The sequence below is a fragment of the Gymnodraco acuticeps genome, unplaced genomic scaffold, assembly GCF_902827175.1.
Source record: "Gymnodraco acuticeps unplaced genomic scaffold, fGymAcu1.1, whole genome shotgun sequence".
In the NCBI taxonomy this organism is placed as follows: domain Eukaryota; kingdom Metazoa; phylum Chordata; class Actinopteri; order Perciformes; family Bathydraconidae; genus Gymnodraco; species Gymnodraco acuticeps.
Window position 1 is genome coordinate 393,109 of NW_022992150.1, and position 144,179 is coordinate 537,287.

The following is a 144,179-nucleotide window of genomic DNA, read 5'->3' on the forward strand; positions in this document are numbered from 1 at the left end:
TCCTTTTCTAATTAAGATAAAAAGAACTCTGAGAACTTTTTTTAGCCTCCGTATTGTTTATGGTTGAATGTGGGCCGTGACCATTTTTTAGATTCTTAAGTGGCCCCTGAGTTGAAAAAGGTTGGGAACCGCTGATCTAAAGGGTTGTATTAAGGTACCTATCCGTGGTCATTGTATACCTGAAGTGAATAGCAGTCACAGAGCCCCCAGTTTTGAGAAACAGACAGGAGAATTAAGCAAAGCTATGAACTGCTGTGAATGGGGGCAGCAGCTAAACATGTTTTAGCCAGCTAAAACATTCAAAATCAGTACATGTATAATATTTACCATATTTTCACCTCTTATCTAACAGGGAACTAAAGCTGTAATATATATTGTTGATTTTTTTTGGGGGGGGATTTCTTAATCTTTGAGTCCTTCTTTTTTGGTTTTCCATTAGGAAAAGTTCTGTAGTACCTGGTACCTAGCACAATTCAGCACTTTTGTTGGCATCCCGAGGTTCCAAGTCAGCTGAAACGATACAAAAAATGTACATAAATACACTGAGGACCACACACTGGTCAGAGAGAATAGTCACTAGCGCGTCACCAGACATCCTGTTCAAATCCAGCTTTAAAAAAAGCAATTTAACAGTCAATAGCAATCCTATTTATTCAAGAAGGATGTGGTCCCAATCAAATAATCCAGTCATGTTATATGGTATACAATTCTAGCACTAACAGGAGGCATTTTGCTGCGTAATAAATACTTTTCAGCACAACATTTGTTTATATTATTACTACTTAACTAAATCATCTGAATACTCAAGTTCCTCTTACGTGTTAGCGTACATTGTGCACGAAAGGTCACTCGGTGTGCGATGTTGACGAAATGGACTGAGCAGCAGAATTTCAAAAAGGCTTAACAAACACGTCCTGCTCTCCGTGTGTTAACAGTGCTGAAAGACAAAGGTCACGATGAGGATGTGAACACTTCATACAGCTGGACTGCAGTGCAGACGAGCTAGCTTCCACAGAATAAGGCTGCAAACTACTAAACAAACAGCTACAGCTTTCTGATGAAAACAATATCCTGCTTATACATCCTGTTCGTGTTAAAATGACAAGTAAAGTGAGCAGAGACAACTTCATCATTTAGTGGATGAATGTGAAAACAACCTTTTAGTATCAAACTCTGCACATACATCATTCAAGCTTTAAGTAGGACACACACACACACACACACACACACACACACAAATGCAGGCACTCACACACACAGACAAAAAGGTCCCATGTGAGCACAAAGTGATCTCTACTAGATCAATCTTAAAAAAGACAGAATAAGGGAACTTTTTTTAATAAGGTGCTTTCTCACCCAGTAGTTTAGTGTGTGTTTTTGTATTAATGTAGTTTATGCTGCAGTGTTCTGTAGGGGGGGGATGTGAAAAACACAGGAACCAAAGGGAGGGTTAAGTTAACCTAATGAGAAAAGAAATGGCACCTAAGACGTCATGGAAAGAAGAAAAAGCATGAATTTAATAGGTGTGCTAATTCTTTTCTTAGAACTGCCCTGTAGCACAAACATTCAAATGAGAGGCTACATGTTCTTCTTCTTGTTTGTGGTGATAGATGCACTAACAGCCTACTGAGCTCAAGCCTTGTTATCATTAGAAGATTCCATGTACAGAAGAGGATGAATATCACAAATAAAAGTTCTATAATTATTGTAAAGGTATGATTATTATATTCATCATCATCAAGGTGCAAATAGACATCTCTTTTTCAGGCAATACAAAACATGTATTTTACTTGGTGGTGCTTAACAGCAGTGTTGGATGAAGAACATATTACTTAAAAGTACAAAAGTATCAAAATACACTTAATGTACTAAAAGTAAAATTACTAAACTAATATATATTATATTATAGGATGATTACTTTATATACTGCTCTACAGTTAAATCTATTATAATACATTTCTGTGTGAGATTTAGAGAAGTCGAGGTATAGTAGTTTAAAATGGAAATACCGAAGTGAAAGTGAATTTGAGTACTAGCAAAGGTTTCTTCCCACTTCTGGTCACAAAGATACAACTTGATAAAAAATGTCTATATTTTAATGCTCTTGTTAAGCGCTTTTAATTGCCTTATGTCGAAGTTCTGAAACACCAACTCCTGAGGTCAAAGTACGTGTGTTGTTAGATTGAAATTAAACCAGATATTACACACATCAAAAGAGAATGTTGTAATTGTTAAAACCCTGTTTCCTTTTTTTATTCTCAAGTACACCTATCCATATTGTATTATGTAGTCAAGGACAACATAACTGCAGTCAGTCTTTGTAGAGAAATGTTTTGTTGTCATATTTTCCATTCTTGTCTCTGAGTCCATTGACTTTGGGATTTATTTTAGCGCTTTTCCAAGTGCTCAAAGAGCTTTACGTTACATAATACACATATCAGACATGTAATACATCGAATACTGTGGACAATACCCACAGGAGCAATTTAGGGTATAGTGTTTTGCACTAGGACACAACGGCATCGTGACTGCAGGGAGTGGTGGTGGTCAGGGTAAAAAAAGGTGCTTTTCTCCAATTTACAGTCAGCTTTTTTCAGTATGGGTCAAAAGTATGCGTAGTATTTGTCTTTCCCATTTACATTTTGGGGTGAGCTTCAAAGAGAAAAAAAACATCATCCAGTGGCATGGCATATTTATTTTTCTCCCCTCATGTATATCTTGCCAAATCCCTGCAGTACTGTACAGTTTCAGAAGATATGTGATTGATCTCCAAATGTTGTCCTACAAAAGCTGCTGCTGAACCTTTAACACTGCAACGATCAATGGAGTAAATCATCTCAGTTTCTTTCCATGGGTTAAAAAAAAACATTTTCGAATAACCCTGAAGAGAGTTGGTTGGACAGCTAGCTGCTCAAATCAGCTCTATAAAATGGGAGCAGATGTAGTGTGTGCAGAGCGTCCTGGCAGCGAGCGAGGCCAGCAGGCCGATGATGACAGCCTCAACAAGCACACCAGCATCTTTATTCCTCCAGATGGGAAGTAGATCAGGAAGCAGTGGTGTGGCTCATTAGCGAGATAAATTACTCGTCAGCCGACCGGACAGTCTTCTGCTCTCTAGAACAGGTTCACCTGTCACTTTCTCTCAAATAATTCACTAGATCAGTGATTCTCAAATGGGGGTACGCGGACCCCTAGGGGTACGTTGGGGTACTGCAGGGGGTACGTGAAATGTAAAAAGTAAATAAAAAAAGTAAATAAAAAAAATACCATGCATGATTACAAAAATAATCTTAGTACAATAAGTTAAATAGAAAACACAATTGTATATAAAATATTCCTAGAACCACCAAGGGGGTCCTCATATAAACATGTCAAATGTGTGTATTGTATTTTATAGTTTTGCATAATATATAATTTTGTTCATTGGTTTGTTAAACAGATATTACTTCAGTTGAAAAACTCCTTGGAAAAATCAGTTTACATTTTTTTTCATTATGTTGTTTTTTTTCATGCATAAAATGAAAATATCCTTAGTTTGTTGTAATGCATGCATGAAGGAGTTAATACATCACACACTGAGGGAACACCACTATATTGGAATTATTTGTATCGGCTTTTTCGATCAAAAATGTTCGGGGTAGGTCAGGGGGTACTCGGCTAAGAAAATGTTTCAAAGGGGGTACATTACTGAAAAAAGTTTGAGAAGCACTGCACTAGATCAACCTTACATTTTCAGTTTTTCAAGTTTATAGTTCTACTTGTATGGTTTACAGTGCCATTATTTGTTAACAATGGTGTTGTCAACCAGGCGTACAGTGTAGGCAGTAGTTGACAATTTATGTAACACATAACAAAAGGACATTCTATATTATTAGTCAATTGTTGTGTATCTATGGGAGCCTTGAGCAGCAAATAAGAAAAAAAACATAAACACAGGAAAGGCAAAATAAAAGTTTAAGTTGTTGCTTTTTTTAAATGTTTGAAATGGAAATTGCCAGATAAATCTATGAAAACAAGTTTAAACAAACGTTTAGGATGGGGTTAGGATACGTGTTGTTGTAATACTTATTGTGGCAACAGGAGACTGAAATGTAAGTATTTTCCCACTTATTTCCCAGGTGATAAAATGCAGGTACTGGCTAAACCTTCTTTTTCTTTCCTGTTCTTAAGTCATAAACAAATAAGACAAAACAATTAAGATCAGACTTAGAAAAATCCCCATGGCCATTCTTCTGTCTTGCATCTCAGGGCTTCCATACTTATCGGATTAATTTCAAAGGTAACCTTTCAAGATCAATTAGCTTCTGTAGCTTTCCCTCTCACATATTTTAAACCTCTCACTTTACTCTCTGTCTGTTTTATACCTGTGGGGTAAAGAGCTCCATGGATGTGAGATCCCGCAAACTAGAGTCTCCACAAATTCCAACACCTTTTATGAATCTGGCACTCAGGCAAGGGAGCTATTTCTGCAACATGAACACTTTAAAAGCCTGGAATCCCCATTTCTCAATCCCCTTCTAACTCTCAGTGATATATCTGCCATAAAAGGTTGCATTATTTCACATGCAGAATCCTCTCTCTGTTCTTCCTATTCACTGGTTTGAAGTGGGTGGTGCTCCTTAAAATAACAACGTCGTGCTTTTCTGTACCTCAAAGAATACATTTGAGCAATATTTAAAAACAGAATGAGCTGTGGGGTTTCTCTATGTTGTCAGTCATATCTGATGAAAGCTCTCCCACACAGTCTTGATGAGCTGCACTTTTTTAGTGTTAAACTTATTTCTAAACTAGGATTATAATTGTTGCTTATTTTTATTTAGAAAGATACTTAATGTTTAAATGTTTCCCTTTCCTGTAGTGTGTGATATAGGTTTTTGTGCATGTGAATGGTCTGTAAAGGCAAAAATCCCCCGCTACCGAAAACATCTTAATCGGACTCCTTTGTTTTTATTCGTAACATAATGACACGACTATGTAACACTTCTGCTTCTATTGGCTAGATCGTAGAAGATGTATACATTATACATGATTGGCGAAGGGGTGGTATGAGAACAATAAAGACCTTTTTGGACATTAAAGCATGTAAACATGTCACAGCAGAGACACACAATTCAAATATGAACCTGAAAATGAGCATAATCCCTTTAAAAGGAAGTTTTCAGGGGCTCTAAAACTGTTTATTTCCAGGTCCATTTGCAGTGGTGTAAACATTCTGAGCTAAATGTTATGTCTGCATCTTAACCCTTACTGGCAAAAGTCCTTATTATAGATCTTGTGAAAGCAGCACCAGGAAAGAAATGTACTTCCTTTGCATTGCACACAATTTCTAAACTCTCTCCATTACATAACTATCTTCCTTGGTGAGCTTCCATGGCTGTTTGTCTTCCATGCTGGGCCTCAGTACTAAAACACACACAAAAGTGACTGTCAAAGCTCCTTACTCCATATGACTCTGTCTCAGTAAAACAATATTCATGCATTATGATTAATGAACCTCCCCGTCATGTATTTACATCATCAAACACACGGCCTCAGTGCAAATGACAAACACTTGTCCCCTTGCATAACAATACTAATGAAACATAAGTCCTTGAAACTGCACGTGCAAACACATATGACAGATGGACTTGTCTATGCAAAACAAGTGTCCACCCTGTCTCTCTCTTTTGCTTGAAAAGGGTCCCATCACTGATAGTGCCTCTGCAGAAACCAGCTGTCCAGCTCCAGATTGCACCAGATTTGAAGTTAACGGAGAAAAAGTGCTGAGGTGTTAAAAGTTAGTAGGAGGTCTGATCACCTCTATGAGAGCTGCGCTGTGAAGCATCCGAGCTCCTGAGAATTACTGCTGCCCACGTTACAGTCTTTAAATAAAACACTGCCCTGATTATACTGCGCTCTTCCAGGCACGGAGCTCAGTTTCAGACATATGCGGCACAAGGCAGCGTGTCTGCATGGCCTAGATGCAAAGCCCAGCTCTGTACAGTACGGGATGTCGAGGACACCAACACCCAAGTAAGAGAAAGATCTGATTTGAGCAGAGTGAGCCTGTGCAGGGAGATTGTGTTCCTAGGTGAATCAAATGGCAGGTTAAATTAACTGTTTAATCTGTGTAATCCACTTTATTTGTTTTATATAGAACAGGCAACGCTTCATTAAGATTAGCCAAAGCCATCAAAATCACTTCGCCCTCCTGATGTCCTTTTACACTTGATGTTTAGTTTACTGCATGGTGTGACTATGCAATGATGTGTGAGAGAAAATACCCCCCTACGATGTCATCAGGGCAGGGAGATCTCCGTTTGGGGCTCCACAAGTACAACAACAATTCAGAGTTACAAACCAGAAGTGATGAGTTGGAATGACGTGATGACTTGCCTTCTTCTATGTGTTTGTGAATGCCAACAGAAGCGGTGGAAGCTAATTTCATATACTTTGTGTATTATTGATTTAATTAGTAGTTTATATATCATACTAACACACCATGTTATTTATGAAAACATTTAAATATACTAGGAACTCCAAAAATATAGTATGTAGTGCCGTAAAAGTACAATATTTGGCTCTGACATGTATGAGTAAAAAGTATTAAATGGCAGAAAATGTAAGTACTCAAAAATTATACTTAAGTACAGTATTTGAGTAAATGATCCTACTTACACCAGTCATCAGTTAGAGCTCAAGTACTGCTCCTATTCAAAATATGCATTTGGTCTATAGACATATAGAAAAATTGGAAATAGTCACTATGACATCACCCATTGGTTTGAAGACTACCGTTTCTTGTCTGAAAAAGCCTTGAGATTCTCTGTGACAATTATACAGTTGTGTTGCAGATGAGCTGTTATATGGCTCCTGCAATACCCCAAGTGCAGTATTACATCGCTAAGGTAAACAATCCCTTTAAGACATTTTAACACTGAGACAAAACATGCCCTTTTTCATTAAAGTAATGGGAAGAACGAAGAGATGATACACATGTACTGCTGCCACCACACTAGGACATTAGGTGAAGGTTGGTCAAGCTGAAGCCTGTACAGAATTTGCCTAACAAATTATGGCAACCAGAAATGGAGACTGCATGCAAACTAGGCTGACATAATGGAGACCTGGGATGACTTTCTGTGTGTCACACGGTGTGCTCACGCAATATGGCTAGTGTCCATGTGGGTAAGATAAAAGGAAAGGCATTGTATTTTATAATAATACAAATATCTGGTAAGGAGAATCCAAGCAGTATTTTAGATATTAAACAAATCCTTATTTTTTGTATTAATGATACTTGTGACTGACTGATTTTTAGATTTGACCTTCAAGCAAAATTCTGACACTACCAGAAATATGCGTTTAAGCTCAATGTTCCTATTATGTAAACTCGAAAGAATCCCCCTGTGTAGATCTGTCCTGCCTCTGCTTATCTTCAACCAGCACTGGAATATGAGATATGAAGAGTTATGTTTCATGATTATTCCTCAGACAAGATACAGCTACTGATGTGAAGTTTTCTAATTCTTGCCACGAGGCCACCAATGCAATCAGGCATACATTATCAACGCTCGCCGACAACAGACTGGAGCCCATTTGATGTGATAATGATAAAGTATGTCTCATGGGAATAGATCACTTGAAAGATGTGTTAAAAGGAAGTTCACTTTAAAGACACGATGAGAGGAAGTTCCCCCATCTGCACTACTTATTCCTGGACTCTATTACAGCATGTGTAATGGAAAAATGTTGGGTTTATGTGCAGTCTCTCACGCAGGTGGCTGAGACACCCGACCCTTAAATACAGTGACAAACCAGCTGCCTCTGACAGATAGCAAGAAAACTGCCTTCTACAGCGTAAGTACATTTACTCTATAACTCCCTCTCTGAGTACCATGCTCTAGTAACAGCAACATGTGACAATTTGGAAAAGGGAAATCCCAAAGAAATCCTTGCACCCTTGAGGGCACTTCAACATGTTGTTTCTACTTTAAGGGATCCCTAAATGGCATTTCATCCAATCTACTCCTACAAGAATTGCACTTCATAGGCACTTTTCCATGTTTTCTCCACTGGAATAGCATCCAATTGGACATTTTATCAGGTTTTCTCCGTCTAAGGGTTTCCTAAAGGGTATCATTTTCTGTCTGCTATAGGGGCATCCAAAAAGGGTGCTTTGTTTCAAACCTGGGTCAATAAGGCTGCCCCTCTTCTACCTCCCTAGTCAACCAGCGATACAGACCTTTAGCCTAACACAACAAAAGCAAAGCATACAGGCTCTGCTGCTCCGAGGTGAAGCTATAATTGAGATGGCCATTAACAATTAACCAGCTCCTATTCATTCATGCTGAAGGTTCTTTGTTTGTCAAGGTCATTATGTGAGAAAGGATACAAAGCCAGGAGGGCTCAATAAAAACAAGGGCATTAAAATATCATCTTACAGGAGCATGCCTCCACTGGGCCGTCCACATTCAGCCTGAATGACTTAGAGTACATAAGACATTATGCAGCAGGGCTACAAGTTAATGATAGAGTTACAAACAGACCACTGCAGCACATTGCTGTGCATCAAAGTGTGACCTGGATCCGGAGCAAGATTTGGAACAAGTGAGTTACAGCATGCTGCAGAATTCCGTCACGTTTCAGGGGTTTAAAATGTCATCTATCCTGGTCAGGTGTTGTTTGTGTAATAATAAGACTTAGGAGACCAAGGAGAGGTCACTGATAATACTCGCTATTAAAATAATCAGATCCTTGCTTTACACAATCACTACTGTTTTTTATGTGAATGGGTTTAAAACTCCAATAGTGTAACAGCTAGGACCTTCAGTGCACAGGCTGGGATTCTCTGCTGCACGATGTCCTCCCTGTTTTATTATTACCCAGCAACACTCCCTCTGCCGGTCCCTCTGTCTTATCTATCATCCTAATAAGCCACAGTGTGCGGATTTGTGGGGTAAGGACTCTTCTGCCAAACTCCTGGGCTTTATCCCTGCAGGAAGCAAATCTCTAACAGAACACTCCTGTGACACGCGTCTGTGTTCATACACCGTGAAAGTTGCTTTATACGCAGTGGAAGTATTCATTATAAGTAGTATTACTTGAGTATGTGTCAAAATACTTATACTATTACAATGAAAACCCTCTTTTAATAATATAATAGTAAATGTACCGTAGTAGGGTATTAAACATTCATAATGTCATATGTAAAAGCATTATTATTTATAGTTAATGTAATAATGTGTGGCTTACTTAAAGGGATAGAAGTGACACATTGGGGTCAAGCAAGGTACCACTAGACGCGTAACTAAACATGTGTAGTGGATTAAAATGTTGCAATAACTTTCATTAACTACAAACAATGTGAAAGGGTTGATGTTATGAAACAAAAATGCTATCCCCCTTATTTTACATATTCTATTTGTAGTTAAGTACCTAATGAGATCATTTAGTCTGTGAATAACTGGAGAGACATGTGGAAGCTTAGTTGAGCAATGGGACCCCAGCAGAGAAGGATCAATTAGTTGTTTCCCATTGTTTGTGTTTTGCACAAGATTTGGTAAGAACAGATAACAGTCAGAGAGGAGAGGAAGACAGAGAGAAGGCAGCATGATGAAGAAGAGTGAGAGATGAGGAAGAGGCACTGCTGTCCTCCAGGCGTGCAGGTTGCAGGTTCACCTGGCGTGGGCATGCACTGCGGAGGAGACACAAAGGGACTAATGGAGGGTTTATGATTCTCTATCTCAGCACCTGACAGCCTCCTACAAGCAGTGGTATCACAACAAGCAGGCTCCTGTGTCACAGAGCAGTGAACAGACAGCTGATGGCACTGCACCCCCAGGGTACTTGATCTTTGCTACGCTTGTTACAAGCCTTGAGATGTTTTCCACAAGAGCGGAGGAAGCAAAATACACAAATTCGATACTGACTGACATTTGTTTGGAAAACAAAAGGCGAAGCCAGCGACGGCCCACTTGAGGTTTAAGAGTAACCGACTTCTTCTAGAGTCTTGTTTATGCTGTAGCCAGAGAAAGAATTAACACACTGTATGAGTCTAAATAACATTTGGTTTGGCTGTTCAAATTTGAATAATAAAAAGAAACACACATCCCTCACTTGATTAAAGTAAGAGTTCAACCATTTGGGGAAATAGGACAATTTTTACTGTCTGGGCGGAGAGTTCCACCAGCAGATGGTAAGCTTTCCCCCCAAATCTAATCTTTATATTTGCCAAAAATGGTAAATTCCATCATGCAAGGGTTTCTGAATGCACTGTGGGGCCTGCCAGCTAGCCTACAAGGATCACTGGGTACAAATCAAGTGGCAACCTCAAGCTGGGCTGATTTCATGGGGACAAAGCATAATTCTGTTTGTATAGAAGTCTATGAGAAAATGACCTTTAGTTTTCCCTTGGCTTTTTAGATTAGTAAATATTTGAATGAGTTTGTGGTCTAAATAGCTAGTTTCAAGTATTTTCAAAACAGCCTGATGATCATTTGGTCATTTGAATCAAAATACAAGTTGCAGCCACGGTGATTTTAGCTGGTATTTTTCTTCTTAGAAACCACTTCAGAATGGGTTTTCAGTTAATGAAATGTTATTGTAACATTTGTGCTTGAAGACATTCCAAAGAGTCATTGTTATTGTTCATGCTTGCACCTTGCTAACAAGCTAGCTCCAACTGATGACTTAACTCCAGATAGTCCAAACACAACGGACAAAATCCCGAACTTGAGGCTTCAAAACGTTTGGAAGTAACTATGACAACTTCTTTTATGCAGCTTATGAAAAAAAGATGAAGCAACTAAAGCCAAAGTGGAAGTTGTGTGATGTAGGCACACACAATCTCAACTGTTCTGTCTCTGGCCCTGGCCCAGGCCCAGAGTCTGTCAGTCTGTCATCAAGCTAATTTGCCTGTTAGTGACCAGTTTTCCGCCCGGGTCAGCTTCCATTTGATGCTGGCTCGGGGCACGTCAGTGAAGTCCATCTCCTGTCATCTCTGCACATTACATCTCCTTTTAGTCATACAGCCCCGGTTCTAATGATCCGGATTAGTTAACAGGTTTAGCACCGCAGCTGTCATGTTGGAACCCTTGCTATCCATTATAGTCCACCTTCTCCCGGTGCCACAGGTGGCCGTTCCAATAACAGCCCGCCTCTAACCCAGATAGGTGACAGGCGAGAAATGAAATCAAAAACTTGCAAGCTTCTCTCTCCCAGTGCAATCACACAACAGCATGTGTGGAGCTGCTATATATGGGTGTAGGCCTTCTGTGTCTTATTCTCACTGGATTATTTAAACTACCCAATTATCCCCAGGCCCCACGAGAGCTGACCCACACTGGGCCCCTTGTCCCAGGAGGGTGAGAGGAAGTAGGTCTCATTATGACAAGGTGGAGGTGGAGTTTCCTCCAGCAGTTTCATGAGCAGGGTTACGGCTTCAGATGGGGCAAAGGTGCACAACAAGAAAAGGGACAAAAAAATGACCAGAGGAGACGCGTGACACAAAACTAGAAAACGAGAAAGTGAAAATCCCAATAATACGCTGAAATGACAAAGCAAGAGAGAGTTGGATTCTGTTCCTATCTCTTATCGATGATTTACCAAAAGCAGTTTTCGTTTCGATGTTCTTGAAAAAGAGAGAAAAATAAGGCATGAATAATCTACATGTGGAAGCTATTCAGTATTTTTCACATATATTTAATGTATTTATTTGTTATTTTTTGTTTTGTAGAATTAATTAATTTATAGCCATATTATTTAAGTTAAGTTGTGTTCCAGCTAAAATGCTTTTATTTTGAAAGTGATGGGTCAATTTGGGCACACAGCTGGGTTTATTTAAGTCAATCAGGGCACAGCAGCAGTCAGTGGGCACCGGGAAGGTCTATGGTTTTTTACCAGTATCAGGATTGAGTTCAGCAAACATTTCAACACCTTTTGCTGTATTGTTCTTGCCAAGGTGAAGCTAATAAATACCACAAAAACGTTGATGCCTTGTCTGGACAATGGACTCATTATCAACTCATGATCTGCGTAAGATCCACTATACCTGGTGCCTCAGTGGCCTTTTGAAGTTTTATTGTTGTTGACAAATAGCCACTACACTACATTTGGATCAATTTAAGACTCCAAGAGTGGAATGAATACTTTTTAAAGTCACTGTTTACTATACTACGTGCCTAAACTGTTTAAATTGTTGCATTTAAACACAAATGTTGATTCTCACACAAAAGTATCTTAAAAGTACCCCAAGAGAACCGAGCATTGTGAAAGAGGTTTTGCACAGGCAGCAGCATCGGGAAGGGAAGGACACAATTTGCAAGCCAAACAAGTAACCACACATGATGAGGCATTCGATTGTTTGCCCCAACAGTGATGCAGAGGACAGTGAATGGTGATAGGAGAGATACCTTGATATGGGGAATAGAGGAAAGATCCACAACAGGAGAAAGAAGAGGAGGCAGATTTGGAGAACTGGAACTTGTCCTTCAGTCAAATTAGCAAAAACTAGCATAGCTTTTGGAAGACCAGCAACACATGGCACTTCCTGCTCATATGTTCCGAGGTTATAAAACAGTGACATTAACAGTACAGTGAACAAACAATGCTATTTCATACAGGTGTTTGAGTGTTGCCCTGGGTTTACTTACTGTTTAGTTGCCTCTCATCATTGTTTGCCCTCTTGGTCACACAAAGCATATTCCAGCAGTCAATGGTGTGAGTTTGGTGGGGTCAAGGTAATGTGGGATCATGGGAAATGTTGTCTTTACCACTGTTGCTGAGCCGTCTTCTCCACAGAAGTCTCCTCCTCTTCAAACAAACGGACAAAGGATTAAACCAGGTGACAACACTGAATAAAGACGGGCTGGAATTACGAGTATTTATATAATCTTATTACATAGTTTTGTTTAATAAGAATCGATTGTCAATACTCACTGTAAAACACATCCGGCCTTTTTGGTTTAAACCAAATTTGGATCAGGTAACCTCAGTGAAGTTCAGTAGACTTTTGAAAAGGTGTATTTTTTTTATTAAAATGTGAAACACAAAACATCGGTTATTATGAAAATTAGAACAAATAAATAGCAATTTATTATGACGTGCTAAGATGTTATACCGATGGACTGTCCACTCCAAGTAGGGAATGAGTCCTTACCCCAAGTGAAGGAGTTCAAGTATCTCGGGGTCTTGTTCTCGAGTGAGGGAACAATGGAGCGTGAGATGGGCCGGAGAATCGGAGCAGCGGGAGCGGTACTGCAGTCGCTTTACCGCACCGTTGTGACGAAAAGAAAGCTGAACCAGAAGGCAAAGCTCTCTGTCTACCGGGCCATTTTCGTTCCTACCCTCACCTATGGTCATGAAGGATGGGTCATGACAGAAAGATACAAGCGGCCGAGATGGGTTTTCTCCGCAGGGTGGCTGGTGTCTCCCATAGGGATAAGGTGAGAAGTTCGGTCATCCGGGAGGGACTCGGAGTTGAACCGCTCCTCCTTCGCGTCGAAAGGAGCCAGTTGAGGTGGTTTGGGCACCTAGTTAGGATGCCACCTGGGCGCCTCCCTAGGGAGGTGTTCCAGGCACGTCCAGCTGGGAAGAGACCAAGGGGTAGACCTAGGACCAGGTGGAGGGATTATATCGCTGGCCTGGGAGCGCCTTGGGATCCCCCAGTCAGAGCTGGTTGATGTGGCCAGGGAAAGGAAAGTTTGGGGCTCTCTGCTGCAGGGGCGGATCTAGACAAATATTCATGGGGTGGCAAGAGGGTGGCAGGAGATTTTGAGGGGTGGCATCCCCTGACAGAAGTATATGCTGATTGAAATCGCAATCATATCAATCAATTAGGGGTGTAACGGTACACGTACCCGTACTAAAATTATTCGGTACGGGCCCTTCGGTTCGGTACACGTGTGTACCGAACGAATATAGCGTTAAACGTAAAAAATTGAGAACAACTTTCTGGAAGTAATCTCAGGTATATATCATAGAGCGACCAAGTCATTTCATTGGACGAGAGGCATACTATGAGAGCTGGTCACAGAGATGCGTTCAAATGTAGTCAGTAATTTGAGGAACTGTCGAAATGGCGAACGCAGATAAAGTTGAGCTGAAAATCCTCCAGCATCATTGAAGTCTACGGTTTGGGAACATTTTGGTTTCAGTTACGTACAAGGATGACGGACAAAGACAGGTGGACCGAACCAAAGCTGTTTGTCGACATTGTTCAACTAACATTGGTTACGCGGCTGGCAATACATCACACTCATTTGAAAAGGCATCACCGAACATGAATATCACCGGTACCAAAAGAAAAAAGACTGAAGTGCAAACCCAACTCCCACTAACATGTAAGCCTCCACCACTCGCAGAAAGTTCAGACCGAGCCAAAGCTATTACAAACGCCAAGTATCCTTATGTTGCCATGTTAGCAAAGCGCTACCTGGCTGTGTCTGCTACCTCTGTCCCTAGAGAGGGTGTTCTCCACAGCAGGAGACATTGTTAGTGCCAGCAGATCTGCCATTTCAGCAAGCAATGTGGACAAGTTCATCTTTCTTTAAACAACATGAAAATACAATGAAAAGCAAGTCCTAATGTCAAGCCGGCTGCTTAGGTACAGTACAGTTCAAATACAGATTATTTCAGTTCATCGAAATGCTGCACCTTAATGTTTATTTTACTATATTTTGTATTTATTTGAATACATTAGTCAGTTTAATAATAATTAAAAAAAAATATTTAATGTTTTGTGATAATTTTTTCTGCTTTACCGAAAACGTACCGAACCGAACCGTGACCTAAAAACGAGGTACGTACCGAACCGAAATGTTTGTGAACCGTTACACCCCTACAATCAATGTTAACTTGGAAAGCCACAATATTAATATTTTAACTCAATCACATAGGTGATATTATTGTGGCACATCAGTAAAGCCTTACATATAAGGTGGCAGACGTAATTTAATGAATTTTAACTGAACAATAACTGAATGAGTTTGTCTCACTCTTAGACCAGCAGGGGTACCAAATATATACAGACTGCTGCAATAAGTACATTAATTAACTGTCTCATCGATGTTTGTCTGAATGAATATGATACTATTAACAATCATATTATTCTTATCAGCTGTCAATCACTGTTAATAAATAATAATAATAATAATAATAATATATTTAATTTGTTACCGTTTTTACAGGTGCTCAAAGACGCTTTACAGATATAGTGAAGAACTGTTATGATTCACATATTCATTTATTATTGAATAAACTATATTTTTTGGAGGAGTTAATGATGAATGTTCATCAAGATGCTTGCTCACCCTCCTTCAATTTTGAAAAACAAGTAATTATATCATTATTGATATACAGTTACAACCTTGACTTTACATCAGAAAGAACAAACATTAAAGAAGTGACTAACTGCATCAGTTAGGGTTAAACAACGTGTATTCAGCTAAAACATCGCTGCAGTTATTATCCAGTGGAAGGTCCTTACCTACTGGCCTAGTTAAATCAAAGTGGTTACTTTCTGTTGGCTGGGCAGTGTAGTTTTACACACGTCTTATTTTACTTTCTCAGGACTTAAAACTGTTTTTTGGGGGCAGACCCCTTCAAAGAAAAAAATATATACACGCATACAAGGTCATCATCTTAACAGTTTGTTATTCTCATCGACTCATCCGTGAGCAGAGCATCAAGTTGGCATGTCTATTACAGCTGAATGCGGCGATTACTATTTTGTTCAGCAAAACGCCTCACAAATGTATTAAGATCAACAGCTGTAGTGCGTTTTGATTCAATGCTGAGAGTACAGCCAAACTGACATTCTCTTCTCTGTCATTGTAGACCGCAAATACCTCATTCCTTCAGTACTTGGGTCCGAAACGCTTCTCGTTTTGCGCCGTCCCGTTCAAATGAATTCGCCACCAATCATATTTCCACTCTCGCGCCAGGACCGGGGGAGGGGTTACATGACGTGCATCTTGTGCTGCATTCACTTGCACTCGGACATTAGAGATTTTCTCTCATAAATGTCTGATGAGCCACAACTTTTCTTTCAAAACAAAGATGCCAACTGGGGTGGCAAGGCTATTGTTTAGGGTGGCAGCTGCCACCCCGGTAGATCCGCCCCTGCTCTGCTGGAACTGCTACCCCCGCGACCCGACCACGGATAAGCGGGAGAAGATGGATGGATGGATGGATGGATGGATGGATGGATGGAAGATGTTATACTCTCCTTAATTTTCTTTAAAATGAGTTCATAGTATATTATGCATTTTTGGGTGAGTCAATGCAATGGTGTGAGTTTGGGAGCGTCATGAAGAACTGTGGGATCATGGGAGATGTTGTCTTTACTGCCTCTGCTGAGCTCTCCAAATGTCCAATATCACCCACCCTTACATCTCATATTTGACATTACAGGTACTGCTAGCATTTTCTTATTTGCTCTCCACCTTCACGGCAGCATTTTTCACCTTGGCTAAATGAGAGCAGAGGATCCTGGGAGAGGGGGGGGCAGCAGCAGGAGGAGTAGGCCAGGCAGGAGAGCTGACTCACTCTGATGGCGCACTGAATCATCAGGAGTGTTATTGAGTATTTCCTCCATTTGATGTCATTATCGCCCCAGTGATCATCGGCACTGTGTGTGTGTGTGGGGGGGGGGACTTTTAGATAAAAGTGGAAAAGATTTACTTCTGAGAGGTGGAAAGGCTGGAAGCAGCGTGAACAAGAACTATTGACGTTGGATCTTGGAGAACAGGATCTGCTGGGAGTGTGTGGGCTCTGATCAATGATCAACGCCTGAGGGATCAATACATTTGTTGTCAGTGCACAGAAATTCTCTATTGAGCCTACACACAGAAAAAATGACATCACAAGTTGTATTCAAGTCATTTCTATTTTTATTAGAAACGGAACACATTTTCAACCCAAGCAGTACGTGGTGTTGTTTTTACCTTCAATGTGCCATGCATACAAAATCAGAATCAAAGTGTCCGTCTGTTAGTGCCCGATAAAGTTTATATTTGTAAGGGGTTGATATCAAAGTCTTTATATACTGTGCAATTAATATTCACAGATATGTACATTCAAATTAGTCAGCCTCGAACATCAAAACAATCTCACGAAAAAAAAGAAACATTAAAAGTAAAAAGTTACACAAATTTTCAAATCAAACAATATATCTCTCTTTTAAAATAGAATTAATAACTATTCGGCTAACATGAGTTAAATTATGATTGCTTCATTTTTAACCGTAGGCACGTAGTAGATAGGTGAGGCGTCGTAAAAGCCCAACAGAGTATCTCCTCCTCCCTCCTCACTGCAGCTGATGTTTGTGTAAACAAAACCACCTAGCTATTCTACGGTCCTCCAAGGGACCATTTCAAAAATAAAAGTATAAAATAAAAAAACTAACTTTAAAGGTTTCCTCTGATATGTGACAAAAGGAAGGAACTCTACATGGAGCTCTTTCCGGGATGTTTCACGGCTCACAATGATTGGTTTCTTTGGTATAAACCACCATGGCTTCCCTACAACTAAAATGATTTCTTCATTTGAAATGAGTACAGTAATGATTGGAAATCCACCCCCATCAACTCTCTTTAAAACTTAAATTCAGATTAGTCAACATACAAAACGTGATGCCTTGTTTAACATGAAAGTACATGACTTATTTTGGTGGAAGTGGCTTCAGGTGGATCTTAATAAAAGGTGGTGTTAGTGTAATGTGATTGAAAGCCACATTAAACATTTAGGAGTCACAACACTGTAATTACAAAAGATGAGGTAATTCAGTATTAATCAATTCTCAGCTTACAAAATACGAGATGAATAAGTGGGATAATGTGTATATTTTACAGTTTTGTCAATTCATAACAAGAGTTTTTGAAGTGATGTGAGGGGTCAACCCTGTGGGAATCAGCTATACATGTTTCTGAACGACACCAGTGTTCACAAGGTATGGGGGCAAGATGGTGTGACACTACAGTATGATATTATTCCTATAACTGGTGTGAAAACCCTTTTTTATGTTAGATAAAATAATGACAGTGAATAAATAAATCAGGGGTTAAACTAAAGGCCTTAAAGAGTTGCCGGTTTCTAAATTACATTATTTTTGCTGCTGTTCATTTTTGTGAACATCATTTGACATCATAATGGTATTTCATTCACTCACTAGTGAAAATACAGCAACCTTTTGATTCAATTACATGAAGGAATGCATTGCAATATTATTTTATCACAGTTTTCCCTCAGCTTTAATGTCAATTCTCATCCTATGCAAACATTATGGCTATTTGAATCTCATCCTAATCCTGGTCGGCCGATCTTAATGCATATTACACTGGCTATCATGACAGAGAGTTGCATATCAGACCTATTTTTCCAATATCTGTGAAACATTTCTGATTATTCCCTTAAAAAAACAAACTAATTTACTTCCGTTTTTAAAAAAGGAAAAAAGGGACGTTGAAGGAGAGAAGGTGGGTAGAGAGGAAGGATAGATAAAAGGAAAGAAAAAAGGATAGAGAGGAAGGAGCTAGTAGGTTAGCACTTTCTCCCCATGGTGACTAATGACACTCCACTGGCCTGGACAGTATTTTTAGGATGCTCTTCATGTCCACTGAGACATGAGAGTCGCCATGGTGACCTGTTTTCACCATGATCAACTATGAAACCCAGGAGGAACCAAGGCAGGAGAAAAACTAATAAACCTCCCCTTGAAGGTCTCAAATTTGGCACACTTAATGTCCTTTAGCACGGCTTCTTCAAGTATAACTACAAAAAAATAAGACCCCGCAATTGTTCATGTTTCAGTGAATGCACATGCTGATACTGGATTCACCTAAGGCAAAAAGGATTGTGAGTAAATGTGGAAAGCGCTCTTTGAGAACCCCTCCACAGCTCCTGTCCAGAGTGCTGCAGAGAGTTACCGGAGTGGAGGGTCGTCCTTTACAAGGAAAGCACTGGATGGTCGGGGAGGGTCTCCTCCCTCACCCCTCCGCCAATGTTCAAAGTGGACCTGCTGTGTCAGGATGTGTCCCCTTCAGGTCGTTCTCCTCCATCCTCTCGGTGGAGCTCTCAGGGGGACACGTTGAGCAGCTTGGTAGATTTGTTGGGGTAACTGATAGCCAGGCTGATGGCAGCGATGTTCTTCAGAGCCTACATGATGAAAAAAAAGGGGTCTGAATGATAACAGAAAAACCAAGCAGTGGGAACTAGAGGGCACCGATCTGCTACCGATAGACTGGAATAGCTAGATTGGTTTTGTGACAATTCATGTTTTTGTCTAACAACACGAATGCAAACAGCATTTTGTTTCAGCCGCACGGTGGTGGTAGGCAGGTGGGTTAAAGCAGTTTTATTAGAGTATGTTGCTGCCTGCTGTGGCAGGAAAAGAGGTTGAACCAAAAAGTAGAGTTGTGGGATTAAAAAAATAAATACAAATAAACAAGGGAACTGTAGTCAGGTGACGATTCTCTTTTTTAACTTCACAATACACAGTCATTTGATCCAGAGTTGAGTTTTTCACCTTATATCACCTTCATCATAAGGCTTACATGACATACCTGCTAACTTTAAGTACTAGGTTACAGCCGCTGTTTCCCAGTCTCACTTAAAGAGGACATATTCTGCTCATATTCAGGTACATTTGTTATACTATGTTCCTCTACTGCGACATGTTTCCATACTTTAATGTTCAAAAAGCACCTCTTTTCACCCTCTGTCTGAAACCAGAGCCCAGTCTGCTCTGATTGGTTAGCTGGCCGGCTGTGTTGTGATTGATCAACCGCTTAGACTAAGGGGTGGGACATCTCTATCACTTACAATAAGTCGGAGCACTAGCCAACAGAAGCACAGGTGTTACATTGTGATGTCATCATGTTACAGAAGTAAACAAAGGAGTCCAATGGAGAAGTTTCAGGCAGGGGGGGCAGTGTGAGGGACAGACACTTTGGGATTTAAATCTTTACAGATAATTTGCATGAACAAAAACGTATAAAAAAGACTACAGGAAAGGCAAAACCCCAAAAAGCACAACAGGGCCCCGTTAATATAATTTGTTTTTCACTCAGTTTCTTGCAGAAGATACCAAATGTGTGTTGTGTGCAGAGTTCCCGTTAGCCGGTAATTACCGGACTATGACCGGTAAAATATGCTGAAGACCGGCAAATCTAAATCTCTCCGGTCAAAGTGTCCGGTCAAAAATAATTTCCCCTTACCGCATCAGTTGCGCAACTTGCGCCACTTATGTGACAGACAAAAGAGTGTGTGACAGACAAGAATAGTCAATTATAATCTTACACTTACGGCCCCTACACACGGCGGCGTGCGTTGCCGCTTCAAACGCTTCTGCCCATTCACTTTGAATGGGGTGACGTCACGATACGCCATACTGCATTGTGGGAGCAAAGCGTAGCTTCTCTCGCGGTGCTCGCTGCAAAAGTAGAGCAATGTTCTACTTTTGCCGCCTCGACGGAGGCGTCAGCCAATCAAATCCCGCGTATGCAAATCTGACATTACAAGCGCTAGCCAATCAAACCGCGTGTATGTTGGGAGAGCCAGACCGCAGTTATTTCCCATATGTCAAAAAATAGAGGAGAAAATTATCGTGGCGGTACTATATGACCAGTCCCTCTTTACATACAGGGATACAAACCGGAGGAGCCAGGCATGGGGGGAGGTGGCAGAGACAGTGGGTGAAACTGGTAGGTGTTCGCCTGTTTTGGGGAGTTTATATCCAGTGTACTTCGTTTGAATGGACAGCTAGCAAGCATAGACAGTATATTTAGCCAGCATGGATGTAGCATTCATGTGATTGGTTGTTGGTCGCGTTGTTTGTAAAAAATCCCCAAGCTTCAGACACGCCCACCGCCAAGCGGTAACGCACGCCGCCGTGTGTAGGGGCCAATGTGGAGAAAGAGATGTCCTGTATGGGTTGATTGTGCGTTGATCTGTTAGTAATGCCTCAGGGTTCCGGTGGGCATGTAAACAAATGCATAATGCTGCGCTATACTTTGCGGCCTCACCCAGTTGAGCGACGCTTAATGTTTAGGTGTCTTATAATAAGCAGGTAGTCCTATCATTAGCTAGAACTAGCTGGATCTGATTGATATGGACATAAACGCGAGTAAAGTCTAATCTGACGGGAGAGAGAGATCAGCTGCTGCCAACGAGTCGACACGCAGCTCTGCATGATCACATGCAGCGGTGAGCGGAACAAAACACACACTTCAGGTTAGAATATCACACGTAGCTATTTTAATGACCTCTCAAACTACCTAAACTAGTTATAGATATGTTTAGTTTTACTGTCGGGTCACTCATCACTGATCCGCGAGCTGCATGATACTGACGGGCTGTCAGGAGAGGGAGAGAGCGCTCCGTTTATTATTCCCGTGTTATTATATAAATTACTGTACACTTTTGAATAATGTAGTTAATCTACTATAATTATGTTTAATATTGAATCATATCAATTTGTTTTAAAGCTCAATAAATAACAAAGAAGACCTTTGACCGGCACTTTTCAAATTTTGTCCGGAAGATTTAAACTTTAACGGACATGTTGACCGGCGAAAAAACATATTCTAACGGGAACTCTGGTTGTGTGTATGTTCTGAGAGAAAATGATAGTGCTCCCATCTGCATTTTCACTTTTTACACTTTTGAAGGTCTTTTCTCGAAAAATACCATTCCCTAGGTGATGCCCCGACACACAGGAGCCTACAGTTTTTGAGTGAAAAGTAAATAGAAGCCATGTCACGAGTAGTGAAATGAACATGATCCAGGATCCTCTATTCATCCTTTGTTGTGGTAAAACAACTTGAAGAGAAAGTGAGTGAGCTTGTTATGATGTGGATGGCATTTTTCCAACCTTTCGAAATCGAACTTCAGCCAATTTACTTTAGGACTTGTGATCATAATAGTTATGCCTACTGCCAAGGCATGTACTGTGGTTTTTTGTTTTCAACCTGAAAGGTATTAGGTAACTGCTCAACAGAACCACCCACAGTGTTTTTTCACCACCCCGCATCCTCCTCTCCTCTTAACTGCCTCCAGTCTCCTCTGCTGTTTCGCAGGGTGCCCAGCACAGAGAGCGCTGTGCCACACATTCTAATGCACTGTCATTACAAAACACATTAGTGCCGAGTGCCCACACATATTTAAAACGAGGGGGGGGGGGGGGGGGGAGGTGCGGAGGGATCTGCCGGGTGTCAACAGCCTGGTGATTCCCTAGAAAAAGAGACTCCAGCCACGAGCTGACTCACAGCCACGGAAGACTGTTCGACCAACGGGACTGTGTGTTTTGGACTGACATTTGCATATTATTACAACACTTCATGGAGAGTGGGCAACTTCTTTGAGGTACCATCATCCAAGTCAGGCAGCAATTTGAAATTGAAATCATCAAAGACGACCCAAGAGAGCCTGGCTGAAGGCATGGCTTTGAATTAAAAAAGGCAGAGGTATAAAAATGGCATCAGTGGTTATGATGCAAACCCTGCACCGTATGTACCTACTACTAATATCTACCTAAAACTATTAACTTCTATGTTAACTTCTAACTGTAAGTTAGCTGTACTTTGGACTCACATTTTTATTTAAACTGTTACATATATTATATTTCCTATTGTTATTATCCCTATTATGTTTAATTTGACATGCCAAAGCCTGTGTTGCCTTGGTCTCTTATTGCTGCTATGACACATGATTCTCGCTATGGGGATTCATAAAGGTTATTGGAAACATATATATATTTGAAGACTTACCATTGCAGTGTGATTGAGGAGCTGCTCGTCAGTGGTCATGGCCAACAAATACTCCTGGAGGACCCCCTGCGCCTGAAAAACAAACAGCACGTTTTTTTAAATGTAGCTCACAGAAGAAGAAACACACAGGCCGGATAATGTCATGAATTAAAAGCGACTTCCTGAGACAGACTGCTTGAAGAGGTTACATAAGGGATGAATTAGGATATAAATGAGGCCTGGTTCCCTGACCACTCTTCATCTCTATCTCAGCATCAAATTGAACTGTGGTATGTTGAAACAGTAAATCAAAATGATAAACAAACTGAAGAGCGCTTCCACTAAAGCCCTACGGGGAGAGACATACCTCTGGTTACATAAGCATGAGGAGTTGATAAGACTACATGGCGGCTAAATGGGCTGAGACTGGCCAAATGGAGCTTTACAGAGCTGGAGACAAAGTCCAGAGCCCTGGTCACACCATCCATCTCACAGCACCCCGACTGTTTATGCCGAGGGGAACATCCTAGGACCATTTGTACAGTCAGGAGTGCGTGACATAAAGTTTTGATTCCTAAATATAACTTTCACTTCCTGGGGTAGAGAGGGTTCAATGAATCTCAGCGGACCTGGCTGTGAACTTTGTGTGCGTATAAAGAATGAGAAGCCGGAATGTGGACAGCGCCGGCCACTACAACTTTAAAAATAATCCAGTTCCAGGCTCAGACCTAATATGGACATAGAGGATCCAGTGCACTCATTAGCTTCCCATGATTCTACAGTACACTCATACTTGCCAACCTTGAGACCTCAGAAATCGGGAGCATTTCAAAACCACCGCGGGGGGGGGGAATAGTGGATCGCCGGAGCTGTTAGATTAACATTAACATGCTTATTGTAGTTCTAAGTGCAATGCCTTGCGGCCTGTAGCACCATCCTCTTGATGGAGCATATGTGTGGGCTGGAGGAAAGGAGTGAGTAGAGAGTCGATTTGTCGATTCTTGTTCTGTTTGCTGTGACTATCTTCCTCACCCTCTGACTTTCAGTTGCGCGCTACTAAAGAGACGCGCTACCATGGAAACCAGACAATGGTGTAGCTGTATTAAAGTCCGAGTGGAAACAGTCGTGAGTAAATCTGATTTTGTCAGAAATCGGGAGAAATATAACCCCGGGAGGAAACCGGGAGAGGGCTATGAAATCGGGAGTCTCCCGCGAAAATCGGGAGTGTTGGCAAGTATGAGTACACTCAGTCATTGCAGAGCCTTTGAACTCGGCTACATGTCATCACCGCAGTTAAGTTCATAGAGGGCCACCATTTGCAGTGAACACTGATCCTCGGATGGTGACAGATGGAGCGCTGTGTCGTAGGTAGGGTTGGGAACCGAAACTCGGTTCCAGATGAGAACCGATAAGAAAATGCCGGGTACCGGGTACCCATACAAAATACACAATTTCGGTTCTGCTTAACGGTTCCTAAACGCGGTAGACCCTGTATTCCAGCGGGTCCGTCTGCACCGCGGTGCTGCGGTGACCCGGTGGAATACAGGGCGGACCTGGAGAATCACAGAACGGCCGGTCGTCAGCGGGCCGTTGACGGCCGGCTCGGTACGCTGACGGCCGGCACCGCCCTTCATTTTTTTAAACGGCATCATATAAATTGCGCTGACAGGCGACAGAGGTCCACAGTTGCTCCGCAGCGATGCCCCCCGCCCTCCCGTAGACATTTCACGAGCTCAGTCACTTCATAACACCAAAGATAGGTCGCGGTAAACACTCTGAAGTGAGGCTCCACTACACTAAAAAATAAAAATAAAAGGCAAAGTGTAATGCCTGTTAATAGCTTGCCACAGGCATAGCTCAGTTAAAATAAAGCACAGCTATTGTGCAATACATTTGTATTGCATGTATATTTTTTAGTAACAATTTCAGTTAAAGCTTTTAAGAATAAATATATTTTTGTTATCTAAACGTTTGACCTCTTTATTTTACAATTTTGGAATCGAAACGGGGAATCGATAAGAACCGGAATCGATAAGCAGAACCGGAATCGAAATCGGAATCGATAAATTTCAAACGATACCCATCCCTAGTCGTAGGTAGAGCACAGACCCAGCTGGTGATGGCTTTACAATATGGATGGATGGATTTTGAAAAGAGACTTTTCCCAAACTAGATTCCTAGAGTCCTGTCTTGTTATAAAATGATCTGTGATCAAATGCAGATGTTGAGAAGTCCTGGAACAGTGGATTCAGTTGTGGACTGTGTGAATATCCCATTCCCTGGCTTTAACTTTATCTAACAGCCATTTGTTTTGATACTTCCTGTAAGGCGATAACGACCAGGTTGATAGGTTCATGAGGGTGACATTAAAAAAAATCAGAATTGTGCACAGCTTTTGTTAATGCATTTTTATCAATATTCAGTTTAGACCTGGTGTTTTTGCAGTTACAGATAATAGTAGGCCTCACTTATGAAGTGTTATACTATTTGAAGAATGATATTTCAATGGTGGAAGGGTAGGGTAAGGGTTAATTCCTGAGTTGTGTGATCTGAACATTAATATTAACTCCATAGTGTTGAAAAGTCCAAAAGTCAAAATGTATTGAAAACAACAAAAATATTTAAAACATGTTTTATTATTCTTACCAAATATTCCTATGTATTGGCGGTGAGCCTTATTATTACATTTAAACAACCAAATATGTAATTATGTTGAATGACTAATAATGTAATAAGATGAACTGACTTTTTATCAGGAGAAAGCTGGCAAAACTTAGATTGGAAAAGTAAATGGGTCAATGCATTTGTTTAAAACAACAGCTGTGCAAAACACTCTTTACCACAAACAATTTTATTTGAGGCTGCACAATAAATCGAAATGTTATCAAAATTGCAATATTTAGTAAAGGCCAAACATTTGAAAGTATTATTCTGAATGAAGTATGATGGTGCTGCAGAATACTTCTGGCTTACAAACCGTATATAACAAACTTCATATACAAATCTTAGTTTTGTACAGATCCTAATAATCACACCACTCATCTTATATATTTTTGAATTAGACTGTTGCAAAGAAAACTATGATTTTTTTCTCCAAATTGTGCAGTGGTTATTCTGTCCAGGTGTCTCCATGTGATAGGGGTGACTAACTGCTGCAGCACGCACATCTGTTGCTTTAACAGAGGACAGGTCAGGCTCTGCTGGATGGAGGCTCGCCTCACACCAACATGTGTCATTGCTAACACAACACCGACCATGAAGGGCACCCCAAGCAAAACTGCTGAGTGCTGCTACTGCCCCCTGGTGTTTGGCCTAAGAAACACATCTCCCTCACATGAAACAACATTCAGCTGCTGCAGATGGGAGCCAGCATCCTGGAAGACAAGTCAACTGATGTAATGTTATTGTCAGATGAGCACCCCGAGGACTCAGTGAGCAGAGCAGAAGGGAACAGGAAAAGGTAGTGCAGTTCTGGGACGCTGCGTCGATTGCAGCCACAGATGGGAAACTCCTGTCTGACGGCGGGTTCATAATCCTCGAGAAATCTCTCAATCAATAATTCAAGACAATTGAGAACGAGAGTGAGAGAGCCAGTACGCATCACAAAATAGATGGCATCTCTGAGGCACTGTGCCGTCTGGCAGATGGCAGGGCTGGGCTTTGGCCCCGAGCCCAGAGCAGAACAGGTGGGTGGAGGAGAAGCATGCTCGGATATAGACAGAGAGGGTGGAAGAAAGACAGCGATAGAGAATAAAATGTTTTTCCTCTGATCATTTCATTTAAATTGCCTCAAACTGTTAGCAAGAGTAAACACTGAAGGTTCCTCTTAGGCCTATAATAGTAGTTTCTTCACCATAGCCTTGTTCAGTTTCTCTCCACCACAACGTCAATAATGCTGTCATCCCAGCAAAAAAGCCAACACCTAAATAAACATATTGTTTAGCCACACCTCCAACTATAAAGCAATACCCAGGGGTTAAATTGGGCTGAAACATGGTGCAGCCCTAATTTACATTAGCATGATTGTAGCAAAGCGGGATAAAGACATTTTGTCACTCACACCTATGAATAATTGTGATAAATGATCGTCAAAATAACCTTGGATATTATTTTGGCCTTAATTGTCTAGGGCAGTGGTTCTCAAACTTTTTTCAATCATGTACCCCCTTTGAAAAAAAAATTCAGCCAAATACCCCCCGATCAGCGCAGAAACAATTTGTTAAGGAAAAAATGCCTATTTAAAGAGGTACAGTACAGCGCTGCACCATCAGTGTCTGATTTGTTAAAACAACACCATTGTAACTGAGAAACACATAAATGCTACATTTCAAATGTTTACAATCCATCACTAAATTCACGGCAAACCAATTTGAACATCATGCAATAACACTGAGACGACATTAGTTGCATTGAACTGATCTTTTTAATAAGTTGTACTTACAATGTAGTGAGAAACATGGGCTTGTGCTTCACTGAGGATCTTTGTCATTATCAGCGACAGGAAGGCCACTGCAGTTATTACACTTCGCGTTTTGAAATATGTTTAACTCTGTTAATATAAAACCCACACTGCTCAAACTTCGTTACTTTTCCTAAAATTGGTATATGTATTTATTTATTTTGGGGCGTGGGGAATGAAGAGAAAAAAATATATGAGCATTTTATGAGCATGGGATTTTGACCCCTCATTCCTCAGCATAATGCTGCGCTATACTTTGCAACGCTTATTGTTTAGGTGTCCTTTGATAAACAGGCAGTCACATAATTAACTAGCACTAGCTAGATCTGATAGATTTGGACATAAACGCGAGTGAAGTCTAACCGGACGCTAGAGAGAGATCAGAGATCAGATCAGCTGCTGCTGACGGAGAACACGCAGCTCTGCATGATCACAGCTCCGCCGCTGTGACGGACCGTTGAGTGGAGCAAAATTAAATACACTAAGAGTTAGACCTAACACACTTAGCTAGTTTATCTACTTTGGAACTAGCTAAACTAGTTATAAATATATGTATTCTTTACTGTCGGGTCACTTAGGCCGGTTAGACAGGTTCAGCGAGCTGCACGAGCTGTCAGGAGAGGGGGAGGAAAAGAGAACACCCCGTTTATTTTTCCCATGTTATTATCCAGAATTACTGTAAACTTTTGAAGAAAGTAGTTAATCTACTATTAGTAGTTTGTTTAAATGCATTACTTATGTTGTTTTTTTCATTAACATAAAATAAATCTCACGTACCCCCTGCAGTACTCCAACGTACCCCTAGGGATCCGCGTACCCCCATTTGAGAACCACTGGTCTAGGGGAATGTCTAATCTGAGAGTACACTTGTAGTTGCTTCTCACTTTTCTTTAGCAGGATCTGGTAGAAAATGGCACTTTGAAAGTCATAGAAAGGGTTGGATATGTGAAAAGGTGTGTATATCAATGCTGAAGATTTCTCTGTATTTTGCTGCCTTCTATTAAATAAGAAACATTCTATATATCTTTTATTATTGTATTTATTTACCTTGCAAGATAATATTGTAAGACATAGCGTGTGTGTGTGTGTGTGTGTGTGTGTGTGTGTGTGTGTGTGTGTGTGTGTGCGTGTGTGTGTGTGTGTGTGTGTGTGTGTGACTCACAATAGCTCTGGCCTCTGCGACGAAGAAGAGTTCAGTGAGGGCTCGGTGAAGAGGCAGCAGCACGGTGATGCTGGTGGGGTCCTGGCTCAGAGTGTTCTCCATGGACATGAACAGCTGCCACAGAGGGCGCAGCAGCATCAGCTCACCGGCCCTGCAGAGCAAACAGAACACATGTACGTCACATACCATCAAGAGGAGCACTCACAGGTAAAGCTGTGGCAGGAAAAACAACAACAACAACAACAAATACAATTATAATGACTTTGGATCTTGTAACTTCCAACAGCCATAACAAAATGTGTACTGCTCAAATTGATTGCATATTTCTAGATTGCCCCAAAAGAGGAAAAAAAGTATATGTTATTAATAAAAAAGTCATTCTGTATCTATCTGTATGATCAAGTATCATAAACAATTTAATTTACAGACATCAATAGCGCTTAGAGAGGCACTATGTATTGCGATATGTTTTTTTCTTCTTTTTTTTTCCCTTTCTAAAATCCAGAATCTCTAATAACGAAAATATTAATATTTTCAGAACTGTATCTGCTAGACACAAGAAGCATAGTACTTTACTGAAAGTCCATTAACAGTATATGTGCCATAAGGGCTTCAAGTTTCCACAGTGCAGGAGTACAATTTGCATATAGAGTTGCAACGTGACTTTGCAAGAGCCCCATTCACTTTGACCTCACTATTTGAGCACTACAATTGGTATGAAACTAAATCAAGCCAAAACGCACAAGCTTGTGTGCACACAAACTTTTTCAGGTAGCATAATTCAGCTGCAGCTTAAACTAACTCCCTTCTGAATTAGCTTCTGGTAGCCGAGTCTGTAAACACATGTGCAAATTCCTGCACACATCCTTTATCTAATTTCCGTGGCGACTACCACGACATGAGGAATTAACAAGGCTTTATGCCAACCCTGTGATGCATCCTTAACCTCTGGAGAGGGAAATATGTGCACTGGGTCCTCTTAGCCAAGAAAGCATTACTTACGAGCAGGGGCCCAAGTGAGAATGATGGTGCATATTACTTTTGGGTTCCAGACATGACAATATAAGCCTACAGTTTTTAGCAGAAGCATTAGAAGCATTAGAGAAAAGGGATGAATGCATGGATGTTTTTCTTACGTCTGTGACTGACACTGCAGGAGGCGGAGCAACAGGTGAATGGCTTTGAGTCGCTGGTTCCCAGTCTGACGGCAGGCCACGCCCACCTGCCACTCCCAGATGTCAGACAGTGGCAGGTGAAGGAGCACTTGGTCATCTGCTAACATCTGCTTCAGTATCTCAAAACCTGATGAGACCACAAGCGAAAGGGCAGAGAGGTTAATGACCTGAGGATTTATTTGGGTACTTTGAGGAGTCAACAAATGAAAGCAGGTTTGCAAAAATGTAAAAGACCGTGGTACCGTTAAGCTCCGACGTTATCGGTCTTTTTATCGGTACTGGAGACATGTCAAAAATATGTCATGTGTATTATTGCTACACAAACATTATATTGCAGTTTTACTGTCGCCAACTCCGTTTCTAATATGCAAAAAGACTGCAAAATGCGTCCATGATTATTTTTACTGTTTTCGATCTCTCTCCCCTGCCTGCTTGCGAGGGGGCGGGGCAGTTTACACACACGCGGCTGCTACATGCAGCAACACACGGAGGAGATGGCGGAGAGAACGCGCTCCGAGGTGTGGTTAAACTTTACCCGTCTCGATGTCGACAATGCTCGTTACCAATAGTGCAATAAGAGTTTAGCATGTAAGGGCGGTAACACGAGCAATTTGTCTAAACATTTAGCAAAAATGCACCACATCCAGACGGAGAAATGCACCGGGTTCGACTGTCTTTCTAGTAGCTCTGTAGACCCATCCACGAGTAACGTTTCCACGTCAGGTGTTATGTATGCTAGCAGCAACACACGGAGTTAACTACATTATACAAACACGGGTTAATGATTAGAGGAAACTGAGTTACTCTTTATTTTGTTAAAGTTTCAGCTATTCTGTTCACAGTTCTGTCATCAGATTATTTAATACGATTTGTTAAAACATTGTTGTTTCTTTTGATGTGATATTATGTATTTAATTTAAATAAAAAGCAATGTTAGTTTTGTTCACAATTTGATTGGTTAGTTTACCTTTTTTTTCTCCAAAAGAACCGATAAGAGTACCGTTAAAAGACCGGACCGATAAGCGGTATTGATAGAAGTAGTAGTACCGTTAAAACCTTAACGATACCCATCCCTAAAAAGGAGTGTGTATCTTGAATTGAAGCACCTGTCTGGAAACGTCCTCTGTGCCCTCCTGTAACGGTGAACTTGTAGCCCCACTCTGTGTTGCTCATGTCCGACATAAACCTGTAGTACAGGGTATCACCTGAGAAGAAAAACACACAAACGGGGTTTAAACACAATAGTCAACATATCTAAAAATGGGAACCCATAAAGCAGAAAAGGAACATTTAAATATTTCTCACCAGGAATCTCAAAGTCCGACCATTTCTGAGGGGAGCCACTGAAGTTGTGGACGTCCTGGAGGAAATCACTGCTGCTGGACATGAGGAGCTCATCACAGCCTTCCTCCGTGTAGCAGCGGGAGTCAAACTTCACTGACAGGTAGATGGCTCCTGGGATGTGCACCTTGTCCTAAAGAGAGACAAGAAACTGAATTAAAAGAAAGACATGCCCCGTTTCAAATAAAGACCTGTACTAATATATCGATTATTTTGCAAGTTCTTCTTTAGTCAGCCATTATACATGTTATGACCAGCTCAAAGTTGGAAATTAGAAAATATTAAAGCTTTTTTAAAACAGTTATGGCTGTAATTGATGATACACCTCCCTGGTAGACCACCAATACCCACAGATAGGGACTATAACATCACTGTTATGAAATATAACTACCATGTGCAATTTGTCATGTACATTTACTCATGTTTTTCTGGCTGCTACTTCAATACTCAGACTGTAACACCACTGTTGAGAGGTGACTGATGTGTGCAATATACCCTTTTTATACAAAATTGCTGTTTGCCACTTACTGCTGCCTCATTACTTTTATATGTTCACTTTCTATAATGCTGCTACTTGTTTCTGTTACCACGAGTGTGCATTTATTTGTATTTCTTCTGGTGATATGCTTGCTTCTATATTTAATATGTTACTCCGTCTCCTTCCTTTGTCGTAATATCGTACATTTCCCTGCTGTAGAATAAATTACAGAATTTTTTATCCTGACTCTAAATTGTAACAAAAAGGAATGTTAACCACCTCAAAGTTGGTGTTGTTTTCGTATGGGTGTTTGGACTCTCTGATCTGCACAGCCATGCCTGGCTCCTCCATGAACTGGCAGGCAGTGAGGGACAGACTGCACAGCATACTCTGGCTGCAACCCTTCAGCACCCTCTGGAGAATCTGATTATGAATGGATAATCACACTCACATTAATCCACAGAGCACCTACAACGAATCAAATGTTAAAAACACAACATAATCTCCTAATCTTTCTCCTTTATGCCCCACCTTCTCCCAGAGCGGCCTCTCCTCCAGCTGCATCAACATGTCCAGGATGTAGGCCATGTGCGAGGCGCCGTTCAGCTCCAGGGCCTCCTCGCTCAGTGCTGCGTCGGCAGGCCAGTCGGCCAGCAGCGAGGCCAGGACGTGGCGGGCGTACAGCGTGGCGATGGCCTGGTTGACCTTCACCAGGTATTGACGAACTGCTCGATTGCTGCGGACATCCAGCTCCTTGTGCAGGAGAGCTGAACTTTTGGTGCGCCGCTGTTTGGCGTAGCTGAGCTGCAGGTCGTTCTCAGAATTTGTGATGAGCTTCTGGGCCACAACGTTGATCTCCTCTGTGGCCTTTTCACAGTGGCTGGGTTTGGACTGTGGGTGGGAAGTCAATGATGGGAACATATTAGAATATTGACATATGGAAAATGTAATAAAAACAGCTTTCCTCAGAGTTTCTCTTCTCTTCTCGTTGAAGGCTTAAGAGTTTGTAGTTTCGATTGTTTTGGAGTTGTATGAGTTCTTATCCATAGTCAGTTTATTTCCTGTAGGAGCCAATTAAATGTGGGTATAAAAGGTAGGAACCTATGTGTGTTGGTGAGAGGTTCCGCCGGAAGGCCCATACAGTTTTTGACCACACACGGAGAACACGCACACAAACACAGGATTAAAAACAAAGCAAAAGGTATTGTGTAAACCATAAATATCGTGTGGTGAATGAAACAAAGAAACCAGTAAAAAAGGGAAATAAATGGACTATTTCGAACTGGAAACGTTGGTTCTGACTTTTATTCGGCAGCAAACAAGGTGTGCGTCAATTAAACCCACCAAGCGGATCCTCAGAGGCTTAAAGCGTTGGCTTAGCCTCTACATTTCCTATAGTAGATGTCAGCAAATGTTTATAGCCACCTAAACAAAGTGTCACCAAAAACATATATATATATCAGTTAAATGTATGCTATAATTAGACATACTGTTCTGATGGAGAACTGATCAGTTATCTATGATCTCTCTATCCATCAGACTCTATTTACAGTAATTTACCTGGTAAAATTAAGAGTTGCTGGTCCACTGCTGACCTTGATTAGTTAATTTGTTATTTTATACATTTAGAGATTTAGAACTAATCCTTTGAAATTCTGAAAGTATTGGTAAACCAGCAACACCCTTGTTCTTAGAGGTATGATTGCAGTTTTTGTTAATGGAGTCTGGTTGCTTTCAAGAGAGCATAGATAACGGCGTCAGTTACACATCGGTAAATAATGTGTTACTGCTATGAAAATATAAAAAAATGTGGAGTACACTTAAACTGATATTTATTATTTTAAAGTGGCTAGATATGCTGCTGCTCCCATCCCCTTTAGTATATTGCGTAGCTTCTGTGTCATGACCCCTGTCTGTTTCTCCAAACTGGGAGAGTAACAACCATTATGAAATGTACAGTAGGTATTACACTTACAGCAGATAAGTACCTTAAAGCCCATGTTTCATGTTGTTAGCAAGTCACAAACTATGCTTTTTGAGGGCACATCAACAACTCACCACGCATGACACCACAATCATGTCAGTGTCCACAGCCTTGGTGTTCCTCTCCTCGGAGCGAGGCCGCCTGCCAGGCTGCCACTTCTGAGCCAGCATCCGGATTGTTTCATCTGTTTTTATCTCTTCTCCGTCAATCTGATAATAACACAAAGGCACAACACATAACAGAGAGGTAGTATCAGATTGTGAAGTATGACCTTTACCACGCAACATCATATTAAAAGAAAAGTCAATAAAAAAACAATTTATCGGCTGACCTCTTCTGCACCTCCAGGAAAAAGGAATCGGTTCTCTTCATCTGCAGCTCATACATGGCTCGCAGGATGGGGAGAGGGGCGTTTAAGGCATCGTGTGTGATCTGTGTGAAAAGAAGAAAATCACTGTAAGGTTTCTAGATAAATAAACAAGTAAATTAGCTTTTCATTTGGCTTTTTACTGCACTGTGCAGATAAAAATAGCAATGTTCTAATGGGAGGGGCAGTGATTCTACAATCAGCCCCAGCAGTCAACATGTTTAAGTGTCCTTGCGTATGATACATGGCTCCTGTTGGAATGTCCCTTTGGATAAATGCGTCAAAAACATGTAATGTCATGGGACTAAAAGAGACCATTAGGGACGTTTCTATTGCATTGCATTGTTTTGAAGCAGTGTTCTTAAACTGTACATGAATAGCAAATTGTAACTTCAGTCAAAATGATTTAACTACAAATAAAACATTTAAATAATAATAATCTGACTGAAATGAATGAGTAGTTTGCACTTATGGAAATCTCTTATAGTATCCCTCATCACCTGGAAGCAAATCTTTGTCTCCTCATCGAGCCCCTCTAAGGGGTCGGGCTTGTTGCTGACGTCGGTCTCGTCGGCACAGCAGCTGGAGTGGTCCGAGTCGTGCTCTTTGTCCTGCTCTCTTTGGTCCCGCTCTGGGTCCTGGGCCATGGAGTGGATCTCCCTCTTGGAGGAGTAGAGCATGATGGAGAGGATCTCCAGGTCTCGCAGCAACCACAGCTTGGTGAAGCCGGTCCCTTTGCTGCACTTCCTCACCAGCAGCTGCGTCAGGCCTGACTCCTGGATGTCCTCCTGAGCGTGCTCTACTCCATGTTTCTACACAAGAGAAGAAATAAAAAACATGATCTAAGCCAGTTGCTCCTAGCCTACACAACCACTCAGATGTTGTTCTGGAGACTTTTAACACTGACCTGAGACAGTTTAAGAGAGTTGTGCAGTCCTGAATTTGAGTCAATCTTATGTCATACGGATTTAAATAAACTCATCAAGACTATTTCAACTGTGTCTATACTTGTCTCGGTCAGAAATCAATGATGTGTCCAGTTTGTTCAAAATGCTGCAGTCAGCAATAAAATAAGAGACCATATTACCCCAGTCTTTGAATATCTGCACTGACTACCAGCGAGATTCAGAATAGATTATAATATGTTACTGTTTTTTAAGCCCAAGCTAATCTGCTGATCTTTTTACTTTTTATGAGCTGGTTCGCAACTTTTTTCGTTGTTCCACATGCCAGGCTCAAAACTAAAAGGCACCAGTGCTTTCACCTTTAATTTGGAACAAATTGTCTATTGAGCATGCAATATCTCTTTCCTCTTTTCAAAAGAGGCGTGTGGTGCAGTGGGTTGTGCGTTGGTGTTCGGATCAGGGGAGCACAGGTTCAAACCCCACTGCAGTCAGCATGTCGTTGTGTCCCTTGCCCACTGTATTGAGTATGTAAGTCGCTTTGGATAAAAGCGTCTAACAAGTGACATGTAATGTAATGTAATATAATGTAAAAAGCCTTCTAAATATGTTCTGTTTGAATAGGTTTCTTCTGTGAATCACACTCTTTTAAAAAAAAGTTGTAATCCGTTCTTTGTTTGCTGGTGTGTTTAGTTGTATCTACTCATATATACAGTATATATCTAACAACCATTTATTGTTGCTGGTTTTGGCTTTTATTGTATGTAGAGTACTTGTAAACATTATTTTAATAAACGTGTTATACGCATACATTTTTGTTTTGCTTTTCAAATTCTGAGGTGGTAGGTACCTTCAGTGTGTTGTAGAGGCCTTTGAGGGCCAAGGAGAGAACCCAGGATGCCTCCACGGCATCAGGAGAGCCGTTGTCCTGGCTGGCCTGCAGCAAGTGGCTGATGATGGAGGTGAAGTTCCTCAGGTAGCGGCTGAGCAGGGTCTTAGTGCTGCCGTCGCCCTCTGACTGCCCGGGGAGACCGGCTGCAGTGGAGTCCAGAGACTGGATCAGTTGGTAGTCCTTCACTAGAAAGAAGAAAACACAGAGAGGGTAAATTCCATGTTTATTCTTACACAAAGTAACCAGGGTGCGCTACAACGGCACCAACCTGTTTTCCTCTTTCGTGTCTTAACATCCACCACTGCAGCGTGGTTCTTCTCTGTGAAGTGTTTGAGCAGGATCATGTTGTGCTGTTCATTGGCGTTGTCGATGAACACTGTTTGGGTGCCCACACACAGCACCTGGCAGACACACAGAGGAGTTAAAACTGAGCTTAGAGAGTCAGAGACTACGCTGTACACTAATCGCTACAGTGGTCAGTATTATACACACCTCAGGGAAGCCCACCAGCACCAGCAGGGTGAAGAGGTTGGTGCGTTTGAGGGTTTGTGGCAGCAGCTGAATACAGTGATCCGTGAAGGCAGCGATGACTGTGCTCCACTCAGGACACGCATTCAGACTGTGTAAGATATCTGCCACTGTGCACGCCCAATCCAGACCAATACGACTGCAAAACAGAGCATAAGAAGAGAGATATCTCAAATGAACTGCAACAGATGATGGCGGCATTTATTTCACAGAACAAACATCTATTAACTTTTTGTAATAAGTGTGTGATTTTGGTAAACCTTCAGTTTCTCAGTTCTACATCTGATTTTGCAGATTTGTTGAATATTTTAGGAGGGTTATTATTACAAAGATTAGTGAAGATGGAAGTCCTGAGAGGCAAGTAAGAAACACAATTCTCATTTCCATTTTCTTAGTCTGAACTAAATTGTTTTCTTTTCTGTGTTTATGATTTAAGAACAGTGGAAAAAAAGTCTTCTATGAAGTCCCTTGATTTTTATTTCATCAGTTAAACAGGTGGAAAAAAAGTTATGGATTTGTATTTTCCTTTAATTTAGGAACATTTTTCTAACTGTTGTTGTTATACTAATTTATGCCACAAGAGTCTGAAAAGCGCCATTACTCGATGTTCTAAATAGACTTAAAGCATGTTTTTACCGTCGCTGGACATGGCAGCAATGTAACATATCATACTAATTACCTTGTTTTAAGAGTGCAGGGAGAAAAAAAGCTTATCGGGAAGAAAACATGAATGTGTATATTCCTATTTCCTTAACATAAATAAAAAAATGAAAAACTAGAAAAGATTATCCTGGCAAAACCTTGTTTCTCACCTGTCCTTAAGCAAAGTAGAGACAATAGTTTGGACTTGGACTTAAACAATGGATCACAATAATGTTTTTCTCACTTGACTCTCAGGGCTTCTGTACTATTGCCAGGATTATACAAAGATCAGATTTCTAACTCTTGTCTGACTTATTGGCAATGTTAAAATATTAGGACCCAACATGGATAATAACAGCATGTAAAATCATGTTCTTTGCTTTATGGTATTAAAAAGATCTCACATTGCTTGATCCATGAAGGTGCTAACAAGTGCAGACTTGTTGTTAGTTTAATACCTGCGGGTTTGTCACCAAGAAATCGATTTTATAAGCAACAAAACATTCCTGTGGGATTAACAGGTTTTCCTTATTTTACCTGTCTAAACAGACGGCTCCGAGGCTGAACAGCAGCTGGGTGGTCTTCCAGCCCTGGATGTCTGAACTGGTTGCCTCTGCTTGTGTTAACAAGTCATATTTGTCAGCCAGAGCCTCAGTAACAGCAGAGTCGGACTCCATCGGAGGGATTCGGAGCAGCAGCTGACCCAGCAGCCCCAGGGTGAGGTGGTACGTCTCGTTCAGAGAGCCAGCATTGGAAATGACCGCCCTGAAGAGCTTGGGCAGGATGGAGTTCAGACTGGGCAGAGACAGGGTGCTGCCCTGGGGATAGAAAAAAGAAGATGTAAATGTTAAAAGTAGGAAATGGAAAACATAAAGACAATGCTGACAAATAGTGAACATTTAGAAAATAATGAATGCTGAGTTTGAAATAATTACATTTTATAACCTAAGTGTTGACAAAAAATGTTTGGGGGATTATAGTGTGTGACTTTCTGGGCTAAATCTGTGACCTCCTGGAGCCTCAATGGTTGCCTGGAAACTTCAAGGTGAGGACAAAGCTGAAGGAATTTACAACACCTGCCCAAGAAGAACTATAGTTCAGCACGTACTCCTTGTAAAAAATAATGTACAGGGAGCAATAAAATGAAAGATAACGTGTTAATTAGCGAGCTTTAGAGGTGCTGATAGGCAGATGTTGTTACCTAACTTTAGTAACTACATTAATACTCATTTGCTGTTATCTGTAGCTTCATATTTAACACACAGATAAGGGAAGTATTCATTCTGACAGCCAACTCTCAGCACTATTTCTTAAGCGTTTCATAAAACCATAAAAACCTGTCTTAGGTTTCACGTACTGGTATGGCAGGGGGCAGCATGGCTGATAGTAGTCCCAGGATCCTCTCTCTGGAGCACTCTGAAAACACATGCTCCTGAAGGAGAACTGGGGGGAGCCTCTCAGTCCCCTTGACAACTTCAGCTGCTGGAGAAGTGACTGTTCCTGAATCAGGCTCTGAAACAGAGAATGGCAGAAAGAAACACAAATATAACCAACAATTCTGATCCTGACAGCTAAGGGATAGTCATAAGCACTAATGACCACCATCAGAGTCTGGTATTCTCAGTATTTACCATGCAACACAGGAGAGAGGGGGTCCTCGCTGGACACAGAGGGGGTCTGACTGAGGCTGGGGGAGTCCAGCGTGTCTTGGGTAACCAGCTTCCTTTTCTCCCCCTCTGCAGTGCCTGGTGGGGATGACATCTCTGAAGGAACAGGGGGAGGAGAGCCCAACTCCTTTGTTTTATTCTCCTTCCCTGATGGTTTGATCTGGGGGTAAGAGCAGAACAACAATTCGGTAGGTAGACGGCCCAAACTCTTCAAAAGTTAGAATACTGCATACAGCTTTACCTATATAAACTTTAGCTGATTTACAAAAATAGGTAGAGGTATATTTGTAGCGCATATACTGCCATGTTTGTGAATCTAGTAAGGTGATCTGCTTGCCAATGTTTTTCTTCTTCCTTAAACTTTATTGATCCACCCCCCTAACAGAGATTATTAATTGTATCCTATCACGTCAGGTATGTTCCTTACTGTGTCCCTGGGAGATGTTAGGGAGCAGATAGCTGCGGTGTTGCCGGGGACAGAGGAGGTGTCAGTGGCTGTGCTGAGCTCCTGAGAGGACTCCGGAGAGACAGGACACAGCTCACTGTCAGAAGCCGATTCATTGGGCGACAGCAGGGCGAGCAAGGCTGAGGAACGAAGACCTATGTGGATGGATTGAAAAGAAAGGTTTGATATACAATGAAAAATGGTTAAACAATGAAAAATCTCCCTTATACAATTAATTTCGTTTGAAAATACAGAACATTGTTTTACCCAAGTTCATCAAACATGTGGGAGACGGGAATGGATAGATGAAGCTTATCTCTCCAAGGGCCAATTTTGTGTTTAAAGGAATTGTTCTACAATTTGGTAAATATGCTGAAGTGTTTGTGCTCAGCAGAGATGGGGTCGTTACTAAAAAAAAGTAATATATTACATATTACATATTACTTTTTAAAAAAGTAATATATTACACTACTTCGTTACTCTCTACATAAAGTAACTCGTTACTTTACTCGTTACTTTACTCGCAGGGCCGGCCCGCCCCTCCCTACAGGCAGATCACGCAGACTGCGGCGCACCTACAGTGTGCGCGCCACAGTTTTGCCTCTGCGAGACTCCACTTGCACCCCCAATTACTATTGCATTAAGGAAGACATAACACAAGTCTTTCTCTAAAATAGGCTACCAGCCACACAACAAGCTAACAGTCTGTGAAACGTCAAGACACTCATTAATGAAACCAGTTCAAGACGCATTATTCTTATCATTCTTTATGAGGGCAGTAACGGTAAGGTATCTAATTACTTATGTATTTAGTATTCCATAACTTAGTAACAGAGATGGTCAAACTAAAGTGGTAGAGACATGGCAGAATTCCTACAATGAAGCGGGACATTGAACTGTTCACCCGTGAGAGGGCGATCAACAAAAGAGAGCGAGCGGCCCCGTTGAGGGAGTTTACAGATGACTCATCCATGTTTATGCAGCACTGCACGTGGAGATGTGGTCTCGCAAGTCGCGCAGATTACATAGGCCTACATGTATATAAACCTGCGGCGGAAACCCCTCTTGTCTGTCAGTGAGTGTGATTATTTTATAAAAGTAACGAAGTAACGCGTGTCGGGGCAATGTTAGTAACTGTAGTGCGATTACTAAATTACAAAAGTAACGCGTTACACTACTCCGTTACCGACAAAAGTAATATTATTACCCAATATTACACCCAACTCTGGTGCTCAGTTACATGAAGCAATGGCAAAGGAGGCCACGCAAGTAGTTTGCCTTGCATCTAGTCTTGCTAAAATAACCTGCTGCTGGCTTTAGTTTGATACTTAGATTAAAGACTCCTCATCCAGGTATCAGCAATAAATAAAGTGTATTTTCCAAAATGTGGAACGAGTCCTTCAAAAACGAATTTCTGGTTTGAACTTACCTTTTCCAGGCTGCCCCTTTAGCAAACAGTCAGTGATGAGCTGGGAGCAGTGTGTCTGCAGAGATGAGGCCTGGCTCAAGGTGTTGCTGTCTAAAGACTCGCCCTCCATCTGCTTCTGACTGCTAAGCTCTGACGTGTAGAGAGCCAAAGCAGCAAAAAGAAGCCAGGAGTAGTTGTGGATGTAGGGCTGGATCAGGCGGTGGCGGTCACTGATTCGTATTGTCACCATGGGGTAGACTGTGATCCGATGGGTGGGCAGGTGGCTAGAGATGGAAATGATAAAAACCATTAAGCCAACAATTCGGAGGTCAGTGATTCAATGTGTTTAAACAGAATAAGACACTTTAAATGCATCACCTGTCGGGATACTTCTTTGCATTGTAACAACCAAAGCACAGGTCAAAGTCTTCACAGACGTTGCAGTTGATCCTGCTGCCTACAATGAGCCCCTGGCAGTGGTCACATGCATATTCCATGTTCACCATCTCATGGTCGTCCTCATGGCCCTCAGGCTTGGCACCACCTGGTAAAAAAAACACACATTTGGTTCTGCTTTTATCTAACTTGCAATAAGTGACTGTGTGAGTGGTGGTGTAGTGGAGTGTGTGAGCTCACTGAGGAAGCAGGTCTTGCAGAGGTCCATGTCCATGCACTGCAGACATCGGTAGCGGTGCCAGGGAGCCATCCTCTCGCAGCCGTCACAGGAGATGACAACATTGAGCAGGTCACAATAACGTGCGATGAACATGTGCATCTGTGGATAAAAGCAGGTACATGTAAGTACACAGTATGATTATAAGCAATAAGCTCCTATATATGGTGAGCAAACACCTGCATACATCTTAGCTTAGTGTAAGTGGGGAGCTGCAGTGATAAGTCAACAAATGGATTAGTCAAACGAAGGTAAAACAACAATCTTTTTTCATTTTTTTTTTTAGCCTCATATATTTAATTATTTGATTTATTTGTTATGTTATATTTAATTACATTACCGTTATTGAAATTCAAAACGTCAATAAGGGTCTATAATTATTCTGTGGATAGTGTCTGTATTATACTGTATATTTGTATACCTTTCTTATTTCTATACTGCTGTTAAAAAATGTTTATACCTCCTCATAATGTTCATAGTGTAAATATATTCAGTCTGTTTATACCCGTAACATGTTTATATATATAATAATAATAATAATAATAGATTTAATTTGTTAGCGCTTTTACAGGTGCTCAAAGACGCTTTACAGATATAGTGAAGGGAAAAGAAAAGGAAGGAACAACAAATAAATATATAGTTAAAGTTATACATATTCATATTATACTTGAACAACTCTGCACTTTCTGCTGTTTTCCACTTCTGGATAGATGCAAACTACATTTCGTTGTCTTAGTACCTGTACTCTGTGCAATGACAATAAAGTTGAATCTAATCTAATTTCTTTGGGTTTTGGCCTGAAAAACCACAACATCACTTTGGTCTATAAAAAGACATGGTTTTAAATGTTGCACCACTATCTGACATTTATAGACCAAATCATAACTTTAAATATTCATCAGATTGACCCTTAATGGATATAAAGGTTGGCTGCAGCCTTAATGGTACAAGACTAAACAACAGAATAACATTATGCTAATTTGAGCACATAGCTTAAAGACAGGGCAGTCAGGTTAAGTGCCATTTGTCTCCAGATAAACCAGACAATTTCCCTTGTTTTTCTAGTGATTGGACTGTGATGTACCTTTCTCCTGTCCTCCATGGAGTCCTCTTCATCGATTTTGTCATACCACTTCTCAAACATCCCGTCCATGCACTCATCCATCCACTCCTGGTTCTTCTTGTAGTCTGCAATTTCATCCTCCTCTGTCCATTGACTGAAGACAAATTCAAACCACAGGATCGTATCATTTTATCATCTCTGCTATTTTAGTAGCTAAGACACTGCTTAAAATATTGTAAGATATTTCAAATGAATAGACTCACAAGGCACATTGCAAAACTACTGATTTGTCAAAAGGAAAGCTGTGTGCATGTGCTTAATAATTGTAATGAACGGGAAGCACTTCATTTCCACTGTGTGTCGCCTATTTTATTTCTGAGATGACTCTGAGATTACCTGATAGCGATGTCATGAACACTGATGTTCTCCTGGGACATGCTGAGCAGGAGGTCCGGTAGCTTTATATCCAGGAAGAGAGGAAGGTCGTGAACCTCCCAGCTCATGTCCAAAAGGTGCAGCAAGACGGTCTGCACACAGGACAGGGCGGGGAGCAGGGCTCTGAGAGCAGGGGTAAATTACAGGTTACACCACTGGACACACACTTAGAATTACACTGAACAAGAGCTTTTTGATTTCAGTGAATAAGAACTTACTTCTCATTGAGGCTACTGAAGCCTTGTACTGCGTCCACCAGCATGAGCACCAGCTGATGGTAGGAACGCCTCACCTCCTCTCCGAGCTTCTGCCCGCTGTCTGACAACTGAGAGAAATAACTGGAAAGAACGGAGTAAAAGAGGATCATGAGTGAATTACATACAGCATTTTCTAAGATACATACATCTGGCACCTCCAATACTGTTGTCAAGTACATATAACATATTTGAGCATTTACCAAACAAATCTATATTGTTATTTTATATCTTATTAAGTTTATAAAAAAAATGTCATCAAACTGCTGGAAATAAAAAAAATGTGGCAGGTCAAAAAGGTTATTTATTGCCTTGTTTGTTGTGATTTATATAGAGCAGAGGTGCCCAGTACGTCGACGGGGGCAATGCTGGTAGATCGTGAGTCATTCATAAAAAAAAAAAAAAATCCAGCTCCGTTGAAATAGACAAAACAGGTTTTGATTCCTCCTCCCTTGGCCTCCCTGCCACTTAATTCAGGAGTTTACTTGATTGACAGAAAAAGCGACCTATCGCTTTCCAGTCTGTTAACCCAGAATGCAAAGCGATACAAAATCAGTCAAGTGCCGGGAAAACTCAAATTAAGTTAAAGAGACAAACAACAAAATGAGTGCGGGACCGAGCAAAAAGCTAAAGACAAACCACTTCCACCCAGAATGGGAGGAAGAATATTTTTTTGTGATGTCACATAAAGGTTATTTGCCTTATTTGTAAAGCAAGCGTCGCTTTGCCAAAGAAAAGTAACGTGGAGAGGCATTATCGGAGTGTTCACACGGCATATGACAGCGACTTCCCTCCGAGTAGCGAGTTGAGAAAGAGAAAGGTCATGTATTATTGCTACGAAAACATTATCTCGCAGCCTTAGTGTCGCCAACTCGTTTCTAACATGCAAAAAGACAAACAAATGCGTCTATGGTCGTCGGTGTATTTTTGATCTTTCCAATCGAGACGAGGGCCCTTTCTCATTTCATCAAATCCCCCTCCTCGACTCCTCGGTCCTCCGGCAGTGACCCGGAAATGGATTTCAGCGCGCCATGTTGAAGGACATCTCATTTCTCTAAATGATCTTCGAGGATCAAGCATCGAGGAGGCTCTCTGGAGGAGCTATAACCGAGGATACACTGATGGGTCCTCCATGGCTCCTTCGTGGATGCATTTCCGGGAACAGAGATGTTTCAAAGAGTCGTGACGCACGGCCGGACTTATCTCAGCCAATGACAGCTCTGCATGCATCCCCTGGATAATATTTTAGAAACTGCTCTCATCGCAACGCGATGTTTACAGAGAGAACAGCTGTGAGGTCCGTGCAGAAAGCAGAGCAGTGTGTATAATATATCACTCGGTATAACAGGCCTACTCTTTTTTATTTGCTTTAGTTTAGTAGATATCTACAAACAAAGAGTCGATATTTTCTAAAACCATTTAGTGCTTCACATAACAAAATAGACAACGGCTGTAGCCTGTTTTAGGAACTGTATGTGCGTGTGTGTGGTGTAGGTGTGTGTGGTACAGTGTGTGCGTAGATGCAGCGGACAGACAGGCAGGGCCGCCCCTCCCTACAGGCCAATCACGCAGGCTGCATGGGGCCCCGCCTTGCGCAGGGGGCCCCGCCCAGAGGGCCTCAGCTGCTGTGCGCAGTTCTCCGCACACACCCCGCAAGAGTGAGAGTGAGAGGTGACAAGGGGAGCACCTCTGTAACCCGACACCGTTGCAATGAATCAACATCTGACCAATCACGGCTTTGATACCGCCACTAGTGCAGGTGAAGAGATGTCGGTGAAAAGACAGTTTCAGTCCAGCGCAAGCAAGAGGGGAAAAAAACAAAACATGAAGAAACTAGAGCATCACTCGAAGGTGGGTTATTGTATGAGTCAAATGTACAACTTGCGAATGTTGTATTCAAATTGCCAATTGCCATATTAAAACATCAGCTGTAATTCACGACATGAAGAAGGCAGTCTCTGCATAGCATATAGGCGAATAGAGATGCATGTTATTTCCAGCATTCTTTATTTAACATTCATTCAAGTATGTTATGCCTTTTATCTGCTAATGTACAGGAGGAAGAGTGATAAACTGTCTGTCTAGTTGGCTTACATAACAGTTAAAGTTTACAGCCTAAAACACATGGAGCATTTTTTCCCCTTTTATTCATTTTTATGTCAATTTGCACATTTCATGGTGATGCTCAGCCTCTCCCCTTAACTCCTAACAGTCATTATCATGTCAACCACAACACAGAGAAATACTGATAGAAATGTGTGTGTAGTTGTTGATACATTGCTGACAGAGGGAACTATATTTGAATACAGATTTAAGAAATATCAGTTTTTGAGCATGTCATAAGCATGTTTTGTCTCGACTATTACAACTATATTACAATACAATAATATAGTATTTATATTATTGAATTGATTATGATTATTATTAGTAGTAGAAGTAGTTTATTTGCATTAATTATATTGTAATCTTTTTGAGGCTAGTATTTGGCAGGAAATGCAGACGTACCTGTAAACGCATACTGAACGACATACATGCACATTTACCATTTACCTCACTGTATAAAAAAGTAACTGTGTTGATAATAATAATAAACAGGAATTATATTTGCAAAGTAGCCTACTTTGTTTCCAAAAACATTTTTTTTTACTCCTGTCGGTGGGGGGGGGGGGAGGCCTCATCTCACAATGTCGCTTGGGTCCCCAAGTTGGCCAGGGGCGGCCCTGCAGACAGGTCTCAGTTGGTTTGGTGTCCTCTGCTTACTTTTAATACTTGTAAATACAACTTTTGGCCCGTAATTTATTTTCCTCATTGTAGCGACCAGAGAGGGGGGGGGGATATATCCAGGCTCTGATAGTGTTATGAGAGTGCTCTGTTTGATTCTGAAATTGTATATATTTATATAAATAATATATACATATATATATATATATATATATATATATATGTGTGTGTGTGTGTGTCCGCATCTGTAGCCTGTTATTGTCTCATTATACCGCACTGTGAATGAATCAAAGTAAATATATAAGTCGTCATGAACACATCTGTCCATCAGACAGAGGGCTGCTGTGCCTCCTGTCATCATTAATGGACGTCTCTTTAAAATGACCGCTCAGAGGAGAGGAGTTCTCATTTCTCTAACCGCCTGCTGCTTCCCCTCGGCTCCTCCGCTCGCATCTCCTGTGGGCGGGACTAAGTATCGAGGATAGGAGTCGAGGAGGGGAGTTAGAGAAATGAGAAAGGGCCGAGATCTCTCTCTCCCCCGTCTGTGGGGGCGGGGCAGTTTACACACAAGCTACATGCAGCAACACACGGCGGGGATTGCGGAGAGAAGCGCTCCAAGCAGTGGCGGCCGGCCCATAGGGGCGCTAGGGGCGCCGCCCCACCTCTTCCCACATTCAAAAAAATATATAAAAAAATATATTAAATTAAAAAATATATATTAAAAAAATAAATATTTAAAAAATATATATATTTTATATTTTTATTTTTAATGAACAAGGTAAATATCATACAATTGGTATCAGTAAAATGTATAATCTACAATAAAATCTCGTTTAAAATTGTGTTACGATGTCTAAAGTTACTGATAAGTCACATGTTTCCTGCCTGGCCTTGCCCATGGCATTAGTTTATCATTACCGGGCGGAGCCCCCGAGACAAACAGCAGCAACCAGCACGTTGCAAAAGTCTCAATAGTAAACTGTGCCGCCGAAACATAATTTCAGCCAATCAGCGCCGTCAAATATTTTGGTCACGAGGGCGCTCACGTTGGCGCCCACGTTGCTTACGTGCGTTGACGTGAGTTGTTTTTTAGACTCGTGAGTGACCAAGGTGACACAGTATTTAGAATGGTGTGCAGGTGGAGTCGCCGGACCTCGGTCCGCACCCAATTCCGTGCAAGAGCTACTCTCCAATCCTTTCCAAAGGAGAAGTTTGGGAGATAAATTGATACTTAAAGACCTTGGACCGGACCAACCCGATTTGTATATATCACAGCAAGCTCGTGAAAAAGACAAAACGTATCAACGAGGCTAGCTGGATGCAAACGATGCAAACAGGTAAATGCTATCTTTTGTTTCCCATGCTTGCTCTTCAAACAGCCGGGGACAGGCAGATCTGTTCAGAAACTAGACAAAAGTTAAACAAGTACAAACCACAGACTGTCTGTGTCATGGAGAATACAGTCGCTGGTTTATTTATGTCTGTATAGGCCGTTGTTGTGAGTGTGGACGGTCGGAGCATATATAACGTTAGCTTAGCCAAGCTCCATTCAGAAAACAAGCATTCTAAAAGGTCTGTCTGCAGACTTGTCAAAGCATTAATTCATGGTTTTTACTAACCGGTATCAGTATGTTGTTACGTCGGCATCATTTAGAAACGTGTATTACAATTTAATCACGGTAAAATATGTTAATTTTGTTGTAGTTGTAGCTCCCGAGCCAGCGCGTCTTGTTTGAATGATGCGAGTAGTAAACACAGCTGGCAGCCGCGGTGAAACTCGAGCGACTTGAGCGATGTGATAGGAGCGTTTAGAGCGAAGCGAATATTCGCATCGCGTCCGGTCTGAACGCAGCATTAAAGCGAGCTCCGCGCTGCACTGGAAACGCGCCATTACATCACCAGAAGTCCTAATTTAAGGGGTCATTTCTCCCAAAAAAAAAATGTTTACTCACTATATCAAAAGCCCCACCAAAAATATTTTCCACTGGCTCCAAGGTGTGATTAAATGTTACCGGTCTTGAGGTGGACAATCTCGTTGCCAAGAGTGTTTAGCATGTAAGGGCGGTAACACGGGCAATTTGTCTAAACATTTAGCAAAAGTGCACCACATTCAGATGGAGGAATGCACCAGGTTCGACTGTCTTTCTAGTAGCTCTAGCCCCATCCACGAGTAACTTTTCCACGTCAGGTATTATGTATGCTAGCAGCAACACACTCACTAACTCAATTATACAAACATGGGTTAATGATTAGAGGTAATAGAGTTACTCTTTATTTTGTTAAAGTTTCAGCTATTCTGTTTACAGTTCTGTCATCAGATTATTTCATACGATTTGTTAAAACATTGTTGTTCTCATTCATAACACTCCGTTCGATGTCTCACTATGGGATGCGCCTCATCCCGGAGCAAACAGAAGCATCAATCTCATTACGCCAATCCTGATTGGCTGGTGATCTTGACGTCAACGTCAGGGAATTCACCCCCTATAAGTAGCTTGCGCCACGACGCATGCGTCATTCAAACACCTCTTCTCGCTTCAGAGCACATCTCTATAGTAGCCGGACAAGCTTAACGGTCCACAGACTGAACCCAAATATAACCATTTCGGTCGACGGGCGCTCGCCGGCTACTCCTTCTGCTTCGCAAGAAGACGGTAATACTAACGCCAGTTAGTATTAAAATCGACCTCGCCGTTTCTTTCCCCGGAAAGTAAGGTAAGGTTTTGATTTTTCTCAAGCTAGCTACGCACCTGTTGCTAGCAGGCTTCCCCTTACTACCGACACCACGGTAGCGAGGACGCTTTTCTTTTTCTCTCTCACGGAGGAGAAAAGGATTAGAAGTATATTGACACACCAGTCAATAATCTTTGAGAACAAAGGACCCACACCGTCCCTTTTTCTCCGGATTAAGGACGGGTTGGTAACACTTTTTCTCTAGCTTGTTGGAACAGGACTCCCTCATGTCCACTGATTCGCCGTTTGGCAATCAAGACAGGGGGGCGTCCGCCGCAGAGACTGAGCCCCTCACTGTGTCGGTCTGGGGCTCACTAACAGCGGCAGCTGCGGAACCAGGATCCCACGCCGTGTCAGGCCGGGACCCGGTGGCGGCAAGAGACGCGGGAGCTCCCGGCGAGACCTCACCATGGTCTCGCCCGCGGAGGATGTCTTGGAATTAGACTACATGGAGGACGAAGAGGACACCTCTGAGTTCCTCCTGTCTGATTCGGATGAGCAAGAAGAAGATATCTTCATGTCATCGGCTCAAACGGCAAAGCCGGGAGCGATGGCTGCTCTCCCGGGCGATAGCACACCAGCTTTGCCCTGTCTGAGCATGGACCTGCAGGCCGCGTGTCAGCGCGATGCGTCCAGGCTAGACATCCCGTGGCCCGAAATGGCCAAGGAGACCGCCAGGTCCCGTTACGAGGGGAAACATTCTCCCCAAGCAACGAGGACAAGGAGGCAACTCCTCCCGGTCTTCCCGGAGATGCTGGATGAGGTGTCGGTCTCGTGGAGGGACCGACCCTTTAGCAACAAGGCCCCAATCCAGGGTGCCTCCTCCCTAGACTGCGACGGTATGGTGAGGCTCGGCCAGCTCCGCATACCGCCGATGGAACTGCTGGTGGCAGCCCACCTCCTACCGAGGATGGGCCCGTCACCAAGCAGGAACCCAACGCTGCCAGCGAAGGTGGACCGTTTCCAGTCGACCATGACTGAACGGTCCTACAGAGCCGCAGCGTTGTCCGCCAGGGCTCTGAACGTTTCCTCACTGCTAACCGCATACCAAGCGGAGCTCTGTGAGGATATGTCGAGTAATCCTGGACCGGCCGTTCTGGACGAGTTGGCCGCGGCCGGTCACAGACATTTCTCCGTGTCCAACGCTGCGCCGTCCAGGCCACGGGCAAAACAATGGGGATCATGGTGGTGCAGGAAAGAGCTAGATGGCTCAACCTCCCAGACCGGGAAAAGGAGGATGTGCTTGACATGCCCATCGTTCCCGAGGGGATTTTCGGCTCCGCTCTTGCCTCCATGCAGAGGAGATGCGAGTCGAAAAAGAAGGAGGACGAGGCCCTCCACCTCTGCCTCCCTCGAAGGGCCCAGCCGCTGCCTTCGCAGCGGCAGCCCTTCGTCCAAGCTGCCCCGAACCCTGCTCGGTTCAAAATACCGAAAACGCAGAGGTCGCAGTCCGCCCCGAGTCCGCCCCGAGTCCCCAGCCCAGGCAGGAGACGAGGGCAGGCTGGCCTAGAAAATCTCCGGTTCCGGCTGCAGCCCAGGCGCAGCCAACCCAGAATTTCGGCCAGCAGTCGAGGAAGAAGAAGCGAGCGGCGTGACAGCCCCTCCTTCTCCCCTCTGTGACAGAGCTGGAAGTCCACGGTTCCCCAGCTCTAAATGTGTTCCCCCCGCCTCGAGAGATGCCTCAACACCATCCTCAAGTCCGCATAAACACATGTCACACACTTATTGATTTTTCTGTCATAAAACATTTTCCGCTGACGCATCCAGGCTTCGAGCCAAGGGCGCAGCTCGAAAAAATGAAAAGAAAAACAATAAAAACAATAAACAGTCTGTCAACTGTTCCCCTTCTGAGAGCAGCTACAGCCTCTCTCAAAGGGCGGACAATTGACGGGTCTGTGAAGACCACCGTCACAGACCCGTGACGGTGGTCTGTGACGGCACCCGGCAGGAGCTGTAAAGGCACCACCGTCACGCGCATGCGCAGTGCCGGCTGGGGTCGTGAAGGCACCACCGTCACGCGCATGCGCAGTGCCGGCAGGAGCTGTAAAGGCACCACCGTCACGCGCATGCGCAGTGCCGGCTGGGGTCGTGAAGGCACCACCGTCACGCGCATGCGCTGTGCCGGCTGGAGCTGTAAAGGCACCACCGTCACGCGCATGCGCAGTGCCGGCTGGGGTCGTGAAGGCACCACCGTCACGCGCATGCGCAGTGCCGGCTGGAGCTGTAAAGGCACCACCGTCACGCGCATGCGCAGTGCCGGCTGGAGCTGTAAAGGCACCACCGTCACGCGCATGCGCAGTGCCGGCTGGGGTTGTGAAGGCACCACCGTCACGCGCATGCGCAGTGCCGGCTGGAGCCGTAAGGGCACCACCGCCACATGCATGCGCTGTGTCGGTGGGGATTGTCGAAATGGGGCACCACAGTGCTCAGACACTGGAGGGCCCCATAACACAACAAATAGAGACTCAGAGTGGAAGAGACGTGACATCTCAGCTGGCTCTAAGGAGCATACAGCGGGAGATGCTCACGACATCTGCTAAATAAATAATAAATAAGAGCGTTTGAGAAATTGTGCAAGGCATACAGTAACAGTCCGAATAGTCGATTAATCGTTTCATTAATCGATAGATTAATCCATTATCAAATTAGTCGTTTGTTGCAGCCCTATCGTAGTTATCCCATGTATAAATAAAACGTGTTATTCAGCAACCCTTGCAATTTGGGATTTTATTTTTGGTTGGTAGACCTCGGTGAGCTGGTCATTTCAAAAGTAGCTCACCAGCCAAAAAAGTGTGGGCACCCCTGATATAGAGGTATACCGTCATTGGCAGGGATCACTACATTTGCCCAAGGGCCAAAATAATTCCTAGAGACAGCAATTTGTATATAGCCCTGAATTTTGAAGTTCTTGACCGGGGGGGTGCTAGTGGAGCACGCTCATGTACTGTCAAGTCGCCGGAGCCTCGTAACGGGAGCTACTGTGGATCACTTCTTCAGGGCAGGGAAGGCTACGCAGTACGCAGGCTACTGTCCCGCAGCTGCTGCCTCTCTGTTGGACTCCAGTACTGCACATTACTCACGAGACGTTGTAAAACAAAAACAATGAGTGGGGGGCGAACGCACTAACCACTCCGCCAGCGCCACAGCGCGTGCCGGATGAGAATGTCTGGCGTGCCAGATTTGGCCCGCGGGCCGCCAGTTGATGGTCACTGGTCTATGGTAATGATGCTCTTCAGCCTCTTGTGGCCTAAACAAACACTTATTTCTGATATGTTTAACAGACGAAGAAAAAAATGCTTTTACCAATTATTTGGACTTGCTTACCAATAAGTATTTATTTATATATCAAAATCCAATCATCTTTTCTTTGTTTACAACAAAGTAGTACATGGGCTTATGTAAGCGACTAGGGAGTTGAATGTGGAGATGCAGCTCTCTGTCCTCAAGCTGGCCCACTTTTTATTGCTATAATAAAATGTGAAGGATTTGATTTCGTAGCTGTACTCAAATCTTCTGTTTCAGTGGGCAAAGGTCACAGTACAGAAGCTAAGGACGCTATAACTTCTCAGAGCTTTCCTCCTTGAATATTAACATACAACCCATACAATTTACTGTTGTTCCACATTAATCTAAATCTTTTCTACAGGTCTACCTGGTGAAGTCTTTCTGGCATGCCAGCAGCTCCTGTAGGAACAGGATGCAGGGAGCCTGGAAGAGGTGTGGCTTTCCGAGAGAATGCAAACACTGCTGAACCATCTCCAGGACTTTGCACACACTCACAGCCTGGGCTTTGCTCAGGGACAGGGTCTGCAGAATGCTACAGGAGAAAGAGTTGGATGATTTAACTCTGTATTGTACAATTACAAAAACGAATAATACTAAAAACAACCCTCGACGTCACTCACCTTGCTGTTGTGAGAGCCTGGTCCTTTATAAAGTTCAGGATGTGTTTGATTATTGGGTAGCGATCCTTGATAGAGGGGGTCATACGGGGCTCTTCTATCGATCGACAGGACAGGAGGCGCAGGCGTGCCCGGCTGAATGGGGCTTTACGGGGGACAGCAGAGGGGGAGGCTGGCTCCCCTGACTGGGAGGAGAGGCTCTCTGTGGAGCCTATGTGGCCCTGTCGGCCGTGCCCACACGATGATGAGCTTTGTGCCGGAGCACCAGGGGGCTGGCTCTGTCCGGCCCTGGCATCGACCCCCTCCTCAGACCCCGCGGCCTGAGGTCCCTGAGACGAGCTGGCCTGGAAGTCTGCTTCTGAGATGGAACAGGAGCGGAACAGTGGAGCACTGCTGCCCTCTGCAGCTCTGGAAGAGTCGTTTTCCTGGTATGGGACTCCGCAGGGGGTGAATCTGAAGAGCAACAGGCTCTTCTCAATGCACATCTCGGCTAGAGGGAAGAAAAATAAGGAGGCAGCAAAATAATTAGAGGTGTCACGATTACATTTGTTGCCTTTGATCCGAGTCCTTTATTGTTGTGTATCTGCAGATATTCAAAATGTAAAACCTTTCCAAGAAAATACAGCTGAAAACTTTAATATCATTTCAGTAAATAAAATGAATCAAATGTATATGGCTGTCAATTAAATAGTTTTGCAAACCCTTAGAAGAAACAAAAAAGATGGAGTACTTATTCTATAACCACACCAATTACAATTCTTAAATGTAACACTTTGATATCAAAGATATAACATAGTTGGTGTAAAGAAAGGTGTAGTCCTTACCTAGTGTCTCCATGTTAACCTCATCATGACCCCCTTCTTTATCGTCAGGAACATTCATTTTGCTGACCAGGTATCTCTGTTTCATCTCCAACTGACAGGAAAATGATATCAGCATAATAGTTCAGCATCATGATGATATATAAACTCAGAGGCAGATAATCAACAAAATGATGAGTCATGTCAGTAAAACTCACCATCCATGTTCTGATGCTGTCTGCAAATGCGTACGCCTGCACAAATTCTTCGCTCAGACAGGACTTGCAGTCTTGATTAACTACTCATGCAAAGACAAAACGGAAGAAAGTAATACTCAAACGAGTGAACAAAGAGATAAATCGAAAAATGCTCTTTGGACAATGACTGCAGCCAAGCCTCACCATAGTTCCTCAGCGCATGGTTGAGGGCTGGTGTGTGGTATACCATGGCGGCCCAAATAGCATTCACAGCTTGGTCCGTCTTCAACCCAGAGGCAATCTCGTTCCTCAATGGCTGTTTTCTGCAGGATTGCATGAGGGTCTTCATCAGCTTTGTTCTACAGTTTGTGGGCTCCAGAGAAGGGTTCCAGCGAGCGAAGTCCTCCAGGAAGCTCATCAACTCGTCCAGAGTCCATGCATTTGTCTACACCACAACAAATATACATAGTATTAGAGCAACACCTAGCTGCTGAGAGAATGGAAATGCTATATGTGTTGATGTAAAATGGACAGTACCTGGTCTGTGGGGGTCTTAGCCTGAGTAGTTTCCCTTGTTTCACACAAGCCATGTCGCAGAATGGGTTTCCATAAAGGAGAAGACTGAACATGGGACATTTTACCAGATGGAAGCTCCTTAACTGTGCGGATCTCTGGAATAGACAATAAATCATAAATATCAGCATATGTTCATTGATTGTTCATCTGCCAATTGTATTCTACATGAACTCCTTTGGTCCATTACATGTCAGCGTATTGTTAAAAATGTCCACCTCACAATCCAAGAAGATGTCTTTATGTTTTGTTTTGTCAATAAAAAAAAACATATATTCAGTTAAAATTATATAAAACCGAGAAAAGCTGAACTTTCTACCTTTTTTCCATGAAAAAACATTTATAATAAATACATTTGTATTGATTTTAAGATATTTTAATAGTTCATACAATCATACGTATTGGGATCATTTGTATTAATGTGGACCGGAGGGAGAGGGTGACGAGCATAAGTTTCACTTTCCTTTTTTATTTCAATTCCAACTTTGGTCATGAAGAATATGTTTCTCTGTTGTCCACGTTCATAAAGCATAAAGCAACAGCATCAGAGCACGGTGCAGAGTCTCTAGATGAGTTTACAGTAGTCCCTCGTTCTTATTAAACATCCATGTTGTAGTCCGCTGTATAGAAAACTGCAGCAGACGCACATTCATGACGTCCGCTGGCGCATCATAAACACGTCGGATAGTGAAAGTGCAGTCGGATTCTCTAAAGTACCGCAGTCTCTTCTCCTAAGTCCTTTTGAATTCTCCTATCCACTATCCCTTAACCCCGTGACGTTTCACTCAGAGGTCAAGGAATAGGAGATAGGGTTAGAACTTAGGAGCTGATTTTTAAACTATCCGACCGCAACCCTCCATTTAAACCTCAAATATATAAATACTATTTATATATTTGAGGTTTAAATGGAGGGTTGCGGCTATTTATTAAATAGATAAGGAAGATTCTAACATTAGCCCAACACATTCATTCAAAATGTTGCTTTGTTAACAGATTCACACAAATAAACACTTCATATCAGCCCTTTTGAACAATGATGTGAAGCAGTCTCACCATGGGGGGATTTCAGGGCGAGGGTCCTGGAAGCGAGGCGACCCATGAGGCGAGCCACCAGCAGCTGCAGGTCGGACATCCATGAAATGGTGATATCTGGCAGGCCCATGGCCGTCACAGTGAACTTGTAACCCCACTCGTTATTACTGCTATCAGAGTGGAAGAGGAACTGGAGCTGAGGGCCAGCGTCAAATGTCACTTTCTGGAGGAGAAAAGAGAAGCAGCATACATGTGTAATTAAATAAGTAGCAACACTGTTTCTTTTGAAGAGAACTGAATGGTTTCCCATATCGTACCTTTGGCCACTTCTCACTTCCAACCTTCATGTCATAGCGGACCTTCCCTCCTCGAGAATCGGTGAATTCTAGGTAGTCGTATCTGTGAAAATCAAGAGCGTAGAGGATGGGTTATAAAATAGTCACACAAGGTTAAAATCTGAATATATGTAATATATTTCATATCAGTCACCTCTTCTCTGTCTCACAGCGTTTGTCAAACTCCACCTCAAAGGATGTAGCACCAGGGCAGGCGAAGATGCTGGTCTCATGGCGGCTGTTCTCGTAGTTGTGAGGGGACTCCATGTTCCAGGTCCTTAGGACCACCGGCTGCTGGGGCTGGTGCCAGCTGTCCTGATCCACCTGAAGGTCACATGGCAAGCAATGGTGAACAAACTACAAGATATATAAAAAATTAACTTTGTATTGCATTTCTTTGTGACTGCTGCAGTTACTGATTAGATTAAATATATTTGTTCTTATTGACAAAAGTTATAAAATACAATCCACATTCCGACACCAGTGTATAAAATAAATCAAATTAACGCGACCAACTGCGCAGCACTTTCAAAAGAAAACTGGAAAGGGCTCAAAATAAGTTGATATGGGTTGTATAAAAGGCTTTCCCATGTACACCTCTTGATTTTAAAAGCTTAACTGGTTGAATGTGTACAAATAATTTATATTTAAAATTGACATTAAGATGCTGTTCACTTACAAAATAAGAACAAAGTATTTAAAACCATTTTTTAATTATTAAGAGACAATCAAAGCTGCTTTAAAATAAGTAGTTTTAGGGAAATTGTGCCTTTTTGATTTAATAATCTAATGGGGAAAAAGCCCATTTATTTTATTTTTTATGACTGCAGTGCAGTGTTTTATGTGTTTTTATTCATCAAATTAAATCAATACTCATAATGAGATGAGAGACTGTATAAACTAGACTTAGGTCAGAGCGGACTGACCTTAGAGAAGATGTCTCCGGTGTCACTGGACAGGCTCTTGAGTAGCTCCACAAGAGAGGAGAAGCTCTTCAGCAGCACGCTGTGAGGGATGTCCAGAGAGCACAGCTCCAGGAGTAAAATCATCTGACAGGAACAGAACAAATATCACTGTCACTCAGAACGATCAACTTTATAATTGTGCTGAAAAAGGAAATTGAAACCATGAGATAAGACTGTATTACCATTTGTCGGAAGACCGTGGCCAGGATGGAGCTGCCCAGTTTGTCAGTGATCTCAGCACCAGTGTACCTCCCCAGCAGGGAACCAAGCACACCTTTGATGCTCTCCAGGAACTGATCCACATCTGTTGGAATGAAGAGTTTAGTCTCTTGGAAAGCAAATCCTTTTATGAACTCAACAGTGGATTTTACTCAGAATTTGTACTGACCCATTCCACAACTTTTTTTAATCGGTTAGACTACCACATTTGATGAAAAAAGTTCAGTTTGTCTACATTTTATAATTGAAATGCGCATGTTTCTGAGCAATAAAAAGGCAGCTAGCTTAATCCTATCAGATTCATTTTTGTAACAGGCAGCATATATTTTGTAAAACAGAAAATGAGTATTCTTGAAATCACTGACTATTGATGAATAATAAAAAACGTTTAAGTAATTAGAGTTTTTTCTATTCAACATGAATAAATGTAACCTTTTGTCTTAGATTTCATTTTGTGTTTAAGCTTCCAGTTCAGTTGTATCTATAGAAATCTATAATCCTTTAAAGGGGACCTATCATGCAAAATGCACTTTTGTACATCTTTTAGACATGAATATGTGTCCCCGGTGTGTCAGGGAACCCACCAAGTGTCAGAAAACACAACCCTCTCTCTTTTCCTCCATACCCAAATCTCTAAAAATGGGGCTGCAACGGAGCTGATTATTATTTGAATGTTTCTGATGTCAGAAAAGGGGTGCTCCGCCTATATGGGCAACTCTCCACCTATCAGGGGAATGAGAGACCGCTTGAAAGCGCTGGAGACGCTGTAGTACATATGCCAGGCCTGTAAGTGGCGTTGTAGTCAGCCACAAAAGCAGAATCAGCCCTCGCAAAAACAGGGCTGGAAAAGAGCAAATAGAGCGAAATGAGGCATGGCTCAAATGTATGATCTGTTTGGTATTTTGAAAAAAAACTTCACAGACATGTTTTATATAGGTATGGCCCTACAATATATGTTTCAAATATAGCATGATAGGTCCACTTTAAGCAATGCATTATTACCATAGATTATTACCTAATACCCTAATTTGTAACACTGCTTGTATTAGTACACAGCAGAATGGAACACGTCCTGAAATTAGAACCCCTTATAGAGAATTGTCACCATTTAACCATGCTATTTCTCCTGCTCTAAGATTGACGAGCCTTCAGTTTGCCTGCAAGGTTTTTGCGTACTCTATACAACCCGCTGTTAAAGAACGCATACACCGGAGGAGAGGAGACTGAGAGAAGATGCAAAGAGGTGAGAAAGTGGAGGAATGGAAAGAGAGGTGATGAAGGAGAGAATAAAGATAGTGGGGGTGAGGATCGTGTGACAAACACAGACAGGAAACAGAAACACACAAGAGAAAGTAGACTGGTTGGCTAAGCTGTGCACCATGCCAGGGAATGAGATGATAGTGGACTGCATGGGGTTTGATAGAGACATTTGGCTGGTCTGATCCCTCTGTGTGTGTGTGTGTGTGTGTGTGTGTGTGTGTGTGTGTGTGTGTGTGTGTGTGTGTGCACGAGAGAGCACATGTGTCACTCAATCATGGTATGGTATACTACAGGTCACACATACAAGACAGGCAGCTAAACACACACACACATAAACCCACAATAAGTCCTACACCATCAGACACACCAGGATTAGACCCCCCTCTCTCTCTTTCTCTCGCCACACACACACACAGATTACAGTGCAACAGCAGCTATACTAGCATTAAATGGTTTTCAAGGCATCATCAGAATAACAAGTATCAAACAATGATGTCATCTCTTTTGTACGTCAAAACATACAACAAATACACACACACACACAAATTAAGGACAGCAAGTTGTACATTGTATGCCTGATACACACACATGTTTTGAGCACTGACAGAGTTCATTTTGTCTTTCTTCAAATTATACTAATAGGCTGCAATGCAAATCAGCTTTATTTGATTGTTTTGGATTTGACTGTCGTACTATTTCATCATAACATTTCGCCTTGAACTTGGAGCCTCTTGCTTACATAACTGCGTGCAAAGGATTGTGGGTCAGAATAAAGGAAAGCAAAAAAGTGTGTCGGGCTAGCATATTTTAACATTTAACTCTGTGAAGTGTTTATTTCGACCAGAGAAACTTGAATTCAGAAAGCGTATCTTCGTTTTCTTAACTATTTAATAAGGAAACATACATAGTTGGATACTTAGTTCCATATTGACATGTATATATATTTAACAGACCTATTAATATACACATCTGTATATTGTCATGATTTTAGGTTTGTGTTTATAGTTTTATTTTGAAATGTATTTTCTCCTTATGTCTTGTCTTCGTTCCTATGTTTTCCCGTATCCCTGATTGTCTGATTGTGTTCACCTGCTGCCCCTGTGTTTCACCCCCCTCCCCGGCGGTCTTGTCTTGTGATTAGTCTTGTGTGTGTGTATACAGTATATATAGGCTTGCCATCCCTTGTACTGATTCCAGAATCAATTCTGAATCAGGAATTGTTTCGAATCGAAAATCAATTTTGAAGCAGAATGTGACCCAAATAAATATTCACACCTCTAGAATCTAACCCTGGAAAAAAAGGGAGCTGTGACGTTACACATTTTGCAATATCTCACATTTCAGTAGGATGTCTCTGGCCAGCTCCTTAGAGATGGCGGTGGAGGCTCCTCCTTTGAGTTGCAGGTAGCACCAGGAGAGCAGACTACCCTGCAGAGCCCAAAACAAGGACAGCAACACCGTCCTGCTGGCTCCACTGTTCTCATCCACCATCATCACCTCACACTGAGGGAAGGGAGAACAGAGAGGGACATTAGTACATCGGGCAACAACAAGGCCATGGTAAATACATGGTGTGTTTGTCAGAGGCCTCACCTCTCTCGTTGCCACCAGCAGCAACGTCTCCATTACTGACAGTATGGGGCTGATGTCAAAGTCTGAGGGAGCCCCTTTAGGGGGGAGCAGGAGAAGGCCACTTGGATCCTGGTCACTGCACAGAGAGAACACAGATGCTGTTGATCCACTGTGATCTTAACAAGAATTGTAATGTGTTTGTTGTTTATCTACAGTATCCTTACCTGAAGTAATTGCAAAGCGATTCAAATGTCACCTTCACTGACTCTGGCTGATCCTGTTCGGTAATGTTTTTCTGCAAGAGGCACATTTTGCATTATATTGTTATATTTTTATTATTATGATCATTTACTTTTTTTTTTCATAAACTCACCATCATGTCGAATAGTTTGTCCCTTCTGACGTGTTTATCCGGGAAGAAAACAGCCGCTCCATTAAGAATGGCCTTGACCGCTTCCTTGTGCAAAGCTTTTTCCACTAAAGACCTGCCCTTTGCACCATCCACAACTAAAAAACACAAACATAGTGTTGCTTCATATAAAATGATTACAAAAAAATCATGACAATCTGGTACTGTGTAACAAAAGTTTACTGATAAGTGTAGTCTTAAAAATAACTACTAGTTGCGATATCAAGATCATTACAACACATAGCAGTGTTCTTGTGGGGAAACTAACGCTTCTGTCCACAGGGAGCGTCAAAATCAACACAAAAGGGAAGTTCCTTGAAGTTTCTTAAACCGAATAATAATAATAATAATGCATGTTATTTATATAGCGCTTTTCCTGGTGCTCAATGTGACCATTAAACCAAAAATGTTTTTCCAGTTGTTCTTACTGTGGCAGATGTGGGTATAGAGTTCACAAACAGCCCCTACAGTGTCAGGTGGGGGCTCCACACTGCTGGACGTGGAAGGAACAGCCACTGCTGCTGTGGCCCCCTCCTCTGAAGCCCTGCTCTCCTCTGGGCCCCGGGGCTCCAATGCGTTGGGCAGCATGGGGAAACAGTTCTGCATCAATTGAAGCAGCAGGACTCTGCTCTTCAACACCTCCTCTCCCTCACTGAGAAAAAAGCATATGCATTATTACAGGAGAGACCTTAATATTTCTGCAATAGTGAATATTGCTGTTCTAAAGGTTGATGTAAAAAAAAAAAGCAGTGACAGCACCACTACTCACATCTCCCTGAGTTTACTGTAGAAGTCCCAAAAGAGGTTCAGGCCAAGGCCGCTGAAGTCCAGAAGATACTTCTGCTTGAAGTGAGAGGCATCCTGCACCAGTGGAGAGAGAGGGTGACAGTTTACAACAATAACAAAAAAAGAACATAATAATGAATGTCTCAAATATGAAGTACCAATTTAACATAACAGATCAGCCATACAGTAAAAAGACTTGTGGTAATGGATTGCAATTACTATAAGCGGGTCATCATAAATAAAAAAGAATATAGTTAAGTGTAGGGATGTAACGATACCAAAAACTCAAGGTACGATAATATCACGATAACAAGTCCACGGTACGGTATTTATCGCGATATTGAATAATAAAGAAAAAAAAATTCAATTTTTTTTTCAATAAACATTTTTTTTACTCGGAAAATGTTTCTTTATTACATAATAAAACTGATTTGTACAGCATTTTAGTAGGATAGCAGTATTTTAAAGTGTCAAAAACAAAGGGACAGTAACAGACTGGAACAAGAAAACCAGTGTTTTTGTACCTACTAGTACTACCAAACAAAGTAGGCATTTTCTTTGCGCCACTGCATCTCACAAATAAACAAGGACATTTAATAATTAGACCCTGCAATAAAATAAATCAAGTTTCACTTTAGTTTTTCAAGTAACTCAACTCAAACTCACTAGTCACTCACTCAGCATCATCAGACAGGTTTTTAGGAATATGAGAATGTCCACATTTCCAGGTATTTATAAGCTGGGATGTTTGGGCATTTACAATATCCCCTGCTCTGGAAAAAACTCTCTCGCTTGGTACTGATGTTGCTGGGACAGCAGTGGTCGCGTTAACCGAATATTTTATTTATCAATGACGGGAAAATCTGAAAGCAGTCTGTCATTTTGACAGATTAGAACAAACTCGGAACAGCGCCAACGTTTCCCCGCAGCGAGGCTCTGGTGTTATGCCGTGTTATGCATGCCCTCCAAAAGGAAATGATATAGTTTCCAAACCGTACTTTGCCGTACAGATCAACACATGTCTGGGAGGTTTTGCTTTACGCTGTGTGCTCTCCCGCGAGGTGCATGCACACACGGCATAACACCCCCCGTTGACAGTTCACGAGCGTGCTCTCTTGTGAACAGTTCAGACCCGACGGGCAATAAGGGATTTTGACGGACATTTTACGATCCTGTCTGTCAAAATGACGGACAGCGAAAAAGTCTAACGCCACCTCAGTGGGACGGAGAGATATGCTTTGGCCATGGGTGACAGCAGTGGGTCAAACTGTGCATTGTCTCTCCACCACTTCAAAAACAATAAAGTTTTTGTCAAGAAGGTGAGGCTTATTGACAGGGCGAGATATAAATATACTGTTGGTACTTGTCAATGTCTCGAGGTGTGTAAATGTAGCCCTGTAAATACGATGTCCTTTTGTGTTATGTTGTTTTATGTTCATGTTGTAACCTACTTGCTGCCATGTTGGACAGGTCTCTCTTGAAAAAGAGATCGATGATCTCAATGGGACCACTTGGTTAAATAAAGGTTTAAAACAAAAAAAAGTGTTTAAAAATAATAATATTTTTGTCAGTCTCACGACGGTATTGGGACGTTTATTTACCGCGATACCGCGATATTCGGTATATCGTTACATCCCTAGTTAAGTAACATTAAGGAAGCTCAGAGAGGCAAGTAGGGAAATTAATTCTGGGGATAAAAAAATCTATATGTGAAAACAAAGGGAAAAGTTTGCATACTACAGAGGCTTGAGTAGCCACAAGCCCGTTTTTATAAATAAGACTAAAAGCATTCATGTTTTCTTCCGTGTGAGTTTTAATTTCCCACTTATGGTGAATAATAAAATAAAAGTAACTTGTAAAACATGATCATACTAAATAATTTTGTATCCCCGGAAAAACATTTTTTTCTTTTCTCTAACTGTTCTAAAGTCATTCACATAGGAAAGACAAATAAAATGAATTACTTCCCCCTAAAGTTTACGTGTCAAAGTAAATGAGTAGAGAAATAAACACATAAAGAAGTAAGTTAATTCACCAAATGACATTTAATATTTTGCTATAATAAATACAAGACTTAAGTCAAGCTTCTCAGGCCAGTATGTTAAATTGTCATATTATAAACCTTGTGAATTCCTGCCACAATAAGGATATCCCTAATTGTTCTCAGTCTTTCTTGCTGGTGTTCTTCAATCTGAGATGATTTTAAACAATATTGATGTTTAAACGATTACTAATAACTATAATTGTGACCAGTAGTTACCATTTCTCGTGTGAGCTGTTGAATGAAGTATAATGTCTTGTTAAGCAGACAAAGGCCAGTGACGACATCAGAGTCGAAGCTCTCTCCCTCCGGGCTGAGGTCGTCCAGGTCTGCCAGCCTCTCCGGGCCCGGGCACAGATACCCACTGAAGCTGAGCGACTGAACGCCAAGGCGCTCTGCAGAGTCCTGCCTGGTGCCGAGGAACTTCACCATCAGGAACTAGAAAGACAGGGAAACAGACGATTAAGAAGTGTGGTTACCTGATAATTACAGCAAATAGAATGGCCCTCGTTATGCATTCTTTAGTATGTAGCAATACTTTTGTTATTGTGTTTTGGAAGCCCTAAACTATGGAAGCCCTGAAAGGTAATAAAGAAAACGATTCTGGTGATCCATTTGTTTTATCCAGTGTTTATGAAAAAATAAAAAGGTTTTGTCAAATAATATTTCTAGGTTACCAATTCAAATTGTGTCATGCAATCTAAACACAACCCAAGATAACATGTATTATGTATTAGCAAGTTATGTCATATTTCTGCTAAGCTTACATGCCATTTAGAACCATAGACTCTGTAAAGAAATTGACACAGTATCTAAGAGGTCATCTATAGGTTTCTGAAAAAAGCAGTTGTGAAGCCCAAATGGACATAGGCAGTGTGGCAAACATTATATTTCACATATATTTTTTTTACCTGCCAAAACTTAATTTGTTTTTACCAATTGTTGACTGATTATCCAGGCAAAAAACACCTTGCAAATCATTTCCCCTGTTTCTTATCCTGGCTCAGCAGAATTTGTTTTTCTCTCACTTGCCTCTCAGGGATTCCATACCTAAAGTGTCAACATGTGTTTTGGATGCAGTACGTACCTTTGCAACACGACACTGCTGCAGCTTGATCTCAACATCGTTCCAGTCTTCTTCCAGCTCAAACCAGCCAATCGGCTCGTCCTCTGACTGTGTTGGAATCTTCACACTGCAGGTCAGGTAACAGCATGGTGAAACAACCATTCATTTAAATCACTAACACAGACAGACCCCGACACTACTGAGGAGTTGCATTACTTTTATACTTGTGAAGTGATAAACACAAAAGCATGGTAAATATTGGGAATAATATAATTCAGGCATCTATGAAGGGATCCTTACTTGTCTTGCACAAACTCTTTGTAGTCCTTGTAGACCCACGAGTCGTACTTCTTGAACCTCTTGAAATGTTTCTCTGCATCAAAAGGGTTGTCTTCCTTGTATGCAAACACCAAGCCGCATTTTGCTCCAATGGCTCCTTTCCGCACCTGATCACACAAACCACAGAGTAAGTGTTTTGTACAGAAATCCTCATCTCAATGATATGGTGAAACCAAATGGAGCCTCACTTTGATCTTCATCTGAGTGACCTGGAAGTTACTCTGGTCCTCTGTCGATAGGATCACACTGGCTCTCTTCCTGCCGCTTTCGGATAGAAAACCTTATGAGCAAGAAACATATCGTTATATCTGAGCACATGTTCATACCTCAGGGTTTGTACAGGACTTTTCAAGGAACAAAAACCAACAGATTCTCAAAGTATTTATCATCTAGATTGCTACTAAAAATTGTATTCTGAATAATATTGTTTAAAGAATTCCTTTATAACAGAAACAACAAACTAATTTGATGATGGGATTGTTTCATTTAAAATATTATTGATATTTGGTTTAAATACGTAAGAGATTATGAAAATAAAAGAGCAGATTGTTTGAGTATATTTGAATCAAAAGCTAATTTTTTACTTTGAAAATAATGCAGGTATATTTAAGCAATTCCCCAACTGTCAAGACTTATTTTAAGTATATATATACATATATACATATATATATATATATATATATATATATATAAATAATCCTAATATTATTGCTAGTATTCCATGGAACAGGAATGGTCTCAGTTGTACCGTCTCCAGTGGAGGTTTCTGTCAGCATGTTATCTGGTCCTGACTTCTCCTCCTTACTCTTCACATCGCAGGCCTGCAGGTGCAACTGGAGGGGCTTCCCTGTAATAATAAGACACAGTGCATTATGACATCATAGTTATTCAATTCTCATACAGGTTAAAACTCGATTCCTATCTTGATGCAATAATTCACACACTGCACTGCAGCTTTATAACATAATTATATTTTTTCCATTGCAAAGTCCACTAATGCATTTCCTCCTCCTTGCAGGCGAAGCACTTTCTCTCCTGTGTCTATGGTTTCAAATGGCCTAGTGTGTGTGAGTGAGAGTAAAAGGAAGGGCTGGTCACGTTACCATTGCGATTAAGTAGTCGCAGTCTCACTGAGGCCATAGACACGATGAGGGCGCCGGCCGTATACTCCGTCTCTAAATGATCGCTGATGCAGGACAGGGCTTGGAGCACTTTTGCCACACTGCCTCTGGCCAGAGCAAAGGCCAGGAGGGTCAATTCTGCATCAGGACTCACACAGCAGCTGCACAGGAGCAAAGAAACAAACAAGTTAGTTTCAGGGTACCTTTTGTCATATGAGATGATCATCTGTATTTTGGTACAATGGGTGTTCATGCATTTCGTACATGCCTATTTGTACTTTGATAGCATTATTGATCACTGGCTGTATTTTTTCCTACTGTTCATGTTGGGCGCAACTCAGACTGTGGACGCCAGATATTAAGTTGAAACATAACATACATTTACATTTTTGTAAGAGGATCTTGTCCCCAATCACTTATATTTGAAAGGTCTCTGTGTGGCTGTTTCAGAGAAAAGAAAAAAGATAGCAACCATTAAATGTCAATGTAGACATGACTTGAACACATTTAAACCTATCCTTTAAAGCTGACACCCATCAAATAAAGCATGACTTTGTGGCTATAAAAAAATATGGATTGCAACAACTCCAGTATGGACCAATACTGGCCATGATGTATCTGTAACACTGTTGAATTTAATACATGTGTGAATAAACAGTCATATTTCTGATCATTAACTGATAAGATCATTTCTGTCATGTTATTTCTGTCATGCTGCTGCTGCTGCTGTTGTTGATAAAGACCCTAGCCACCACTGAAGGATTTACAGCATGGAATGGAAATAGTGTGTCATCAGCCCGTCAGATCAATACTTTGATTTTAGCCTGTTTTAATTGTGATGATGTCAGCATAAGGAACTCAGTGTGGCAGTGATGAGTAAGTGTGCTGATGAAATCCCAGCAGGTCCTTACTCTGCTATCCTGAGGAGAAATCCATCCACTTCCTCCAGGATGTTCAGAGAGAAGAACTTGGGGAACTCAGTGGATGATGGCGTTAGGGACAATGGTGGCATGTGCCGTAAGGCTTTTCTAGGAGAAAGAAACACAAAAAAGCACTCAGAACTGGACAAACACTCAATTAATCATTAGAATCCTTGCAAACATCACTTTTTTTTCATATGCAAAAGCATGAGCGTCTTACTGTGTGCTCTGTAGGACAGTCTGAGCGAGTGCAGGGTTAGTGTCCATGGATGCGGTGACCAAGGAGGTGAGGAGAGACAAGTACCAGATGGCTGAAGCATCGGAAACAGACACCTCTTTACTCTTGGTAATCTGATAGCCCAGTGTCTTCAAACCATGAATGCGCGTGTCACATCCATCGCTCAAACACCGCTTAATGTTGATTTGGATGTCTGGGATTTGGTGAGGAGATAATGCAGTTAGCAGACTGATGGAATACATAATGCAAAGTGCTGTAATGGGTCGCTTCATCCTCTTAGAACCACACAAAGTAGATGTTGATGAGGGATAAACAAATCTCTTGTACTATATATGAGCAGGCAAAGCTAGCCAATGGATTTTTATTTGCTCATACAAAGCACGTTATCATTTTAGAAAAACAGGAGTGTGACTGGTTCAGCCTGAAGTCAGAGCTGCAAACCACAGGACTGTTTTCAAATGACGTAGCTTAATGTTTTCTCCATTTAACTTCTTCGAATATACATAACTGATCTTGCTTACAGCTCAATCAGTTCTCAATTGATCTTATCCTCATGTATACACATTTATCTGAGCTTGTGAGGTTTAGCATAGCTTCTGCACGGTCAGACAACTTCTAATAAAAAGGTGGATGTGTGGCCTATTGGCTACAGAGATGTTCTTTTAAGACCTCAGGGGAAAAAAACATTGAAATATAGAGTTTAACCAGTCAGCAGCAAATATAAACATTGACAACAAAACAGTGCCTGGATTTGATGCCATAATTCAGCTGAATTGATGCCAACAGAAGCTTGTATGATTATTCAAAGTGTGGCACTAAGCCACTAAACTAATTGATCCCAGCGGTGCTCTTCTATAGCTGCACCCTGACTTCATAGTGGTACAAATGAAAAATGCAATTCCTCTACAAGCGAGGGAAGACACCAGCGTAAGATAAATAAACACAAAGCAGACAGACAAACAGGTGGTGACTCACAGGGGTGTGTGATGTTGGCATTCTCCAAGAGAGCTACGTAGCCTGTGACATTGCTAGGGATGCGGATATCTCTGATCTCCTGCAGCGAACGCCGGTTCTTCCCGACGGCCACTGAGACCAGCTGAGGCATGTAGCTGTGGTCGTTTGAAACCACGGCAATGGCCAGACGTCTCAAAACCACATCAGGTTTCATCTTCAATCTGGGAACAGAAAAAAGACAACACATTAAAATGTATTATATTCACAGACCAAAAACATCAAGGATCAGGTAGGGCTGGGCAATATTTTGTAGATATATTATCGTGATTTGAGACTAGATATCGTCTTTGAATTTAGATATCATAGCTGTCTTTCCCTGGTTTTGACAACTGCATAAGTGATGTCATTTTCTGGATTTACCGGACTGTTCTAGCTGTTTGCTGTTTTCCCGCTGTGAATCCACATTACTGGTGATGATCATTGTCATTGTGTTAATATTGTGTTAAAGCATCAATGGTCAACCATACAATATCGTCATGATATCAATATCAAGGTATTTGGTCAAAGATATTGTGATGTATGATGTCCTCCATGTTTCCCAGCACTAGGATCAGGCAAACATGTCATTCAGTTGCAGATCCTCGAGTCACATTTTATATAGCATATGCCCTTGCCTTATCCAGTGTGAGCGTGCACTGCCGTCCGACTGCCAAAAAGATCCAGTATCCCCATTTGTCATCTTGTAAACGTCCGGAACATTGGATGAAGCTTCTATTGAGCTGTAGCACTGCGTTACCACCTTGACTTTATCCACATCCGGATCGCGGTCCAGCTCTGCTCTGTACTGAATATCTAAATCTGAAAGACACAGACACAGATTATCATGCCTCTCTGAAGCTGTGCAGCTGAAGGAGACATAGAATTGTTCATACTGTTTGTTTACCGCATTCTTAAAATACACAAGTAAAAGCTATTATCCAGCATTAGCCACTTTACTCTTCCAAAATGCACCTTTTTCCTTCTGCAAGAGGAATTCCAAGAAGTCCTGAACCACACTGGACCTCATGGTACAGATACTGTTGTAGCCCTCTAAGATGGGGAAGGGGATGGCACTGCTGGGAATACGATTCCTGTGTAAGAACTTAAGGATCTTAGAGGCATGTGCCCCTAACCGGTCTTTGGTCTTGGAGAAGATGTCCACAAAACCTGTGGGGGGAAAAATGGGTTGAAAGATATTCAGGGTAAACTCAAATGCCAACTCAGGACAGACAATTAGCTATACAAATGAGGTTGAAGGCAGGATAAAGCATCCTGGTTTAGGCTCATACCTGGAGTTAAGGAGCACGCCTGTAGCTGTCTTATCACATGACTCAGCTCTCCCTTTAGATTAGCTCCATTGGAGTTCTTCAAAGCAATCAGCATGCTCTCTACATCCACCACACCATCCCCCTCTGCATCAAACTGTCCAAAGGCCTGAGATAGGGGGAAAACACAGCACACAATGTGACACTTTATATACTAACACATTCATCCCATTCCTGCACACCATCACAAACCATTCGGACATAACTTAAGGCAGAATTCAACAGTTGGTATTCTTCATTCAAAGGGCACACATTATGTTCCAGCTCATCTGAACGTTAGCAAGTTATATAGATATAATGTATGTTTTACAAATGTGCTTTGGATGTCTGAATGCTCAGAGGGGTGTGGGTTTTGAATCAATGAAGCCCATCTTTTTTTAAGTATAACCATGGCATTCCATGTTTACCCACACAAAGCCAATGCAGACTACAGTACATCATTGGTCACCCATTCATCTGCAGCCTTTGGTTCAACAACAAATGTCAGCCAACAAAGCAGCGTGGGCCTGGCTAGTATAGGCCAATGTTAAAAACAAGTGACAGTAAAACTGAAGCAATCAGGAAAGCTCATTTGTCTGACTCATTGATGACAGGGATACGATGTGCTCATATTTGCTTATCTCTCATTATAAATGGCCTGGACAACAGCTATCAACTTGCATATGCTTGGACCTGGGATAAGAACAACATGACATATGGTTACTGACATTTCACTTGTCAAGTGAGAGGCACGTTAGCTTCTCTAACATTATATACCTCTTCACATTCATCTCGTGGGGCATCTCTGCTCTCCAACATCTCGCAAAATTGTTCCACATTGACAGACTCTTCCCCTCGGTTCAATCGGTCCTCTAGCCACCGAACCAGGACACCCTCGTTCCCGGCCAGGACAGACTCCTGAATGGCGACACCTGAGTCGCTAATGCGAGCCGCTGCTTCTCTCAGTTTCACTTGCTCCAACAGTATCCCGGGGCTAGGTGGTCCACCGGCGGGCACGGGCGGGTTATTCGACCCCCTTCCGCTGTTCCCAGAACCGGAGCTGCCGCCACCGCCTCCGACACCGACTGCCGTGGCCGCAGAGGCCGGACTGTCTTCCGCGAAGCCGGGGCTCTCCGTTTCTATGTCTTCCTCGTCGCCGCTGCCCCCACCGCAGCCACTCTCTGCGTTCCCCATGTTTGTTTCACCGACCTAGGGCTCCCCGAAAATCTCTGAGGCCCTCTGGGTGTCAGTTTCGAAACGGTAGTACCGGTCTGTACACAGACCTCTCTAACCTACAGCTAGAGCTCTGCCGTTCACTACTACCGCATTGACGTACTGTACGTAAACGTGCTACCCTGAAACGTCCTTTTCTCCGCGCATGCGCTGTGGCGTCCCCATTCAAGGAAGCAACTGTGTTGTTGCCATGGGTGTCATTATACTACAATTAGAAGCGATGTAATGTGATGTAAATGGGTAATATACTAAAACGGTCTAATGAATAACATGCTCGGCTATGTATTGGGCGCGTTTTTACCCCTGGCACTTGTGTTCATTCCTCGCGAGTGGTTTCTAACATTTGGAAATGGAACAACCCAGGTGCCCCCTGTACGGCTCCTGAGCAGCCGTGAAATATCGCTTTACGACGGGGAGAAAAGCAACAAGGGCCTTTACCTGGCAATACTCGGGCAAGTATTTGATGTACACAAGGGACACCATCACTATGGACCCGGGGGTGCTTATCACTTTATGGCAGGTGATTCTTCGTTTTTTCTACAGTACCTATATTATTGTATATTTTAATACCTGAGCTCACAACCATAGAGAGATATTTTAATGTGTACATGTGGGTAGTTTATGACACACTGTCTGATGCTGTTAAACAACCCAAACCTTTAACAAACTTAAATCGGGAACATGCATTTAGGTATAATACAAATACAAACATAGCCATAAGTATCCTACTGTACTGTACAGCTATCTTCTGTTCTATGTCTGCATTTTCAGGTAGAGATGCCTCACTGGCCTTCATCACAGGGGACTTCACAGAGAGGGGCCTGACAGATGATGTGTCCAGTGTGTCCCCACAGCAGCTGATCGCCCTTTATGACTGGCTGGCCTTCTATCAGAGGGACTACAAAAGTATTGGTATGTGATGTTTGCCCCTCCAACTCTTTTCTTATGAATGTTTTGGTATAGCACATGTATACCTTCCCAAATAAAACTAGTAGTTAAATTCCAAGTATGTCCTGATATCCTATTCAGTTCACCTTTTATAACAGTTAGTTGCTGACATGTAATGTGGATTATTTACCTTACTCCTATGGCAGTTTATTTTTCGAATTGGTGGTGTAGCATAACAACGTTCATCAGGGGATAAGATCAGGCTTTTATTCCTCAACAGAACATTAGGAAAACCATTAGAATAACTTTTTGTTTTATTTAAAGCCAATATTACTCATGTTCGAACTACTCCTGAGTATTCATTGTGAGTGAGTGAACCTCCTGTTTCTCCTCTAGTTATTTATTGTCATTTGCACAATTACAGAATAGCATTTATTGGCAATGAACATGTTATATCTCAAGGTGAATGTACCAATACAAACTTTTATTTTAGGTTATTTAACTCTTTTAGTTTAGTTGTATTGCTAAGGTTATGTAGCAAAACCAAAACTTCACACTACAGGATTTATAGCCTAAGCTTATTTACAATCATTCTCACTAGATGGGCTTTTAAAATACTCTACACAAAACTTAACAGCACGTACACAGGTTACAGCACAAACTCAACAATAAGAATGTTCATTAAAAACACAAAAATCCGAAGTGACCAAGACAATACAGACAAAACAATAAAGCACTCGTACTGTAGAGCTACAACTTGTGCAGTATTTTGCAAAAGCTGGATTTGAATAGTTTAACCAACTGCTGACTTAGGTTGTTCTCCTAATCAATGGACATCATTTTTAGTAAAACTCCAGCAAACAAACAAGGATGCAACGATGTCTTGTTGCATTTCAGGTCTGTTAATAGGCCGGTTCTACAGCGAGACTGGGCAGCCCACACAGGCCCTGCTGCAGGTCCAAGCATCCCTAGCAGTCGGCCGGCAAATGAAGAGCCAGAGAGAGGCTGAGAAGGAACGCTTCCCAGCCTGCAACTCAGAGTGGAGCACTGCCAGGAGAGGAAGAGTATGGTGCTCCACTAAAAGGTATGGAAATAGTGCTGCCCTAATCAAATATTAAAGAGCAGACAGTGGGTGTTTCTCAATCTCGAGTAAAGCTGCTCCAGAGCCACTATTTCAAGCATACTACGTCATCGAGTGCCGCCGAAGTACTGTTCCAATGTCCAGCATACTTGGAATTCTACCGAGCCCGGCGTACTTCGTTTGGAGAAATGTCGAGGCTGCACGTGTGTCGACTCCGTGGTCTTGAAATCCCCACAATGCTTTGCGCACGGACCAATTTCCCCAAATCTGTGGTGGAAAATGTAAGGCGGGGCCTCTCATATGATGCACACCTGCACACTTGCTAGCCTGTTCCACTCTTTGTTTTCCGAATGCCAGGAAGTATTCTTGCCTCGCTTCTGAAGCAAGCGACTCGGAAGACATGTGCTACCAAGCAAGCGTACTCGAGATTGAGAAACACCCAGTGTATGCACCGCAATGTTGTGATAAAGCGCTTACCTTACTGTAAATAGCCTCATACTTAAATGCAAAATATTGGTATACATTAACATCACTGGGCAGTAGTCTGTAGGGCCTTGATGCTGATTCAAGAAAGGACCAGGTACCGAGAGTGAACCGGTACTTTGAGAGTTACCAGTTTGCCTCCTGGTCACTGCTGAGGTGCCCTTGAGCAAGGCACCAGCAGTGCTCACTTGTCACTTTATAATAGCTGCCCACTACTCCTTGCTAAAATGGGTTAAACGCATAGGGTAACTTTCACACGTACATGTATATGTGTGGAACAATTAAAAGAGGGATATATTTTTATCCTCAGTTTCAATACTGCTCTATTTTTTTCCTCCAGTGGTGGAGTGGACAGGGTGTTGGACAGGTGTCCCACGGAAGCTCTTCCTCTCCGGGCTCCAGTGGTGTTCGTTGTGTCTGTGTCAGAGATCCATCTGCAGCAGAGGAAGACCCCAACCTGCAGAAATATGATGGCTGCCCTCCACAGGCTGAGTCATGCTCTGTGGCAGAGTTCTAGTGTCTGGACCAGCCTAGAAAATTGACCAATTTCTTGTTTATTAGTTGCACAATACTCAGGGACTTTTAACTTATTGAAAATAAAATAATGAAGAAAATAAGTCAACGCGTTGTTTTTTGATGACCTTTATGTAAAGTTGTCCTCCCTTTCTCTAAAAGGATACACCAGGAAGAAACAGGCTAGATATCTGAGCAAACAGATACAATATAATGTGCATAAAAGATTAAACAATGTGCATAAAAGATTAACAGAGGCAAGATTTAGGTTTGTCACAATGACAAGCACAAACTGCATTTAAGTACAAAACAGTTGTAGTGGTCAAAAATATCACACATTTATCTGTACAATTTAACAATACTTAAAGAGGCCCCACTCCTTGGCCACATCCCTCTGCTCCACATACTCCCCAATGATCGAAAATGTCATGTGATCTTGATAAAGTGCACCTGATAGGCTTAGAAATCAAGAAGCGTTAAATGTGGTGGGTTAAGACGACTTGACTTGAGGCCACATTGTGGGTTCGATGCTCACAACTTCCTATGAGGCCCTCATGGCAGATAAAAAATGGAATGTAATTATAGGTGACTGATTTTGAAAACATGATTTAAGGCTACAAATCAAAATGACACACAGGAGGTAACAGGAGGTAACAGGAGGAATGTTGAAAGATTTTTTTTGGGACTCACATTTATATCTTTTGATATAAAAGTTCACATTTTCGCAGCTTGCCATGTTAAAAATTAAGCATTCCATTGAATTGAGCTGATGCCCACACATGATAGACTCTACCAATCGTGGAAAAATAAACATTTCATAATGCATTTTATTATTTTCTAGTTGTGCCATCTTTCATTAGACAATAAAGTAATTGAATGTTATAATGCTAGCTTAATAAAATCAGTAGAGGTGCTTTCCCTTTACATCCCAAATTGTTCCAGTTAATACAGAATTAGAGTCTCAGAAGAATGAAAATGAAAGATAACAGAACATGCTGAAGGTGTAGTATTTGGAGGTATAGAGATTTAAACCTTGCTCTTGTAGGTATTCATTTTGTAGCATTGCATGTTTGCCTTTGGGCAGCTCACATAAAAGGCTGCTGATGGTGGAATATCCCATTAGAAAACAGGACAAATCCCTCCAAAAGATGTTTGATTTGAATGTTCATTGAAATTAAATGTCTTTGTTGTGATAATAAGAGCCAATCATTACAAACATCATTGGGTCAGGGAAACTGATGAACAAACAACCATCATCGGGCTGGAGAGTGGCTTATATCCACTTTAAAATGCTTTGATCAAAACCGAAACAAAATGACAATGCTTCACTTTCTATATGAAAAGTCCCTCTAGAACAATAATAGTTTTTTCATAGATTGGTATAGTATAAAGATGATGGTCCATAATTGTCCCAGGGTCTCTTGTTGGTTTGTTCTGCTACCGACGTCCCTTCTCCTGGTGTGCCTGAATAACTGTGCCAAGGCATGGCCAGCGTCAGAGGGTGGAGGATATCCAGGCCACTGTATTACGACGTTACCCCTCCCAGAGTTAGTACATCGAAGCAGATGTCACACACCCTCACCGGCTTGTTCAGGTCAAACTTGATGATGGGGATCTCCTTTATAGAGCACTTGTGGCACAACAGGCGCCCACAGTGGCGGCTGGAGTCAAAGGAGGAGACACAGGATTATAAAGAGGAAAAGACGAGTATTGATTGCACATATTCAAAAATCCAGTCTACTCACCAGTGATGTTTCCGTGTTGTAACACCAAACTTGGCGAGACATTCATAGCAATTGGACCCATCACACCAAGGGGGCTCTTTAGACAGCATATCTAAACAAAAACAAGAAATTGTCACAGGGATCAAATACATTGCATCAGAGCATATCAGTTAAAGTAGTGCTGTTTTAAAGTCTCCCATTAGGCTAGTTTGTGTTTCCCCTTTCCAGTAGTGTGTTATATAGGTTTTTGTGAATGTAAATGGTCAGCAAAGGCTAATATCCCCGTATTCCCTCCAGAGCAGTGCTTCTCAAAGTGTGGTCCGCGAGCGCCACCCTTGTGGTCCGTGAGTATATTGGTAAAATTCACATTTGAAATAAATAAATAAATACATTTAAGTTTTTCGCACTCTCGCGGGAATATCTCCGCAATGGAACGAGCTTAAGTTTCACTTTCGATTGCATGATATAGCCCAGATAAACACCTTCATCACACATGTGGCCACTTGTTTGTACCATTTTCAGGCGATTTGTAAAAAACGATGTGTTTTTGGATATTTGTGGAGTTAGGTGGTCCGCGAGTGTTTTTTTATTGGTTAAGTGGTCCTTGGTATGAAAAAGTTTGAGAAACACTGCTCCAGAGGAAGTTCCTCTTCCACACACTCCCTGAAACGCCTCCATTGCTGTCCTTTGTTTACTTCTGTAACATATTGACATCACTATGAAACACTAGCACTTCTATTGGCTAGAGTCCCAACACATTGTAGGTGATATGCAAAGGGGAGGGATATCACTACGCCATTGAGTAATCACAACTGAGCCCGCTGGCTAACCAATCAGAGCAGACTGGTCTCTGGTTTTCAGACAGAGGGTGAAAAGTGGTGTTGCAGCACAGGCAGTTTGTTAAATGTGAATGTTGTATATGTGAATTAAGCATTTGTTGAACATTAAAGCATGTTAATATGTTACAGTAGAGGCACAAAATACAAAAATAAACAACAAAAAACGTACCTAGAAGGCGGAAGAGCAACTGTTTTGTTGCAACTTGGTAGTTGAAAATGTTGATTCCCTGATTATTATTGATGCCCAGGCGAGCCCCAGCCCTCACAATGGCACGGCACAGGTTTGCATTTCCTTTCACGTAGGCAAGCAGCAGCACTGCAATAAAATACAGGTCAGTCATTCTGGTAACACTGGTGGAGTATGCCGTTTGTGTACTCTTAACAATAATCAAACAAGCTACAGTACCTGTGTTGCCTTCATTGTCGGGTTTGTCCAGAGGGTATTCAGGCATACACTCCAGGAACAACTCAAAAATGGCAGCGGCGTTTTCTTTCCCATAGTGGCCTAGTACGTGCATTGGTGACTGACCCCTAAACAGAGATTATAAGATTGGGAAAAATAGGAGAAGTTGACATCTTAGTCTACAGAAGATTATATGTTGTGTTTAAAAATGTTACACTTCCTGTTTTCTTAATATTCTATGTTTCTGTTTTATTTCAGCTTGATCACATTTCAGCTTGATCACATTCTTTTACTGTGAAAGTGTACCTCAGATTGAAGGCCTCAGCATCAATGTTGGACTCTGTGAGAAGGCTTCTGACATTGTTAAGGCGGCCCTGCATCACAGCCAGATGCAGAGCTGGGGAGACAACAAAAAGGACAAAGAAAATGATAAAATATTATATATAAGAGTTTTGCAGAGGACTGAAAAAAGGCAATTCAGAGATCGAAACATAGATTGTCACCTAAATCGATTAGTATTCTCAATATTGATTTCTGTTGCCACCCACTTTCAGTTGTGGCTTTATAATAGAAAAAAACAGTACCGTTTCCCCTTCTTCTTAGACATCATAGCCATTGCACGCCCAGTACACAATATGAAATGACACCTCTAACTGCCTAAACCAACACTATCTGGTTAGAGATAGAGAACACAAAAATCCCACTAGCACAATAAGTATACATTTCTTGTTTAGATTAATCAATTTGATTGCCAAATGGATGCAAACGTCAAATAGAATGTTCCCAGACTACAAAGAAACAGAAGCATAATAAATACGAATGTAAGGTACCGTTATTGCCATTCTCATCCTCAGCAGCAAAGTCTACTCCGTTCTCCAGCAGCACGGAGCAGATGGTGGCCAGGTCCTGCTGGGCAGCCAGGTGCAGCGCTGTCTGTCTGTGTTTGGTCAGCTCATTTACTTTGGCTCCCGCAAGCAGCTGGAGAGAAGAAAAATGCACAATGAAACAATACTTAGAGCACCATACACTTAAATTGGCATGAATGGTAAAATGTTGGGGACCATGAGATGGTTAGGTGTGTACCAGGTTGCGGACAATGATCTCAGATCCAGCATGGACGGCCAGGTGCAGCGGGGTTTGCTTGGCTGCGTCCTGGACCCTGGAGTTGACGTTAGCTTGGACGCTAATGAGGAACAGGACACTCTCGATGTCAGAGTTTTGCACAGCCACGTGGAGGAAGTTACGTCCCTTGTTGTCCACCTGGTTATAAACAGAAGTTTGAGGTCAGGAAAGAAGAATATTGTATGGCCCTGCGTCCACATAGTGTCTTTCTCTAGCAGAAAAGGAGCTCGAAGCACTTTATATTACAACAATATCTTGAAAATATTTCACTGCTTTTGTATGACACACATGCCCTTTCTTTTGTATTATCCGTTTGAGCTACTGTATACTTTTTGAGTTTCTCAACATGAGCTCCAACCGGAAGATTCCTGCTCTCACCCTTTGGATGAACGTGCTTGTGTCCACTAAATCTGACAGCCGTAGAGCTAGAACAATGAACCACTTATGGGCGATAAAAGTACAAAACGCATCAGCAGAATCATTCAGTGTCCGCCCAGCCGAATGGCTCAAAGAAAAGAGCTTTTCAGTCTCTGTTATGACAGTTTCTTTTTGAAAGATAAAGCCAAAAACAAATTAGAAGTGCTGGGGACGGCACAATAACCTCTGTGTGCTCAGAGAAAAGACGCTGGCTGCATTGCTTTTTCTAGAGGGAACAATTGAAAAAAAGAAGCTGTCCCTCAGAAAAAGGACACTGGCCCTATAATCTGTAGAAGTGCTACAGTGGTACATTTAGCATGTGCGTGCTAACCTGCTCAGCAGCCCCCGGCTCCCTCTTGAGAATAGCCTCTGCTGCCTTGTTGTTCTTGTGCGTCATGGCACAGGCGAAGGGGGTCATTCCTTGACGGTCGCGCACGTTGAGACGAATGTCCGGATGGGAAATGAGGAGCTGTATAATGACGTTGTGCTGGTTGCTAATGGCAGCATGGATGGGAGCCCTGCCCTCTGCATCCTGACAGAAATAGAAGGAGAACAGATCAAATTCAAGAGAATGCATTTGCAATGTCCCAAGTAATCTCTTTGGTAGTGAAACAGGGAGAAATTGGACCCCTGATGTGACAGGACTGACCTGTGCATTAACATTGGCTCCAAACTCTAGAAGGCACTGCACCACCTCCTCCAGCCCCCAGTTGCTGGCCAGGTGGAGGGGTGTTTGTCCATCTCGTGCTTCTTCATCTCCTTCTCCGTTAGGGCCTGGCTGTCTCGTGCTGTTCACGTCACAACCACTATACACACACAAGGCGGACATATTTTAATTTAGAGAACTTTGTTAAAAACAGACATTTTCCAAACCCAAAATATTCACACGAGGCAAATATTTGCCTTCCCGAACCCTAATGGAGAGGAGATTGGCAGACCTGCGGATGAGGAAGCACGCAGAGACCTCATTGTTCTCATCCACAGCTCTGTGCAGGAGGGTCTGCTTGCAGCCAGAGGGCCCTATGCTCCAAGCAGTCGCATCACAGCCATGGCGGACCTGGGTAGAAAATACAGTAATATTATTATTATTGTCATAGCGAGAGTACATAAAGATGCACTTAGATGTGAATACAGGTCGGTAAAAGGGTTTTGGCTTTAGTGGCTTATGTTTATTTTTGGATCCATTCCTTGTTCCTATCAGGTGTTTTGAATAAGACTGACAGATATGAAGGAATGTACATGAAGGTGATGGATGTTATATGGAAATGCAAACATCATTGATGTTTCCTTAATACAATAGAAAGTATTCATTCGTTTTTTCTTTGACAAAAAGTATTTATCTAAATGTAACTAACACTCAATTAACATAAGAGAACAAAAACCAAACACTAAACCTGAACAACTACATGTATCTATGCCTCAGGCTCTTTAAGGTTTAATTTCATTTTTTCGGTTTCATTTTATCTTACAGTTTTGTAATAGTGAATATTTGGCAGTGTGAAGAACTAAGAGGGTCCGTTTATCTCTAAATTAGCTGTGTATGCATTTGTCTCACCAGCGTGGATGCAATATCTTCCAGGCCATTCTCCAGAGCCAGCCACAACGGAGGGTCGCCTTTGTCATCCACCACAGACATATCACCTCCTCTTGTGCAAATGGCATCCACCACCAGTGGCAGCTGGTTACTAATGGCCAACTGTAGTGCTGTTTGTCCCTCCTGGGTCCTGGTAGTGGAGAAATTATAGACGTAAGACAAAAAAAGAAAGAGCATTTGTTATATAAGGGAACACCTGTTTGCTATGGAAAGATATATTGCCATAATAAGCAGAGAATGAAGTCTCACTCCCTGGGGCTCCTACACAATTTCCGTTTTAAAATTAAAAAAATGTCCAGACTGGGTAGATTTTTCACATCATATTTGACTTAACGGCTGAGTGCGAGGATGCTCTGACAAGACTACTGCGCATATGGTTTAATATTACCACCTCCCACACGTTAGAGATGTTTTTCATCTAGCTTGCTTTTCCCCAAGCAGGCTTTGAATTTGGGATTTGCCAAGCCAGCCGTGGGAAAACTTGCATTTACTCATTTGTTGCTGTAAAATTCACACTTGTATGTCTTGTCAGCCATCGCTATATTGAGTATGGTGGATACAGTCATAGATATGCTCGGAATTCCGTATTAAAAACCTTAAAAAACTCTCCCCTCAGTATACCAAACACTCAAAACAATCATTCATAAAACAGGCTGTAAAAAATATTTACATCTGCAAAGGAAAATAAGCCTTACCTAACGTTGATGTCGGCCTGGTGCTCAAGCAAGAAGAGGGCACTCTTGCTGTCCTGTCTTTGGATGGCCATGTGTAGCAGGGTCTGTCCATTGGACATAGGGTCATTGATAGAAGCCCCTGAGCCCAACAGCTGAGCGGCTATGGTGTGCATGCCTGACAGGGACACATTGTACATGTCATACATCATATACACAGATCACCAAGGTTATGGACTTCACATATGATTTTGATAATGCAGAATGCAAAGTAGTAAAGGAATATCCCTGTGGAGGTGTCATGCTGTGTACCTGTCCAGAGAGCCAATCCCAGCACTGTCTGGTCCATTGAGTCTTTGAGGCTGAAGTCTGGAATGATCTGGAGGTTGTTGGTGGCATGAAGTGCATTGGCTGCAATAGAGCCATCAAGGGAGAGGTTAGTGGATCAGTTTCAGGACGTTTAGGAACAAGACGTAGTGAGGCAAAGCAGAAGTTGTTTAAAACACCTGCCATGTTGGCTCTTTATTTACAGGCTTTTATGTATAAAGGCTGACCTTTTTGCTCAAGGATGACAGACACCACATCAGGGTGGTTGTTAGCAATGGCCATGTGGAGGGGGCTCTGCATGGCCACACCAGCAGTGTCCTCAGGCAGAGCCTTCTGGGTCTGCAGGTTGGGGTTGGCCCCTTGCTGCAGCAGCTCTGCTGTCAGGCTCGCCAGGCCGAAGCGACACGCCGTGTGGAGCGGGCTCTCACCCTGACAGAAGGTAGAAGGATTATTACCGAAACAAGTTATAAGATCTTTAGTGTTACATACAAATGTTTTTCTACATCTTAGGATGTGATGATAAGTTATCCAGTAAGTTTTTAAGGTCTTGAGATACCAAATTAAGAAAAAGCCTGATTTTGATTGATGACTGCAGTAAAATGACACAAAGAGAATAAGAGATCTGAATTATATAAACCAATATATCACAATCCGGCAGTGGCTCAGTCAGTAGGGGCTTGGACTGGGAGCTGTAGGGTCGCCGGTTCAAGCCCCTGACCAGACCTAAATATGGAGTGTGGACTGCTACTTGGAGAGGTCCCAGTTCACCTCCTGGGCCCTGCCGTGGTGCCCTTGAGCACGGCACCGGACACCCCCCTTCCCCCCTCACTCCCATTGCTCCCGGGCACTGTACGCTCCTAGTACTAGACTCCTGGTACTAGGATGGGTTAAATGCAGAGAACAAATGTCACTGTTCTGTGTGCTCTGCATGTGTGACCGTTTCATCCCTCCCATTCTATCTAAAAATATTTCTAAATATATTATTTTTACCCATGAAAACAAATCGTTTTGGAAAACTATATCCAAGTCTAAGTCTGTATCATAAAACAGCAAATCCTAATAATAAACAAGTTCATTTTGAAACCTGAGAAATTAGAAACTGAAACTCATCAAAACTGTGTAATTGTTTGCTTGTTTTGTGTCCTAATGTTCACACTTACCCATTTGTTGACATGGTTGACCTTTGCTCCATGAGTGGCAAGGAAAAGTGCAGCTGCCTCATTGCCCGCCCGCGCTGCTCTCTGCATTAGACAGCTTTCTACAAGGGGTAAACAAAAGAAGATGAAGATGAGAACGTGACATTAAAAAGCACAGTTCATTCTAGACATGAATCTCAAGTGAGGTAATCAAGTAGCACCTGTGGTAGAGTCCGGTGCATTCGGGTCGCTTCCTCTCTGAATAAGCTGGGCTGCAGAGCTATTCTCATCAAAAGAGGTGCCATTCTCCACTGGAGCGTCATCCTCAAAAGGGTTAACTGAGGGATCCGAGGACAGGGTGATGTACTGCAGGGCCAGCCACAGAGCTGTGCTGCCTTCATGGTCCTTCAGCTCAAGGTCAAGTCTAACGGGATGGACAGATTACGGCAGGTTACACGCAGGATTATTTTAAGAGTTAAAGGATGACCAGGGTCACATGGTCTTAAAGGGACAGTCACCTAAAAATCAACTGAATTGTCTCTTTAAATAGTGTTGCCTTGATGTAGGATTATATTTACACAAATCTTTTTAGTGAGTATTTTGTGAATTCAGGTATTTTTTAATTGTTGGCTAATTTAGTTTTTGTAAGCATGTTAGAGAGAAAAATGATTAACAAGGAATAATATAATATTATAATTTTTTTATAGTTGAACTAATTGTACACTAAGCATGCTGTGTGTGTCTAACAAATTAACTTATTCCATTTAACTCTGAATTTAACTCACTGTTTGCATTGTAGAAGCTGGTTGAACACTGGCTCATTCCCCGAGGCCACAGCTTCATGCAACGGTGTTCTAAAAAAAAGACAAAAAAGACAAAATCTCATACTTTGCACAGCCGTTGGGCAGCTTTGCATAGAGCTCAGAGCCCTACCTGCCCTTGCTGTTCTGCATGTTGGGGTTGGCTCCGGTCTTAAGCAGAGCCTCTGCGATCCGCGCCATGCCGCTCATCACTTCTGCAGAGTGTTTCTTGGGGCTGAAAGAACAGACGAGGTGAAGCGGGGTTTCAACCGCTCCCACTGTGGATGCGTTCACCTGAGCCGAGTGACGAATCAGGAAGATGGCGGCAAATTCATCCCCTGTTAAAATAGGAAGAATAATTTATGAGGGAAGAGAGGAGTTTCTGCTTTCATTTCTAACTTTACAAATCTAATATTCACACAGCAAAATTACACGAAAAAAAGCCCATTGGGTATTGACACCAAGTATTGGCTTTTTAGTTCATTTTGACCTTCACTTCTTCAAGAAAGACACACAACTGTAATAATAAAAGCTCCCACAGACCTCTTTGGATAGCCTTGTGCAGGAGGCTCCAGCCACTCTGATCCACCATGTCCACATCTGCTTTGTTGTTAACCAGAGTGGTGGCAATACTCTCCAATTTACAAGCGAGGGCCAGGTCAAGAGCGAGATCACCATTGTTGTCCAGTTCATTCAGCTTTCCAGGTAGCTGGAAAAAATATCAAAAACAACCTTAAAATAAACCATGATATAGCATAATGACAATTCTACCAGTATGTAACAAACATCGGTTATTAGGCCGTTGATAAAGGATCTCTGCAGGGAGCTGACCTGTGAGTCCATCTCGATCAGATAGAGAAAGACCACATCTTCCCGCTCTACTTGAATGGCTTTGTGGAGAGGATACTCTGTTTTAGATTTGATCATCTTGTAAAGTAGTTGGGCGCTCATGGTGCTGAAATCTTCTTTCCTCAGGTCATCCTAGTAAAACACAAGCAATGAAACAACAACTTGTCAGGGTCAAACATCAGAACTGGCCCATTGATGGAGAAAGTCAACAAGTGTCATCTGTTATCTTCCGATAAAAACAATGTCAACAGGCTCTTAAGCTTATTCCTTGCTTTTCTGAAAGGCATTTATCAGAGCTCGAGACTGAGGTGTCAGAAGCTGCTGACAGTCTGCACCAAAGTCATAAAGATAACCCTGACCCCTGCCGAGCTACACCCTCTCTGGATTCATTGCATCGTAAATGATGAGATGCCTCATAACCCTGGTCTGTCAAAGAAGCGTGAGGAAACCACAAAGAAACACAGCAGGTTTAAAATGATTCAACATTGGCATACTTTCATGTCTCAGGACTAATGAAAACTGTTTACCTTGTAGATTATCTGATAATCCAAACAATTGACAGAGTGGTTAGGAGATGATGCATTTTGGTAGTCCGACCCTGAAGTTAGCATTCCAAGTCTCCCTCGACCAACACAATGGGATATCTTTTATATTGCAGAAATAAAGCTTTGAGACTTGTGTTCATTATACTTCAATGTTTTGATCAGCGGGATATATCCACATAGTAACACCATTTTAATGTTTCTTAAAGGGACGGGTGGTGCAGTGGTCTGTGCATTTGATCATCAGATCAAGGGGGCATTGGGGAACTCCAGTTCGAAACCCGCTCCCGCTCCACTGCGTCAGGCCGTTGTGTCCTTGGGCAAGACACTTCACCCGAATTTGCTCCTGTGGGTATTGTCCACAGTAGATGACCATTACATGTATGATCTCTATGTGTAATGTGTATTTGTAAAGCGCTTTGAGAGTCATTGATAAAGCGCTATAATAAATATAAGGATTATTATTATTATTATTATTATTAAAGCATAAATGCAATTGCTGGAATAAAAAGCCAACGTAAGGCTAAACAACGTATCGCTACAGCTAAGCAAACGGCGGCTAATTCGCTTGTAAGCAACCGCTGTTTTAAAGACACATAGAAGCTTCAGACATTCACGAGTGGGGAATCAACCAACGTATTTGATGTCGTAGGAAAATGTGAACATCTCTTCAGCTTGTGTAGCTTTTTTCAGGCATCTAACCAAGAACAATACAAACAACTAAGTTGAAACAAGGGAAGCGAAAGTGTTAAAATGCAAAAACATGTCTGGGTTTCTGAACTCATCCGTGCACCACTCTATAGCAGTTTGGTACGCATTATTATGAGGGCCACTTGCTTTTTCAAGCACACGACTGGGAAAATAACTCTGTGATGTCCGGCCGTGTTCAAACACTGCTAAGGTGCTCACCCAGTGACTGGCAATTATCTCCCCACAGTAGTTCATCAGGGTGGTGGCATTGAGCTCCTCAGCTGTTTGGTAGAAGCGTATGCAGTTCCTGACATTCACTGAGGACATCACGCCTTTTTCACACCTGTCAAAGGAGATAAACACATGTATTTATGGGCTGTTAAGTGACATATGTTCCTCTGAAAGATGTTATGTATCAGTAATGCTGCCCCTAGCATCAATTCAAGTTCAATTAAAGCCTGCAGATAGGAAGTAAGTATATATGGCTGGTGACTGACCTCTCTCTGAGCAACTGAAGCTGGAAGCGGTTGGCTAACTTCATCAAGTCAATTAGAAAGGCATCATCTTCAGTAAGCTCCAACACATCCGTGTATGCCCAGCGCAACATTGCCATGGCAACCTCAGGTTTGCAATCTGGAGATCAATCATGTCACCAAGTCAGAAATGGATGCAGAGTGATCAATGACTAACCTACCGTCATTTTCAGAGATGGAAATGTATACATTACATTTGTATTTTGTTCCTGGTAAAGGTGGCGCTAACTTGAATGACTTCTTATGTTGACAGGTTTTCTTGATTTAGAATAGTACATTATAAACTATTTGAAAATATGGGTTTATTAATAATCTGAACCTGCAAAGTAACTAATGTTGCCAAATGCCAATTGAATGCAGATGATTTAAAAGTACAATATTTACTTAAAATGTTTACTTAAGATGTAACAAATGTAATTAGATACTCTACACCCCATATAACAATGAGTTTGGACAACTTAAAAAATGAATTCCTTTATTTTGAAAACTGGAATACACTCAACAAAAAAAATGTTTATCAGAGGTATTCCACATTTCTCCGGCATTTGCTCATATTTATTTGAATTCAACCCAGACTGATAAGTTTACTGTGAAATAGGCAGGACTGCTAAAACCTACTCTGAACAAAACTGTGCACAATACTGGACTTTGACCGTCTGCTTGATCAGCTCCAAATAAATATATTCAAGCATTATATATTAAGCCATAGGCATGTTGACTGATAGACGTGAGTTGGTAAGGACTGGATTTACATTCATTTAAACCTTCGCCATTAACACAGTGACATCACACCATAGTTTGCTCACCAGATAGGTCCAGTTCGGAGGTGGAGGACAGGTTAGACAGACTCCAGGCATCGCTGCGAGCTGCCAACACAAACTTATGGGCACTGAGATTCTCCCCTGCGACTTTCACTTTCAGATCACTGTAAAAAAAACACATTCATCTCTGAACAACACAGGTGTTTATATATATATTTTCTCAAAGAAAACGCCTTCACAGTGGACAAGGATTCCATAAATGAAGAAAACTCTTAATACATTTAGGTAGATGATGGAAGCATTTAACACAAAACGATATCAAAACATTGGTTTACAATCTTTCACAACAGTCTCACAGGAATTGTGAGTGAAAAAGGATGTATTCATGAAGTAGTCAATATAGGAAAGGAGACTTAGAATATATCGCAATGTAGTTTGAGAGCTTGTAAATGGATGTTTTGAAAGAATGCCACCATTTACTTCAATCAATCAACAGAAGGAAAATCATCATTTGTATGGGTTAAATATTCCGTTGATGCATAACGTACATCGACAGGTTTTTGCATGCGACTGCAATAAGGTAGGCAGGTTGTATCACACAAGTCACACCAGAGCAGACGCATTACTGTCACATGATAACATATCCAGAACTGCTGGATTAGCTACATCTCAAGCAAAAGCCATCCATTCCATCCCTGCTGGTCCTCACCTGTACTGTTCCTGCTGATAGAGGTTGGCCACGATGTCCAACAGGCGGCTGATGAAGGTGTCTGCAGCTGCAGGGCTGGGGGAGCCCTGGCCAGGGGTCTGAGCAGCGAGCACGGCACAGCGCCGCTCTGTGTCGGCCAGCTTCTGCTGCATCTTCACATACTCCTGCCTGAGCAGGGCCAGGTGCTTTTGCAGCTTGGCCACCTCCTCTGCCACATCAAGGAGAGGGAGACAGGTAGAGGACAAAACAAAGATGCAGGGATACAAAAAGTAGGTCAGAAATATTTATAACTGATCACAATTTGAAACGGGACTATTTGGACCACTTTTTCAGGTAAAAGGGTTGGTCAAAAAATACAATGGCTGCAATTTATAGTTGTGTTAGTGTCATTTATTTCACACTTTTATTTGTGACAATGATGATATGAAGGGACAGAAAAATACAAATGTTGCTGATTGTGAACTGGATTTTCATCTACAGTGTTTTTTTGAGAAATGTGACTTGATCCATTATTCTTTTTCATAATGATGGCCCATTTCTGTCACCACGTTGCACAGAATTAAATAAATGTCCGCATTCCCTACATACTGTAGGGCATACACGATTTAAGTTTCCAAATCTTACAAACCTTTCCCTATTCCTCTTAATGCATTACACTTTCCACAGATCTTAGTGTTACAACACTTTTGTATGTATCAGCCTTGATTCCAGAGTTTCACGGAGGCCCCATTTCCTTCCTTTAAACCAGTAAAGTTTTAGTGAGGAAAGAATGCTGAGACGGCACATTACTTCGTCCTTCCTCATAAACCGTTACTGGCACAGCTACTAGTCATGAGGAAGAGGAGGGGGGTCCTTCTGAAAACCACCTGATCAGCTCAACACAGGAAGGGCGATGCGGAGGAGCTGCAGTTTAGGGCCAACTGACCAGCAACTGGACTTATTCATACACTATGTACTAAAGCACAGTTTCCCTTTGCAGGATAAGCAGAAATCACTAAGCGTTTTTTTAAAAGCACGTTTTTGCATGAAGCTTTAGAAAGTCTGTCCCAAGACAACTGTGTGTACAAGCAGTTCTCCACCCTGTATAAACAATGCATCTTACCAAGTGTTGAGTATGAAATGCACTCCGCTTTGTCAGGACTTGTTAACATAATCTAGTCTCTTCCAGGCTATGCAAAACAATAAGATTAGGCATTTACTGTAAATACACCACCGGATGAGAATAGTCTCAAACTTTGCTACTCACAACATAATACAAGCATTGAAGGGGCAATTTGAAAATTTAAAAAAATGGGCCTTCTCTTTCCCATTGAAGGTAATGCTCAGACGCAGAAAGTATTTCCCAAGTCCAAACAAATGTGTTTTCTGCTCGGTAGCAATGGGGCAGATCCTTACACAACCCTAACAGCACCTAGATTGGATTGTAAATTATCTGGATCCAAGTTGTAAGTGGATTTACTTTAAGGAGGAACACACAACACACATTCCCTTGTGTCTAGGCCAAATATAGGTGGTGCACTTGGCTATGGCACTACTGCCAGGTTGTGCAGGTAACACCTTTCAGGGAGTGACAGCTACCCTGTGACTTGTAGTCTCCTGCCTCATGTATTTACCCTCCTTTTCACATAAATGGTATCATATCAACAATATGTTTCGTTTTGTTGTCTTGTTCAAATGACAGACACAGTTAAGGTAGCGTTGACCGGTATCGTTACTGAAATTATAATGTATATCGTCTGATTGGATTTGTGACGCCGACATTTAATTAAACCGTAATACCAACATTACTTGCAAATCTGTAAGTTAACATAAGGGTGTTTTCTTACGTAGCAAACTAGCAATTTGCCTAAAACGGAATTATTCTCCTCGGTCCAACCCACCAACATCTCTTGTCCGGTTCGGCTAACTCGTAGCTATAAAATTCAGCTAGCAACATCAACGAGAAGCTAACAGCAGAGCTGGCTCACTGACAGGTTCAGCTGTCGCAATGCTTTGTATTATTACCTACAGACAATGCACGGTGTATTTTACTGACAAGACACTGGTTGATCCGGACCAACAGTTCAACAAACATACGCTGAAAACAGGGAGTGCACCCAACAGTCAAAAAACCAATCTCATACCTTCCGCCATGTTGCTCAGCGTTAGCTCCGTCTCTATCGCGATATGAAGAGCAGCCGGATAGTGGGCAGTGGTGCTACGTTCAAGTGGTCCGCAAAACACGCTGATTGATATTTCATCACATGATCTCCCTTATTCTTCTTGCACGGATATTAAAATAGGTTATTTTACACAAGTGGTGCAAGTGACAATACAAGTATGTGTTTTTTTAATACTAAACTGTAAAAGGTGTTGTGTTTCTGAACCAAAGCAGTACGGTTTACTGTAGGTCAATTTGGTAAACGGTTGTCAAACTTATGTTGCCTTCAGGAGCTTCTGCCAAAATCCTACCTCTATGTCTACGAATGTGCCAACCAGCAAATTCCTGTAGTAAGAGTTACACAAAGTACACATAGTGGATTTAAAAGGGATACAAGTATCCTTTTTATCTGACTCCCGATCTGCTTAAGTATTTGGTTCATTCATTGTATAGAAAAAAAGCTACTGACCTCCTTACAATTATGTTTGTTGGTACATGCCTGATCCCCAGAAATAAATCAAATAGAAAATGTACTGCACATTTTTAGCTGCTGTATATGACACAATTCTGTACTAATTTCTAGCTTATGCTTCTAAAAACTATGGACTAATACTCCATTAAATGTCTACAATGTTCCTTGTTGACAGTAATGTGCTTGTAGGGTTTGCAAGACAGAACAAGCATAACTGTTGACATACCTATAAACTGCAACAATGTTTTGACATACCTATAAACTGCAACAATGTTACAATAGTTCTGAAAAGTGTAATATTTGGCTATGTGGTTTTCCATCAGCAACATTTGATTTGTTTTTTGACTATTGGAAAATAAGGTAAAATCTTCCAATAAAAACTTTTGACCAGAAAAGCTAAATAAATGCCTAAGGCACAGAGCATTACTGTGTATGAATTATCTAAATATATGCAATATTTAATGAGGATTCTTTCTTTTTTTCAATACTGTGAAAAATACTTGGTTAACACCACAGGAAAGGTTTCCATTGTCTATGTGAAGAGCAACATTTAGTCATTGTTGTTTTCAAAACATACCTGAATTAAATACACAAGTAGATATTGAAAACAAGTCATATTTTAGAAGAACTTACTACAGGTGACAGGTTTCATAACATGAAAAATATACATCAGTATTTTTGTCTTTGTACATTAGGCATAACTGCAATAGTTCAGTGAGCAGAATAAACGTGAGTTTGTGGATGAAGGGGGTAGAGCGACAAAACAAAAGGGGCACACATTCCTTATACACAAACACTCAAAACATTCGCAAACAAAATCCAAGAAACATTCAGCAAAGAAAACAAACCTAAACAAAGGTACGATAGAGCATGCATAACAATTCCTACTGAGGACGACAGGGACATGGAAAAGAGGGGCTGCTAAAATAACATAATATCGGGAAGCGTCCTCAAATTGTATCTGGATATGAAAAATTAAGATGTGTACACTTCATACTAGGAGAGTTATTGCCACACCAAATTGTTACCAACACCCTAATTATACAGACTCCCTGTGTATTCGTACACCATTTTTTAACACATGTTCAATGCAGGGTGAATTAGCCAAGCATTTTATTAGGAGGCACTTTTGAAAAAAGATCAACAAAATGTAGCATGCACAAAAAATGTACGGGGTATGTTGCCTTTCTTCATTCAACTGAGCCGGATGGAAGGACAGATAACAGATAAAGAAAAGAGAAAACCGATCAGGGTCACGTAGATGGTGAGCTCTGAGTGTTAGAGAATCCATCTGCGTGTTCTAATATGGCTGTAGTCCCTCCATCGGTCATCCATCTCTTTCTCGAGTCAATCAAGTTCTTCATAGGTGATATTCCTCCAACAGTTTCACACCTCTCTTTCTATGCAAGACCTTCTGTTCAAACTATCTAAAAGATCATTAATGCATGCTGGGGTTGAAGGAGAGAAAATGGAAACAAATAAATCTATCTGAGCCAGCGCTTTTCATTTGGTCTAAGTGTCTTGATGGATGGAAAGGGTGCTTATATATTATCCGGTGTAGTCTGTGCTATATACATGTCTTTACAATATCTTCCTGAATGTTGAAGCAGTTCACAGACTTGAAAAATGTTTTATCGTTGTTTTTTTTGTGTTGGCACTTGCTTGGCGGTTGTCTGTCAGTCTTGGTGTTCACTTGTATGTTCTATTGCAGCCTACAGTAGCCAGTCTGTTCCTGCCGAAATATAAAGGAGGACAAGCCTGGCGACAGGGTGGAAGAGTGCAGGAACAGTGCCATGTTGAATTTTCAATTGGAGACCTGTGGGAAAGTCCACAAGATATAACAGAAAATAATTGTTGGCAAGCAGCTGGACCAATCAACAAGCTCAAATATTAAATGATAACAAGGCAAAAGACATGAAGTATATAACACCGGTTTGATGTGTGTCCAATATAAAGTTAGGGTATAAATTATGTACTCATTGGTACTTTTATTCTAGTCAGTTTGACAGTGAGTGGCACCCTAGGGTCAGATGAGATAGTGTAAGACTAAAGGTGCATTTCTGGTTCCTTTAAGTAGAGAATCGATATGTCTATTTCAAACAATGTCACAGCTATTGCCCAGTTCCATTCCCCCTTTTACATTGGAACAGATGCTGAGGCCTACATCGTCTAGACCAGTGGTTCCCAAACGGTGTGCCGTGAGGCAAGTCCGGGTGTGCCGTGGGATTTTGTGACAACCATACGTTATTATTGCAATATACAACTACACAAAAATAATTAATTTTTAATTGACTATATCAGTACTTTGTAGATTTATATGTACGTAATCTGCGCGACTTGCGCGTCCACATCTCCACGTGCAGTGCTGCACAAACATGGCTGAGTCAGCGATAACTCTCGAGGGGTGGAGGTATGCCCATTATTTTGAGTTCGTCCGAAGAATAGACAGGAATGTGACGGTGAGGTGCAAACTGTGTCCAGGCCAGAAGCTGTTATCCACTGCTGGAAACACCACGTGGTCAAACCTCAACAAGCACCTGCAAAGAACACATGCTAACGTGAAGCTACCGCACACGCTATTTGTTGTTTGTTGATATCACGTAGTCTGTTCTTCTTCTCTGTCTTCCGGTTGTTGCCTGTTTTGAATGACAAATACACACTACCGCCGCCTGCTGGTAAGGAGAGTTATTGCCACTCACGCATGCGCAGTTTGTACGTGCTCGAGTAAAGTAACGAGTAACTTTATGTAGATAGTAACGAAGTAGTGTAATATATTACTTTTTAAAAAAAAAGTAATATGTAATATATTAAACATTTTTAGTAACGACCCCATCTCTGGAGTTGGCGTTCTCTACTCTGATTTACATGAAGAACAGGAGGTCACGGCTCTCTGTTGAACAGGACTTGCGAGTGGCCCTCTCCTCAGCGCCCCGACAGGCACATGTATCTCACTAATTTGTAAGTCGGCAAAAATATTTACAATAGCACATGTTTCAATGCTGATTGCTGAAATGTTACATTTATAATTTGTAGTTCAGGACCATGGACAATGCAGCTTCCTTGCATTGACAGTTCTCTGTGCTGAATTTCTGCTGAGTTTCTTTTGCCTCATTTTTTATTGTGTGACCTGTCTGGTTTAAATGAGTGTGTTGCTGCTTTGATGAAGCCTAATTTGATACAGTTTCAAATTCATTTCTGAAATATTTCGTTAATAAATATTTCATGAGTAATATAGTTGTCTTTGTCACATTTTATTTGGCATTAGTAAATAATTATGCACATTTACAGATATTTTACATGATATGAGTGATAACATGTGTTATAAGGGCTATTTTGCACAATAGGTGTGCCTTGAGATTTTTACTTGTCCTTTGGTGTGCCTTGGGCACAACAAGTTTGGGAACCACTGGTCTAGGGCACAGGAGTGTCTAATAAACATGGCATGCCAAATGACTGGTTTAGCCTGATGCACAAGGAAGCTGTGATTTGTGAAGTCAAGAATACTTACCCTGAAAACATGAAGCTAGATTTGTTGCTAAATATCACTCAAACGCAGTCTCTTGGCTTTTTCGTACACAGCGGGCAACTTTCCTTTTGAATGCGCCGTGTCTGTCCTCCCTCCACTCTTTCTGCAGAGGGAAAAAAGGTAAACTATTCCGTTTATCTTTTCAAGTGTTTGGCCTATTCCATTTTTATTTCATTGCTATATTCATGCATTTTTTACTATTGCATTTTTAGATATATGCTCTATTTAATGCCATTGCAGACATACATAAGCTATTTATTGCATTTGTTTGTGCTTGGAAGAGACAAGCACATGCATTTCATGCAGACACTATTTCTATTTTCTTGTATTAATTGACAGTTTGTCCAAAGATTTACTTTGTTGAAAATGGATATATATAAAACAAGACAAAGAAATATGCATTATCATTTGCCTTACATCTATATTAAATACAAAACAATTAAAATACACAAAAATAATATGAAACAAATACATTTAAAGGTGGGGTAGGTCATTTTGGAAAAACCAGCTCGAGTGCGCTAGAATTTGAAAATACACAACTGGAAAAAATCTGCCACTTCCTTACAGAGCCCCTCCTCCAACACACACGAACGCGCACATGACCAATGAGGGCATGAGATAAGTTTGTGCACAGATGGAAGGCTGACAGGCAGGTAGGCCATCCAGTTATTTTAGCCAGGCCGGCTAAAATGATTGGTCGTGCTTTTTACAGTACTACGGCTTCCACAGATGACATTTTTTTATGGATTTTTTGTCAAAGCACTTCAGATATTCATTGCTATCGGGATGTTAAGAGCATTCCATGGAATATAACAAAAAGTGTATCTCAAGCCGGTTTCTCAAACTTACCTACCCCACCTTTAAAGTAAATAAAAAATGGTATAAAAAAAATCCTACAATTACAGGGAAGGATACTATTTCTAATAACCCTTTTAAATAATTAAACTTACTGCAGCATCCACATTGGCTGGTGAGTCACCATTTGGGTCAGCCAGCATAGAGATAACACTAATCATGATGGTTTCCACTGTGTGGATCGGCAGCCAGCGCTCCTCTGGTTTCTCATAGCCGTACTTGTCCTCCCCAGGCTCGTGCAAAATAGAAATACATACATCTCCATTTTTGTCAACTGGAAAGAAAAAGAAAATATATGAAAACTTGTGAAGCAGAAAATGCTATTTGCGTTTCCTATGCTATTCAGTGCTTCTCAAAGTGTGGTCCGCGGACCACTGGTGGTCCGTGAGCGCCCCCTAGTGGTCCGTGAGTATATTGGTAAAATTTCACATTTGAAATTAATTAATTAATTAAAGTTTTCCGCACTCTCGCGGGAATATCTCCGCAATGGAGCGAGCTTAAGTTTCACTTTCAATTGCATGATATAGCCCAGATAAACACCTTCATCACACATGTGGCCACTTGTTTGTACCATTTTCAGGCGATTTGTAAAACACAATGTGTTTTTGGATATTTGTGGAGTTAGGTGGTCCGCGAGTGTTTTTTTATTGGTTAAGTGGTCCTTGGTATGAAAAAGTTTGAGAAACACTGCTATAGATACATTTGTGTAATAATAATTACACAATATATAGTCATGTCCACATGACATTTAGCTTATCAACTACCAAACCAGTTCATGATAATATTCTTAGACAGTACCTATGAAAAATGTCTGTCATTTTTAAGTTTATTTTTGTCACATTGATTGCATTTTTTAGCAAGACTTACCTTATTCTATAACTTGTAAATAAAAGGTACCGTTATATTGACATTATTTGTATTCCTCTGACTTTAATTAAAAAAACTAACAAACGCCTGTTATCATAAGCATTTATGCATATCACAAAAATAAAAAATCCTAAACATTTCTGAAATTAAACCCTAGGAAATATTTAAATATTTTAGAGGGGTTGTCTTACTACAAACAGAAGCAGACATCTGTACCTACCATTAGGATGCCAAATATCTGTGATGAATTTCATTTTAGGTGGCCTGAGAGGATAATCTTTGGGAAATGTCAGATGAGCTTTAAATACACCGCCTTCACTGTGGAAAAAAGAGAATAATCAATATTTTAAAAAGTGCATTTTGTGTAAATGTCACAGCATCCACAGCAACTGAGGAGCAATAATAAGAGTTGCCAGGCCCAACATAAACATATTTGTATTGTAATTTGGTAAACTTACTACAGTGTGTCTGGAGGCCCAATGATCAGTACTTCCCATCTGTAGAGATCATTATCCTCGATCAGGCCAGCTGAGAATCCTTCCACTGGGTTTTTGTTTAGCTCTAGGTATAAAAACAAAAGCCAGATTCAAATTGCCATTAGCTCATTTTATTATAGTTCCTACAGAATGTAAATTACAAGGATGTTGTGCCTTAAAACCCTTGTCTATGGAGGCCTTGCTTGCTTGGGGGTGTGAATGGAGCTTCTTGTTGCTGAAACCACACACCATCCTATTCAGCCAACTCCTACTCACTTACTGGATCAAGCTGCAATTCTAGAGACATATTTCCCTTTGTAACTCTTAACTGTTCTTGCATTTCAACATGTATTATTACTAATAGAATATTAACAAACTTAAATAGACCATCACCACTTGTGCAGAATACTGATTCTGAGCTAAATGTATGAGTCAGTTTACGTTGGTCTAAGGAAAAATGTAAAAGGGTAGAGTGACAGTCAATTGTATGTGATTGTTGTAAACCCTGTGGGCTTTTCACCGCTTACAAAAAAGTTAGGATGTTGGTCCATGTATTCGTTTTAGGATGATCGGATTAATTTCGGTTTAAATTATGCCGGTGTGTGCTCATTTATAAAGATGGTTATGTTTTGCTCAAAATTTCGGGGCAGTGAGGCATACAATATTTGTTTCCCCAAGATTCAAGAAATGTAGGGAATTAAGTAATATTATCAACAACATATCCGCCTACACAGATTTTCAGTGTTTTAAGACATGTTTCTCTCAAATTGTTCCCAAATCTGATCACCACAAAACATTTGTATCACTATAATTATAGTTATTAAATAGTGTTTTTTTTATATTCCTTGCCTTTTTAATGATTTCAACGAATCATGAGTTGGATTTAAATGTTTACTTTAAAGTGTTTGGGAAATTATTGTGAATAAATGGAGATAACTGTCTATCTCTTTCTTTTATTTATTTGATGCAGATTCAGGTAAAAGGATTATAAACTTCTATTATTTGTTTGTTGGCACGGCTTGGGACATCAAGTACCTGTGCAGTAGGGCACATACTGTACATTAGTGTATTAGTAATAATAATAATAATAATAATAGATTTATTTTGTTAGTAGTAGTACTCTACTAGATAGTAGTAATACATGTTATTTGTTAGATGCTTTTATCCAAAGCGACGTACATACTCAATACTGTGGACAATCCCCACAGGGGCAATTTGGGGTGAAGTGTCTTGCCCAGGGACACAACGACATGCTGACTGCAGTGGGGTTTGAACCTGATCCGAGCACCTGCAGACAACCCACTACGCCAAACGCCTCCATATCTCTGAGGGCTTTATCTATAAAGTCCTCAGAGATATAGGTGTGTTATTGGTCAGTCAGTGAACACATTAACTTATATTCTACCTTTCTGTATGTTCAATTTTTTAAATAGCTGCCTCTATGTCACAAGTGAACTCTGAGGCTTTAAGATTACTTCACAAGCACTGATGCATTGGGTAGAGAATACCAGTAAGTGAGTTTCAATGCTACACTGGATTCTGTTATAAGTGTATGTCTGCAACAAAAGGACAATAAACAGCCTCTGCAACTGTTCCAAGTGCTTATAGGGAGGCAACTAAACTTTTGTGACATCAGATTAGTTACCTCATTGCAATCAAGTCCTACTCAGAATATCCTTATATAAAGCTACACTAGAGCACATTATGTCCCTGAAAGGTTTCTGATGGAATAAACAATCTCAACCGCAAATTTCAAATTAGTGCTACAAACCAAACAAGTTACATGATGCGTTGTTCCACTCAAGTGTTCTTAGAAATATGTCAAATGCAATTGGCAGACTGTCTCTGCTAAAACTGCGAATATGGATAATGCGAGATTAGCTCGTTAGCTAGGCGTGTTGAAGCTAATAACAGTGACAGCAGCTACTAACTGGAGCGAGTATTATGTTAACAATTAAATACGGTTTGCCAACACCATTGGGTAATTTAGTGGAACATTATTTTATTGTATACATAAATACATTTACTAACATCAGGCTGATCACATAACTAGCGAACACCGTGTCTATACAATGAAACACTACTTGTTATGTCTGTTGAAATATATGTAAACACATCGACTCAGTCAAGCCAGCTAGAGGCTAACGTGATGCTAGCTGCTTTAAGCTAGCACGACACTAGAAAGTCGCTGGGACTTCTGACAGCGGCTTTCAACTGAAAACAGTATGTAACGTCTTAATATAAAAGAGTTGGTCTCTCAACACACTGGATGTTGTTAATTGTCGACGACCACTGCTATAAAGTCATAGCAGTTTATTTGTCATTGGCGTTAGTGTGAAAGGCTGAAGAAAACAGTTTGCGCCGGTAGCACCATCGTTTGAATCACAGCTAACGGCGGCGGCTCATCGTTAGCTCGGCAGCCAGCATCAGTTACCACCAAGGTTTAATAATTAACGTTACCTGCAAGCTGTCTCCTGAGTAACAGCGCAGACTGAGGCTCTGTCATAGTTTAGCAAATGTAATGCCGCTTTGTTCAAAGGTAATGTTTTGAGTTAACAGCGTTAATTTAACGTTGACTAAAGTGTACTTCGTCCCTCTATTTTCAGTTTAGTATTCTCGTCATTCTTCTTCGTCGTCGCCGCCTCCTCCTGCTGCTGCTGCTGTTTCTTCTTCCTCTTCTTCGTTGGTATTTCACAGAAGCCGGCATGCATTACTGCCACCTTCTGGATATATATTACATTTCAATTTCTATCTTCCCTTGGATTTTTTTGTAACAACTCTGTTCTTCTTGGACGATTGTAAACATTTCCCACAAAATATTGTCAGATTTTTACAATTTCCTTTTCTTTCCTCTCGTCATTAATACTTCTTATTTTCAATATCTCGCCCTGCATCTCATGATTGTATTTTGAACTGACAATAGATGTTTGTCAGCTTCTATTTTCTATAAGCTATAAAGCAGCGTTTGTCTTGTCAATATGCTTTGAAATAATGGCTTTCTTAGAAATCACCAGTCTAAGAGTGTTTTCAAAGAGGACAGCATTTATGTGACACATTATGGTAAATCCCTTGATAAGTTCAATTACAAAAAAAAAGATGACTGATGTCCAGATGTCTTCCAGGTTGAACACGTCGAAGATCAGTCAGTTATATGGATGGGTGCTTGGAGATGTGGAACTATGGATATTCTTCTGCAGAATACGAGAAGAATAAAGACAAATTGATGTTCAGACTGTCATTTACGGTTGAATTCTGGCACTACATTAAAGTCTAGTCTAGTGGTGACTGTGATCCTCAAAGTACACACTTGATGGTGACAATTAACACAATCTTAACAACACTCAAAACAAAATAATGGCCATATTTACTTTGGTTGAACCTGCACACCAAACTACCTGTACACCAAAGTATGTTTTTTGTGAAGATGCAAGTCAAACACATTAAAAAGAACTGTGTGTGCTCTGTTTGTTTGCATATCATGTTGGTAGAACTCTTCCATAAAGCAGATTAACATTACTCCATCATCTTTAGTGAACATTACACTGAGAAAAAAAACATATTCTGATGATGAGAATGAACTAAGAATCCATAATTTTACAGTCACAACCTCAGTAATTTACCATCCAACAGAACATAACTTACCAAAGCAGTGTCACCAATACAATATCTGTATTTGTTTTAGAAAGCACTTTTCTTGTTCTTGCTCCTCTATGGTTAATGCCCCAATTAAAATGTTCCAACATCAATGCTAATATAAAAAAAAAAATTATAACTGATAAAAGACTAAACATGTCTGACTACAATACAGCTGAGTATTGGCCTGTTTGTACTTTTGTTGTACAGGTTGCGTGCATAGAGCTGTTCAAACATTTCTAAATGCCAACAAGCAAAATATATGCAAACAAGGGCTGGTCCCTTCACTAACATTTGTATCTCGAGACATGTTGTTGAGGCCTGTTAGCTTCTTTAAGCAGAGGGACACAAGGAGCCACGTTGGGCTCTGACATCTGCAAACCTTTTATGAATGGAGAAAATAACATTACCAAGATATCATCAACAAAGAGGTGAGTTCATCCTTAGTCAATATTTTTATTTATATAGATCAGTGCTTCTCAAAGTGTGGTCCGTGAGTATATTGGTAACATTAATTTACCGCAATGGAGGTAGCTTAACTTTCGATTGCATGATATGGCCCAGCGCAACACCTTCGTCACACATGTTGACACTTGTTTGTACCATTTTCAGGCGATTTGTAATCTGTTCTAGAAAAACTATGTGTTTTTATTTTTATTTCAAGAAGCGTATAAAACAAACAATGGATGTCTTTTATGAACATTTATCCATGCTGGAATAAGATGTAGATGTGTTAGGAGTTAGATAGAGATTATCGGTCTTAAAAAACGGTCTAATGTTGTCAGTTTAGCGGTTACATCTCCCTGTTCTCTCTTGTCCTTTCTCTTTTGAGCGCTGCTCTTGTGCTTTGGTTTGCTGTACATTATAAATGCAAGCTATTACATTTTTTATAATGCCACCGAACTTGCTGCTGCTAGCTACAGTACAGTACAGTACAGTACAGGTTGATTAAACGGTTCGCTCGTCACGCAAGGTATCACATGACATGAAAGGGAGCAAGGTCATTGGACAGACAAATTCATTTAGGTTGCTTGGTTACTTTGAAGACTACATGAACCGGTCAATGCCATTGGGGCCCCCAAAAAAATATATTCAAATCTTTTTTCATGGGCCCCTTGCTGGCTCTGGGCCCCGGTGCGTTGCACCGGCTGCACCGTCGATAGTTACGCCATCCACGACTTATGATCCAGGACCATCAGGCACAACCACGACTCAAGATCCAGGGCTCACGACCCAGGACTCAGGACCACAGCAACAGGATCAGCCAGGGGCGGACTGGGACTAAAATTCAGCCCTGGAAACTGACCCAGTCCGGCCACATGAAATGTCAAATGTTAGAAATCCGCTGTTTATTATTTAAAGTTTTATGTCCGATTAGCTCCTTTTTTCCTCTCTGTACACAGCTCCAGTTTGATCATTGGCCTGTCATCAGATTTCATTTTTAGTTGCTGCTGTAGCGGAAGTTTAGTACAATTATTTTTGATGAAATACTCAATCTCTACCCTCCATAATTGCACTTGCTTCAGTTGCTTGCTACTTTTTAAGGGCGGTGATGACAGTTACAGTATGAACTGAAGTTGATGCGATTTGATTGGATTGTGAGGCATGACGTGAGCCTCATCTGATTGGTCAATCCCTCCATTTTTTTTCACCAAGGGAAGCCAATTTCGGCTGGCCTCCTCTCACAACAGAGAGTGCAATCTACTGTTTCACCATAACATCTAGAGGGGCGCTGTTTCACTCTTTGTAAAATACTCAAAGAGAATGGGGGAGAGACGGGCCGGCAGAATAATTACCGAAACTAAACAAAGTGTTTTTATTTATTTATTAAAATTATAACTACAATCCTAAATTCAGGGGAAGCCTGGCTTCCCTTGGCCTCCAGGAGAAAGCGCCACTGAGTTCAAGGGATAATTCTCACCCACCTCTTGCTCTTACCCTGTACTTGTATGAGTTGAGCTGGTTCTTCCAGCAGCTCAACTTTGTCCCTCATCATGAACGGAGGAGGCTGGCTGTATATCTGAACTCGTGCCCTCATCATTCTCTTCATCATCTTGCACTTGTTCTAAGCTGCTGCTGATAGTGCTTGTAGCAGCGCTGCAGCCAAAAAGGTCTGTCAATTTGCGACATTTATATGCTTCACCTGCGAGTGACTTCACCTTTTTTTCTCTGGCCTTCTCGGCCCCACCTTTTTCTTTTAGTTTTCTTTGATTTGTATCCATGTGTTTTCATTCTCCCTGTCTGCCGCGGCGTCTAATCCCTTCTCTTCGTGTGGCCGGTCTTTTTTCTTCTTCGTGTGTTATTATTTGACAGATAAGAACCACACAACTGCATTAGCGGCCGTTGTCGCCCTCTGTCGGCCGTCAGCGCAACTTAAATTATGACGTTAAACTATTTTTCTTTAAAGGGCCGGCCGGCCGTCAAGGGCCCTTGACGACCGGCCGTTCTGTAGTTCTCCAGATTCTACAGATGGCCAGTCCGCCCCTGGGATCAGCCACGACTCAGGATCCCGGCGTAGATAGACACCAAAAAGAAATGTTGGGAAGCTGGGTTATTCGGAACATGAGAGTACACAGGTACAGACAGAGAGAAGGAAGAAGTAAGGTGTCCCCCGACAAACTAAGCCTATAGCAGCAAAACTAGGGGCTGAATCTAATCAGCCCTAACTATAAGCTTTATCAAAAAGGAAGGTCTTAAGTGCACTCTTAAAAAACAGACAGGGTGTCTGCCGCCCGAACACAAACTGGAAGCTGATTCCACAAATGTGGAGCTTGATAAGAAAAGGCTCTGGCTCCCATTGTACTTTTAAAAACTCTAGGAACAACCAACAACCCTGCATTCTTGGAACGCAATGCCCTAGTTCTTTAAGGTAAGATGGCGCCTGCCCATTAAGGGCTTTGTACACTGTAAAAAAAACGGTCAAAGTACTGGCAGCAGCGGCTGCCAAACAAAAACCCTTAAATTAAAGTAAAATACTTTAACTGAACTAAAGTGAATAAGCCATTAATTTACGGGAATTATCCTCAAAGATTTTACAGGAAAACACTGTAATTTTACAGATTTATATGCTCTTTTTACAGTCAATAACCTTTAATAAAGGTACAGCACTAATATTTTAACGTGCAAAGAACCCGTAAAAAAAACCGTCAAATGACTGGCAGCAGCGGCTGCCAAACAAAAACCATAAAATTAAAGTAAAAATACTTTAACTGAAATAAAGTGCAAAAGCAATTAGTATACAGAAATTGTCCTTAAAGATTTTAGAGGAAACTTTCCTCTCTTTTCAAAATCCATTGTCTTAAAATGTCTTAAATAAAGTTCTGAGAAAAAGAGTTTTTTACATTTTTTTTTATTAGATTTGTATGATCAAACACTAAAATAAATACAGAACCTAAAGTTCTACAGCTAGAATACTGTTATTTTACAGCTTTTTTCTAACATTTTCCAATCAAACAGGTTCAATAAAATGACATCACAAAATGTTCTGTAGGGAACAATTACTCTGAAAACTTAAAATATAAAAATATTTGTAGAATTATGAAACAACTAATGAATACAGCATTTCATATTTAAACCAGTGTTTCCCCTATATACTAATAGCGGCGGCGCAGCTATAATATATTTTTATTTATTAAAATAATAATAAGTGGCGACCCTTTTTCATTTTTGATTGTTTGTTATGTAGATTTGTAGTATTTGTGTTACTGTATGTTCAATAAAGGTGTATTTTTGCTAAATCTTGAGACATTGCCACTGTATGTACTGGCAGGGCCGATTTTTGGTAATAATTAAGTAAATGTGACACCCTTTTCACCCCGGTTACACTTTTCATTTGCCCTGTACGATGGGCGCTGTAAGTGATGAAAGTGGGGGATGTTGGCTTATCAGGCGCTCACAGCCAAAGTGGGAGCGTGGGAGAGAGAGAGGGCGCACCGGTACCGGCGCTGTTGTTATTAGAATCTGGTGCTAGCTGCGCTAACGGATATAAGAAGTAGATGTTTCTACAATCAGGGTGGAGGAGAGCTCTCCTGTCAGACTGAGAGGCTCAGTGAGGTAAAGGACTGAGTGTTTAGATAGTTCATTTTAGTCTAAGTTATCTCAGTGGGTCTCAAACATATACAGTGGGGCAAAAAAGTATTTAGTCAGCCACCAATTGTGCAAGTTCTCCCACTTAAAAAGATGAGAGGCCTGTAATTTGCATCCTAGGTACACTTCAACTATGAGAGACAGAATGGGGGGAAAGAATCCAGGAAATCACATTGTAGGATTTGTAATGAATTAATTGGTAAATTCCTCGGTAAAATAAGTATTTGGTCACCTACAAACAAACAAGATTTCTGGCTCTCACAGACCTGTAACTTCTTCTTTAAGAGCCTCCTCTGTCCTCCACTTGTTAACTGTATTAATGGCACCTGTTTGAACTCGTTATCAGTATAAAAGACACCTGTCCACAACCTCAAAGAATAAATGGGGCCATGTATCGTGAGATTTTGAGTGACAACCTCCTTCCATCAGCAAGGGCATTGAAGATGAAACGTGGCTGGGTCTTTCAGCATGACAATGATCCCAAACACACCGCCCTGGGCAACGAAGGAGTGGCTTCGTAAGAAGCATTTCAAGGTCCTGGAGTGGCCTAGCCAGTCTCCAGATCTCAACCCCATAGAAAATCTTTGGAGGGAGTTGAAAGTCCGTGTTGCCCAGCGACAGCCCCAAAACATCACTGCTCTAGAGGAGATCTGCATGGAGGAATGGGCCAAAATACCAGCAACAGTGCGTGAAAACCTTGTGAAGACTTACAGAAAACGTTTGACCTCTGTCATTGCCAACAAAGGGTATATAACGAAGTATTGAGATGAATTTTTGTTATTGACCAAATACTTATTTTCCACCATAGTTTGCAAATATATTCTTTAAAAATCAGACAATGTGATTTTCTGGATTTTTTTTTCTCATTCTGTCTCTCATATTTGAGATATACCTAGGATGAAAATTACAGGCCTCTCTCATCTTTTTAAGTGGGAGAACTTGCACAATTGGTGGCTGACTAAATACTTTTTTTTGTCCCACTGTATGTGTTCACAAATTATGTAAACACATATTTCCAAGGCACTCCTTTCTAATTAGGATAAATAAAAACAGGTTTGAAATCATTCCAATGTATATTATAGGACAGTAAACCAAAAATATCGTTTAAAGTTGGAGAGATACAAAAATATGCATTAATAAATAAATGTTAACTGGTCAAATAAGATATAAATGAACAACAAAAATAAAATAAGTTACATTTATTTGTTATTGGCTATGGTAGGTTATGGGTTATGTTCATAAACTTATTTGATTATTAAAATGTAAACCGATCTTTTTCATATGGGTGTTTTAGAGTTGTACCTTAGATCTAGTCTCTAGTAATTCTGCTCAAAGTGCACCAGATTGAAGCATTTTACTTTAAAATGTTAAAATACCCCCGGACCCCCCTAGAGGATGTGACGTCCACCCCCCAATTCAAACATGTTCATACAATACTGAATACATTTGAAGCCATTTTGACGTATATTACCTATGTCAATAAGTTTCTGTTTTTGTAGTGTATTTGTCTTTTGTAGAGATTTTTCATTTATTCTTTATATATAAAATATTGCCTAGGGCAGCAAATTGGCTAGAACCGGCCCTGGTACTAGGCCTCAAGAGCCTTTCTTGTGCTGGCAGACACATAGAAAAAAATTGGCGGGGCGCACTTCGCACGTGCACACACTAAAAAAATCCACACGCTCCGCGCTCACATTATGCTGGGCCCACGTGCCTTAGCACCGCTGCTATGACTCCATCCTAGGGGAAACACTGTTTAAACATCATACTTATAAACAGTAGAAACAAAAAGTAAGTTGAATTTTTTTAAGAGTACTTTGAAACATTCTCAACTGAAAATAACAGAAATTACAAAATGGCGACATATGTTCACATTGTCCATTTGAAGGAGCAGTGTGCAGGATTTAGTACGTCTAACAATGGGGATAGGTTCCAACTAGGGCTGAACGATATATCGTGTCATGGCGATAACCGCGATATTCACATCGCAGGGACGTGCGATTTTATTGAAACATTTTATTCATTTTTTTTTTTTAGTACGTGCGATATTAAGTAGGTAAATTAACTCAAACACGTCATGTTACAATTATTTTGCTGCTTGCTACAAAAGGAAAACTTGAGCGGCTCTCATGTCAGGGGTACTTGAGTGAGTGACATGCAGGCTCTGCATGCACAGCAAACCAATCATTCTTGATCAGATCACAGCAGGCCCCGCCCCGCTAGTTTGCAGACCATCAAAATACCGGTAAAAAATTAGCGAGGAACAGAAGGACAATACCGGCGAGAATGAAGATTTACTTCCAAAAAGAAAAGCAACATCTGCCATCTGGAACTATTTTGGATACAAAAAGGTTCTTCTCTTCTTCATTTACAGATGAACCCCCTTATTTGAGGTAAGCAACATGCATTATCATGACATCTTAGATCATGACTTAAGGTATGATGAATCAACCAGTTAAGATCCAGACGTCCGTGACTAAAATCCTTCATCCGGTTAAATATAGTTAAAAAAAATGCAATATATATCGCAGGGGAAAAAAATATATATCGCAATGTCAGTTTTTTTCAATATCGTGCAGCCCTAGTTCCAACCAATGGATAACTTGTTCACTCACCCTCCTGTCCCAAGTTTGTAGGAGAATGTATATTGGCTGCAAAAAACTTGAGGCCCAATCATGTTTCCTCTGTCTGCGCTACTGTAGACGTGGCAGTGCAACCTAGAGGACAAAAAGATCAGAATCAGAAACGGGTTTATTGCCAGGTAGGTTCACACATATGAGGAATTTGACTAGGTGTCGTGGTGCATACATACAAATAAAAAACAAAAATCAAAAAAAGTACACAGATAGCGAACTATATTAAGAACACTGTAATAAAAATATAGTAAGATAGCAATAACATAAAGCAGTAATTTACATCGAAATAGAATGCAATAAATTATAGAATATAAAATATGTGCAGTAAGCAATATTTAAACATTGCATTATTTACCATCCTGTGATCTCCATTATGTAATGCTTAGAGTCTGCGTTGTGGCTGAGGTAAAGTGTCAGTGGAGGGGGGCGGGCCTTGTTGAGGTGGCGAGAGGTTTTGGTCCTGATGGAGAGAGGTTTTGGTCCTGATGGAAAGAGGTTTTGGTCCTGAAGGAGAGAGGTTCTGGTCCTGATGGAGAGCAGCCTCCTGCCAGAGGGGAGAGGGGTGAACAGTTTGTGTCCAGGGTGGGAGGGGTCGGCCACTATCTTCCCTGCCCGCCTCAGGGTCCTGGAGGCATGCAGGTCGTGGAGGGATGGCAGATTGCAGCCGATCACCTTCTCTGCAGAGCGGATGACACGCTGCAGCCTGCCCTTATCCTTGGCTGTGGCTCCACAGCAGTTACTGGGGAGTCACACAGAGTGATGGGGATGGGTGGGGCTGCGTTCTTCCTAAAGTCCACAACCATCTCCACTGTCTTGAGAGCGTTGAGCTCCAGGTGGTTTTCCCCGCTCCAGGTGGTTTTCCCCACACCAGGTCACCAGATGGTCCATCTCCCACCTGTAGGCACTCGTCCCCACCAGAGATGAGTCCGATGAGGGTGGTGTCGTCTGAACTTCAGGAGCTTGACAGACTGGTGACTGGAGGTGCAGCTGTTGGTGTACAGCAGGGGTGGGGAACCTCCGGCCCCCAGGCCGTATACGGCCCGCGAGACCATTTGGTACGGCCCTCGAGGTAATTTATAAACACACGCAAAAAATTAAAAATCTAGACCGCAATTTTTTTTAACAATTGCCTGTTTTTCCTGGCCAATGTCAGGGTCCTTGAACACAACACAAACGTGTCATCACGTGGCATATGTCTCGTCTCACAGGGGTGCAGTGCTGACGGAGAGCACCAGAACGCGACTCCGGCACTTCAGAAACTGCAGTACCCATAAGGAGCCGTACACATGCCGCCGTTTCTGCGTGGCTGTGTCTTTAGTTGAAAGCCCAGTGGCGATCTGTTCACCTGACATACTGATCATACTGTCAATAACTTTGTTGTTTTTAGCATCTGGTTAGCTAGCTATGCTAACGAATATAAGAAGCTTTTTCTACAACCAGTGAGGTAAAGGCACATGTCTATATGATCATTATAGTTATAAAAAACAAGAGAATAAAGCAAACGGGTATAACATACTATATGACAGTAAAAAAAGTTGTTATTAATAAACAAGAATACAGTTTGAAAGGAGAGTGATTTGTAAAATATCCATAAAGAAAAAGAACATCTGCTTCCAGTTCTGTTTCATATGGGTGTTGAGAGATGTATCCATAGATTTCTTAATGTTGCTCTCAAAGTGCACCAGATTGATGCTTTCAACTTCAACATTTAAAAAAAAATCTTCCTGGGGGAGCATGCCCCCAGACCCCCCTAGAGGAGGTTAGGTGTCGTCGTCGTCCCCCCCCCCCCCACACTTAAATCATGTGCACATGGATAGGAAACTAAATCTGGTGTGTCTATGCACGAGTCATGGTAATATATCTGGATTGAGAGGTTGCTTTTTCTTTGCACAGCATGAAAGAAAGGCCGAATCAATGGGATGTGATTTTAGTATTTTTAAGCAGAGGTCAATAATTTGTACGGCCCTCAGAGGATGTTGAAAAAATTGAAATGGCCCTTGAGAGGAAAAAGGTTCCCCACCCCTGGTGTACAGGGAGAAGAGCAGAGGGGAAATAATGCAGCCTTGAGGGGAACCGGTGCTGATGGTCCGGGGGTCAGAGACGTGTTTCCCCAGCCTCACGTGGTGCTTCCTGTCAGACAGGAAGTCTGTGATCCACCTGCAGGTGGAGTCGGGCACGTGCAGCTTCTGTGATCCACCTGCAGGTAGGGCTGGGCGATATGGTCTCTAAATTATATCGCGATATTTACTGACTATATCGCGATATTCTGAAATGTCCTCTAAAAATACATAGATTTCTTCAAACCGGGAGAGGGCAATGAAATCGGGAGTCTCCCGCGAAAATCGGGAGGGTTAACAAGTATGGTTGTAACATCGCTGATATTAAAAAAATAAAACAGGCAGACAGATAGCCTACTCACCAATTGTGAGGTTCAGCCGGTGGCCAAAACATTGCAGTCTTTTCCACTTATTGAGGCTCACAGCTTTGACGATGTTACTCCCGTTATCTGTGGTGATACACACCTGACGAGCCTCTGGTAAGTTCCATGACAGGAGAGCCTCTTGTAAACCTTGCGCTATTATCTCGCCTGTGTGATCCTCCAGGAAAAAGGACGTTTGGAGGCATGCACTCTTCAACTCTCAGTTGTCGACGTAATGAACGGTCAAGCTGAGATATGCCTCAAATCTGCAGTCGTAGAGAAGTGGGTCACATTTGTAAGCTGGTTTGTCACTTTTTCTCTCACTTCAACGTACAAGGCTGGCAGAGCTTTCTCCGCAAAATATTTTCGACCAGGCAAGTTATACTTTGCGTCAAGTTTCTTCACGAGTTTTTGAAAACCCGGCTTTTCTACCACACTGACTGGGGCCATGTCTTTGGCAATGTATTGAGTCACTGCAGCCGTGATTTCTATCCATTTTGAACTTTTGTTGTCATACGGGACTGATTTCGAAAAAGAAGAAGCCAGAGTCATTTGTATCTTGGCTGGTTGCTTAGGCGTTTGTGTGGGACCAGATATTGACATTCTGAGTTTAACACACTCTTCATTTTGTAGTGGATGATGGATTTTTAGATGTTGGAACAAAGTTGAGGTACTACTACCTTTGGCGGCAACGGATTTGCTGCATATTTTACAGATTACCGTTGTTTGAGAAATGTCATCCTTACGGGCCGTCCACACTACAGCTTCGACAGCTTCAAAAACGGTTTCCAACGCGTCTGCCCATTCACTTTGAATGGGGTGACGTCACATTGCCTCGCTTTTCACCGAACTGAATTGTGGGTAGCATAGCGGTCCGTCTCCGGCGTCAGAAGTTGAACAATGTTCAACTTCTGACGCCGGAGTAGCCAGCGCCAGCCAATCAAATCCCGTTTCTGAAAATCTGACAGCTCAAGCCCTAGCCAATCAAACCGCGTCTAAGCTGGGAGAGATATCCCGCCGTTCATTTCTATATTTCAAAAAAAGATGGAGGAGAAACTAATTATCGCTGTAGCAAATCATCCGGTTTTGTATGACCAGACCCTCTTCACCTACCGGGATACAAACCGGAAGAACCAGTCATGGAGGGAGGTGGCAGAGACAGTGGGTGAAACTGGTAGGTTTTCGCCTGTTTGGAGAGTTTATATATATATATATATATTGCTCGCATAAAATCCCTGGGGTTTTTTTGCTTTGTATGTCGGGGGCGGGAGATTCATGTGATTGGTTGTTGGTCGCGTTGCTCGAATAAAATCCCCAAGCTTCAGACACGCCCAGCTCCAAGCTTTTTTTTAAGCTGTGGTGTGGACGCTCCGTTATGGTAACCAAACCACCGCCAAATTACGGACCCAGTGCTGTTCTTTTTTTGAACAAGTTAGTCAGCCTCGGCACCTCTATCTTCCATAGTCGTTCCTTCTTTAATTTAACATGTTGTGCTAAGGTTTAAACTAGCTAACCTTTCTTTCGCTCTCCTCAAAACAAATGCCTCTCTGTCACTGCGTGTGTGTAATGTTTGTGTGCAAGTTGGGCAGGGCCTGCGTGTGTGCTTGCGTGTGTGACTGTCTATGAGGGAGAAAGGAAAGCTCATTTTGGCCGCGGCGGGAAACTGATTTGACAACATAATACTCGATGTTCACGATGTAGTCATTTACGACATCGCATGTAGTGCAATCCACGATGTATCGTGTAAACTCGATATATCGTTCAGCCCTACCTGCAGATGGAGTCGGGCACGTGCAGCTGGGAGAGCTTGTCCTGCAGCAGATCCGGGATGATGGGGTTGAAGGCAGAGCTGAAGCCCACAAACAGGATCCTGGCGTAGGTTCCTGCTGTGTCCAGGTGCTGGAGGAGGAAGTGAAGTGATAACTATTAGTAAACCATAATGATGGATGTTATTATCAGCAGCTGCCAATAGATCCCCTACATCTTGTATGATGGACCTTTGACACACACACACACACACACTATTGAGAGCATCCCAAGGGCATTGATTATGTCATAAGTTTAGAAGGGGGGAACATAGTCTAACAACAGTTAGCTTTTGTTAATTTTACCTCGAGCCAAACTTGTGAGGCTTGTTTCTGAAATCCCTTTCTCTTAAAGTGAATACATTAAAAAAAAAAGAAAATGGAGCTTACCCTAAAACTAACCACTGGATTGCTTGTCTAACATGACCTAGTCCATAAATGAGGTAAGGGTGGGAACAATCAAATGCTAGGGGTGTACAGTGCATGACAAATTGTATAGTGTACAGTGCATGACAAATTGCATGACAAATTAGCTTAGATGGCCCTGTGGGCCATCTAAGCTAATTTACAGATGGCCCTGAGCCCAATAGAGATTGCCCTGAAAAATGCGTGCGGACGAAATGACGCACGCAACATTTAGATGTGTGCAGGTCTTAGATGCTGTCTGGTGCATTCTCTAGACTGAATTATAAGATGAACCACCACAATATTATATTGTGTACAATTTCAATTTTATTCTTAATTTCACTTGTTTGTTCTTGTTTGTGTTTGCTCGCTTGCATGCCCTGCTATAAGAAATACTTAAGTTGTTGGTCAAGACACTTTCCATCTGATGAAGGCAAATGCCTTCCCAGATGTAAAAAAGTAGAAAACATTACATTCAGTTATAACTGCCAAAACAAACATTATTTACACTATTATGGCCCCTGTTAAAAATGTTTGTAATGTTATCTACTGTAAGTTGGTCGAATGAATGCCTCCTCATCCGGAAGCTGACCGAGCAGACCCGAGCAGCAGTCGAGAGGAGCCGAGCGCATCCGCGAAGCACACAAAATGGCGACGTCAGTTCCCGTTAGCCGGCAAATCTAAATCTCTTCGGTCAAAATGTCCGGTCAAAATAATTTCCGTTTAGCGCAATACCGTTTCAGTTGCGCCACTTATGTGACAGACAAGAATAGTCAATTCTAATGTCTAACACTTAATGTGGAGAAAGAGATGTCCTGTATGGGTTGATTGAGCGTTGATCTGTTGGTAATGCCTCGGGGTTCCGGTGGGCATGTAAACAAATGCATAATGCTGCGCTATACTTTGTGGCCTCACCGGTTGCATAGCGACACTTATTGTGTAGGTGTCTTTTAATAAGCAGGTAGTCATATCATTAGCTAGAACTAGCTGGATCTGATCGATATGGACATAAACGCGAGTGAAGTCTAATCTGACGGGAGAGAGAGATCAGCTGCTGCTGACGAGTCGACACTCAGCTCTGCATGATCACATGCAGCGGTGAGCGGACAAAACACACACTTCAGGTTAGAATATCACACGTAGCTATTTTAATTACCTCTCAAACTACCTAAACTAGTTATAGATATGTTTAGTTTTACTGTCGGGTCACTGATACTGGATCCGCGAGCTGCATGATACTGGTATAATAGATTGCCCGATCGGGCAACCAGCAGGTGAGGCTTCATTGCCCGAGCTAAATACTAGATGGCCCCGGGCTATCGAGTAGTCGTTAATGTCGAGCCCTGGGTGTAACGGTTCACAAACATTTCAGTTCGGTACGGTCACGGTTCGGTAAGTTTTCGGTACAGCAGAAAAAATGATCACAAAACATAAAATATATATATATTTTTTTTTATTATTATTAAACTGTGAATAATGTATTCACTCAAATAAATACAAAATATAATAAAATAAACATTAAGGTGCAACATTTCGATGAACTGAAATAATCTGTATTTGAACTGTACTAGTACCTAAGCAGCCAGTTTGACATTATGACTTGCTTGTCATTGTATTTTCATGTTTTTTTAAAGAAACATGTACTTGTCCACATTGCTTGTCGAAAGGGCAGATCTGCTGGCACTAACAATGTCTCCTGCTGTGGAGAACATCCACTCGCTAGGGACAGAGGTAGCAGATTCAGCCAGGTAGCGCTTTGCTAACATGGCAACATAAGGATATTTGGCGTTTGTAATAGCTTTGGCTCGGTCTGAACTTTTTTCGAGTGTTAGAGGCTTAAATGCTAGTGGGAGTTGGGTTTGCACTTCAGTCTTTTGGTACCGGTGATATTCGCGTTCGGGTGATGCCTTTTCAAATGAGTGTGCAAGTTTGATGTATTGCCAGCTGCGTAACCAATTGTAGTTGAAAAATACCGACAAACAGCTTTGGTTCGGTCCACCTGTCTTTGTCCGTCATCCTTGTACGTCACTGCGAAACCTAAATGTTCCCAAACCGGAGACTTCAATGATGCTGGCGGATTTTCGAGCTCAACTTTATCTGCGTTCGCCATTTCGCCAGTTCCTGAAATTACTGACTAAATTTGAACGCATCCCTGTGACCAGCTCTCATAGTATGCCTCTCGTCCAATGAAATGACTTGGTCGCTCTATGACGCGTTGAACCCAATGTGAGAAAATTACTCTGAATGCTGCGACGCAGCACCTGAGATTACTTCCAAAAAGTTGTTCACGTTCTCAATTTTTTACGTTTAACGTTATATTCGTTCGGTACAATTCGGTACACACCTGTACCGAACCGAAGGGCCCGTACCGAATAATTTCGGTACGGGTACGTGTACCGTTACACCCCTAATATCTAGTCAACTCTAAAATACCACATATATGCAATGGCATGATAATATTATTGTGACAAGTGGGGTATTCACCTGGTGTTTCCAGAAATTAGACGTAGATGCAGCCAAAATCGACAAAGGCCACTTTCGTTTTTCCATACATCTGCAGGCAGTCTGTAACAACCCACACAGCTCTAGTTTACGCTGGTAACGACCTAGAGCACACCCCTCAAGTCCAGAGATGTAATCCAAAGACATGCAGCGATTTCTTCGGTCGTTAATTCAGAAAAAAAACCGAGTGCGCTCTGCCTGGCTACGTTAGCTAGCTGTTTATATTTGCACTTCCAGGATATTAGCACCTCCATGAAAATGGCGTATTTATATATATATATATGGCGCGTGTTGCATTGTGGGTAGCTCGTGACGTCACTGTGTGTGAAAGAATTGTTTTAGCATAACTACACACTGACTCCACATTAAGTTTGGTGCATTCTGATTGGCGTAAACGAACATCATTACCACCGACGTGAATAACAATCCTACTGTATTTACGTTTATTTTTAGCCAGCAGTTTAAGATGCGCCTCAACGTCGCCCGCTCTGGCCCCCGGAATGCATGTGACTGTGGAGGCTTCGGTTATTTGTTGTTGTAACTAGTACTCTAACGCATTACTTTTTGAATTCAGTAACTCAGTTACCGTTACTACATGGTGCGTTACTCCGTTAGTTTTTTTTATATAGTCAACAGCCAGGCGAACAGAGATGAGAACTGTACTTAAGTACAGTACTTGAGTAAATCTACTTAGATACTTCCTGTGTCACATGCGGAGACGCGCTGTGGGCGTGTTTGTGTTGTATACTAACAAGACTATCATGGCGGCGGCGGAGCTCAAGTCTAGTTTCTCCACCTGGAGATATTCTCACTATTTCACTTTGGTCGAGCACAAAGAAAAGAACGTTTTAGTTAAATGTAAGTTTTGTCTTGGCGGGTCAAAGATCCTATCTACTGCCCAAACCAGTAATTCAAATCTCTTAAAACATCTGCAAAAACAACATGCTGGGACGAAGCTAGTAGCTAAGACCACAGAGACTCAGCCGACGCCACTCCACCTCCACCTAAGCAACAGCGGCTGGATTTTAACCAAGGGACTGCTGGCCAGGGAAAAGTTGATAAAGCCATTGCACGGTATGTTGTAGAACACATGCAGGCTATTGCTACAGTGGAGTCACCCTCTTTCAGGGAGCTAGTTAGCATGATAGCATGTCCGGGCGGCATATGGGACGGAAAACTTTTTCCAACTACCTGGAGAAAGAATATACAAAAATGGAAAGCCAGCTAATATCGATGCAATCCAGATTGCATATAATGCATGTCAAGTTGATCAACAGATTGTATTATTCTCCAATGCAATAACAGTACTGAAATGAAGGCTATAAGGGCATTAATGGGAGCCCTTTTGCAAAGTAACGAAAACGTTACTTTTCACAGTAACGCATTACTTTTTTTTGTAAGTAACTAGTACAGTAACTGAGTTACTTTTGAAATGAAGTAACTAGTAATGGTAACTAGTTACTGGTTTTCAGTAACTAGCACAACACTGCTCATAATAGAGCTACCAATAACCAGAGTTGGCTTCTCAGCGGGTGTCTCGCTGAGTGGGGAATATCTGTTAGATACGTGAACGGGTTGGTGGGGACCTGCGGGTTTCGCGTTATGCCCCTTCTGAACAGTCACCCAGTCTCCCTGCTGCTCGAGAGTTGCCGGGGGACGGCTAATAGGAGCTACCTTTTGCCGGTCCGCACCGGCTAACATGGGCTTTACTGTAGCTGAGTTACTTTCTAAGATGCGGAGCCGGGCTTCTATGGCTATGATTCCCGCCTCCAACCTAACAACTATACTACATTTAACACATGTATCGGTACCAGTAAAGGAGGTAGGGAAGTAACCAAACATGAGACAGGAAGAGCAGGAAATAACACCCGAGGGTGGGGAAAGAGCCATGGCTAGCTACCAAGCTAAAGTAGCTACCGTTAGCAAACCCGAAAAGAGTAGGCAACTGTGGAGTTACAGTCGCTAAGAGAAGGAGAGTTGTGAGTGGAGGAGGATTGGCTCCTCCGGAGGTTCCCGGTCTTGCAGTGTTGCAACTATTGGTGAGTTGCCGTTGTCTGCCGTATTCTCACCTTCAGCTTGGTTCCTCTGGTGTAGCCTACTGACTGTTATTCATGTCACAGTGGGATTTGGCCGTGGGATTGTTGGGTCTCTCTCTCTCCCTTCCCTGTGGGCTCTGTGGCTACAACTGGCCGCACAGGCTGGTATGTATGAATTTCCGCATAGATAACTTTTAATTCAATAAACTTAAGTAGGCTATTCACCAGTCATTTTAAACCTCTTTCCAGGGGTGCCATAAACATTCTCCCTTCCTGGTGGGCTCTGTGGCAGCGCCTAGCTGTAAAAGTTGGGACGCCGTAACCACTCTCCCCACCTCTGGTCATCATCCCCCCCCCCCCCCCCACCTCTGGTCCAGGCCCTGACTACTCCGTGTTGGACTGTCACCAGGGCCGTTTTGAGGTCGCGGAATTGCAAGGACACTTATTGTTTAGTTGATTTTTTTTGATTAGCTGTTTTGTGCATCTCATGTTTTGAGTACATATTCATAGTATTTTGTTATTGTGTGATTTTGTTTATTTTCTTTTGTTAACGTTTGGTTTAATTAGTTTACTCAAGTCTTTGTTGTTTACGGTTATTTAGATTTGGTTTATTTTAGTTGTTTTCCTTTTGTTTATTCATCTCCAACCAAGTTTTATAATCTTACTGATTTTTAACTGTTTCTCTTGTGCCGGACAGGTGCTGTGGGCTCGAGGCGGCAAACCCAATCCCTGGTGGTGGTGTTCTTCACGTGTCCGTTTTGTTTGGTGTGCAGTGTCACGGGTGATTTTGATTTGACCCCTTCCTCCCCGTTTTGTTAATTGCCGCCGTGGTAAGCCCCAGCACTGTCCTTCTCCCTCCTCCCTGGAGAACTTTTATAACATTATATTGTGTACTATTAGGAATATAATTATGTACCAATAAAATAACAATTGTTGTAATATCCTTTATACTGTCTCTGCCTGTGGTGTTCAAACGAACCTGATTGCCTTTTATTAAATTGTATAACTTTAGTTTTTAGTAATTTCCTGGGGGCGAAACTCCCCCAGCTGGCGTTGTCAGCAAACCAAGCATTCTACATGAGCGCCACACATAGTATAAAATGGAATAAAATCAAGCACACCGGTTACCCAAACACGAATGTGTTAAGATCACGGAAAAGGTAGGACCCAAATGCAGACTGCAAAAACGGAAAAAGGTTTAGAAACAAAAAGCGAGCTTTATTTAAAAGCTGATAAAAAAACATGGCATGAATCAAAACGGTGGCTCAGGAAAACAATAACACAAAAACTGACCGTGAAAAACATGGAGGAAGACCGGAGAGAAAAACATGAAACGTGACGTGAAGGGAGGACAAACAAACAATGAACCGACAAGGAAACACAGGAAAAGGTCATCAAGGAACAAGAAACAGCTGGGTAAAGGAGGGAGAAATACAAGGGCAACAGGTGAACACAATCAGACACACCGGGGAAACTAACAACAGGGAGGAAAACACAGGGAGAAGGACCAGACAAGAAACAAGGAGGAAAACATGAAACAGGGAGAACAGAACAGCAAAAATAAACCCAAACCTAGACATACAAAACTAAAAACGTGACATAACATAAGAATCGTGACAGAATGTCTTTAAAATAGTTTTAAAAGAGTTGACAGAGTCCGCAGACTGTAGATGAGCAGGCAGAGCATTCCATAATTTAGGAGGCACAGCTGCGAACGCTCGATCGATCACCGCGGGTCTTAACCATATATACAGTCTATGGTCTTAAATTAAGCCCTGAGCCTGTTTTTCAGGTTTCAGGCTCGAAAATGCCACTAACACAACAAATGATATATCTTCACTTCTAAAAGGGGTAAATTAATAATTATTTTTCTCAAAGCAAGGTTACATCTGTGAGTTGGATGTAGAAGTGTCAGAATCAATATAGATGTTTTTTATTTTAAAGTAAATTCAGATGGAACATAGTAAAAACATGTAAATTCTAATGTCCACCTAAAAAAAAAACTTTACTTATAGTGAAAACCACCCTTGCATGATGGGTTAGTAGACTAAAAGCTTTAGGAATCCAAACTATAACATATAAGTACCCTGTATCAAGATTGATGCAAAACATGTGAAATTTGACCTTTTTAGAGAGATTTAGAAAAATAAAGTCTAAGCGGACTCACCTCTGGGTAATTTGGGAACCATCGGTTCCATTTGAACTTTTTCACTGTAAAAATCATTGTATTACTTTGAATTATCACTATAGGTATTCATTCCATCCAAATACAACTGTTGTGAAAAAATTAAAATAAAAAATAAATACAAATTAAATAAAACATAGGCCTACTCTTACAGTGAGCCTCTGAATTAGCCCCGAGCGAAAAATGCTAGCCTATTACTGCACCGAAAATCACTCCTCGCTCCCTTATTACTTGCTGCACATCCAACACATTGTTTATGATCGCAAGGAGACACAGAATCTAACGGTGCCCACCTCAACACTGAAAGATACAAACTCGCGACGTTATCAACAAAAACGTACATCAAAACAAATGGCGCTAGCGCTAATGCGCTAGGCTAACAATGACTTACCTTCCTCGTTGTCTGGTCTAAACTGGTCTTCAATGGCATTAAAACGATAAAAACGATTATGTAGTTAATCCATAGATTAATATCCAATGGGGCTGTGTCCCCTTTGAAATGTTCTGATAATCTATAAGCAATACAACTGCAATTCCGTTATCTGCTGTCCGCTCTGTGCTCCGTGCGCTCTGGGTCCTGCTGCATTTCCTGCTTCGTTACGTTGTAAACAATAAATGAAGTCGGCTGCGTAATGTACTTAAGCTGGCTGGCATTCTTTATACTTTACGCAGGACCATATCTCTGGAACCCATTGGTCGATTCGTGTGATTTACACCTTTTTCTTAACCATCAGAACCAATAGAATCGATGGGCAGTTCCCAAATCTACGTAAACATTACCATAGCGGACGTAATAGAGAAGCAAACGAAGCATATCTGAAAGTGCAAGCCTGGACGGCAATACTTTATACCGAGTATATTGCCATAAATATGATGATTGATTATCAGTAAACAATTCTACGTGACACAAAGACATTGGATTAACCTTGAGATGCGTTTTTATTCCGTTGAACACAACTTTTGATCACAAATCAAAAAAGGTAAGACGTAATTATTGTAATATTTTTGGAACCGGATGTTGTTTACTTTCTCTTTTCTGGCTGATAGTTCCAGGAATTCGTGGTCTTACAGTGATGACATTACATGTGTGGAATCTGTGGAGTCTCAGCTTTAAATCGTATATCTTGTTTGTGCAGTTAAGATAGTAATAAGGGCATTTCTACCGTGTGTTGTGTGTAAAAAAGCGTTAGCATTTTTTTTCGCTCAATGCTAATTCAAAGGCTTGGTATTACTCTTGTGTTTTTTTTAGCTAACAATTGTTCTTATTGTCAGTTAGCGGAGTTTCTTACCTTTAAAAGGGTATGAAACATTAATAGTTTCATAAATGTTAAGAAGCCCTGAGACATGTGAGAAAAAAATAACTGTGGGAGGGGTCCACTGGGGGGACCTTCGGGCTTAACTGGTGGGTAAGTCGGACAGACAGTACATTTGGCCTGTGAGACCTGAGTGGGCAAGCTGATGTATAAGGGTGAATTAAGTCGGCCACATAAGCAGGAGTCTGACCGCGTGCAAAGCTCTAGGTGAGAGTGAGGATTTTTAACTTAACCCTATAAACTACAGGGAGCCAGTGAAGTGATCTGAGTATTGGAGTAATGTGGGACCGTTTGTTTGACCGGGAGAGAAGTCTTGCAGCTGCATTCTGGACTGACTGCAGACGAGCAAGGGCAGACAAGCTGAGAGAGGAGAACAATGCGTTGCAGTAATCAATGCAAGATGAAATAAATGCATGGATAATCATTTCTAGGTCGAGTGTTGAAACTACAGATCTCAGTTTGCTAATATTTCGTAGGTGGAAGAAACATGATCTCGTCAGTTGCTTAACATGGGTATCAAACGATGCGGATTAGTCAAATATGACCCCTAAATTGCGTAGTTTGGAGTTGGCAGCAGAGGAATATGGTCCAATACTTTTCAGAATCAAGGGCGTAATCATTTCTGATGCAACAACCAGAACCTCCGTCTTATCAGCTTAAGCTGTAGTAACGTGTGATTACAACGTCAGGCAGTTGCCGTGATCAAGAGTTTTAAAACGATCCATTTAAGTTAAGATAATATAAGCTATCAGCAGCAGAACAGGCACACAGGATACCCGGAGGTGACAACAACAACAACCGGAAGTTACAACACGCTTACCGCAATAGTGAGGGTCCGTGTAGAATAGGTGATACAATCCAATGTAGTTGTAATGGTGGTCTACATTTCATAAGGTGTAAAACCTGAGCATTTTAAATCGCATTTGAACAAAATGCTTATATAATCTGTATTTGTATTGTTGTTGTGTGAACGAGGCGATATAGAGAAGGTTAAGCTGTAATTATTAGGCTGTAATTTGTTATACTGTTGGAGTGGTAAGCAGGCCTATTGTTTTTGGATATTTGTGGAGTTAGGTGGTCCGCGAGTGTTTTTTTATTGATTAAGTGGTCCTTGGTATGAAAATGTTTGAGAAACACTGATGGTTTGAATATCTAAATGGTTATGATATGAATAAATCAATATTATCAGTGTGTTTGTTCCAAAGAGCCAGGTTTTAGGAGTTTGTTTCTAAAGCTTTAACAGCTCAATTGTTCTTTCTAATACATCACAGCTTTTCACACCGCATATGTTGTTCTCTTTTAACACTAACACTGGTTACTTCTTCATTTGAAGTTGAGAAATGATCTCACTTATGTTAAGAGAGAAGGAAGAAGTATGTTAGTATATTGTATCTTGTCAAGCAGCAACCACACATGTGGTGTAACAGCCAGAGACTATATCTTTGGTGTTTTTCGCAGAGTTTGCTATGTTTGATCTAGTAAGGCTTAAACAGCTTACAGAGTGCAACCTGTGCCTTGGCTAAAGGGTCAGTCCCCTTTTTAGGACTGTTGTGGGTCAGCTATTGAGACAGAAGGATTTAACTATGTGCTGTTAAGCATTGATTTTCACAGATAACCAGATGTTCGAAAAAATAACTTTTAAAGAGCTGAAAACAGTGAAGAACATGTCAACAACAAGGATCTCCTGCTGTGTTTGTTTCAGTTTTGCTGCAACATAACAAATTAACAACAAACATGTGCATGTTATTAGAGCATTCATGTGAATATTACGGCACACACTTTTTAAATGTTATTTTGGGTGATGGGCAGTACCACCTTTCAATCATACGTTCCCGATTTCTAAAATATTTGCACTTTTATACCATTATCCCAGTATCCTAGGCAAGATCTCAATTTCACAATCAAAATATATGAACAATTCCTGCTTCAACAGCAGTGCTACAAAAAGTGTGGGTCAAATATCTGAGAAATAAATTAATAAGATAGTTTGAGTCGCAAAAGTAGATTTTATTATTATTATTATTATTATTATTACATTGCATTTAGCTGACGCTTTTATCCAAAGCGACTTACAATAAGTACATTCGACCAGGAAGACAACCTTGAAGAAAACAGAATCATATAAATACATCAGGTTTCATAGAGCCAAACATTTCAAGTGCTACTCAACTGGCTTTAGGTAAGCCAGTCCTTTATTAGTATAAAAGTGCTTCGTTAATAGTTCTAACGCTCGAAGTGGAGTCGAAAGAGATGAGTTTTCAGTTTGCGCCGGAAGATGTGCAAGCTATCTGCCGTCCTGATGTCAATGGGGAGCTCATTCCACCATCTTGGAGCCAGGACAGCAAACCCACGTGTTTTCTCCGATGGGAACTTGGGTCCCCCTCGCAGCGAGGGCGCAACGAGTCGTTTGGCTGATGCAGAGCGTAGTGCACGCGCTGGGGTGTACGGTTTAACCATGTCCTGGATGTAGGAAGGGCCAGATCCATTCGCAGCATGGTAAGCAAGTACCAGTGTCTTGAAGTGGATTCTAGCAGTTACCGGAAGCCAGTGAAGGGAGCGGAGGAGCGGAGTGGTGTGGGAGAATTTAGGAAGGTTGAAGACCAGACGAGCCACTGCATTCTGGATGAGCTGCAGAGGTCGGATGGCACATGCAGGTAGACCAGCCAGGAGGGAGTTGCAGTAGTCTAGGCGTGAGATGACGAGAGCCTGGACCAGAACCTGAGTCGCTTTCTGAGTCAGCTGGGGACGTATCTTCCTGATGTTGTAAAGCGTGTATCTGCAGCAACGGGTTGTAGCAGCGATGTTTGCAGTGAAGGACAGGTTGTTATCTAGGGTCACACCCAGATTCCTTGCAGTCTGAGTCGGGGAAACAACTGAGGTGCCGATGTTGATTGTTAGGTCAAGAGTGGGACAATCTTTTCCCGGGAGGAAGAGCAGCTCAGTCTTGTCAAGGTTGAGCTTGAGGTGGTGAGCAGACATCCACTGAGAGATGTCAGCTAGACAAGCAGAGATGCGTGCGACGACCTGGGTCTCTGAGCGGGGAAAGGACAGAATTAATTGGGTGTCATCAGCGTAGCAGTGGTAAGAAAAACCATGCGGGCTAATGACTGATCCGAGCGAGTTTGTGTACAGGGAGAAGAGGAGGGGACCAAGAACAGAGCCCTGAGGGACCCCCGTAGTTAATTGACAAGGGTCGGACTCAGACCCTCTCCAAGTCACCCTGTAGGTACGGTCTTTCAGGTATGAGGTGAGGAGGGAAAGTGCAGAGCCTGAAACTCCAAGTTTTTGGAGAGTGCGAAGGAGGATCTGATGATTCACCGTGTCGAATGCAGCAGACAGGTCCAATAGGATGATGACAGAGGAGAGGGATGCAGTTTTGGCAGTGTGCAGTTCCTCCGTGACAGCAATGAGAGCAGTTTCTGTGGAGTGACCTGCCTTGAAACCAGACTGGTGCGGATCCATAAGGTTGTTCTGATTGAGATAACAGGAGAGTTGTTTAAAGACAGCGCGTTCAAGTGATTTAGACAGGAACGGGAGGAGAGAGACAGGCCTGCAGTTTATAACATCAGACGGGTTGAGAGTGGGTTTCTTTAGGAGAGGGTTTACTCTTGCCTCCTTGAGACTGTTTGGAAAGTGACCAGAAGTTAGAGAAGTGTTGATGAAATGGGTGAGAAACGGTAGAATATCAGGAGCGATAGTCTGAAGGAGGTTTGAAGGGATAGGGTCCAGAGGACAGGTGGTAGGGCGGGCAGAGGTAATGAGGGTAAGAACCTCACTTGGAGAGAGAGGGGAAAAGGAGGTAAGTGTGTTGGTGGAAGGAGGGTCTGGTGACCCAGCGGTGAGTAAAGGTGAGTCAGAAAAAGAAGAGCAAATATCATCAACCTTTTTTTCAAAGTGGGTAACAAAGTCGCTTGACAGAAGTGAGGAGGGGGGAGGAGCTTTTGGAGGGTCCAATGGGTGGAGAAGATGGAAAATAGTTTTTTAGGATTGGAATAGGAAGATTGGATCTTATCTTGAAAGAAAGTGCTTTTTGCCTGAGAGATCGAAGCAGAGAAAGAGGAGAGGAGAGCCTGATAGGTTAGGAGGTCGTCACGGTGTTTAGATTTCCACCATTTCCGCTCTGCTGCCCTAAGGACGGTTCTATTAGCACGCAGTGCATCATTTAGCCAGGGAGCAGGAGGGGACTGACGAGCCTGCCGAGATGTGAGAGGACAGAGCGAGTCCAGAGTGGATGAGAGAGTAGAGAGGAGAGTTTCTGCAGCAGAGTTTGGAGGCAGGAGATGGAACGAATCAGAGGAAGGGAGGGCTGAGAGCACCGACGAGGCAAAGCTAGAGGGGGAGAGGGAGCGAAGGTTACGGCGGACAAGTGCAGGATGAGAAGAGATTAGTTTGTTATGTTTGGAAAGGGATAGAGAGAATGAAATGAAGAAGTGATCGGATGTGTGGAGCGGGTTTACAGAGAGGTTAGAAGTAGCGCAGTTCCTTGAGAATATGAGATCAAGGACATTGCCAGCTTTATGAGTCGGTGGGGATGGAGACAGTGAGAAAGCAAAGGCGGTTAACAGAGATGTTAGTTCGTCTATCTTCCCCGTCTGGAGGTTGAAGTCTCCGAGAAGTACAGCGGGAGGGCCAGTTTCAGGGATGAGTGAGAGGAGATTATCTAATTCCTCCAAGAAGTCCAAGGCGCCTGGTGGACGGTAGAGAACAACAATGGTTAACTGTATAGGATGGGTTGCTGTGACGGCATGGAATTCAAAGGTGGAAGGAGTGAAGTTAGGTAGCTTGAAGAGGGAAAAGCTCCATTTGGGAGAGAGCAGGAGACCAGTGCCACCTCCTCTGCCAGTGGGTCTGGGTGTATGGGAGAAGGAATATGCAGTGGAGAGAACTGCTGGGGTGGATGTGTTGGATGGAGTAATCCAGGTCTCAGTGAGAGCAAGGAAATCCAGAGACTGCAGGGAGGCGTAGCCAGAGATGAAGTCAGCCTTAGGAACAGCTGACTGGCAATTCCACAGGCCACCAGAAACTAGATGTTGGATCTCAGTGGAGCACGTGGGATAGACGAGAGCAGGCCGGTTATATCAATTAGGAGATACACGGGGCCAGTGATAATTGCGAGAAGACACATGAACAGGAATAGAGAAAATACACATGATTATAGCATGCGGGGCTAGAAAACTAAAGAAAAGAGAAATAAGACACCAGCTCGATCAGAGTAGGATTTGCCTCCTCTTTGCCTCCCTCGTGACTCCCGCAGGACTCCAATGTCTTTGTCAGTCTTACTCCCGCAGGACTCCAATGTCTTTGTCAGTCTTACTCCCGCAGGACTCCAATGTCTTTGTCAGTCTTACTCCCGCAGGACTCCAATGTCTTTGTCAGTCTTCGGCTGTCTGACGCTGAAGCTGACGCTCCAGGAAAGAGCTACCCGAAATGGACGCCTGATTGCTCAGTTCTCACAGCTGTAGGGCCACGGCCCTCTAATTAGTTAACTATCTACAGCTGATGGGCGACAATAGACTGGCCGTGCCTATATTAATGCAGGCTTGAGTGCTGAGACCTGTAAAGCAGGTTTCGCCTGAGCAGATCTGAGATTTAAAATCTCTCAAACGCGATTTAGCCGTTTACGCTACAATAACAATTTATACAGAGTCGAATAAATGAAACAGAGAAGTCTAATTAAACAAGAATATAAAGTGGTTGCTGCGTCAATAGGTAATGTCGTCACCGGGTCCAGATGCACACAGTGCTTTTTTTAAGTGCTTTTATTTAGAAAAATATGAAAAAAGTATACAAGTAACAGGTTATCATTGTACTTGGGAAAAACACTTGGATGTTAAATAAGAATGAAATAAACGGACTTTAACTAATTGATGACTATGAGGGCTTATTTTTACAAATGTAAATCAAAAATCTTAACTGTAAAGTAATTATGATGTATGCACTCACTACAATGACTACAAATGATTAATGTGTGTTTGAATGACTGAAACACTGTATGTGTACACTGTACACTAGTGTGTTTTTACCATTTGCTTTCCACAAATAGTGGCAACGTGTTGGTCACAGACAGAATTGCAACCACTGATGAAAGTCATAATGCATTCATTTTTTTAACAGCTGACCACCTGACACCCACAGCCTTTTTGCCCTTCTGTTGTGAGTTGTGTGTTTAAAGCAGTTCAAACTCATCAATGACTCAGGCCAGTCACATATGAACCTCACTCATGTGTTTCTTGTGCCAATTGTTTAATTTCTCACTTATTATTAGAAAGAATGAGAAAAGCAGAGACAAAATGAAAATATTTGGCTTGTTTACAGCATTGCATCACAGTTTCACTGTGTGAAAGCATATGACCAACACAGAGTGGGCTGGTCCCTTCACTAACCTAATATATCTTGAGGCATGTTAGAGCTGAGACCTCTGTTAGCTTCTACGAGCCTGAGAGTCACACAAGGAGCAACACTGTGCTCTTAAAACTGCAAACATGGAATGAACTGAGAAATAACATAAACAGGACATCGTCAACAAAAAGGTGGGTCCATCTTTTTTCATCTTTTGTTGTTTAGAGAAAATATTTCAATGCACAATAGTGTCTTGGATAACTCTGCATCAACCCTAACTGGAGCAGAATGCATTAGGGCTTCTCACACCACTTATGAAATGATCCACTTAAATTCTTATATTTCGTCTTTTGCATGTATTATGTTGTTGTTTTATGATCTGAACTATGCATGTACAGTATTTTATTGGATTAGTACATTGTTAACTATTTCCCCGAACATATGACAAAGTCACACCATCGACTACTCTATAGTGTTGTAACAACTCCTTCTCTATTTTCTGACATTTTGACATAGTTACAAAACGTACTCCTACACAGTTTTGTAATTATGTTCCCATCATTCTTTTGTGTAACAATTACTATTTCTAAAGTATTTCTACAAACTACATTAACTGATTTCCCCCAAACTACATTAATGTAATTTGTATTAACTTGAAACAGAAAAACGTCTATTTTCCCTTTTCTAAAGAGAGTAGTGCTCAGTCCTGTCACTGATTTTTATTGAATTGTCTAATAAGACTGGTTTAGAAACTAGTGTACACACACTGCAACATTATCATATTTGGCGAGAATGAGGGTAAATTATTTTCTAAAACTAAGTCACATATTCTCCAATTCCAGGATAAGAAAAAGCTGCTCACTATGGAGCCAAAGGACAGTCCAATGCCTAGATGGAGCATGAGCTCCGGCTCTGGTCTGCGTTATGGCTCTTTTGTGAACAGTCTTTCATCCCTCACACCAAAGGCAGAGGAAACGGAGGAACCAGCCATATCACAGAGGCGCTCCTATATAGCTGTGGCTGTACTTTGCTACATCAACTTGCTCAACTACACAGAGCGGTACACAATAGCAGGTAAGTTGACCTGTTGTTGCCTTTTAACAAACACCATTAACTGTTTCTATGTTGGTTGGCTTAAATATAATGTTTGTTGTGTCCTATAGGTGTCCTTCCCGACATTCAGCAATTTTTTGTTATAAATGATGGTACAGCTGCACTCATACAAACAGGTATGAGGGTGCAGAAAACACTCTTACACATGCACCCATGTTTGGAATGTCGCTATTTGGCCCTGCATTACTTAACATAAAGTCATGAAACATGTGCTGTAAATGCATTGCAGAGAACTGTTGGTTATTGCGTGACATCAATATAACATTACATACACACGTTTTGGTTTCTAAATAAGAAAAAACAATTGGTTAATGAGTCAAGTTAATACAATATAAGAGGAATTAATTCTTATTAATGTACTTACAGTTTTCATCTGCAGTTTCTTGCTTCTGGCCCCTCTCTTTGGCTACCTTGGGGACCGTTACAACAGGAAATACATCATGATTGGTGGTTTGATTGTCTGGCTTGTGACAGCAGCCGGCAGCTCTTTTGTCACTGAGTCGGTGAGTGATATGTCGCCACATACACTTCACAAGAAAGCGAAGTGAACAAGATCACAAGATGTCACTTGCAGCTAGTAGTGTAAATGTCTTCCTCTTTCATTTAACCTCATCATGCACTTACTCCTTAGATAGAATGCCCCTGTATATCAGTAAGTCAGGAAACAAAAAAATGGTTGTATGTTAACCTGTTAGATGATCTTTGTTGTATTTTAAACTAAATCTAGATGAACTGCTTCTTTATGATCTAATGCTGTTTCTTGACTCTGGTAATGAGCCATACTAATTCTCCTAGACTAGCACAGTCTTCTATACAGTTAACAATTATTTTCTCGAGAAATTGCAGTGCCAGTTTCCAGGTTTCTACTTAATAAACCAACCTGTTATTGTCAACACTGGAAACATTTCCTCCTGGTCTGCTCCCACCACCTGTGGAGTACCTCAAGGCAACATTTGCGGCCCATACTACTTTGCCTATACTGTACATGCTCTCTTTGGGCTCGATCTTCTAAAATCACAATATCTCCTACCATTGCTTGTATGATTTTATAGTTAGGTCCCTCCTTGACTGCTTTCATTCAACACCACTTCAAAACATCCAAACTATCCCATTAACTACAAAGAGGAATTTTTGAGGAATAAATATTATTGATTGTACGGTTTCCAGCTTCAAGCAAGGTGTATGTTAAACTGTTGGAACATATTTGTGCTGTTTGGTACTAATCTTGTAAAATTGCTTCTTTGTCGTTTTGGGTCTTTAGCACTTCTGGCTTCTGATGCTGTTGCGTGGGATGGTGGGGATAGGAGAGGCCAGTTACTCCACCATTGCACCCACCATCATTGCTGATCTCTTTGTTGGGACTAAACGGAGCATGATAATCTGTATCTTCTACATCTTTATCCCTGTTGGAAGGTTTGAAAAATACCCAATCTCAGTCCACAATTGTGTTTATATATTCTGCTTTTTGTCCATGTTTTAGCAAGCAATGTTAAAGTCCTGTATATGACTGCACTTTGTATTGTTACTGTTTTTTTATGTGTCACTTGTGTCTATTTGAATTCCGTGATAATGATCAATGTCTATCTGTAATTTTCTGTAGTGTCCCCCGGAATGTTGGTTTTTAATTGTACTTAAGTAGCATTTCACATAATATGCCTAAGCTATGTTCAAGTCAAATAATTAAGAACCGTTTTATATTCAAAGAATTCCACAATGTCATGCTTAATGAAAGAAAATGTTCTTGAGTCACCGTTGTCGTCTTCCTGTGTACTGTCACACACACGTAAACTATCCATGTTAGCTTCTCGTAGGTCTTATCATGTCAAGCTGCTATGCAAGGTAAAAACACTGGTGTGTTGTTCAGAATCCATGTTTTGCAGAATCCATGCTACTACAAGCAAAGTGCTGTAGAGGACAACACTGTGGACAGAATTAGCTTTTACTTTTTGCTGATTTCCACTAATATTGCACTGTACTAGCCCCCTCTGCCCATAAGGTTCTGCACCGGTAATTGATCAATTGTTTTGAGGGTAAACGCTGACGCATTTGGAAAGCTTAGCTTAGCTTTCCCAGCGTATTGTAGCTACGTAGTCTTTGGCGACTACCTCAATACCATAGTAACCCATGCAGATAGGTTAAACAGGTTGGAAGTTTGGACAAAATAATTTTGCTGATTATATACAAATAACAGTCTGTCTTAGCCTGCAGTAATACTTGCTTTTTAACCATGCCTGGCTTAGACAACTAGTCATAAAGAGAAAAGTTCACACCATTGCCATTTTTTAAAAAAGGATCACATTTTATAATAAGAAGATATATTGGACATACATTCCTAAAACAACTGTTGACAAGCTTGTTTATGTCGTCATAATCACTAAAATGGTATTCTGTGTGTTTTCAGTGGTCTTGGATACATAACAGGGGCAGGTGTTGCTTCTCTCACAGGAGACTGGCGCTGGGCTCTCAGGGTAAGAACATTTTAATTAATGTTGGCTGAGCACTGATAAGTATAGAGTGATTAATATTACAACCTTTTGTGTTATCAGATCACTCCTATCTTGGGTGTAGTTGGACTTTTCTTGCTGGTCTTCTTATGCCCTAATCCACCCAGAGGTGCTGCAGAAACCCATGGCGAAGGAGTCTCAGGGCAGAGTTCGTACCTGGAGGACGTCAAGTATCTTTTGAAAAAGTAGGACATATATTTTTGAAGCCTCTCTAGATTTGATTGGGAATATAAAAAAAGAAGATGAAATGCAACACTTAAATGTATTGATCACACTGTATAACAGTTTGATAATTTAAGTAAGTCCCTAAAGTTGACCAGAGATACAGGGGCGGCTCCCTATATAATTGCCTGCTATACTATTGGGCAAACTGATACCCCAAAACATCTCACATCCAAGCTACTGCTTTGATATATTATGTTCAACTCAGCCTGATGATAGGGCTAGAAGTACATTTATTTATCAGTTAACTCATAAGAGCGTAGCACTATCAGAGCACTGTTTTGATTTATTGTTGCATTAACAAAGGCTCATAGTCACAGCTTGAACAGCAATTGTGGTGTGACCTAATGTCGAAACAAACAGCACAGGTTCAGAAAGGCAAGTCAAGGCAAGTTTATTTATATAGCACCTTTCAACACAAGGCAATTCAAAGTGCTTTACAAAAATGAAAGACATTAAGAAAATGGCATTTAAAAGCAGTCATTAAAAAGCAAAGATATATATCAAATACAGACTCATCATTGCAAACTGTATAGCCTAACTGGATGGTCCTCACTTACTATGCGTAGGATGCAGCATTGGTTTTTATTAATGTATAAAGCCATTTTAGGTAAGCTTCCACTCTACATATGTGCCAGATTTGCCCCAGTTTGTGACTCTTACAACCTCAGATCCAGTGCCTGGATACGGTTCAAGGTTCCTGCTGTGCGGACTGAGGCTGGAAAAAGGAGTCTTTTTTATTATGGTCCTTGGTCTTGGAATGACCTTCAATCACGCCTCAAACTGACGGCACTTGTCTCAATAGCATGTTTTAAATTGAAGTTGTCTGAAGTCCTTACCACCAGCTGCTCTTGCAGAAATAAGTAGAACCTTTCTTACTGTCCTAATGTGCACAATGCAGTGACTGCTTTTTCGTCTTTTGTTTTCTTAGTTATGTTCTCTGTATATTATATGTTTGTGTTATGTGTTATGTGTAACGTTGCTGCCTTCTTCTTGGCCAGGTCAGCATTGAAAATGAGATTTTATCTCAATGCTTTTATCTGGTTAAATAAAGGTTAAATAAAAAAAAAAGGTGATAGGCTGATTTAGTAACTGTTTTAATGTGACTGTTTAAACTCAGGTCAGAGTTCATGACTACACCTAGATTTATGGCTTTATCTGTTGTTTTGAACATTGCAGGCTGAAGCTCAGCGCTAACTTTTCTGCCTTGGCTCCAAAAACCATTACCTCAGTTTTATCTTTGTTTAATTGGAGAAAGTTTTGACACATCCAGTCATTGATTGGTTCAATGCACTTACTCAATGTTTTGATTGGAGAATAGTCTCCTGGTGAAATTGTTATGTACATTTGTGTGTCATCCGCATAGCTATGGTAACTTATTTTGTTGTTTTTCATTATCTGAGCCAGTGGTAGCATGTAGATGTTAAAGAGAAGAGGCCCCAAGATGGCGCCTTGAGGTACCCCACGTGTCATATTTGTCAACTCAGATGTGTATTTACCTATAGAAACAACGGTTTTTTTCTGTCCTTTAAGTAGGATTCAAACCAATTTAGAACTGTGGCCAGACACAACAAGTTGTCGAACAAAATAATGATGTCTTCATTGGTGTTTAAAACAAATATGATAGAAAATTATAATAAAATATTAGCATTCCCTATTCTGAGCCTTACCCACCTATGCAGAGATGCAAGTTTTGATCGTATTCTCCTTGTATTTCTTCTCTGACACTAGCAAAACGTACTTGTGGTCAACATTGGGAGTGACCGCTACGGCCTTCCTCTCCGGAGCCCTGGCTTTCTGGATGCCTACTTTTCTGTCTAGAGCTCAGGTCAGTCAAGGACTCCGACCGGCGTGTGTCGAAAAGCCCTGCGACTCCACAGACAGGTGCAGCATCACTCTTCATTTACCCCCTTCCCTTCCAAATGAATACAGAGTTTTAACAACGCCTTGCGCCTCTGCTCTCTGTACAGTTATATCTTCGGTGCTGTGACTGTGTTGACGGGCATTCTCGGAGGGATTCTTGGCAGTGGTTTATCTAGATGGTTAAGGGAAAAGTTCCCAAAGTCAGACCCACTCATCTGTGCATCAGGGTTGCTGGGAGCAGCCCCCTGTCTCTTCATCACCATCTTTGTGGCATCAACGAGCATTCCCGCAACCTACGTAAGAGAATGCCTGTACGTGCTGGTGTCCACTAGCTAAAGTATAGTTTAGATTAGAAGACCTGAAAAATGTTGCTATGGAGTGGGACTTTTAGAAAATGTGTCATATCTGCTGCCCCTGCCACCAGCTCTGGATAAGTAGAATAAATAGATAAATGGATGGATTAGTAGGGCCGGTAATAGTGTCAATATGAAGCCTAGATCTAAACAGCTTCACCACAAAGTTAGTTTTTTTTTTGTTCCTCAGAAAAGAAAAACATTCTTAGCTACAAGTGATGCAGACTTAAGAAATAGGATAGCATTTAAATGTAATTAAAATCTGATAGGCATTACATCTTTTACAAAATATCATTTAAGCTTGTGAAGAATATCTGTTAAAACAGCTATTTTAAGGGGAAAATCTAAATTCAAGCTTCTTATTGTGGAAATGATAATAATAATAATAATAATAGATTACAATTGTATAGCGCCTTTCATGGGACCCAAGGCCGCTTTACATGGTGTGAACAAACAAACAAAAGGGGGAAATAATAAAGTAAACATTAAATAAATAGCAGTCGGAGTGGAAACAGAGGATTGTGATGGGTGATGATGAATTACATAAATATTATTGTATTAGTTGCTTACTCTCTGATTTAATGTCTCATTTCAGGTTTTCATTTTCTTTGGTGAAATATTGATATCACTGAACTGGGCCGTCATGGCAGATATACTGCTGGTGAGTGAAAGAGATAACCGTGTGATAAATAAAAACATGAATCAATCTACTAAAACTTTAAGCAAACAGGTTGTCTTGTGTTTCACTTTTTACTTCAGTATGTTGTCATACCAACCAGAAGGTCTACAGCTGAGGCTCTCCAGATTTCTGTCGGTCATCTCCTGGGGGATGCTGGGAGTCCTTTCCTAGTAGGAGCGGTGAGAAATAGTTCAATTCGCCACAGAAAACGTACTTTTTAACTTAATTGTACCTCTGTGAAATTGAGTAAACCACTTTTTCTGTTCATCATTGAGCTGTCTTCCCCCTTGTTCTATAGATCTCTGATGCTTTAAGCAAATCTAAACCTGTGTCTCCTGAATGGAGCTTCCACAGTCTGAAGTACAGCCTCCTGGTCTGCCCAGTGGTTGGGATCCTGGGAGGACTGTTTTTCTTTCTGTCTTCTCTCTATATTATTGGAGACAGAAAGGCAGCTGCACAATTGGTTGAAGGTAATGTATAAGTATTACTGTCCTTTTACTCTCCATAAATGGTGACACAATCATGGCTAAAACAAAAACAATCTCTACACACTCTTCTATTCTTTCCCGCTTTGAATAATTGCTTAAAAACATTCATGTGCATTAGTTTTATATTAATTTCTAAGAAAAAGTGTTCCTCATGCACTTTAGAACAAATCCTCCGCAGTTATGCACCCAAAACCACACCCAAAACACACAACTCAGGAACAGATCTTTGTCAAATGTAACTTACCGACTTGTTGTCGTCTGTGTTTGTATGCTTCCAGGAGGTCCAAGAGAACAGCAGGATCCTTCATCTGAGCCCCCAATAGAACTGAGCAACGGGGACAAAACTAACCATGAAGATAATTTATCGCAAAGTATTTAAGCTTAAGTTAAAAACTAGAGGTGTAAACAACACAGGATGTTGGTGTTGACTTGAAGAGTTCTCTTTTTTGTCACGTTAGAGCCACAGAGATTACAGAAGAAATGTAAACATGTTAATTTACACCATAAGACATTCATGTCAATGTTGTTTTTCACTTTTCAATAAAAGTTTCATATTTTCATGAGCAGTCTCCTTCTTCCACTATCCATCCATCCATCTATTGTGCTGGACACCTAGCTAGATAGATTCTAAATATTTAAAGCCTCGATTTAAAATACATTTTTTAAATTTGACTTTATAATTTATAAGAATTGTTTAAATCCCTTTACAATAAAAAAAATCATATAAGGGGAACTCCTTGTATGTTTTTATGATGAAGTTTCCAAAATAAACAATAAATTACCTACGCTCCATCATCACAAAAGTAAAGGAATATTTCCCACTATATTAGACAGTATATACACTGAACAAAAATATAAATGCAACACTTTTGTTTTTGCTCCCATTTTTCATGAGATGAACTCAAAGATCTAAAACATTTTTTATATACACAAAATAACCATTTCTCTCAAATATTTTTCACAAATCTGAACAAATCTGTGATAGTGAGCACTTCTCCTTTGCCGAGATAATCCATCCCACCTCACAGGTGTGGCATATCAAGATGCTGATTAGACAGCATGAATATTGCACAGGTGTGCCTTAGGCTGGCCACAATAAAAGGCCACTCTGAAACGTGCATTTTTGCTTTATTGGGGGGGTCTGGGGGGGTCCGAAAACCAGGCAGTATCTGGTGTGAGGGGTAGGGTTAGGGTTAGGGTAATGTTGTGAATCGAGTGGCCCATGGTGGTGGTGGGGTGGTATGGGCAGGCGTATGTAATGGACGACGAACACAGGCCACTCGATTCACAACATTACCCTAACCCTACCCCTACCCCAGTTCAGTTTTTTTATAACATCATTATCCATTTGCCTTTCTTTTCTTAATGGTTCTACTGAATTTTGCTGACAACCATCTTCTCTTAAATGTAGGCTCCAGTTCCAGCTCAAACGACTCCATACACCCTAGGTAGAATAAGCTGTATTTGTCCACGTATCCATACTGGGGATCATCAGATTAACATGTCCATCTTCGAAAGTCCCAGGCAGCATGCAGCTGCTGTCTCCTAATGAGGACCAGAGGGGAATCAGGCGGGACCACAACATAAGCACATAATGGAGTTAAGGATGGAGGATTTCCATTCTATATACTTATTATAAATTGAAAACCATTTCATAATTCCACTCTTGCTACACTCTAAGTGTGGCAAGACTGTGAGGAAAATGTAAGGAGTTTTAATTTATTTAAAAACACATACTTTTTTTTGTCCCATCAGTTTATTTGAGTCCACCAGATGGCACTGTTGCACTGCTGTAAAACATGCTACCACGAAGATCCGTGTTTGTCTCCATTGGTGAGTCATTATGGATTTGCCAGATGATCACTAAAAGCCTGCATGTTTGCAGCAGCCCAGGCAGCATGTGCATTATATGTACACAGGGCCGGCCCTAGACTTTTGGGGGCCCTAAGCGAGCTTTGGATTGGGGGCCCCCCTCACTCTAGTGCATTCTCACCACACACAACACGGAACCAACTTTTGTCTTATGATGTTAGCATAAGCACACATATTGTATAAATAAGCATGTAAACACTGTGGACCTAACCTCCTCTAGCGGGGTCCGGGGGCATGCTCCCCGGGAAGATTTTTTTTTTAAATATTGAAGTTAAAAGCATCAATCTGGTGCACTTTGAGAGCAAAATTAAGAGATCTATGGATACATCTCTCAACACCCATATGAAACAGAACTGTAAACAGATTTTTCTTTATGGATATTTTACAAATCACTTAAACTGTATTCTTGTTTTGTCATATAGTATTTCATAACTGTTTTTCATTTATTCTCTCTGGCTGTCCATCTCATAATGTTCACATATAAACTAGCTGTCAATAGGAATATCATTCAGAAGAATTATAATTTCTTGCAAAAATCTGTCACAAAAAGAGGTTGCACATTTAAATTCAGGTGTTGTTATGGCGTCAGTGGCCAAACAGCCGCATTTACTGCTGCCAATACGTTCAAACATGATGTTGACACGTAAAGCAGTGGCAACCATTTCAGCTGACTTTTTCTCAGAAATACTGTCACATAACATCCATATATATTTCAGTGCTAGGTTGATGCTTAGCTAAGCTAACTATGAAACACTTTAACTGACAGGACTCAGGATCAACTGTGTAGGTAGCTTCTAGCTTCATGTCGAACAGTGTCAACATTTCCCAGAGAGCTTTCTTTGAAATCACCAGGTAACGCTAAAAAACATTACATTTAGATTGTATAACAAAGTGTTTATTTAATATATCTGGCTAGCTATAGCTACTTGCTAACGGTTTAGCTTACCCCCGCGATTCAAAGTAACGTCAACGTAGCTGTAATTTATGCTTTGCTTACATGTTCGCCTAACTTGGAAGTTTACTGACATGTACATACCTTGTTTACCTGGCTCAAGTGGTGGCTCTGGGGTTGTTGTGTGAGCCACCACTTGAGAATTGTCGTCTTTTTTAAGAAAATGTTTTCTTATGTCCATCTTCAAAAACTCTGAGTCCGACTGACAGTTTATTTTAAACATTGTCACAGCTCACAGGATAGGTACCTCACCTGTCAGCCAATAAGACAGATGTTTATTTCCATTCAACTCTCTGGTTGGTCTGGTGTCTTGCCTCTGTTGCATTCACTGAACACGGGAAATTACAATCCTGCCGTCCTCTCTTGAGTCATGATGAGGTTCAGGTAAAGCACGGTTAATGTATTATATTATTGACTCAATAATATAATACATAATATAATTTTTTGGGAGAAATGACCCCTTAAATTAGGACTTCTGGTGATGTAATGGCGCGTTTCCACTGCAGCGCGGAGCTCGCTTTACATTTACATTACATTACATTGCATTTAGCTGACGCTTTTATCCAAAGCAACTTACAATAAGTACATTCGACCAGGAAGACACAACCTTGAAGAAAACAGAATCATATAAGTACATCAGGTTTCATAGAGCCAAACATTTCAAGTGCTACTCAACTGGCTTTAGATAAGCCAGTCCTTTATTAGTATAAAAGTGCTTCGTTAATAGTTCTATCGCTCGAAGTGGAGTCGAAAGAGATGAGTTTTCAGTTTGCGCCGGAAGATGTGCAAGCTATCTGCCGTCCTGATGTCAATGGGGAGCTCATTCCACCATCTTGGAGCCAGGACAGCAAACCCACGTGTTTTTGCCGATGGGAACTTGGGTCCCCCTCGCAGCGAGGGTGCAGCGAGTCGTTTGGCTGATGCAGAGCGTAGTGCACGCGCTGGGGTGTACGGTTTAACCATGTCCTGGATGTACGAAGGGCCAGATCCATTCGCAGCATGGTAAGCAAGTACCAGTGTCTTGAAGTGGATTCTAGCAGTTACCGGAAGCCAGTAAAGGGAGCGGAGGAGCGGAGTGGTGTGGGAAAATGTAGGAAGGTTGAAGACCAGACGAGCCGCTGCATTCTGGATGAGCTGCAGAGGTCGGATGGCACATGCAGGTAGACCAGCCAGGAGGGAGTTGCAGTAGTCTAGGCGTGAGATGACGAGAGCCTGGACCAGAACCTGAGTCGCTTTCTGTGTCAGCTGGGGACGTATCTTCCTGATGTTGTAAAGCGTGTATCTGCATCAACGGGTTGTAGCAGCGATGTTTGCAGTGAAGGACAGGTTGTTATCTAGGGTCACACCCAGATTCCTTGCAGTCTGAGTCGGGGAAACAACTGAGGTGCCGATGTTGATTGTTAGGTCAAGAGTGGGACAATCTTTTCCCGGAAGGAAGAGCAGCTCAGTCTTGTCAAGGTTGAGCTTGAGGTGATGAGCAGACATCCACTGAGAGATGTCAGCTAGACAAGCAGAGATGCGTGCGACGACCTGGGTCTCTGAGCGGGGAAAGGACAGAATTAATTGGGTGTCGTCAGCGTAGCAGTGGTAAGAAAAACCATGCGGGCTAATGACTGATCCGAGCGAGTTTGTGTACAGGGAGAAGAGGAGGGGACCAAGAACAGAGCCCTGAGGGACCCCTGTAGTTAATTGACAAGGGTCGGACTCAGACCCTCTCCAAGTCACCCTGTAGGTACGGTCTTTCAGGTATGAGGTGAGGAGGGAAAGTGCAGAGCCTGAAACTCCAAGTTTTTGGAGAGTGCGAAGGAGGATCTGATGATTCACCGTGTCGAATGCAGCAGACAGGTCCAACAGGATGATGCTTTAAGCGTGCCGAGCCGTGCGGAGCCCGTTTTTGGTTGCGTTTCCACTTGGCCTAGTACCGGCTAGCGGGTACTAATTCACAGTTTTTCTGGCCCCATAAAATCGTGGTTCTAGGGCCAGGAACAACCAGGCTAAGTCGGGCTGAGTATGCTAAACTAGAGAGAGAATCGCTGGCAAGGGGGCTACAACTACAACAAGATGAACATATTTGACCGTGATTTAATTGTAATACACGTTTCAAAATGATGCCGAAGTAACAACATACTGATACCGGATAGTAAAAACCATGAATTAATGCTTTGACAAGTCTGCAGACAGACGGCAGGCGAAAAACCTTTTAAAATGCGTGTTTTCTACATGGAGATTGGCTAAGCTAATGTTGTAAATGCTCCGACCGTCCACACTCACAACAATGGCCTATACAGACATAAATAAACCAGTGACTGTATTCACCATGACACAGACAGTATGTGGTTTGTACTTCACAGTCCACGGGCACATCGTATCTGTCCCCGGCTGTTTGAAGAGGAAGCATGGGAAACAAAAGACAGCATTTACCTGTTTGCATCCAGCTAGCCATGCCTTTCTGGTGTACCAGCTAGGTGAGAAGCCTCGTTGATACGTTTTGTCTTTTTCACAAGCTTGCTGCGATATATACAAATCGGGTTGGTCCTGTCCAAGGTCTTTAAGCAACAGTTTATCTCCCAAACTTCTCCTTTCGAAAGGATTGGAGATTAGCTCTTGAACGGAATTGGGCGGGGACCGAGGTCCGGAGACTCCACCTGCACATGAAGCCATCCTCATCAACTACTGCCGTACTGCGTCACCCCACCGGATACGAGTCACTAGTGTCCAAACTACTCACAGACTGGACCGGGCGCTGACATTGGCGCCTGGTGATCATCAGATTTGACGACGCTGATTGGCTGAAATTATGTTTCAGCATCATAGTTTACAGATAGCAACAGTCAGCTGCTAGTGGCTGCTGCTGCACTGGTTGAGGGCTCCTTTCTTACCGCCCAGACGAGAGAGGGTAATGACCATATAAACTGTATAAAGGTAATGACACATGGGCAAGGCCAGGCAGGAAACATGTGACTTATCAGTAACTTTAGACATCGTCGTAACACAATTTTAAACGAGATTTTATTGTAGATTATACATTTTACTGATACCAATTATATAATATTTACCTTGTTTATTAAAAATAAAATAAAAAAATATTTTTTTAAATATATATTTTATTTTTATTTTGTATGTGGGAAGAGGTGGGGCAGCGCCCCTAGCGCCCCTATGGGCCGGCCGCCACTGCTCGTAATGATAATAGTTACTAATTTATTAAATAATTAGCATTCCTGTTAGAAAACAAAAATGCTTTTAAAACACAGCCTGGGAAATATGTTGTTTTGATTTTGTAGAACATTTATATATTAAACATATACATCATCTATAAAGACTATTATTAATTTACATTATCCAAAAGATAAAATGTGCATTTCGTATGTTGTTAATGTTTTAGCTTGGAATCTTAAGCCTCATACACATATACCTTCACCTACATGATAAAGCCTGCTCAAATGCAAAGTATTTAAAAGGAGAAAAGTAGGAAAATATGTAAATTCACTTGTTTTTAACCACTATCTAATCATAAACATACCCATAAACAACTTAATTTTACAAACTAAATACAGCACAAGTGGAAAACCTTAAAATCGATATGATGGCATGTCTACATGTATTTATACATCCGCAAACAGAAAACTGATATATTTTACACCATCTCATTTAGTGAGGAGTTACATTTCACAGCCTTAACTATGTTTATTTCACCTTTTTTAAGATAAAGACTTTGTCCATGATGTGTGACCATGTTAAACCAACTATATTAGTGCCTACCCCTGACACTTGTACTCCATATAACACCTACTTTACATTTTTCTTGAACCCCAAACTGTGAGTCGATGACCTCTGCTGAGTTCATGGAACACGATAGGTGTTAACATTCATCATCTTAAGCTCGGCTGCTCTCGTCAAAGACTAACACAGAACAGACAAACACGACATATTTACATACCCCAGTATGACAGCTGCTTGTCACTCAATTCCTAAACTGTTCATGTTGCTGCTGCAGATAATGTCCCCTGGCAAATCCTCACAGCTGCAAGTCAATGCATGTCCCCATTGTTTTGGGAGTTAACCATGCTGAGAAGGTCAGAGATCATTGCCCTTGTCTCTTTCAGCCAAAAGGTCATGCAATATTTAGGCTGCATTATCAGCGTGTTAGTCTCAACTTAGCTGAGGTAGAGTTGCGTATTTGCTGATGTAGGACATTTCTGGCCAAGTATCAAACATTTCCCATGAAAGTGTTGAAACTGTTGACTGAAATTGACATTCACAGATGGAAGAAAGCTGCAGTGCAAGGCCGCCGAGCCATTGTTAAAGGTTTGATTGCTTTATTGTGGAATTCTCTGGTATTTCCTTTTGTTTTTGAGCCTTGTGATTTTCCAGAACTTATGCGATTACTCAGTATGCTGAGGGAATAGATCGGGGCAGCAGGACATGTATGTGGAATAACAAGCAATCACACACGCACACTGGAAGGTATGTGGCAAACATTCTGGAGGTAACAGTTCAACCTGCAATCAAAACACAATAGGTATTGTGCACCATGTTTCTGAGCACTTTATCTGCATACCTCTCCGTTTCCCCTGTCGACCCTGGCTGTACAGGAAACTGTCACAATGGCTAATAAATTGTCCAGACCGATCAATGAGGGAGCCAGCAGCCAGGAGCCAGGGGGAGAGCGGATACGCTCGGTGTTTACTCAAGGATTGGGAGCATTTTGGCCGTAAAAACAGTCATGTTTCAGATGCAGTCACGCAAAACAACATGCTGATACACACAAAATAAGAGCAATCCAAATGCTGTCATGCTATAAATAATTACCAGAAAGTGTCTCATCACACATATTTAGTGTAACAGAAGAGACAGCTGATCACTTCTATGTTTGTGTTATTCTCACACAAACTCATATAAGCAGTAGGACAATGATAAGAGTTGTCAAACCACATTTGTGGATGTGAAGTTGCGCTCCTTTCCTTATCACCGGCAAACTGCTGCAGTGGCATGACATCATAGAGAGGAAGAGCCCTCTCCACCCTCTGCACTGCCCTTTATTTGGATAATTACATCATGTGGGCCTTCCTGTCTTCACCCCGCAGCTGAAAAACATGCGTATCCTATTTTACTGTAAAGTGTCAGGACAAAAAGGAAAAAAAAGACACAGTGTTTCCAAAGAAAACACAGGATTATTATGTTGAAACTAGGCTGAGTTAGTGTTACTTCAGAAAAATGAATAGCTCTGTGTGTGGTTTTATAGGCCAGACAACAGCACGTTTGATGAGTTGATTAGACTGTTGATGTGACGAACCAACCAACACAGAGTTGTGGTGATTGTATAACATATCAACTGTTTAATTATGATTCCCGTGTGTTTCTGATTGAGTTTTTCGCTTTTAAGGAATACTTCACTCCAAAATCACGAACAAGTTTATGAAATTGTGAAGAAGTCTAATTTATCCAGTTGCACTGTATGCTCACTACACCCCGAAATCATGCATCTTTACTCAAACTTAAGACCTCTTTGAGTAGAAGTGTATTAAATAATATGGTTCCAGTGAAAAAACAACAATTCTAGAAAACATGGGGTGATTTATTGATATACAAATGGTCCTTTTTGTGGGTGAAGTATTCCTTTAAGACTGCATAGCAGATCAACAAAGCCTTCTTCTTATTGTCATGCAAATAAGTTGAGTCCGGAGCAGGGAGCACAAATGCGGACTACAACGGAAATGCAGCCAAATCTGAGGTTCACCCTATAATGGCCTATGCACATTCTGGTCCTATGTATTTAGCATTCCTGTTTTCAGAGGCTTATGGCCGCTGGGCTGGAGAGAGTTGATTCACAGACACAGCAATAGCAATGGGATAATTACAAAGACCCGTGCAGTCTATAAATATGAGCTACAGCACCACACAGAGCTGCTCTCACTGCAAGTCAGCCCCAGAGCAGCTCAAATATCCCCAATATCGCAGAGCTTTTTAGTTGAATAAAGAATGCAGTCCTTCAAACAAATAGGATGATGATCTGAGGCATACATTGGAGTCTGGGCTGGCTTTACCTCCCAGATAGATCAACTGAGACTGATGACCCCAGCACCAAGGAGTCTAGCATGGATGGAGCTGTCTTATAAATAATCAAATGAGCAGATAAAAGACGCTGTCTCTGCCTATGAACGTATATTTAGTCACTGCAGTCACTGTTGCCCCTGAAATCACACTTGGAGACATCAGCCCAGATCTATTCAGATCCTCAGCTGCTCTGCCTCCAGACACCCTGTTGCTTGAGTTTGGGAGTGCATGGCAGGGAGGGGGGTGGGGGGGGCATCAGCAGCAGCAAGCTACTGTCAGGAGGTCGGGAGGTCAGTGAGGAAGAGGAGAGGTCAGAGCCCACACCTCAAAGCTGACCCAGTACCTAGACGGCTCCGGCTCCAACAACAAATGTGTGTGAGAGTGCATGGAGTGGGGTGGTCCAGGGATACCAGACATCATGGGTTGATGATAACAGCTTAGTGTAACTGAATGTCCAGGAGGTCCCCTGTTGGGCATTTGAAAGGCTTCCGGTGATATCAAGGCATCAGTCAATTGGAGCAGACCCTACCAATATGACAGAAGAACTGACAATGTTTGGTGCCATTTTTGCAAACAAATAAAGAACAATTAGCCCAGAGATAAACTAATAGTACACATTGTATAGGTTAAATAATATGTTTACTTTCTCTTGTTATATAGGCTAGCACTCTGTGGATTCTGTGGGATTACAATTAAACACAAATGAGTCAAAAACGAACAACAGTATCTTCACAAGCTATTCTTTGAAAAGTTTGCCAGCATTACAGCCAAATAAAGTTGTATGATACTTTTTACATTACAACAGCAATATGTTATGTCATTACCTGCCTGCAACCACATTTTCTTAGGGGCCCCAAAAGTATAGGGCAGGAGTTGGAGATCTTCCCCAGTCCATTCTGCTCACTGGTCTGTGTGAAATGAGTCCAGTTTGATGCTTCATTGCCTGATCATTTACCATCTCTACCATGTGTAAGAAAGGGTGTCATGGGTCAAATAGAAATGTGACAAGTTCATGTCCCTTCCAATAATAGAACAGTTGAAGATGATTCAATAACATTCAATGAGTTTAACTGAAATGGAGCCATTAAACTGGGTATATGTGATTCGAAATTATGAATTAGACTTATATAAAATGAAAGACATGCTTCAAAATTCGATTTTTTCTTTCTCAGAAGGCGGATTTCAAAATGTTCTCGATTGAGATGATGTTATCTCTATTAAAAAGAAGACAACAAAATGTAAAACTGCTTGTTCTTTCCTCAGCTGACATCATGGAGGCCAGGTCATTATCTCCTCCCTGATCTTTATCATACGTAGTGTACTCAGGGACTCAAACTGTGACTCTTGGTACAGGACGGGGAAATGTGTAGCATTTAAACCTGGCTGATCAAGACAACAATAGCAGAATCGCTGAGAAAAAGTGTCGGATGATTATTGTTTTTCAAAAGAAAACCTTGATTGCTTTAATTGCTAATCATTTTGTTTGTTTATTTCAATTTACATTTGTTTCCTGAGCCATAGATCACAGATTTTTTGGAGCAATCAGATGAATACAACAACACTATCAATTACATATTCTAAAAAAATTAGATAGACTTTATCTGCAAGTTTTATATGGAGTAATTATAAGTGACAGGAGCAATACTAAATCATACACATCAGGAAAATTACGCACACACAGTTTTACATGCATTTAACTGCCTAAACAAATCATCCCTTTACAATTGGCAACAGACAACTTTTCAACTCCCCCCCTTCCAAATGTATTATTGTTGATGCCTCTGTGGCAAACAAGCCGGATCTCTTTACATTTTCTCAGACATTTAACAGAGCACACACTGCAATTTGTTTACCACAGTTACTTCGGTTGTAGCTACAGATAGCTACAAGGGAGACAAAGTGCCATCCTTTTTTATTTTTTGGTTGCATAAAGGGTGACAGCAGAGAGCTGGCGACATCAACCAGCTCTGACTGGGGGATCCCAAGGCGCTCCCAGGCCAGCGAAGAGATATAATCCCTCCACCTGGTCCTAGGTCTACCCCTTGGTCTCTTCCCAGCTGGACGTGCCTGGAACACCTCCCTAGGGAGGCGCCCAGGTGGCATCCTAACTAGGTGCCCGAACCACCTCAACTGGCTCCTTTCGACGCGAAGGAGGAGCGGTTCAACTCCGAGTCCCTCCCTGATGACCGAACTTCTCACCTTATCCCTAAGGGAGACACCAGCCACCCTGCGGAGAAAACCCATCTCGGCCGCTTGTATCCGCGATCTCGTTCTTTCGGTCATGACCCATCCTTCATGACCATAGGTGAGGGTAGGAACGAAAATGGCCACCATGTCTCACCCCATTACTGAACTGAATAATTGTGTACTCATTTTCTTTCCTCTCATTGCACAGATGACACATTTTGAGATGGAAAAATGAAAAAAATTAAGTTAACTTCGTGTGAGCTCAAAGAGGTGGAGACATGTTTAAAGACACTCAGCTGATAGACACATGTTTCAGTGGGACATTTACATTTTGTTGGCAGCCACATGGTAAATGCAGAAAGGAGTCGGCCTTATCGTCCTGCAGGCGCTGCGACCAGCGATTAGCCGGTTATCTCCCATCCTGCACTGGAGGCCCGGCCCTGAGCTGAGACAGGAAGGAAGGCCGGGGCAATGACTCAGTGGCTCCAGGCCCCACAGCAGAACAACGCCAGAGATAGGTCCAGATCCACCATGCCACTCCGCACAGTGGAAAGAAAACACACAGGATCTCGGCACAGACATGAGCAGCATATCAAGCACATCCCAAAGAATGGGGAGGCGAGGTGGGGGCTCCAGAGAGGGAGACAGGAACAACTGTTTTCTGGGGCTCCATCCTAAGCCCTCGGCGTGAGACCACTGGTTGGTTTGGCCCTCTTCTCTTTTTCCGGCATCCTCCTATCCTGGATGTCAGTGTGCAGCGTTACAAAAGCAATTCTTGTCAGTGTCACTTGATCACTTTCTACTGAGCCTGCCAGGCTGCACTGTTTGCTTTATACTTTCCAGATTCAAGCAGAGGAGATTTTTTTTCAGACATCAAAGTTATTGGGTAGCAAGTGGATGATTGCTTTGAAACTAGTTCTGCAAAACAAAAAATGCCATGAGAGGCTTTAGGTTTTACTGGAAGGGAGTTTCTCATTTCAGTCTAAATAAAACAATGCAGGTCAACTCAGTGCAAGCGAATGCCTTCAGACCTCAACTCTGATACCTTTGCAATGCCAAACGCCCGCAGAGCAGAGCCAGGCAAACTGATGCCAGGACTCAGCCTCCCTCATCTTCTACGTGTTTACTTCCTTAACAGCTTTGGAATGAAATACTAACATACTTTGCATTTATTAGCATATAGCTGTTTGCTTTTTTCCCAAGGCAGTATGTGAGCAAACAAAGGCTTGTACAATAATTAAAAGGCTATACTCTACGGAAGTGCTGAGAGGCAAACATTTTCACTCCTTTGTTTATGACTTAAAACCAGTTGAAAAAATGCTTTGTTCTTTGAAAAACAAATTGGTCTGCCAAACAGGTCGGGAAAAAAAGTTTTACCAACTATTTTTTAAAAATACATATTTAGGCAACAAAAGGTGAAGCATGCAGCTACCCCATGTTCTAAACAGGACTGCAATCATTCAACTGTGGATAAGTTCTGGTAAAACACTTTTCTAACTTAAAGAATGACATGACTTCATTGTACAATTACTTGATAACATAAAATAAATGATGTACCTTGTGTTATAATAGCAAACTTTTGTATGTAGTGGGTAATGCTCTCAGAGTGAATGCAGCTCAGGGCCTGACTCCTCCCCCAATCACTCCCCTCATTAGGGCTGCTTAAAAGGCACCTGTTGGCCTTTGTTCTTTGACTCTGTCTGTCATGGTCGGTGGTACAGGTAGCTTGTCTTATAAATGAATAATTTGGTCTCCTCAATCTCTGCTTGGTTATGCTCACTTGCTGCTTCCTTACAGTTTGTCCTTCTGCTTGTTGTCCTGCATACCAGTAGTTTATCAAAATCTTATTCCTGTGGTTATTAGGGCCAGAACATATCAATTGTTTGCCGCATGGTGAGCCATTCTTTTATTTTGTTTTGCGATAACTATTGTTTAGCTTACCTAGTTTATGTTTTGCATATTGTTTTGTCTGTTTTTTTCCATGGCGTTAAAACCACCTGAGATCCTTTTGTTTCAGTTATTTTCTTTGATTTATAATGGAGCTGAGTGCTGGTCATTGGGGGGGCTAGTCACCCCCATTGTTTGCTGTGGTGGAGAGCAAAGGGGCGCTCAAGTGAGTTACCTTTGCTGAGTGTGGTTTGCTGTGAATGCAACTGGTGAATATATGGTTTCACTTAAAGTAGCCTGCCGCTCCATTCACTGGCCTCAGCCCACTTTGGTTTTGGTTTCTTCTTTTCATGCACATGGTCTTTTTAAGATAAGATTGTAAGTACATGTTTTTAAAACACATTTTGTAAAAACATTTCAACTGAATATTTATATACAAATTTTTTATCCTGCAACCATTTTCTGAGTTTCCTACAGACTAACACGTCTCTGTCCCTCAGTCAACGAACTTGTGTCTTGATTTCTCCTGAAATGAAGGGTTTTGGTAAAAGGTAAAGCATTGCCTTGTGTTTATCTCCTGGGATGCAAGTCCCCAGGTGGCGTTGTGGGTCCTTTTTGTCTCTTTTAAACATCTAATTTAATATAAATAATATTTAAGCCCACCACAGTTAGACTGAAGAAATAGATCATCATAATACTGTATTTCCTTGTAGCCTCTCAGGGCTTCTGTACCACCCAGTTCATCAGGAATAAGAGCCTGTTGGCCGATGTCCCCTCTGGCTTTCAAAGGACATTTTGACCCCTGAGCACGCCCACCTTTCACTCACACACTGAACTCTGTGCCCATGCCAAGACTACAACATTTAAGCT

The 144,179-nt window shown here is 41.6% G+C and overlaps 5 protein-coding genes across 7 annotated transcripts; 2 read left to right on the plus strand and 3 right to left on the minus strand.

Moving 5' to 3' along the window:
* Positions 1-16,853: 16,853 nt before the first annotated feature.
* zzef1 (zinc finger, ZZ-type with EF hand domain 1) lies at positions 16,854-69,469 on the minus strand. Of its 2 annotated transcripts, XM_034204165.1 has the most exons (54): positions 68,903-69,469; positions 68,111-68,255; positions 67,794-67,988; positions 67,457-67,640; positions 66,804-67,003; positions 65,811-66,021; positions 65,582-65,698; positions 64,653-64,831; positions 64,298-64,396; positions 63,738-63,829; positions 63,511-63,656; positions 63,232-63,337; positions 62,364-62,582; positions 60,087-60,178; positions 59,746-59,969; positions 59,282-59,415; positions 59,133-59,203; positions 58,930-59,044; positions 58,674-58,839; positions 56,040-56,161; positions 55,819-55,941; positions 55,047-55,216; positions 54,875-54,956; positions 54,579-54,780; positions 53,490-53,623; positions 53,157-53,397; positions 52,974-53,053; positions 52,780-52,870; positions 51,959-52,445; positions 51,706-51,870; positions 42,564-42,683; positions 42,307-42,468; positions 41,932-42,064; positions 40,811-40,949; positions 40,553-40,718; positions 40,196-40,458; positions 38,749-38,921; positions 38,286-38,481; positions 38,012-38,166; positions 37,192-37,472; positions 35,977-36,151; positions 35,753-35,885; positions 35,443-35,669; positions 34,191-34,502; positions 33,653-33,755; positions 33,398-33,531; positions 31,871-32,230; positions 31,619-31,762; positions 30,826-30,994; positions 30,627-30,725; positions 29,482-29,647; positions 28,346-28,496; positions 22,746-22,817; positions 16,854-19,134 (listed from the first exon to the last, which is right to left on the minus strand). In XM_034204165.1, exons 1-54 carry the CDS (start codon positions 69,317-69,319, stop codon positions 19,054-19,056), a joined length of 9,123 nt encoding a protein of 3,040 aa, XP_034060056.1. In that variant the 5' UTR covers positions 69,320-69,469; the 3' UTR covers positions 16,854-19,053. The 2 variants fall into 2 exon arrangements, 1 of the variants encoding a protein (XP_034060056.1); XR_004567858.1 differs by lacking the exons at positions 16,854-19,134; positions 22,746-22,817; positions 28,346-28,496; ... (2 more) ...; positions 30,826-30,994; positions 31,619-31,762 and having other exon boundaries at positions 31,966-32,230; positions 33,398-33,532; positions 33,655-33,755.
* Positions 69,344-72,427, plus strand: LOC117538460 (neuferricin). The gene is given in 6 exon segments (XM_034204166.1): positions 69,344-69,878; positions 70,130-70,270; positions 71,144-71,330; positions 72,151-72,166; positions 72,168-72,197; positions 72,199-72,427. Coding segments are annotated over 6 exon segments (762 nt in total). The 5' UTR covers positions 69,344-69,619; the 3' UTR covers positions 72,328-72,427.
* A 9-nt stretch (positions 72,428-72,436) lies between these two features.
* Positions 72,437-87,678, minus strand: ankfy1 (ankyrin repeat and FYVE domain containing 1). The gene is made up of 25 exons (XM_034204168.1): positions 87,564-87,678; positions 85,441-85,648; positions 84,777-84,895; positions 83,935-84,070; positions 83,657-83,780; positions 82,188-82,337; positions 81,900-82,065; positions 81,490-81,694; positions 81,342-81,410; positions 80,778-80,980; positions 80,581-80,678; positions 79,648-79,849; positions 79,406-79,504; positions 79,118-79,271; positions 78,384-78,552; positions 77,767-77,885; positions 77,478-77,634; positions 77,160-77,360; positions 76,373-76,549; positions 76,120-76,267; positions 75,596-75,686; positions 75,293-75,417; positions 75,056-75,202; positions 74,069-74,159; positions 72,437-73,984 (listed from the first exon to the last, which is right to left on the minus strand). Exons 1-25 carry the CDS (start codon positions 87,571-87,573, stop codon positions 73,849-73,851), a joined length of 3,504 nt encoding a protein of 1,167 aa, XP_034060059.1. The 5' UTR covers positions 87,574-87,678; the 3' UTR covers positions 72,437-73,848.
* Positions 87,679-88,649: 971 nt separating this feature from the next.
* On the minus strand, positions 88,650-96,596 carry ube2g1a (ubiquitin-conjugating enzyme E2G 1a (UBC7 homolog, yeast)). Of its 2 annotated transcripts, none has more exons than XM_034204169.1 (6): positions 96,237-96,596; positions 93,759-93,861; positions 93,521-93,618; positions 92,529-92,707; positions 91,561-91,703; positions 88,650-89,868 (listed from the first exon to the last, which is right to left on the minus strand). In XM_034204169.1, the coding sequence occupies exons 1-5, from the start codon at positions 96,280-96,282 to the stop codon at positions 91,599-91,601; spliced, it is 531 nt and encodes a 176-aa protein (XP_034060060.1). In that variant the 5' UTR covers positions 96,283-96,596; the 3' UTR covers positions 88,650-89,868; positions 91,561-91,598. The 2 variants fall into 2 exon arrangements, with proteins under 2 accessions (XP_034060060.1, XP_034060061.1); XM_034204170.1 differs by having other exon boundaries at positions 91,561-91,681; positions 96,237-96,537.
* Positions 96,597-123,179: 26,583 nt separating this feature from the next.
* On the plus strand, positions 123,180-130,917 carry spns3 (spinster homolog 3 (Drosophila)). Its single transcript, XM_034204093.1, has 13 exons — positions 123,180-123,326; positions 123,978-124,209; positions 124,299-124,364; positions 124,615-124,751; positions 125,510-125,661; positions 126,650-126,716; positions 126,795-126,937; positions 128,706-128,858; positions 128,945-129,134; positions 129,786-129,851; positions 129,950-130,048; positions 130,168-130,339; positions 130,636-130,917. The coding sequence occupies exons 2-13, from the start codon at positions 123,999-124,001 to the stop codon at positions 130,734-130,736; spliced, it is 1,557 nt and encodes a 518-aa protein (XP_034059984.1). The 5' UTR covers positions 123,180-123,326; positions 123,978-123,998; the 3' UTR covers positions 130,737-130,917.
* The last annotated feature ends 13,262 nt before the right edge of the window (positions 130,918-144,179 follow it).

What these genes read in the sequence shown, in the direction of transcription:
- spns3 (XM_034204093.1), top strand. Translation starts at nt 123,999, where the DNA reads ATGGAGCCAAAGGACAGTCCAATGCCTAGATGGAGCATGAGCTCCGGC. An exon ending in AGAGCGGTACACAATAGCAG is followed by an intron (nt 124,210 to 124,298) that starts GTAAGTTGACCT and finishes TGTGTCCTATAG; the next exon opens with GTGTCCTTCCCGACATTCAG. An exon ending in CGAGCATTCCCGCAACCTAC is followed by an intron (nt 129,135 to 129,785) that starts GTAAGAGAATGC and finishes GTCTCATTTCAG; the next exon opens with GTTTTCATTTTCTTTGGTGA.
- zzef1 (XM_034204165.1), bottom strand. Translation starts at nt 69,319, where the DNA reads ATGGGGAACGCAGAGAGTGGCTGCGGTGGGGGCAGCGGCGACGAGGAA. An exon ending in TCGCTTTGCAATTACTTCAG is followed by an intron (nt 59,045 to 59,132) that starts GTAAGGATACTG and finishes CTCTCTGTGCAG; the next exon opens with TGACCAGGATCCAAGTGGCC. An exon ending in CGCCCTGAAATCCCCCCATG is followed by an intron (nt 53,624 to 54,578) that starts GTGAGACTGCTT and finishes TGTCTATTCCAG; the next exon opens with AGATCCGCACAGTTAAGGAG.
- ube2g1a (XM_034204169.1), bottom strand. Translation starts at nt 96,282, where the DNA reads ATGACAGAGCCTCAGTCTGCGCTGTTACTCAGGAGACAGCTTGCAG. An exon ending in GGGCCTCCAGACACACTGTA is followed by an intron (nt 93,619 to 93,758) that starts GTAAGTTTACCA and finishes TTTTTTCCACAG; the next exon opens with TGAAGGCGGTGTATTTAAAG. An exon ending in AGATATTTGGCATCCTAATG is followed by an intron (nt 92,708 to 93,520) that starts GTAGGTACAGAT and finishes TTTTCTTTCCAG; the next exon opens with TTGACAAAAATGGAGATGTA.
- ankfy1 (XM_034204168.1), bottom strand. An exon ending in CTTCAGTTGCTCAGAGAGAG is followed by an intron (nt 83,781 to 83,934) that starts GTCAGTCACCAG and finishes CTCCTTTGACAG; the next exon opens with GTGTGAAAAAGGCGTGATGT. An exon ending in AAGATATTGCATCCACGCTG is followed by an intron (nt 77,886 to 78,383) that starts GTGAGACAAATG and finishes TTTTCTACCCAG; the next exon opens with GTCCGCCATGGCTGTGATGC.